The 134902-nt window shown below is 44.3% G+C and overlaps 1 long non-coding RNA gene across 1 annotated transcript; it reads right to left on the bottom strand.

The window, feature by feature from the left end:
• Positions 1–13665: 13665 nt before the first annotated feature.
• LOC142829403 (uncharacterized) lies at positions 13666–69946 on the bottom strand. Its single transcript, XR_012903799.1, has 4 exons — positions 69770–69946; positions 66510–66624; positions 19191–19378; positions 13666–13762 (listed from the first exon to the last, which is right to left on the bottom strand). It is a non-coding gene; the product is annotated as an uncharacterized LOC142829403 (long non-coding RNA).
• Between the last annotated feature and the right edge of the window lie 64956 nt (positions 69947–134902).

Here is a 134902-nt window from a genome sequence, read left to right as displayed (position 1 = left end):
TCTATCGCAGATTCCCTGTGTGACTCTGGGGTGGGAACAGTTCCTTCAGTTGATCTGTGCCTCAGTTCCCTATCTGTAGAGCAGGGATAATAATACAGGTTGTACCTCCCTGGACTGGCATCCTCAGGACCTGACCAGTCCTGAACCAGGGAATCTGCGAGACCAGGTGTCACGTTACTGGTTTTTAAGGGGAGTAGCCAGATCACTGCTGCACCCATGGGGGGGGGGGTATTTGCCCCAAAGTGTATACAAAGGGGTCCATGTGAGGTGTCACATGAAAGCTTGTGTTCTACTGATTCTGTATATGCTATTCATGTACGTGTATGGTATCTGTATGTGGAGGTATAAACATGTACTCTGTAGGGATGCTGGAAAATTCTCTGTGGCTGAGCAATGGACAAGGAATGCTCAGCCAATGGCTATGCTAATTAGCAAGGAGACAATGAAGCTCTAGGTGCCAATACACACCTCAGGAATGTGAGTGATACCTGCAAACCAGCCAGGGCTGAAAGGCTGCCAGCATGGGACAAAGGGATAGGTCGTTGGACCATGTGACCTTCTCTGGCCAGGAAGATGCCAGGGGGGTATATAAGTGCCATGTGGCACCCTCCATCTGGTCTTCAGTTTAGCTCCTGATCCCAGATGCAGCCTTGCAAGAAACCATGAGCCAGAAAGAACTGTGGACCCATCCTGACATTGGATGTACATCAGAGACTTTTAAGATAGCAGTTTATAACATCTCTGCTAAGAGCCTGTATCGAGAACGGGGTGATTCGATGCATGTAATGTATTTTCTTTAACAACCTTACTCTCATGCTTTTCTTTCTTTTAGTAATAAACCTTTAGATTTTAGATTCTAAAGGATTGGCTCAGCGTGATCTTGTGGGAAAGATCCAGAGTGTAAATTGACCTGGGAATGGTGGCTGGTTTCTTGGGACTGGAAGAACCTGTTCAGGGTAGATGAGTTTGGGTTCTATAACCCCTCACCTGTGTGTTAGGCCTGGGGCTGATTGGGACACAGGAAGAGCTGGGGTACCAGAGGGGTTTTGCTCGTGAGGCTTCTGGCTGGCCAGATTGGCAGCTGAAGCGCTCAGTGTGACTGGTTTGTGGCCTCTTTGGAAGGTCTCCAGTCTGGGGCTCTAAGGAGCCCCGAGTCTGAGCAATACACCCTGGGCGGACGCCGTCAGCTGTGCCCAGACCCGGCCCGGTCCATCACAGCAGGGCAGGTCAATGCCAGCTCCTCTGCTGCTGCTCCTGGCTGCAGGGCTCTGCTCTGGTGACAGCAGAGGAGATAGCATTGTCTGAACAGGGACTGAGGCTGCGCTCAGGGAGCTCCACATCCACCTTGCCTCTTCCCCCAAGCTTCTCCTGTTCCCATTCCTCCCTGTCCCTCCTTGAGCTTGAGCACTGCAGATGAACTATTTGCAGTGCTCCAGAAGCTGTGGGAGGGCGGGAGAGGAGTTACTGAGTGCAGAGCCCAGCAGCGTTTCCCCATGAGTATTCCAGCCCAGGAGCACCCACAGGGAAGCCAGACTACAGATGTTGCCAAACTATGGAAGTCCAGACTATAGAGGTCAAACCTGTATTTCCTTTCACCTACTTTTTTCTGTCTTCTCTGTTTAGACCAGGTGGGCAACCTGCAGCCCAAAGACCACGTGGCCCATCAGGGTTCTATGCGTGGCCCACAAGATGTTTTGTTTACCGGTGCCCATGCACAGGGTTGCCAGATTCTGCTGGATTCCATCCACATCATTTTTTTCCTACCAGTATTACTAAAACCAACATGCACGTAAAGCAAGGGCATGTGAAGTGAGGTGCGTGCTGATCGCACACAACAATGATTGTGAGAGCCATGCACTCCCTCTGCATTCAATCAAAGTGCTGCTGTGGTTGAATCGGCACACGCTGCAAATTCCAGGTACGCAAGCACAGTTAGCAAAACTACCCTATCCCGGGAGACTGTCTGACAACAATCTTGCAGCCCACCGAGATGAAGGAGGGCCACTCATGCAGTCTTCTCACTAGCTTAGGTTGCCCATCACTAGTTTAGATTGTATGCTCTCAGGGGAATAAACTACCTCCTCTAGGTTTAGCACAGTGGGGCCTCGAGGTGCACCAAATAAACAATGATAACACCACCAAACGTGACAACTAGACCAGCCTGTCATTTCCCTGATTAATAACAATGTCTTATTTGTGCTGACTCGAGGGCTCAGATGGTATCAGATCTCATAGGGTGAGGCATTATGTAAGCACATAGTAAGAGACTGTCCCTGCTCCAAAGAGCTTACAAGCTAACTAGACAAAACAGATGAAGGGTGAGAGGGGAAATATAGCCATGAGAGATACAGGCTCAGAATTTTTAAAGGAATTTGGTGTTGCTCCATTCAGCATTGCAAAGTCTAAGTGATTTAGGAACCCAAACATTACTTAAAAAAATTATTTAGGCACTGAGGCTTCTTACATACATTAAAAAATGTGGGGCCGAGTGACTTGCCCAGGGTCACATTGCAGGTCATTAGAAGAACCAGGAACAGAACCCCAGGAGGCACAGTTGCATGGCCAGCTGTTGGCTCACAATGCATCTTTCCTCAAAGTAAGGAATTTTTGCTTAATGTAGAGAAAACTGCCTTGTTACCTCTGGATCACAATACAACCAAAAGAAATCCAATATGTTATATGGAGGAAATGCTGAAAAGGACAGCAACATCATTCCACGCACTGGGCATGCTAGGAACCAAAGAATATCATGCTACTATGTGATCCAAAGCACAAAGGAGAGCATGTGCCCTCCCCATAGTAATGTGCTGCACTTTCAATGAGGGCAAAATTTGACCTCATGTTCATATTGCGGATTATTTACACACCTACACAGTCCCCAAGGAAGGGATTATTCATTGATAGAAAAGAGAAACACAGTGTGACATTACATAGCATACGCCATAATAACATTATTTTTCTCTAGGGACTAAAAATTACCCAAGTTTGGAATTGTCAGGAATGTGGCACTGAACGGGTATAAATATTCCAGCTACCGAGCTCAATAGTCTTACAACAGGAAAAACAACACAAAGGGATATCTCTACCCTACCCATGCAATGTGCAACACACATTTGTCATAAAAATAGTGTGCTTCAACAAGGAAATTATGGTATACAATACAGTACCCCATTAGTTCCCAATTGCAATAAGCAGATTGTGGGGGGTTACTGGCTAAAGCAAAAGATTCTCCCTTTCTGTTTTGTGAAGAAAAACACAGCAAGTCACTGTACTTGGTAGCAACACAAAACCTTACACTGTAACAGAAACATTGGATCAATAAGCTAAGCCTACTTTAGGCATCTATGCATATGATAAACTGGCTACATATACCGCAGAGAATAAACTGAATATTTCTACATCCAATACCTCACTCTGTGTGGAGAAACCCTCACTCTGTGTGGAGATTTTACCTTTTCATCAGTTTGTGACAAACTAGTTATCTGAATTAGGCTTCTCCTTGGTGAGCTGCTTCTTTGACTCTGAGGTGTATGTGGACACACAAAGAGCCAGATTTTCATGTGCTTAGTTCTCAACCACAGAACCAGATTTTCAGAAGGGCTCAATGCTTTCAGTGCCCTTCTGAAGAAATGTTTTGGCCTTATCTTGTGCTCAAGCAGATGTGCACTCACTCTGCATTCTCCCCACAAACCAGCCCCCATTAAACAACAAAATGAGCACTATTGTGACAGATGGATCCAAAAAAGGGCTCTGTGTAGAACAAAACAATAAACAAATTAACATGATACCTGAGGGTCAAACTTCCCACACACTAGAAACCAGAAGAAAACAGCAGCACTAATGATTCTTTTCTTTCCAAAGGCTCCAGATTTTTAAGTGCTTGGAGGAGATTTGAAGGCAAGCATTAAATTTTGATTAAAGGAAGGGACACTATCAACTTTTTAGGCTTAGAATTTAGGCCTTCTTAAAAAGCAGGGGTGGATCGATGAGGGGCTAGCGTGTTGGGTGTAAATATTTCTCTGCAGTACACAAATCCAAATATATGATCCTTGTGCTAATGTATGAGAATATCATGCAAAAACAATTAGAAACAGGAAATAACACTGTCGAAGGGGATTCAAAGCACATTTCTATATTATAAAATTCTATCATATGTTATAACAAAGGTGTTATTAGGTGACAAGGATTTTTTTAAAAAAATACATGATTTTTTTTGAACAATGAGCATTGGTGGCATATGAACCCCCCATTCTGGGAGGCTAACCCCAGCTTCCCTTTCCATCCGAGCTCCAGCTCCTATTCTGCCTTCCCCCTTGCCCACTGGAGCCAGAGGAACTCTGAGCCTCAATCACATCCAAGCCATCCTGAGCACTGGCCTGCCCGCCCCAGCTGCCCTGAGTCCCAGGCTTCTAGGTCTGAGCCTCTGCCCTGCCAGCTGCCCATATTCACTGGCCAGCCCAAGTCCGGAGCCCCCGCTGGTTTTGGAGGAGAGGCAGAGCGAGGGTGGGAAAAGGAGCAGCATGGGTGGGACCATGGGGGAAGAGTAAGAAGCATGAACAGGGCTTCAGTGAAGAACGCAGGTAGGGCTACAGCCAAGCTGTTTGGGGAGGCAACTGCCAATGACAATGACCAAAGAGAGCTAAGTCCTGTTTTTAAAAATGACTTAGAAAGTGAGGAACATAAATTCCACTTTCAGTGCAGGTTCCCATAGATATTGGACTTATAAGAGGTCTTTGTGAGATCCACAGGGTGAGAAAGGGACATGGAGGTTTCTGGCTATCCATACGGGACCCATTACTGTAGTTCCTGAGCACCTCACAATACCCCTGTGAGGTCCAGCACATCTATTAACCCAGTTTGTACATGTGGAAATGGGGCATGGAGAGGTTAAGTGCCCCAGGTCACATGGACAATGTATGGAGGAGCAGAAGACAATGTGGATCTCGAGTCCATGTTAGTACCCTAACCATTGAGCCATCCTTCCTTTCTGACCCTTCAGGGGAGACCATTGTGGCCTATCAGATAGCATCCTAGACTAGTACTCAGGAGACCTGAATTCTGTGCTTGGCTTGGCTACCAGCCTGTTGAGTCACCTTGGGCAAATCACTTTACCTCCCTGTGCCTCTGTTTCCCTATCTGTAAAGTGGGGTTGAAGGTACCTATGATCTCCCCCTTCTGACCATCCTTTCCATGTGTTAGAGAGGGGGATCCATGTGTGGATGCTCCCTTTCATGCTCAGATATGGGTGGGAGAAACAACACTACTCTAAATTAGGGGCAGCCAAAATATGGATGGTGAGTCAGATTTGGCCCACCAAACAATCAGATCTGGGCCGCCAATTTTGTGGCCTGCACTGTGCAGGGGGTCAGATTAGATGATCATAATGGTCCCTTCTGACCTTAAAGTCTATGAGTCTATGAGGACCTTCAGGCAGGTTCCCTGCTTGTCATGCTGCTGCTTAAAGCATCTGGCTACTGAGGCCAGTGTATGTGTCTCTGTGTGGGGCATCCCTTCGGGGGTCTCCGTGTGCTTCCCCCCGCCCCTCAGCACAACCCTTGAAGCACCCACTGGCTGATTTCTGGCCAATGGGAGATGCCTGGTCTGTGCTTGTGGGCACATACAGCTTTCAGACACACACCCAAAGGGTGCCCTGCACAGACACACACACACTGGCCCCAGCAGCCAGTGTGGGGACACAACAGGCAGGGAGCTTGCCTGAGGTTCCCACTGGACTGCTGGATGGGAGCTGCCTACTGTAAGTGCCTCCTAGTCAGAGCCAGTACCTGGCACCCCACCTCCTGCTGTACCACAACTCGCTGCCCCAGGTCATAACCCAAAGCCTCTGCACCGCCAGATCACAACTCTCTTTCAGACTCCACTCCCCGTCTTGTACCTCAAACCCCAACCCAGAGAGCCATCCTATATCCAGACCATGCACTCCATTAATATTATAGAAAAGTGCAGCCCTTAACCACTTAAATTCTTGGAATGGCCCCTCATCAAAAAATATAGCCTACTGCTGCATTAGATCCCTGTGATTTCTCAGCCTTTGTTTTATTTGCTGCAAATGCATAGAATTATCAAGTTTTAATACTGCCAAGCTGTCTGCAGTGGCTCAAAAGCAGATTGTTAAAAACCAAAGCACAAACCCCAAATTGGTTATGAGTTCTATACTTGGGCTATGTCTAGACTACATCCCTCTGTCGAAAGAAGGATGTAAATGAGCCTGATCGAAAGTGCAAATGAAGCGCAGTCTGTGCGTGTGGGCACATACAGCATTCAGAGACACACCCAAGGGTGCCCTGCACAGAGACACACACACTCGCATCCGATCGCTGTTTCGAAAAAGGGTATTTTGAAAGTGAAACCACAGTCTAGAAGTAGTTCTTTCAGGAAAAACACCTCTTTTTCGAAAGAACCCATACGCCTGAAAAAATGAGGAGTATGGGTTCTTTTGGAAAAGGGTTTTATTTTTCGAATGAACTGTCGAGACTGAAGTTTTACTTTCGAAATACCTTTTTTTGAAACAGTGATAAGACAAGAATATGCAGATGAAGCGCAAGATATTTAAATTCATGCTTCATTTGCACTTTCAATCGGGCTCATTTACATTCCTCTTTCGACAGAAGGTTTAGATAAGCCCTTTGATTTTATCAACCAATTATCAAATGTAAACTCATCAGGCACTCTACCAATCACACACTGTCCCCTTGGGTAATTCAATCTGCCTTGCCACAAGGGACCATTTACCCCAAAGGTGAGCCAGCCTTATGATAGATGGTCCCTTGCACGGAATCACAGCAATATTCAGGTTATTCCCAGTCATATACCCCACAGTTCTCTTGTAGCCTACCTGCCATCTCCCTTCAGCAATTAAAACCAATCAGGCTATGACATCCTATCACTAGAATGAGAGCACACAATTCATTTACCCTTGTGATGTACACTCTACTTGAACCAAAAACTCCAAAAGTAAAGTCCAGTTTATGGCATCTTCTTGCACATCACTACTTGAAGACACCCTGACACTATGTTATGTTTCACATGCAAAACCTCATTATTAAGGAAAAAGGACAGTCTGTGATTTAAAACCACATCCCTAGCTGGTGTAGAACATCATCTGTTCATTGCTTTTAACTGAGCTATATTGATTTATACCAGCTAAGGATCCTGCCTGACATACAAGAAATATTTGGCCCCAGTCTCGACAGTCCACAGCAAGGATGGTAAAATTCACCTTGGCTACTAATACACAGAATTATGTCTGTTACAAGCATTTCTACACTACCTTTGCAATTTTTATTAATTCAAATACGTCCTTTGTAACCTGGGAGAAATGGCCAAACAAATCAAAGGGAAAAGGAATAGTGCCTAGAGTTGCTCACCTAAATACACACAAAGAATGATGGAATAATCACATAACGAGCCGTTTGGCGTCAGATTCATTTTAAGGGCAATGGAAGTGCCACACCCCAAGGGCCTTGTACAACAGTGTGGGGCGCTTTCCAATGTTATTAAATATACATTATATAACAGGAGAAATGAAATAATCCTGTGTTACTGCCTCTGAGATGATAGAGCTTAAAGGAATGTTGGAACACAAATTGAAAACTACTTGTTAAACAAGGTTAATTTGTTCTTATTCCACAGTATAAAATAGCTTCAAACACTTCTAAACTAGGTCATTTGACTTCTCTGGAAGTACATGGTGCAAGGCAGCTGTCTTTAGCAACAAGTTTATTGGAGAGTTTGATTGCATCCCAAAAGCATGATAGATATTTCTGACCATATCAAAGAAAACTCAACTGTTTCATCAAGGCACACTAATGAGATAGTTTGTTTAATTGAAATGTTTTAAATTACCATGTAGTACAGCATGAAAAAATCATTATTTTCATTAGATGAGCTACCCGTTAGCCAAAAAATCCAAGTTACAAAACATCACTGCATGAGAATAATAAATACAGCGCAAAAAACACTAAAATCAGACTATTAGGAGAATTTTCATTTAAAATATACAGCAATATTAGTTGAGTGTCTTCTCTAATCATATAGATCAGGTTTGAACTGTGCTTAATTTGTGCCAGGGCTGAGCACAAGCACCTCTAGGCTTGGTAGTTCATAGCCTGGGCTTGCCGTGTCAGCTATAAAAGTAAAAAAATTGTTTGAGCCTTGGCACCTAATTGCTCAAGTGCTGACATCTCTTTCATTACAAATCAAGCACTGTGTTTGGGTCTTTGAAAAGGACACTCTGGGTATGTCTTCACTGCAACACTATTTTGAAATAACTAGTGCTATTCCAAAATAACTTAGTCTGCATCTACATAGCAGGCAGTTATTTTGAAATAGTGTCAAAATTCTGTCAAGCTGGAGGACTTCTTACTCTGACTCCTGTAACCTTCATTGTACGAGGAGTAAGGGAAGTCAGAGGAAGAGTGCTCTATTTTGAAATAAATGCTGTGTAAGGCGCTCCTTATTTCGAAATAAGCTACGCAATTGACGTAGCTCAATTTGCGTAGCTTATTTCTAGTTAAGCCCTGCCGTGTAGATGCACCCTTTGACACCCGTGGGCAGAAGCCCTGATTCTGCTGTAACTGAAATCAATTTCAACACTCCTACTGCATTTAGTTAGGGGAGGATTTCTTTGATTGTTGTATGTAATTTTTCTGTAATAACAGTAGTGGTAGAACCAAGTGAACATTAGAAGATTCTAAGAGCTTGTCTACACTATTGCTTCTGTGGGCATAAGTTAGGGTTCTTGAGGGCGTGAGAAAACACCCCTCGGACTAAGCGACATAAATTACACTATGGCAGTATGAGAACTTCTCCTGTCCACTTAGCTACCCCAACTCGCAGAGGTGGTTTTCATGAAAGATCTCTTCTGTCAGCATAGAGAGGCTATATGAGCAATCTTATAAAGCTCACCCGCATTGATACAGCTGTGCCTGGTTACAGCTGTGTCACTGAGAGCTGGCTAGTGTAGACAACAGACAAACCCTAAAATTCAGAGGTGTGTCTGAAGCTCATCTATACTCAGAGGAACTGACAGATTTGCTAGGTCCCTGGGCAAGGAGGTGGGGAGAAAAAGTTCCATGTTGCCAGAAGGGGTAAGGCTTTCGGTACAGGTGGTGGGGCTGGGGACAGCCAGCCCTCAGCACCATCCCTAGGCAGCCTTCAGAGCCATCTGGACTGCATTGCATGGGGCTCTGGCCAGTGCCTTGACAGTGGTGGCTTTGGCTCCCCAAGTTGCCCTCTTTGCCCACTCCTGTCAGTGGCCTGTCTAGACAATTTAAACCTCTTGGCTAAGATTCATTCCTTTGCACCTTGTGTAGTCACTAACACTAGTGCAAAGTGGGTATAAAGTATTCCCAGAACAGAATAGTAACATTTCACAACTCTTGTGCAAGATGCAAATCTCTACACAAGGGTACAAAGCTGTGAAGAATCCAAGGTGCTTTGCTCAGTTTCTAGTTTATGGATAGGAACATAGGAACAGCCTCTCTCAGGGTCTGTTAGCACTTTCTAAACCTGCGTGGAAATGCAGAGGTGAATGGAAATAAAAAATAATTAAGGGGGTAAATATAACCAATCATGCTGTGCCACCAGTTAGATTCTTGCTTGGCTTAGCATGCCTGTGGGAGGGATAGCAAAAATATGGCACACCTACTCCATAATATGGCCCTGGGAGCAAGTTCATCATTAATTCAGCGTTCTACATTAGTGAAGAAATTTTCTCTCCCTTAATTCTAATTTTAATAATAATTCCTCCTCAGCATAGAGCTACATATATTATTTACTTCGCATCTGCACAGGAGAAGGTTGGGATAATCCATTGGATGGTGGATCTTTTAGCTACCTTTACTCATGTTCCTCCATTCTCTCCCTTTGCCTGAATAGTCCAGTAACCCAGAAGAGCATACAGATTGCAGATGGTGGACACTATGGGCCAGAATCAGGCCCTATGCAATATTTATGTGGAAATGAGCATACAGTAGAGGCAGCCAATGGCAGTAAAGTGAATTAATACTCAGACCTGCCCAGGAATGGGCACACTACCCCTTTTGATCCCATTGTTCAGATCACTCCCTCCAGAAACACACATAATTCCAACCAAGGAGGATACACAAAGGATGGAATTCCTGGAAGTAAAAGGCAGGGACTACCCCTTCTTACATTTCCTCTGCAGAGGTCCTGAAGTTTGTGAACTCTAAAGAAACTGGGGTAAAGGGTAAGAAATCTGCACCATACCCAGCTGCCTTTTCATTTCCATTTCTGATGCTGAGCTTTCAAAAGTTGTATTGCTGTGTGTTATCGCCTGCTCTTCTATTTTTATGTGGGTTTTGTTAAACACTTTTAGAATCCCTTTTTTTCCTCCCAAGAGCCAGCAGGAATGTGGCTTGCAGATTAATACTAGTGTTAGCTCTGTTTAATAGGCCTTTTTTATCCCATTTAAGTAGAATAAAGAAGCTTCATTTGTTAGCTTTAAAAAAAAATCAAGACTTTAATTCTTGATTATTGTTCCCCAGAGAACTCAGCTGGAGTTCTCTCATCATCTCTGAGCAACTTTTTGTTGTTTGCTACAAAACCTCAGTTGTTTTCATTGTTTTAGAGGCATTTAGCATTACAGAAACAGAAGCTGGGACTCTAACTATAGGACAGGAAAGTCCCCATAGCAATGGGAAAATGTTACCTAGGATTCAATGACAGCCCTCCTCTCCACAAAGATACACATTTACATAACATTAATACTAATGAGTTGCATATTTTAATGACAGTGGTTATCATTCTGCACAGATCATTCTCTCCATAATTTTAAACATACTATTTCTTCTTCTTTTTTGAGAGCTCTTCAACCAATTTCTTTCATTTCATGATAGAAAAGAGATTTTTATTTGGGATCAATAAAAAAATTCCCTCTGATTCCTTACTATGCTGTTAGTAAACTGCTCTAGATCACCATGTGGTGTACAAGCATGGTTGCACTGAAATCAATGGAACGGAACCTGCTTTTGCTAGGGATCAATTTACCCCATTGCTTTTCCAATTATAATATTTTCTAAGGGGCCAGTAAATTTGCCATGGGGATCAGGATGGATCCCAGGTTTGGAAACCTCTTTGCTAGTTCAGAAACAATTCATTTAGACTTTTTACCTGATTGCTTGTGACTGACATTTCTGGAGCCTGGTGACTAGACACTAGAGTATATTTGTCCTGTGACTACCATCCCTCATTCAGTGGCTGGATGTGCGTTGGGTGCATTCCTGTTAACGTAGCTGAGACTTAAGCTGTGACCATCAACAAGTGTAGGAAGCTGTCATAATAGGGGAACCAAATAAAAACCTCCCCCAAACCAGCACAATTATGTGGTGTGCAAAGTCTTTTTTATCTGCTTGCCACAAATGTTATAAAGTCTCAGAGGGACAGCCCTGTTAGTCTGTAACATTAAAAATAACGAGTAGTCCTGTGGCACCTTAGAGACTAATAAAAATATATATAGGATCATGAGTTTTCGTGGGCAAAACCCACTTCTTCAGATGAGCTGGAAGCTTGAGACTCATCTGAAGAAGTGGGTTTTGCCCACAAAAGCTCATGATACAATTTTATAGTTTAATAGCATGCCGGATCCTTTTATTCTGTTCCACTGGCCTCTGAAGATTTCAGAAGTCTTGGACTAGGACTCTGAGCTCCAGGGTAACGTCTCCATTCACCGTCTGCCATGTTTCACCTTAGATTCCCATGCCTGTAATCTGTGAGGTCTTCTGGTTTTCTGGGCTTCTTATCAAATAGGTGGCTCCATGACTGAATCTTGTGTGACTGAAGAATTTCATTGGCCTGAGCTCATCAGAATGCAGCACAAGGGTATCTTGGAGGGATTTAGACTGAAGAACTAATACAAAATGTGTAACATCCATTCAGATTCTAGCTTCAGCAACAATACCTTACCCTTGTAAGGTTCAGCTAAGCCTCCACACAGAGTGAGACAGGATGCAGAAGGTGCACTGTCCAACTAGCAGTTCCTCCAGACATGATAAGGGAGCATGCTGGGCAGCTGGCCTTTCTACATTCTGTTGGTGAATGGGCAATAGATACATAACACTCCAGGTGCCACTCCTTCTGGGGCTGCTAGCACTGCATGGCACCCTTTCTCATCTGACACTAATTCGCATCTGCCAGGATCTGCAGCTAAACTTTGGTTTTTTTCTTGCTCTGGGTGTACTATGAAAAAAGAGCAGCCTGCACCCTCTGCACTTTTTCTTGTGTTGCAGCAGTCACAATTTGACTCAGTAGCTTTTATCCCAATGCCGTTTGCAAATCATGTACACAGAGAAATCACAAAGACATTCTGGGGCAATGAACAACAATGAGAGAAAACAATTTTTTGGTGAAGGACAAACACTGACTTTTATGAAGTGCCACATTATCTTTAATGTCCATATGAGCAGGGTCTTGTTTAATTCTAAAACAAGGGGTTGGAACTCAACTTTTCTACTTAAGATAGAAGCCTGTGACTGTCAAAATTTAAACCTATCATGTCAGCAAACTCAGGATTTTTTTTATGTGATGCTTTTGCTACTTCCCTGGTTTCCCTACATGTAGAATAGCTTGTATAATCTAAATGAAAAACTAGTTCCCCTCCCCCAAAATTAAACACTAAATGAGTCAGGCAGGAATAATGCACTTTTACCCAGGGAAACCTGTAAAACTCTAGCTGCATCAGTAACAGGATGATTTAGAAACAGCAATAGGCAAATAAGAAACGGGTTAGAAATGTGAGAACCAGTTTGAAAAAAACCTTTCTTGAAAAAAACCTCTCCATCAAAACCTTTGCTCTTCCACTTGAAGTGAATCTTTTTAGAGGATTAAAAAAAATGCCTAATTTTCTTTTAAATTACTGGCATTTCCATATAGCTTTGCAGACATGGCTTCTCTCTAGAAGTGGGAAGTGCTGAAATGTCACCAAAAAAAAAAAGCCCTTGATATTACCAGTATTACCAAAAGCAGGAAGTAGCCATAATAGCACCAGAAAGTCTAGGCTGTTCTTATGTAATTTTCAGTCCATCTTTTCAAGGCCTGAGAGGATTGGGATTAGCATCCATAAAATACCTATTGGGAATTTCTTTAAAACGAACTGCCAAATTCTCCGATCTTTGTGCATAATCATAGTGACACACTTTGGGAATATGCTGCTTCAGCTTGTTTCTCCACAACAAACAGGAAATTATAATGGGCCACTTTCATTTACAGGGTTAAGACATGTGGCTTAGTGATGGGAATCCTTTGTTTTCAATAGGAGTTGCAGGTTCTCAGTGCTTCTGAAAATCAGGTCCCTTTTATTTAAGAAGCCAAAATATGGATGTAGGACCCAATATTTAGACACCCCTGCTTTAAACATTGTGGACTTAATCTTTTGTGGTTTAGTTTTCCACATCTTTTAAATACAGTGTTGATGAGAAGCTTAATTAATTGTTTGTAGAGAATTTAGTAAAACATTGTTTAGAAATAAAAAGTTCTGGTTATTAATTACTATTATCCCCTGCCTTATCTCTGGGCATCATCACAGATTGTTTCTCTCCTCTGCAGTTTTCCTCTCTAACTATTTGTAAATGTTTATTCTTTTGCAAAGTGAAGGTGACAGATTTTATTTATTTATATATTTTGGCTAGAGGAAATTGTTCTCATTGCTGTTTCTTAACAGGTTTTTCTAAGCTTGGCTATTTGATTTATGTTTCATCCACTTGAAATTTAAGTTGATTGGTATAACCTAGAAAGAGAAGACACATTGCTGTGTTATTTTATGTTCCATATGACACTCTCCTAGCACCATCACCTCTCAAAAATATTCTGTACATATCAGGTTTTCAGTTAGTCTTATTTGGAGAATTTTGAAAACTCTGCCTTCCTTTACTTGCACACAGTAGGTGGCCTACATAGATCAACACGGGTACTTTTAAGCTTTAGAAGTAAAAAATATTTTTGATCTGAAAATCTCTGATAATAGCAGTTTGTGATTTGGAGGCAAGGGTAGCAGTTAAACTGTGAGATAGATTAATCTAGAAAATACCAGTTAGAAAATTATTTTTATTATTTTCAGTGAATAAGGGCAACTCAGGTTTTTCCCTGCAGTTGAACTCATCATCAACAGAGGGCAGTGCAGGATGAAAAAGTAATCACAGCCAACCTATTCTGTTTGTTGCTTTAGGTACCTATTTTATCTAACATACTTTGAAAATGACTCTTTCATCTTGAAAACAAGGAATCTGCAATTCTGACCATATGTGTGAGATGCTGCCACCACCCTCTTGTCATCATCTTTCTGCACCAGTCGCAGTCCAACAATTTTCAGTTGTACTCTATGTATGTTTGTGTGCTGACAAAGGAGGAAGGGGGCAAAGGGCTGGAGGAATAAAGGCTTTCCTTTTAGGAGAAAGTTGCTAGTCACATTCATTTCCAAGGAAAGTGTCTTGCCATTATTCCCTGTCTGCAGCCACTCTCAGCAGCAGGTACTGTATATCACTGTTAGTTCTTCTTGGGTGTAGCACCAAATTCTATTAGTGAAAACAAATGCACAGGACTTTCCCAGGTATAAAAATGCACCCACCAGTACAAACCACCCCATGAATGTTCATGTTTATCTTCACTGATACAGCAAGTTCCATCTGTTGTTTATGGGGCAAGAGGCAAAGAGCAAGCATCTGCCTGGGAAGAAGGCTGGGAAAGAATTTGTGGGGCTGGATGACAGGGATAAGGGCTTCTTCACCAGAGCAGCCTGTCTACCCCTCATAGGCTGTGGTTTAACTCCCCTCCCACCCTTTAGTTTTTAATAATCCATCCCTGTTGCTGAAGTCATTCCCAAAATGGCCAGAAGGCTCACTAGAGAGCAACACAAGGCACTACCTTCTCCTCTCTACCCAGCAGCTGAGCTCACCGACTTCATCGTTAACCTGCTATAGCACTTCTGTTTAAAGCTGAAAACATCCCCACCAGTGATGCTGCCAAGTACACTTGGGTTCCAGCTACAAGTATTCCCTCCTGCAGATGTATCAGCACAGCAATTCAGTAGCGCATTCTCCCAGGAGGTGATGAGACTGGTTGGGACAGTAAATAATTAGCTTTTCTGCCTTTGGCTATAGAAATGATTATGAATTTTTAAGCACAGTGAGTGATTGAAGTCATTTCTATTTGCTTTTTTCTAGTCACATTGCAAACGTTAGCTTCGAGAAGGAAAATATCCTTAGAGCAGGTTGATATGCTGGTAGAAAAACATTAAAGTGCAAAGGGAGCTAAGGCAGGTAACAAGTCAATGAGCATTTGGAGTCAGGGAGGAAGTCATGATGAAAGGAGACTTCATAATAAAGGAGAATCTTGTTTGCTCAGGCTTTATTTGATAATGGATGATTCCCCAAGCAGGTTGGTAATACAGGTAGGACCTTCCTGGTCCGGCATCCTCAGGACCTAACCGGTCCCAGATGAGGGATTTTGCGACAGGGGAGGTTATTTCTGGACCCCTGCCACTGGCCCGTTGGCCCAGCCTGTTGACCTTCTGGCCAGCTTCCCACTTCCTGCTGGCCCCACTGTCTTGCTGACACTGCTGGGCAGCCACCGCTGCTGTGTCTCCCAGCCCCGCCGTCAACTCACTGCAGGCAGCCCACTTCCCTGCCGGCCCCTTTCCACTGGCCCTCCACTGGGACTTTCTGGTCCTGCAACATCTGTGCTGGTCTATGGATTTTGCCAGACTAGAGAATCCCCGTTAAAAGAGTTTCAACCTGTATTATCTCCTGGGAAGTTATTTTTGAGGGGGAGGTCAGGTTGTGGCAGAAGTCACTTTATTTAATTAGTTATTTATTTAGTTTTAGTTTTAAAAATGTATATCTTGAATTTTTTTAAATAAAATGCCACTAAAAAGTACTGAATTGACAGCAGTAGAGACTTGAGATCTCTATTTAGACAGAGACCCAAGCAGCACCATCTCCCCCATGTTCCTCTCAGTTCTAATCTGGATTGGCTTTTTCTATGCATAAGGTTTTCAGATCAATTCGACTCTTGGTCTCTTTGCTGAGATTGCCAACAAGGGGGCTAATGCGTAGCCCCGAGCACAGCAGCTGGGATATTACTAACAGCTTTATTACATGGACACCTGTCAACTAAGACCTGAAAAGGGCCCACTAATGTATTTCACATGGACCACCAAGTAGCCTTCGGATGGGAATGACTTTCAATTACTACCAGTCTGGGCCAATTCAAAGCAATGGCTTTTTAACATATTGTGCAGCTGGTAACTTCTCTGTTCTGGTTGTTTACCATCTTCCAGCAATCCATGCCTTCAGCAACTCCTAGACTAGACTTGTGTGTTGCCCTTTATTTGGGGCCACCCTTCAACATTAGGCTACTGTAATTGCAGATTAGAGAAGAATTACCGGTCATTGAGGATTTTCACCTGCAGCCTGCAACCCATAATCTGACTATTCATTATTAGGGGAAGGCCTGATCTGACGGTCTTGAGCCAAAGCCCACTGAAGTCAATTAGAGAATTTCTACTGACATGAATGCATTTTAGATCAGGATCCGAGTATACTTCCTGATCTTACATATACACCTCAGATCTGTTGACTTTTGTCCCATCTTGTCCGTCAAGACAATCATTATTAACTAATTATAAATTAATGAATGCTATATGAAAATGTTCCAAACATTCCGTGTTCATCTACTATATTGTTGACTGTTTACTCTCACAATTTGCTAGGTGTCTTTAAGCAGCTTCTATAATCTGCTGTGCTCCTGATTTTAATTGCACTTCCAGCTTTTCACCTTTACCCATCAATTGGCTGCACCAATGGGAATCTTTCTTACATAAAAATTTATCAGTGAAAACCTCTGTTCATCTTGAAGCCCTAGCAGCTATCATTCTGTAAGCAGAACAGCAAAACAAACCATGACACCAGCTCTGGAAGTGAACTGAAGAGTCTGTTAAATCCACATATAGTTAACTTGAATTTGCAGCATTTTGAAGGTGGCACTCTGGACACAGAACATTTGGTCCAATGCTCTGGCATTATGGTCACCCTATCACATAGCTCATATACTACTTTTGTTTGTTGGAAAGATTGGCTTGACTTGTGATTGCATATTGGGCTTTCTAAAATATCATGACTGTCAGCTGCAGTAATTTCTTCTAAGTCCTGGTAAAGGAAGTCTGAAAAAGATCGCTCCTGTGGGGAGAATTTTCTTGCATCTATCATGCTGAGGAAAGCTAAAAGACTGAACTTTACAAAAAGAAGCAGAAGCTTGTACTAAACAAAGAAACATCATTTCAAACTTACAGTCAAACCAAGTGTGATTCCCAAAATGATTTGTTTAAAGGCAACTCAGTGCAGAAGTGTTCTGCAGAAAAAAGGTTTTTTTCCTTATCATTAAAATGGGACAGTGGTGACCACTAGTGGATGGGTAGGATCCTGATAACTCACTCTTACACCCAAACATTTTCTCTCTCAGAATTTTCTGATTTATAACCATGTGTAAATGACTCACATAATAGCACTTATTATAAGCTGTTTTCCGCAGCAGACAGTCCTAAGCACGCGCTTCAGCCTCATGGTGTCACTTCACTGGCACAGAAAGCCACCCTAATTCTAGTGGAACCAGGCCCCAGACAATCTCCCCTATATAAAGGCAAGGAACTGGAACAGCAGCACAGACAGACTCAGGAACAGGGTTGACAAAGGGCATCTTTCATATCCCTCATACTCAACTTTGCTGGGCACTGCTTGGACACACCTGACAGGCCGTTCCAAACATTGTTTCACCTGCATGAGCCCTTGGCATCAAGAAATCTCTGTTCTCTGCCCTCCAGAATTTTCTGTGGCATATCTGACAGCTTACATTGCAGTCATACTTATTTTAAAAAATGGCAAAGACAAATGGCTTCCCATATTGCTCTTCACTAGCAGTGCTGTCTCCTTCACAAAATGCTTATATACATGTTCCAGTCAGGCATCAAATGTTAAACTTTTCTCACTTCCCTTTATTTCTATAACTATTTATGGCCTGATGCCTGGGCCATTCCTAGGTGGCTGTGGGGCCTTGGGCACCCGCTTCTCCAGTGGTCTGGGCGTGTGGCCCCGGGCAATCATCCAAGCCACTCCCCTTGCCTGAAGCCTCCTTCCTTAAGCGATACAAGCTGGGGAGATTACTGGAGGATCTGGCGGGGGGTGGCAATCTGCCTGGTTAAAGGCTACAACATTAAGCAGAGCCATGCTGTCCATAAGACGGTTCGGGGCAACTACCACAGGCCCCACACTTTGGGGGGCTCCATGACAGCCACTTCAACCTTCCTATGGATGCGGCCAAGGGTGACGCGGGGAATTACTGGGGAGCCTGGGAGAGGGCAGCAGCAGGGGTTGTTCCCTCCACTCCCATGGGAATGGGAGTCGGAGAGACTGAGCAGCTTGCTCTGCCCTTCCCTGCCACCTTTTTCCAGCTCACTGTGCTCCACTTCACCATGGCGGCAGGAAGCAGAGAACCCTGGGGAAAGGGCACTCTGCTTTCTGCTGCCATGGTGAAGGTAACAGTGTTGATGTAATATATTTAGATTTCTGAAAGGCACTTGACTTGGTACCATATGATATTCTGATTAAAAATTAGAATGGTAAATTAACATGACACATATTACACGAATTAAAGCCTGGCTTGCTGATAGGTCTCAAAATGTAACTGTAAATGGGGAACCATCTCTAAGTCTATTTAGCTTAACAAAAAGAAAGTTAAGGGGTGGTGATTATACTCGAGAACTAACTGCATGGGACACAAATATTTACTAACCAGATCTTCAAGTTAGAAGAAATTGGAAGAATCTGGTGGCTAGAAGTTGTAGCTAGACAAATTCAGATGGGAAACAAGGCATAAATATGTAATAGTGGGAGTCGTTTAACCATTCAAACAATTTACCAAGAGTCATGGTGGAGTCTCCATTGCTGACATTTTAAAAATCAAGATTGAATGTTTTTCTAAAAAAATATGTGGTAGAAATTTTTGGAGGGTGGGAGGAAGTCTTATGGCCTGTGTTATATAGGAGGTCACACCATGATCACAGTGGTTCTCTTCTGGCCTTGAAATCTATGAATAAGCTTGTGATTTTTGTTTGTAATGTATTCAGAAAAGCTAGATACAGACTCCAGCGTCCAAAGATTTCCTACCTTTTGGGCAGACTGAGATCCCAGGAGTTGTCCTAGAAAACATGATGAGTGAGTTGGTCAGATTACAGTCTGTTGCCCAGGACCTTCCTTGGCTGCAGTAATTCACTTCAACTTGTTGATCCCAGTGTCTGCAGTCACTTGGGTAAGTCACACCAATGGTATCTTCCACCCGCTGGCTCCCTGGGTTGCTATGGGCACAGGGAGAGAGGAGCGAGTTCCATTTTGTCTGCTGCAGAGTTCCTTTAAATTATTGGGGGGAGGAGGGGAATGGGCCACATTCATCCAGGGGGTAAGATCACTGGCTAGAGTGTGGTGACAACAAGGGTTAATTTTGGCCCAGTGATTTTAGCATGCTTTCTGCTATATGTTTGCATTACTTGAGACTGGATGGGAGAAAAATTACTCACAGTGTCTTTCAAACACCACAATAGAGAGCAGGGCCTGAGAGCTGTAAAGAATGGGTTCTTACACCCACGGAACCAGAGAGAGCAATAACAGAGAGAGAGAGAGAGAGAAATAACAGAGAGAGAGCCTTATACAGAAGGGGGAATGTTAAGTGTAGCTAAACCAAACATTTCTTTCCCTTTCCTTTGGGTTAAGATTCTTTCCCATGGAAACTAAGGTTGTGCCCCTACATGTTCAGCCTGGGGAGAGATGCTTTGATGTGAAAGAGGATCATGGTAAAGTACCGGATGCAGAAGCCAATGTGAAAACAAGAGGAACTTCCAGAAGCAGGAAAGAGCATTGTCCCAGAGCAGGCTTATTTCATTCCCTCTCAGTCGTCATTCAGACTGTCTGGTTAGTTTCCTCCTGCTGGTCACTTTGCTGTGAGCAGAGCCCTATATTAACCATGGGGCAAAAGTTGATACAGTTGATAAGTCTGGCAAAGTGAAAATATCAGATTTCATGGTGTGACCTAGATAAAAACTCTGGATACTAGGAGCCAAATTCTGCTCTCAGACAAGCTACAGAGCAACCAGATCTATTTCAGTGAAGCTATTGTGGCGTAACTGTGAGCACAATTTGGCCTAATATGTTGTATGAAAGATACAAGGAAAAACAGACATATGATACTTGCTGGTACATGAAACCTACAATGTCAAAGTGGCAGTTTGGGGCTCATGGAGACCCTATCCAAAAGGCAGGCTAATTTGTGGAGACTCTTTCTTCAGTTTGCCAATGTCTGTGTCATAGTAGGATCTACTACTGTCTGAGTGCAATGACCACTGACCTAGCCTAGCTTAGTGGTTCTCAACCATTCCAGACTACTGTACGCTTTTCAGGTGTCTGATTTGTCTTGCGTCTCCCTGTGGTGCTCCTCACCTAGAAACTTACTTATTTACTTACACAGACATAAAAATAAAAACAATTACTGAAATATTGCTAACTTTCTCATGTTTATTATATATTTATAAAATAAATTGGTTGAAATATAAACACTGCATTTACACTTCAAGGGATAATATATAGAGCAGTATAAACAAGTCATGGTATGAAATTTTGTATGGACATCACTAGAGCTTTTTATGTAGCCCGTTGTAAAATTGGCAAATATCTAGATGAGTTGAGGTATCCCTGGAAGACCTTTGTGTACCCTGGTTCAGAACCACTAGCCTCACTAACCCTAGTCTTAAGTGAAAAGGAATGTACTCTCTGTGGGCCTGCTCTGGGAATATTCCCAACACTAAGTCGTCTTCTTCTGTCTGATCATCACATGGTAACAAGGTTCTTTCCTCCACACCTTCTTCTTTCTAATCTCAAACAGTCCTTGGCTCAAGGCAGTGCAAGGACTGCAATTCCATGGTGTGCAAGCAGGGTTATCACCTACACACTCACATTCAGGGTGGGCTGAAGCTGTGGAGGAAAGGAGTTGACAGTTCTCCCAGACCAGATGCCGTTTACTGTAATGATGTTTGATATGTTTGGTCTATCCAGTCCAGAGGAGTTGCCAACCTGGAGCAGGCTAGGAGGGAGCATGGGCTGAAGAAGCAGCAGGCCATCTTGCAGCCAGCTGGAAAGAAGTTGCACTTTTAACGCTGTTTCTCTCTAGCCTCCTGCTACCCAGTCAGGCCTTCTGAGAGACAGGACAAAGGACACAGTTGCCCTGGAGCCCGACAATTCTACCGTTACCATGGGAGAGGTTGGAGCCCTGAATTCTTTAAATTGCCACTACTGCACCGTACATTCATTGAGACTCTGGGGCTGCAGGGTAGGGGTGGGGGCGCTCCAGGTGGTGCAGAGGGCTCTGCCTGAGGCCCCACCCCTTTTAGAAGCACAGAACCAGTCCCCCCCACCACCACCACCTTGCCCAGGGGCCCGTGCACGCCATCGGCTCCTCTGTACGTAGCTGCCTCTTGCTCAGTCATCCATCCCACAAGGGTCGCTCACCTCTACATATTGAGCGGGAGCTGGCCCTGCAGGGAAAGGCCTGGGGAATGGCTGGATCAGCACTGAGCTGGAGGCTAGAGCTGGCTGCATAAGGCACCATGACATTTGGGGCAAATTGGTGCCCCACATTTCACAGTACTCTACATGGTCGTGTGTTGTGCCTGTCAGTAGAGATGGACTTGTGGGCAAGAAATGGAAGTTCTCTGAGACCCTCCTCTCTTGGGCCTCCATGCAGATAGATTCTTGTCACAGTAAGTCTCCAAATCAACTCTTCAGTCACAGCGGAGTATCGGCCAAGAATATTTCTTTTCATTTAACTTAACTTGTCTAATTTCTCAAGTTTACTTGTATATGAAAATTTCCCCTTACTAGTTATTCTAAGGAAACTGCTATGCGAGGTCAGATATTGTTTGTTCCAGAATGTCTACACAGCCTGAGTTAGGATTTCAAAGCTGAGCCCACTAGTCATGCAAAAGTACATTATCATTTTCTATACTCACTGAACTGTGGTGACTTGTCAAGGATGTAATAGAAGACCTGTCAGCACTTCCACTACAAAGCTTTATTTGTGGAGGTTTAAAACTTTTATAAGCTGCGTCCCAGAGTGAAATCTGGCAGAAAACTTCGCAGTTGGAACTATTTTTTTAAATTGATCTATTTATTAAGATGTATGAATTAAAGTTATTTCAGCGATAACTGTAGGGGTCTTCCTCTGAACTCTCAAATTAATACCCCATAATACATTTATTACAGGGTTAGCATGAAATACCTTCATGTTGTTATTGTTATTATTACGATACATGCTCACCATTCCCTCACCCTAATATTATAAACCCTACTTCTCTGCCTACTCTTTTCTGCACTTTCTGTGCAAATACCCACACCAGCATTCCATCTGGCTACAGAAATCCACAACTCTGGCTGAAACCACTGGAAATCATGAGTACTTAGCACTTCTTGTGATTAGGTCCTATGTGGCCAACCTTTTCAGAAGTCTCCACTAGTTCTGCTTAACTTCATTTCTGAGGGTCTAGCTGAGACATATGAGGGGTTTCAAAATGAGCATCCAGAGTTTGAGGCTTCCTTTGAAAAGTCATTTGTAAACTCTCTCTGCCTGCGCTTCTCTGTCTGTAAAATGGGGGAAGTAATATCTTTCAACCTCACAAGAGTGCTCCAAAGCTTAATGTTATTAATGAACATTGAGATTCCCATATGGAAGACATTAGAAAAATAAACATATTCGTATAGTGCCAAAGCCTGAGGTCTTACTCAGGTTTTACACAGCCCTTATTCTGGCAAGCTTCCGTTGCCTGAAATAAAAGTCAAGTAAAAACAGTGAAGACCTCAGAATTTTGTCTATATTGATGAGTCAGTATTATGCATATTTTCCACTTTTGGACATAAAAACATACTTTGCCAGTCTAATTGTTAAGGGCTTAATTGTAAGCTGTTTGCTCAAATCACTGAGGAGTTTCTGACAGTAGTTCTATCCAAGTCAAAAAGACTACTCGTGAGTACTTGCTCACTAATCAACATAATCTGTTCCCATTAGTAATAATTTTAAAATAAGATGAGAAAGATGAGGCCAGGAGGTAGATTCAGTTCTTCTTTTACCTGAGCTTTCTGTTCTTTAATCTCTTTATCAAGGAAACTGCATTCTAACATGCCTCAGGGTACAAGAAACAACAGAAGGTGACAAAATGGCTGCTCATTATTGCATGACAGGTGAGCCATCCACTAGCTGTTATCTATGTTATTGGGACATATCATTTGAGGGCTGCATCTGAAAACACCTCAAGCCACAAAATGCACTAATGTAAAAATGTCATGATGTGACATGTTTGTCTCTATTTCTATTTGAGTTTAATACAATTTACAGTTACAAAAATGTAATGAAGAGCATCTGTGCAGCACATCTTAAGTGATACTTGTGCCACATTCTCATTAAGGTTCTGCTAGTATCACTGGACAAGAGTCGGCAACACTTACTCAAACTGCATAGCCATTACTCATAGACTAAAATCAGTTCACTCATTTTAATGCTAATATTGAGCCTTCTCTTAATATCCACGGTTTTGAATTAAATACCATATGTCATATCATTTAAGTGGGATGGAAGCATGCTCTCATTGTCAAGTTAATGGGACACACATGAGGATGTGAGGTGTAGGCTATTCTAGTGAACAAACAGTGTCTTAACCTTTAAAGAGGACCACACAAACATACTCTACCAAATGCCTCATTATCATTTCTTTTCACATAATAGCTAGATCAGATGGGACACTGTTCAGGAACTCAGAAAGAGAGATGCAGTGAGTGGAGAAGAAGGTTCTACTGGTCTCCTGAGGCCCTTACTCAAGCAAAAGCCTCATTGACTTCATCTCCTTAAGAGTCTGAACATTAGCTTTTGCCTGTAGATTTTAATAGCTGCAATAAGGTCATTACTGTGAAATGAAGTCTGATATATTTACTTTTTACATCTTGACTCCATGAAAACACTTCAACACAATGTGTATTTATGGAACCGAGAGAAGCAGTGGCAGTTAAGGCTCAGAAGAATTGATGGTGTTGTAGGTCGCATGCCACCCTCACATCTACTGGGATATTAGTCAGGGGGAAAAGGGTGTCAAAAGCAAGCATTTTAGAGGAAGAAGGGAAGAAAAAGGGGTTTCCTTCTCCTTTCAGGATGAAAACCTGGTACACTTTACAGTAAAGGGCAGCAAACGAAAGAACAAGCATTCTTCCCTCTGATCTCTTAACCAGTCTCTCCTTCTCTCAACCTTTTCCTCTCCAGGTAGCCTTCCACACACAAAGTCACCACCAATTTGCCCACACCCTCATCCACCATTTGATTCCAACTCCATTTTGCACTCAACCTCTCAACCCAAACATTTTCCCCAGATCCCATTTCGTGCCTTCTCAGCTATTCCCAAATTAACTCCCCCCTCACACCTGCCCACACAAACATGTACCTGAGATTTCCCCCCTTTTCCAACTCAGCGTTTTCACAGCTTATAACCATCGCCCCAACTGGGGGACATTTCCCTGCCTGGCAGCCCCAGACTCAGAACACCATGATGACTTCTCTCTCTCTCTCTCTCTCACCCCAGAGGACAGCTCTTCCTCCTCCTAACTGACTCTCATCAATGCTGGGCTTAAAGTCCCCTGCCCTCTTCTCTCTTAAGAAACTCCATGCTCAGTTCAGAATCCACCCTATCACATCTGGTTTAAAGCCTTTCTTCCCTCCAGGCTGTGAGTTCTATGCTGCATTTCTTATAGGTACAGCACAGACTCCTGCTCCTAGTTTTAGCACCAACTAATAGATCAACATTCTTTTCAAGTTTGCGAGACAAATGAAGATATTTAAGAACTAAATACCCTGACCAAAAAGGAGAGGAGACAGGATGTAATAAGCAGAAAGGGACACAGTATATTCTTTCAGCTGTTTATTTATTGGTTACTCTATTTGCAGGGCTGTATTTCCATTTTGGGAGCCAAATTCTGCCTTTGGACACAAGCCCACAACTCCTATTACTTACAACTGTGTATATGAAAACAGATTTTGTCCTATAGGTTTTAAATTAATTACCAGTGGAAATACATGGGCACTTCTCACTTTCCTTTGATTTTAGGGATTTATAATAGTGAGAATAGAAGTCTCTGTGTGATTCAATTAAACTCTTGAGAAAAAAGTCAAACTGAGATCTCCACCCTTGTGCTTTCTATTTACCTCTGTTTACTTTCAGAAGGTGTGTCTGTGAGATCAAAGAGCTAACAGTTATTGTACAGTAGCTCTCCATTTTAAATGCAGAAGCTGCAGGAAATAGAATGGTCTCTTTGTTCATTTGGTTGGATTTTACAGCTGGAATCAATGTGAGTCCTGAAACTACCAAGGCTCATGTTATTTTTATTTTATACAAGCAAAAAACTGTTTTGTGAGGGAGTGGTAAGTTAAGTGTCCTAGAGGAAGAGAGGTTTTCAGTTACACACACACTGCTTTGCGAATGCCCTTCATTAGCTTTCATCTCTGTTACATTCCTGGGTGTGTTAGATTGTGGTCAAGTCAGTCCATCATTCTGGAGAGATCAGAATAATGCCAACATTTTGTGAGAAACATTGACTATAAAAACATTAAGTAGAAAAGACTGCACAGAATTGAACAGGCAATTCAGGCCCTGACACAAAGGGTGGTCATTTGCTTGTTGAATGTAAGGGGCAAATAAATTATTTCTCTCCCCTCTGCCCAGGTTTTCAGAAATTTGATACTTCAAAATCTGCAATCTTTTCAAATTTGACATTTCAAAATTCAAAAGATGTTGACAGCTCAAAAAAGGAGGGAAGGGGGCGGAGAAGAGAAATAGTTTCAAGTATTTTGTCTCAAATTTTCCCATATATTTTTCAAATTTCAAAATATTACTGAAATTTCAAGAATTTAAAAGTTGTGACCAGCTTTTGTGGTAGAGAAGCCTGGGTGAGACATCTGCAGAGTGGAGGAAAAAGGGAGAGAAGGAAGATTATTTAAAACTTTAACTAGAATGAGAATAAATCCCAGTGATCCAGAATAGCAAGACACTAGGCACACTGTGTCTACACTGGCCATTTGAATTTCCGCAAGAACACTGAAGATCTCATGAAAGATCGTCAGTGTTCTTGCGGAAATACTGTGCTGCTCCCATTCGGGCAAAAGCCCTCTTGTGCAAATCATTTGCGCAAGAGGGCCAGTATAAACAGCACAGTACTGTTTTCCGCAAAAAAGCCCCAATCGCGAAAATGGTGATCGGGGCTTTTTTGTGGAAAACTGCATCTAGATTGGCCATGGACGCTTTTCCGCAAGAAGTGCTTTTGCGGAAAAGCATCCTGCCAATCTAGACGCAATTTTTCAGAAAATGCTTTTAACGGAAAACTTTTCCGTTAAAAGCATTTCCGGAAAATCATGCCAGTGTAGACGAAGCCTAGTTGTTTTGTTTCCAAAGCTTATAGTCTGTTTGGGTTGGATCTATTTGAAGACATTAACCCAGAGTAACATAAGTTATTGAAATCTTGCCATATGACACTAATTTTAGACTCTTCCAGTGAGGAAAGTATTCTCCCCCTCTCCCTCTTTTTGGTTGTTATTTTTTAACTCAGTGTGGTAATATCATGCAAAAGAGACTGACAACAACGGGCCAGACCCTCAGCTGATGTAAATCAGGCCAGTTTCATGGAAGTTGATGGAGCTACCAGCGTTTACATCGGAGGAGAATCTGGTGCAAGAGAGGGGCATTAGTGTCTCTTCTGGTGAAGATTTAACATCAAGGCTTAATTGTTCTGTGTTGTCTATGTCACGCAGAGCGCAAAAAGAAAAAAAAAAAAACCCAAACAAACAAAATTGCACTGTGTGTCAAGGAAAAACTGGAACAATCCATGAAAACAGAAGTGATATTATGCTGCCCTTATGTCTCTGCCTTCGTATCAATAAGCATGTTAAGCATGCACATTGCACATATAGGTGGAAAAATGTGAAGGTAGTTAATAAAAATTGTGGTATGACTAAAGGCATAGTGTTTATACCCTATTCTTCACTATGAATGGGGAAAGAGGTACTATGAGACCATACTGTAAAGCAGCTTGGGATGCTGTGTCTAATGCAATTCCATGTGCAGCACGGTGTAGTTGTGACCGACCTCTTAAGATGCTAGTAATAAAATACACTAGATGTCATATTAGAGACTTTAGAACGTGATTTTTGCCACTGAGTTCAATGAGATCAGGATCATGCCCTTACACCTGTGGAACAGCTGCTTAAAGGAACCATATGCATCCATAAGGATCACAGGACTAAAGTTGTGCTCTGTGGCCTGCGTTCCACATGTTTTACTTCAATAGACATATCAGAATGATTAAATGACAATAGGGTTTTATGGACTATAGTTACAAAACAATTGTCTGCTCTCATCTTCTTCTTCCCTGCCCTTTTTTAGCTTCATAGCCCCCATCCAGCTGAATAGCTTTTGCACATGATTTTGTTTCCAGTGCCAATTAGGCAACGGATAGCACATTTCCTTGCTGAGCCAACATGACAAAAATAACTGAAGCTTTAATGTATCTACTGTCTTCCTGCTCTACTCTTCGGGAGTAATGGGTTTGATTCTCCTCTGCCTCACACTGCAGCAAATTGGGAATAACTCAATTGGATTCAGCAGGACTAAACTGATGTAAAATTGGTGTCAATGGGAAGAGAATCACCCAGGATTGCCAACTCCTGAGATTTTAATCACCAGTCTCATGGTGTTTGGTGATTATATGAAAATTTCAGGTTGTATTAAAAAATAACTTTCTAGCCCTCATGATCACACAAAAATGCTTGAAACTGGGACCCTAGAGCACATGGAAGACTCAAGCAACAAGAAAGAACCGAACATTAAATAAAAACTTTTGATTTTTAAGGGGCCTGACTCATGATAGTTGAATGTTTGGAGTTTGCAACACAGATCACCCTCACTGGGCTTAGTTTTTCTGAGATGTTCTAATTTGTACCACAGACACAGGCTCCTCTATGAATCCTACACTAATGGAGGATTGTTGATGCAGAGCTCTGCTGTGTCACCCCTCCCTGCTTTAATACAATACCTCTCCCCATCTTCCTGTCCAGTTTGTTCCATTTTATATTGTTGCACATTGTACTAGCTCATGCCTTTAAAATGTAAACTCTCTTGAGCATGGACACTGATATTTGATCAGTTTAATAATCCTACTCCACGAAGTTATTCACATCTACCCCACTACACAGATTTGTAAAAATAACTATTAAATATGGGCCACAAGCAGAAGTTTCTGTGTGCACATTTGTAACTGACTGAAGTGACTATTGTTTGTATTACAGTAACACCTTGAGGCCCTAACAAAATTGGGGTTCCATTGTTTAGGCATCGTACAGTCATTGAGTAGAAAGCAGTTCAAAAAGACTTTAACTTAGCAGAAGCACACCTATATCTCCTTGAACCCTGCTGATTGACTTCTACTGTCTTCTTACTGCTTCTTCTCACTCTCAGCATGCATAACTGCATTCCTGTTCCTCACTCATCTCTTCTCTTACTAACTGGATGCAGACTCTTGCTGTTACCATCTGCTGACCATCTGATACCAGATCTTTGCACCACACAGATCTCTCACTTGAGCTGCTTGCTGTGGTTATGGACAGTAGTCTGCTAGTTTGTGGATCTTCAGTAGTCAGAAGTAAGGGATGTTTACCCTTCCAAGGATAAATACAGTCTCTTCCTTATATCCTTTCCATCTAACACAAAGAAATTAAACCCACTGATTGCTGATAATACTGAACATTCATGAACATATAATGGCATGTCAAGCTTCAAAATCTGCCCGATAGGGAAGTATTTTTTCACCTTGTGCAACCTTATTCGAAAGGGGACAGTCTGACTCTATACATGAAATGCTGCAAAATAAACGCTCCTTAGCATGAAGTCAATTATTTTGTGTTGGTTTGGTTTTGTGACTTCTTGCCTCAGACAACTTTCTGAGGCAAAAAACTAATAATACAGGATACCATGCCTCAGATTATATATTTTTCTCTGAACATAAGATCCTCCAGGGCAATTTTCTTACTAACTAAATATGCTACACTTCTAAGAGCTTACAAAACAGTGGTAAGAAAATGCAATAGCAGCCAGTTTTCTATGCTCTCTTTCTTCAGATGGAACCAGCTCACTCCCAAGCCTGCTGAGTTAAGCAAGAAATTGGAAAAAATCCCACTATGAACCCAAGCACAACTCCAGCATGTGACTTAGTGGGGAAAACTTATGCACTACAAGGGCTAGGTACTGCATTTTGTATTGTACTGATGCTTTTCTTGCACTGAAGAAGGTTGTTTGCAACAGGAAAAGTTGTGGAACCAGTTCAGACTTTTGCTTAGTAAACATATTTGTAACAAGAATCATAGAAATGTACATAAGAACAGCCATAATGGGTCAGACCAAAGGTCCGTGTAGCCTAGTATTCTGTCTTCTGACAATGGTCAATGCCAGGTGTCCCGTGAGGGAATGACCAGAACAAGTAATCATCAAGTGATCCATCTCCTGCCAGCCATTCCCAACTTCTGACAAACTGAGGCTAAGGCATCCTTGCCCATCCTGGCAAATAGCCATTGATGGACTGATCATCCATGAATTTATTTAGCTCTTTTGTGAACCCCGTTATAGTCTTAGCCTTCGCAATGTCCTCTGGCAAGGAGTTCCACAGGTTGACTGTGTGTTGTGTGAAGAAGTACTTCCTTTTATTTGTTTTAAATCTGCTACCTATTCATTTCATTTGGTGATCCCTAGTTTGTGTGTTCTGGGAAAGAATAAATAACTCTTCTTAATTTGTTTTCTCCACACCAGTCATGATTTTGTAGATCTCTATCAATCCCCCTTTTTCATCTCTTTCCTTTCATCGGGTCCCAAGCCAGGACTTGGTGGTGGGGTTGCCTGCCCCTAGATTGGCAGTACTCCCACCAAAACAGACCAAGCTTTTTTGGTATGGCTACCATTCCCCACAAAGCTCCCCTGGGTCTCTTCCTACCTGACTTTCTGTCTGACTCTAGTTCTGGGTTCTCCGTCTCTCCTCTCTTAGTTGTGTACCAGGCCAGCTAATCTGCCTGCACTGGTCTCTCCCTGGCTGGTGTCAGCATCCTGTTGTGCAGATGGTTCTTCCCCAGGAACTAGCCTGACACTCCTTTCTCCATCTGCAGTCAGGCCTGCAGTTGGAGCATACCCAGCAGAGTTGAGGCGGGTGGGGCTTTCTCAGCCAAGTGAACAGGGTTGACTCTTGCAGTCTCAGTGTAGGATTGGTACACTTTGTCAAAGTGCAATTTATTATTCCTTCCAAAATGTAGTACTTTGTGCTTGTCCTTATTGAATTTTGTACTATTTATTTCAAATCATTTTCCTAGTTTGTCAAGATCATTTTGAATTCTAATTCTGTCATCCATAACGCTGGCAGTCTTTCCCAGCTTGTTATCTGCAAACTATAGAAATGTACTTTCTGTGTCACTCTCAAAATCATGTATAAAGAGACTGAATAGACCTGGATGCAGGACAAGATTCCTGTGGGACCCCATTTGATATGCCCTTCCAGCTCGACTGTGAACCATTGATAACCACTTTCCGAGTACAATTTTCTAACCAGTTGTGCACACACCTAATAAGTGTGTGTAAGTTTGTCTAAATAAGTTTGTCTAAACTATATTTCCTAGAGGCCTTGTACTTCTTGTGCCAGTTAAAAAGAAAGCTGTGCATGTTAATAAGGCTGCTGCTGAGAATTTGATGGGAACAAGACTAACTAATCCACAAAGTAAATGCGCATATTTATATTATGACTGACATTTTCTTCTTAAGGGCTAAATCTTGCCCTCACCAGGGACTTCAATAGAGCCATCCTCCATTCCAGTAATTCTGCTGCTCAGGATAGGCTACCACATGATGGACCTGGGACACATGGTGGCACATACTTTAATACCGCTCTGAAAAGGAACAGGGGTGTCACAGCTGCTGGGAGCTGAGACAAGACTTTGGGGTTGTGACAGCGAGGTTTTCTTCTAGGGATTTCTTCTTCTTTTGTGCAGGATGAATAGATCTTGCTATGTTGTTGCTTTAGATTTTGTGTGAGGAAGAGGCTTCCCCTACCTCCTACTCTCCCCCAATAAACAAGTACAGCACTGGACCTAAATGGCCTATTGTTTAGCATTTTGTTTGGTAGATAATTACATGTTTCCTGTGTGTATGGCAAAAGGAGGTAGCAAGTATTTGCACACGCTGTGCAGGAAAACATGGATTGTGCTCTTGTATCTTGATACTGTAGTAAACTAACAAAAGCTGCTTCAACCAAAAAGCAGGGCAGAGCACAAGACTTCAGCACATAAACGATTAAGCCAATGCATAGGAAACGTGCTCTGAACTCCTACTTTCATCTACTAAGACCACATGCCTCAGATAACTAAGTACAAAAGTTGAGGATGAAGTGCCGGACTTTGCTCCCACAAATGGAGGTGTACAAATGGCACAGTGCTACGGTCTTTTGATCTCAGTCAAAAGATGGGGACAGAGATGGGGGAAGTTATGGGGACAGAGATGGGGGAAGTATTTTAAAGTCTGCAGCTCAAGATGGCAGAGATAATGTGCTACTGGGTTTCCTTTTTTTTTTTTTTTTTTTTACTGTGACCAGGAGAAGCAGCAGTGGCTCATGACCTTTATTCTTGGGCAGTTTACTGAAACACATAATACAGTATTTCAGAAGTGTTGGCAGATGGATAGTCTTCTAGGCTAATCTATGAATTGTTATAGACCAAACTTTCCAAGAGCACTGTGCAGAATTTTTGAATGCGAAACAAACAAAACAGATTTCACTAATTTAATTGTTTCTAATTCTGCAGACCTAACACAAAATTTCCAGTGACATCCAGACCAAGCTCCCATTGATTTAACTGATATTTGTATTGCATCAAATTTTTGCCATTTACTAGATTTACAATGATGCAAATATCATTTGCAAAACCTAATGGGCAAATTGTTCCATAGTGTGACTCCATCAAAGCCAAAGGATTTACGTAAGGGATGAATTTGATGCAACATCTCTTGATGCTACTAGGGGTGGCAGTGAAAGGGGGGTCTATATGACAGTGATGAATTATCGTCAAGTTCTAACAGCAGTGAAGGCAATACTACAGAATGAAAAAGTATCACATAATCACACAAAGAAAGCAAAAAGATATGGGAACAGGAATTAGAAACCACTGGAAAAAATAGCATCTAAACAGCTGCTCAGCTGAAGTAGCTGGAGATGGTGAGCCATGCTGTGCTCAGATGACCTGAGACAAGATAGAATGCCTCCTCCAAACCAGTGATGAGGAGCGCTCCCTTTTATAGGCAGAGCTCTGTGCGGATATAAAATTGGTATCTGCATCTGTATCTACAAAAATGAGCTGCGGATATCCACACTGACATCCACGGATGTGAACACCCACAGATATAAAGCAGATATCTGCACATTTACAGGTTTCTAGATACAAAAATTTGTATCCGCATCCACATCCATATATGAAAATATTAGCTGCGGATACCCATGGATATAAATTGGCTATCTATGGGTTTGCAGAGGGCTGTATCTATAGAGCATGCAGGGGACTCGGTAGATGGTACCACATACAGTCCATCAGTGATGGCAAGATTGTGGCAGCTGGAATAGAAAAGTTGGGGACAATGCAGGAGAGACTGATGAGGCTGGAGACAGAACTGGAGGGACAGAAGTTTGCTGACCTATTCTGAGCATGATGATCTGTGAGAATGTAAAGGATGCTGAGCTAGATGGAGAAATCATCTTGATTCACTCTGTGGAGAGGGAAAAGGCAGGGGTGGTCAAACTGAGGTTATGCTACAACGCCCAGGGCTATAGAGAAGAATAAGTATTATGCAATCTGTTGCCATTTGAAATAATGAAAGGTATTTGCTCTCATGCCACCCAGGGAATAAACCTGTGGGTTCCACTACTAGAACAAAGGTCAAGCACCTGGGCACGCCCACTTCATTATAGGGATATGAGACAGACAGTGCAACCACATGAAGTATCTCTGGGGAAACCTAATGCATCAAGTTTATGAATGATTATATAATCACTGTGGGCCAAGGTGATATGCAAGTTGGGGCGGGCGGGGGTGGAGTGTCACATAGCTCAGGGTCATTGAGGTGAATTGTGTAGGTTATAAATTCCATCAGAGGGATGCCACCCCTTGGGGAGGCTTGTGTGTAATGGTTCAAACTGGGTTCTTCCAGGTACCATAAGGCAAAGAAAGAGCTTTTGATAGAAGAAGGCTGGGTTTAAACTAACTATTCCTCTTGATCGAGTAGGTGGGCAGCACTTTCTGTCAAATGGAGACCGTAAAAGTTGCAGAAGGATTGAAAAGACTTAATCCTACAGGGCCCACAAGATTTGGTTTTGATCAAAAATTTTCCTTTTATTTCAGTAAAAAAATGAAAACATTTTTGAAGGCTTAAATGTTTTTCTAAATACAATTTTTTTGGGAAATATTCCAGGTTTAGGGGGGAAATTACATTTTTTTTCTTTTCTTTTGAAATTATAAACAGAAAATATTTTCTGACCAGGTCTAATAGATAAAGGAGGTGGCTTTGGGGCAGGTGAGGAGGCTTTGCTAGAGACAGAGATACTCTTTTCTAAGAATAAGATTGATTGCTTAATGCATTAGCAATTCCCACGTACTGCTAATGTATAAGCAAATTAAGAACACTAGTACAGGGCCCGAGTGTGGTGACAGCAGGTGTTAAATTTTACATTATGTACTTTCAGACCCCTACTGGCTGTGTATATGTTGTTGTGGAAGATAAGAAGATGTCTTTTCTCTCACACATGCTGTTGAAGGTCCACCTCCACTTGAAAGCAGACTTGCTTGATTTACTGAGCTTTGAAAACCTTTTGGTCACATTTGTCACTTCAGGAGGAAAAAAAAGTCATGTAGCAGCTGTGTAAAGAAAGGCATTTTAGAGAGGAAAAATGGGCCTTCACATACCATGAAACCCTCTGTCAGAGCAAAAGTGCCACAATTTTCTTATTATATATATAAGAAAAATTTCACAGCTCTCCTGCTGATGTTTATAGTAGACTTTTCAGTAAGTGACAAAGTAACTAGACAAAAGATGACTAAAATGGGACTAGACAACAAAGTGTTGTAAAAAGCACAGAATAAACAAACTGGAAAACATTTTCCCTACTAATTTCCTTTAGTTACAATAATTTTAAGTACAACATTGTTGGACATTTTTGATTTTCAAGTAGTCTATGTACCTTTACGGTTCAGTATTCTCATATCTGTGAAATTAAAGAGGAAGTGTATGTACTTCAGATATTCAGCAGAATTAGAAACCATAATATTCTAATAGATATCATCAATATAAAGAGTCTGTCCTTATATGAAGCAGAATTTTAAATTAAAGGTAATGTAAATGTAAATTACAATAATAATTTAAAAATAATTACTACTATAACATGATATATCTGTAATGCATTTTTATGAATGTGTATTTTTTAGGTTTGAGTTACTTTCTTTTTTGATTGCTAGGTAGCATCTAGTTTTGAACTTTTCTTTGTTGGTAATTTCTTAAATTTAATTAGTCAATGGCCTCAAGAACCTGGGTATAAATAATTCTGCGCACGTCTCCAACTTCCAGGAAATACAGAGGTCTGTCTATATATTATATACACACACACACACACACACACACACACACACCTATATACACACACATAATTTCTGTATATTGCCAGCAGAGAGATACTCATGGTGATGCAGTCCTGGAGCCTTATTGTTTCACCTTTTAAGTGAGTGTAGTAGTCTCACGGTAGAATTGAATTGTGTAATAATCACCAAGAAATACACTGGCTGTCAGCTGATGTCTTGGCAAGCAAATGATAGCACTGCCAAATGGAATGCCCAGACTCTCAAGCAAGCAGAGGATTTCGGCTCTCAGGCCCATGTCAGCTAGAAGTGTTTTAGACCAAATGCTCCAAGCATCTTAAAGTAAGAGGATGAAAAGTGGAGGATGTATATAGTTTGCCTCCTTTCTTAGCACCCTTATACACTGGTGTGAGGTCACCTTTGAGGAAGCTGCAAAAGGTAGCAGGGTGAGTGCCATGAATGATGCTCTGAAGGAAGGAAGACATTTGGTGAACAATTAGGTGTCTAGTTGAGTTTGCTGTGCAAATTGATACAGCAGCGGGGCCAGGCAGGAATCAAGTTAATAATGGCATGATGTAGCTTATTCAAGAGCTCTGCGGAAACAACACAATTGTTTTATGATAACCTTCACTTTGGAACAAAATCAAAACTTTTCAAACATTTTTATGAAACAGAATTTAGTCAGAATGGCTGTTTTGAGAATAAAACCTGAGTTTTCAACCTTGTCTCTTTCTTTCTTCAGAAGTGACCAGAGAGAGACTTCGGGTATGTCTACACTACCCTCCTAGTTCGAACTAGGAGGGTAATGTAGGCATACCGCACTTGCAAATGAAGCCCGGGATTTGAATTTCCCGGGCTTCATTTGCGTAAGCGGGGAGCCGCCATTTTTAAAACCCCGCTGGTTCGAACCCCGTGCAGTGCGGCTACACGGGGCTCGAACTAGGTAGTTCGGACTAGGCTTCCTATTCCGAACTACTGGTACACCTCGAGGTGGAACGATGTGGAACGAGGTGTACCGGTAGTTCGGAATAGGAAGCCTAGTTCGAACTACCTAGTTCGAGCCCTGTGTAGCCGCGCTGCACGGGGTTCGAACCAGCGGGGTTTTAAAAATGGCGGCTCCCCGCTTATGCAAATGGAGCCCGGGAAATTCAAATCCCGGGCTTCATTTGCAAATGCGGTATGCCTACATTACCCCGCTAGTTCGAACTAGCGGGGTAGTGTAGACATACCCTTCTAAACTTTAAAAACCTTCCAGACAAAAACTTGAATGAAACAGATATATTTCTGTGAAATGTTTTGTCTTTGATACAACTGTGTATTTTTATGATATTTCATTGATCATAAATTGTCTAACCAGCTCTACTTCTAACTACTAGTTGACTTGGGATGAGTAATGATGGTTGTTCTAACTATGGGTCAATGGTGACCCAAAAGGAAGGTGTAAAGACACTATCTGAATGAACTTGTAGGCCATAGCTATGTTATATAAAGCACATCCCAAATGTGTTTGAAGGAAGTAAGAAAAGAAAAGAAATAAGGGTGTGTCTACACTACAGCACTAATTCAAACTAACTTAATTCGAATTAATTAATTCGAAATAAGATAATTCAAATTAGTGCATCTAGACCTAAAAACTAATTCGAATTAGTGTTTTGCTAATTCGAAATAGAATGTCCACATTGAGTGGACCCTGAACCGAAGTTAAGGCTGGCCGGAACGACTGCCGGCAGGGCATCAGGTTAGGACTTATAGCGTGGAGCTGCTGCTTCAGGCTAGCCAAGGACTGTGCTTAAAGGGACCCGACCCCCACCCTGGACAGACAGTTCTCAGGGTTCCCTGCTTGCTTGTCTAACTCGAGGAGGGACAGCAAAGCAGTCCTGTCTTGGAGTGCCCTGCGTGCCCGCACTCGGGACACCACAGCACTCGGCCCTCAGCCCGGCTGCACTTGCCGCAGGCTGCCATGCGGGGGGGTCAATCGGGGGGCTGTCAGGATCCAGGAGGCCCTGCAGGAGAGCTTCCACCCCATGGAGCCAGCAGAGCCACTCCAGTCTTCCCCATCGGGGGCTCATGCCCCATTCCTCCCTCACCTCCTTCCACTTACCTCTCCCTAGCCCCCCTTCCTGATGTAAAAAATAAAGGACATGTGTGGTCAAAAATAGAAACTCTCTATATTTAAGAAATTGGGGGAGGGGGGAACCTCTGGGGAGACTGGGAAAAGGAGGTGGGAGAGGGGAAGAGAGAGGGTGGGAGAGGGGAAGGGGAAACCTGGGAGGAGGGAGCTGGAAGGGGAAAGCCAGGGGAAGAAGGAGGAGGGGAAGTATAAAACTATGGTACGCCCACATCTTCAGTACTGTGTACAGATGTGGCCTCCTCACCTCAAAAATGATATTTTGGCCTTGGAAAGGGTTCAGAAAATATACTAGAGGTTGGACCTCGCTGATTCAACACCCTCAGGATTGGTCCTGAACAAAGGATTTGGCAGATGAGGGGTGATGCTTACCAATTCCTGTTAACCTGTGGGGGGCTAGAGCCTCTCCCTGCCCACCAAGGGCAGAGGGCTGACCCAGCCCCAGGTGGTCCACCGTGGACAGGGGTGCATTGCAGGCAGGAGCTGCCCAAGCCCTTGCCTGAAGCAGGAGGGATTGCTCCATGTGCTCTGCCTATCCTACTTTCAATCAGTTAACCAGTAAAACATGTTTAACCAGTTAACCAATTAAATGAGATTTTACAACCCTAATGGAATTAGTCCTGTGCAATGCAGAAGATAATCAGAAGAAATATGGTGTGTCAAAATTCATGCTCTAAGAAACACAAACACAAATTCCAAACAAAAAACAGGACTATGTAGCCAGACTAACACAGCTACATTTCTATCAAATTCCAAACTGATTCATGGGAGGTAAGAAGGGGATATTAGAGTTTATAACAGTTGGATATGTCCAACGTGGAGAATATTTTCCATTGACAGATTTGTGTAATATTGGCTTAAAGGAAAAAGAAACTACAGCACATAGCTGACATTAAGTTAAAAATGATATCTCCTAGACAGGAAAACAAATACAGTTATAGAACTATTAGCATTCCTCATATGTATGTTGTATTAACTGGCAATTTGTAATTCTGAGTATTATTTAAATTAGACTGGTTGTAAAAAGGAGAGGAGAATTTCAAATTGATTTTGCAGGTCCATACACAAAATTCCTACTGCAGATCCTCAGCTGGTGTAAATCATCATTGATTCATTAACTGCGGTGGGGATATGACAGTTTATACCAGCTGAGGATTTGTCCTCAGTGTTTTGGGTACTAAAGAGTTCACAATCAGTACTGAATTTGCTGCTAATACTCTAATTTTGCTCTCTCTGGATTTTCTTGTACAGGTGAAGCAAGAGTAGCCCACAGGCAGAGACAGGCAACCCCAGGTGGTGCTGTTCCATGTAGCTCTCTTAGGTCCTATTTCCATTTGACAAGTGCTTCTGGCATTGTGAAAGTAACATAGGAAATCCCTGTACTGAGATAATCTAGGATCAGAGATAAGTGGTTCTGCAAGCACCTGAGGCTGGTAAAGTAAATTTGGATTAGGACTACAACCAAAACATTCTGAAGCCCTACTTCTATACAAATGGAGACATGCATACAGGTACCTCATAATTACTTGTGACATCTGTTGAATAGTTTGGTCTTTATTAATATCTGTAGAATTGTGCACAAAAATTTAATTATAGGGAGCACAGTGATGAAGAAGAGCCTAGCATGTTAAGGTAAATAACCGATAAACTTATCCAAGAACCTAATGAAAGAAAAAAAATGAGAAGAAGCCATTTAATCATCATGTACTAAACATACTCAGATCCTCCTCCAGATTGAGGGAAGGCCCAAAGAAGGCAAAAGTAGCCTTCACAATTGCTGGTCCCCAAAACACTGTCAAAGTCAGACCTGGAGGCAAAGTATTTTCCAGCACACTGACTGTCAGTCAATCAGGAAAGAATTTTAAATGCTCTCTGGTTTGCGGCAGTCAGCCAATGAGTGGGAGAGAGAGGCTCATCCGGATACTTAATCGCTTCTCCATTGACACTTCTGGACCCTTCCCTCATTCCCACACAGATGTATTTAAAAAATCATTGTGGGTGCACAGCCTATGAGAAGCTAACTATCTGCTTTCCCTATCAGTGACCAACAGCTATTGTCATTCATATGATGTGAGTGGTCCTCAGTGAGGAGGCACCAGGGAAGGGAAGTGGGCCACAAGAAAATTAGAGATTTAAAAAAAAAAGCCCCAACCACTTCCAAACCCATCAGAAAAACAGAGGTGTGAATCCTTGAGGCTAAACCTGCTTCCTTACTTGGGGCCAGACCCAATGCCTATTGCAGCCACTGATTTCAATAGTGTTTGGATCAGGTCTTGATGGAAAGCTGAGAGAACCTGACACCCCTCATTTCTCCTAAGAGGAGGGGAGATGTTCCCTGTAGACACTGGAGTCAGACCTGCCATTCTCCCCTGATGATGTAAGATGTGAGGCAAAGGAGACAGCAGGCCACTGCACCTTCCCACAAGAAGATAATTGCAGGGTAGGGAACTTACTTGACAATGAAGACTCATGGTGCTTTCACAGTCATTCAAACTACTGGGAGCTTGTTTGAATCTCAAACCTTCTGAGGCCATGACAAACAGGACAGACATATCAGAAGTAACCTATAACTCAGCTGGGTGCCCAAACACTTCTGGCTGATCTAGAGAGCTGAACTATCCATAGAATATGTCTGGAAATGCTGGCAATTAGGCTTTATCCAGTACAGCTCCTCTTTGGTTTATTTACATTGAGACGTCCTTTAAACATAAACTGTTGAAAGAACCAGCTTATTTAAGGAATTGATTTTCCTTTCATCTAAAAGATACAAAGAAAGTACAATGAACCTTTTGGAAAATAAAACACCTTATGAACGTAGAAACCAATTAATAACAACCCTGATTGGGTGAGAGGTCCTGCTGAAGGGGAGATTTTTGTAGAAATAACTAGCGGCATTTGTTCAAGGCTATAGGCATTCCAGCCCTAAAATTACAAAGAATACAAAAATAAATTGAAACAGCCATCAGAATACAAAATTCCCTTCACCTCACACAGATCTGAACCTCATCAAAACCCACCCTCCACAGCAGCTCACATAAATAGATGCACCTGAAGCCTGCCCCGAAGGCCTACAAATCAGGACTCATTCAGACTGGGGAAATGAGAACTTTCTGCCTCTTTCCCTTTTAATTTCATATTGGTTTCATACATTTACTGGATCAAAAACTGGTTATTTGATAGGCCTCAAAATGTAACTGTAAACAGGAAATTGTCATCAAATGGTTGGGTTTCCAGTGGAAACCTCTTAGGGAATCGGTTCTTGGCCCTTTGCTATTTAACGTTTTCAATTGATGACCTGGACGGAAATACAAAAGTCATCACAGAGAAAATTAGCAGAGGACACAATAATTTTGTGTGGGGGAGTGGTAGATAATGAAGAGGACAGGTCACTAATACAGAGCAATCTGGATCACTTGGTAAACTGGGCACAAGCACATAATATGCTTTTCAGTGTGGTTATATGTAAATGTACGCATCAGAGAACATAGAATGAAGGCCATACTTACAAAATGATTTGGGGGTCAAAGTGCACAATCAGCTGACTCCCTCCCAATGTGATACTGTGGTCCAAAAAGCGAATGTGATCCTGGGATGCATAAACAGGGGAATCTTTAGCGTTTGTAGAACAATTACATTACATCTGTTTTGGCCTTGGTGAGACCACTGCTGGATTTCACTGTACATTTCTGGAACCCACAATTCAAGAGCAGGAGAGGATTCCGAGAACTGCTATGAGAATGATTAAAAGATTACAAAACACACGTTATAGTGAGAGACTCAAAGAGCTTAATCTATTTTGCCTAACAAAGAGAAGTTTAAGGCGTGACTTGAATATAGTCTGTAAGTATTTACACGGGGATCAAATATTTAACAATGGGCTCTTTGGTCTAGCAGAGAAAGGTATAACAGGGTTCAGTGGCTGGAAGCTGAAGCTAACTGAGTTCAAACGGGGGAACAATTTGCCAAGAATCATGGGGGGGGGGGGGTTGCCATCACCAACAATTTTAAAATCAAAATTGGAAGTTTTTTAAAAGACAAGCTCTCGGAATAATTTGGAGGAAGTTCTATGGCCTTTGCTATAGGGATTCAATGTGTAATCAACTACATGATTAACCGATAAATCTTGGCTTATAGATTAATCTTATCAACTACACGCATTCCTCCCGCCCCCCCCCCCTTTGATACAGAGGCAGCAAGAGGGAGATAGTGGGAGCCGGTGCCTGTGAGGAGCTGGCTTTAAGCAGGCTCCCTATGAGCACCAGATCTGCCTAATCCCCTCACCCCCACACTGCTGCCTCTGATAGAGTGGAGGATGAGGAGGGCAGGCTGGAGACAATACACATGGGGAGCCAGCTCTCAAGCAGGCTCCCTGCACTTGCCAGCTCCACAGACCCATTTGCCCCGTCCTTGCTGCCTCCGACAGAGGCAACGGGGGGAAGGAGGGAGGACATGAGCCAGTGCCGTCTTAAAAGCCAGTTCTCCCCAGCACCAGCTCCATGGTGCAGCCTGCCCTCCTTCCCTCCTCCCCCCACACCGCGTTGCTGCTTTTATCAGAGGCAGCAGCGTGGGGGAGAGTACGGGAGGCTGCCATGAATCTCCCTTCCCTCTCTAGGAGCTTCTGTCTGCGGCCTCTGTCTGCAGGGAGTTCGGACCCACTGCAGACAGAGGCTGCTCTGTGGAAGGTGGACCAGCCTCTGTCCACCGGGAGCTCGGACCCCCGCACACAGGGGCTGCTGCCATCCTGCGCTTCTGCTTCTATATCAGAAGCAGCAGCATGGTATGGCAGGTGGGAGCTGGTCAGCGACGGGAGCCAGTTTAGAAACCAGCTGCCCGCATAGACCAGCTACCTGCCACCCACACTGCTACAGAGGCAGCAGTGCAGGGTGGCTCCCCAGGAGTGGGGTCAGAACACACTGGCTGCCAGCCCTGCCCCTGGGGCAAAGGTGGGCAATATTTTTGATGGAGGACCACTCCAAGAATTTGGAAAGTGTTTGAGGGCCACACTCTTCCATGGTATTAATGGAGGAGGTAAGGGGTAAGGGAGGGAGTTTGGGTGAAGGAGATGGTTGTGACCTGAGGCACTGGACTCGGTGCAGGGTTTGGATTGTGACCTACGGCAGAGAATTGGGACACATGAGAGGGTGCAGGGGATTGGATTGTGAGGTAGGACAGGAGGCGACTGTCATTTGGGGCAGGGAATTGGGGTGCCAGATTTGGGAGGGGGTTTAGGTGCAGAAGTGGGGCAGAGGATTTGGGTATGTGGAGTAGGGGGGCAGAGGGTTGGGGAAAGAAGGGCTGGGGTGTCAGAGGTAGCCTCTGACCAGGAGACTTACCAGCCAGAATGTTCCTGAATCATTCTCCCTGCCTGCCCCACTCCTGCACAGGCTGTAGCCATGTGTTCTGTGAATAGGTACAAGCTCCTTGTGCTTCGTGGCTGCCTGTTATTGAAACAGGCAGCTCCTATTGTCCAGTTTCTGGCCAGAAGCCGACCAATGGGATTGTGGTGGGGGCGGGAACAGCTCCTAATGCTTCCCCCCTCCTCTCTGGGCTCTGTGTTTAAAGTGAAACCGCCCTGGAGCCACGTTTCTGAGCAGCGTGTAGATGGGGCGAGGCAAGCGGGAAGCCTACCTGGGACTCCTGCAGTGTCCACGGGCTGGATCTAGTGGCGTGGTGGGTTAGATTCAATCCACAGGCCATATTTTCCTCAGGCCTTCCCTGGAGACTACTGAGTAATTGTATAACTCTAAGATTTCATGTGGTTACACAACTATTCAATTACACTGTAACTAACATCCCTACTTTTCTGTATAGGTTAGTCTAGAGGATCACAATGGCCTCTTGTGGTCTTGGAATCTATACACTTGTACTCTTTAATGAAATATTTCTCTCTCAAAGCAAGCTCTCCAAATCAATAGCTCCCAGCACTGAAATGCCACCATCAGTGTGCCAAAGAGGTGACAATACATGATCCACCACATTCAAAAAGATCTTATCTGTGGATACTGTACAATCCTCCCAATTGGGCCATGGGATTGATGACATTTTGTAGGTTAGGGAATTCTTTTGTTTTTGGCATTGTCTAAAACCAGATGGATGTGAGAGGGAGTTTCACAATGAGCCTGATTTACTCACAATGCTTTTATATGCAAGCTGGAATACCTTGTTGAATCAGAGTCTATATCAGTATGCCTTGTTCAGATTTAATCCAGTTTTGGTTATTCCAATGGTCAAACAGCTATGATCTTCTAACAGCTGTTTTGCAGACTAGGGGAAATGAACTCAGGGGTTCTTTCCAGTTTCCAGTAGACAGATGTCCACATGACATTGCATCTGGCACAAACAGGTACCCTTGTTGACAGTTCAATTGAATAGGTCAAGAACTGAAAGTACCATGAAGAGCAACACTCCTTCCACTAGGTTAAGGTTAAGGCACATTTATGGGATACTGTGGGGAAATTTTCATCAATACTGCTCATGTTCTGTGACTAAACAGAGAACTTCCCTTTCCAGTGCTATCAACTCAACTGAAGATTAACATTCACTGTACATTAAAAAAAAAAAAAGAATTTTGCGTAGATGTTTTGTTCTTCAGGACATGTGTGGTAGCAAAATAGCAATGCTATCTATGTGACTTCTTAAGAGAGTTTTCTTTTATGAAGAATCATTTTATGAGGGCCTCAGAGTTTATTTAACCCAAGATATAGCTATTAACCAAATTAACCCTTGAATTGCTGACTGACATGATCCATTGATATGTTCCCATTGAAAGAAAACTTTGAAATTCAGTACACTCAATTATATGGCTACAGATGCAAAGGAAAGGCCGTTCCTATCACTACATGTTAAAAGGCCCCTAATCAAATACTTACATCAGGGATGAGGAACATTTTTTGGGTCAAGGGCCACTGACCCACAGAAAAATCAGTCGGGGGTCGCACACAAGTGAGAAGTAAAATTAGAAGCTCCTGACTGAGAAGGAGAAAGACACTCCCCACATTCCCCTCACACACCAGAGCCATGGGGGGGGCCCAAGCTAGTGGTATTTGTATGCTCCATCCCCGCAGGTGAGGGGTAGGGGAGCAGGAGCGCCAACATGGTCTCCCCAATGCTGAGCCTCGGAGGCTGGATCCAGGCAATTCGGGGGCTGGATCCAGGTTCCCTATGACTTATATGATTCCCAGAGACTATTATATTTGAGTGCTACTGGGGAGACAGCCTCCCCACTCCACCCCCAAAAATCTCATATTAATTTTTAACCTCAAATAGACATACAGGCCCCAATCCCCAGCATTTGTGGTCCCTTAAGTCTTAGCCTGCTCCATGGGAGGTCAGTCCTCCCGCACAGCTCAGAGCAGTCAGTAGGTGTGATGTTAAGCAGCTGCACTGCACCCTGACCCATTATCTTCCCAGAATTTCAGCTCCCCTGGTGGTTCTAGAATACATGCCAGCTGTTCCTTCAAGAATCCCACCTACTCCAGTGGATATCAGGCAAGTTAAAGAAGTGTTCCTACCTTATCCCCTACCACTGGCCGGCACCGCCTGTGCAAGATGTGACTTTGCAATAACACGTTATATTGCACCTTCCATCAAAGCATCTCAAAGGACTCTGCAGAGGTTATTTAAGGTTCACAACATCTTTAGGAAGTAGGGAAGTATCACCGCACCCATTGTTCAAATAGCTAAATGCAAGTACAGGGAAGTTAAGTGACTTGCCCCAGGTCACACAAATTGGAGCTGGTGGCAGAATAGCATCCGCTTATCATAAAGTCTAGTCACCCTGCTCTAATCACTTGACAGCACTCCCTCATCGATTAAAGATTATATACAGGAACGGAAAGTGTCATTGTGTTTACGCCAAATACTAACCAATTTTTAAAAGGTCTTGTTTTGCTGTAGCCTGAATTTAGAATTACTGTATTAGCATCTACCACTAGATGGTGCTGAATAATTAGAGAGCCCTAATGTATCTAGTAAGCAGATGGTGAGGCAGCAGCAATAAGAATAATACCTATTTCCCTCCTTCTCTTTCTTCCCCCCCCACCCCACCCCATTCTCCCAGTTTGGCTGATGTTCTAAAAGTGTTTCTTTTGGAGTGTCTAATGATAGCAGAATCCCTTTCATATTTAAGACTAAGGTGGATAAACATCATTAGTGGACTCCCTTTCATCTGATACTAAGAAAGGAACAGCTTCATAGCATGAACTATAAGCTGGTGAGCTTTTTGCCCATCCTCTCAGTAACAAAGCCGTTTTTGAAACACATGGATTATGTGGTTTTTTAAAAATTAAAACAGACCTCAGATTTGCCTTTAACAACACAATGGACAGCTTACGATCACCAGCGCCCATAAAGTCAGTGCTAGGCATGTACTAGCCTGAATATTTACAAATGCAAAAAAGGATGTCAATGTAAGGCTGAGAAATCACACATACACACAAACAGTCCCTAGTAAAAATAAATAAAATAATAAAGACCACATCAAGATACAAAATCATGTTTCCTTTTCAATTATGTTCAGTTTTGTCAGAGTCCTCTTGGCAGCATGATATGCATCCTGTTTAAACAGGAGCTTGCATTCAATCACACTTTAAAACAAATAATCTGTCCCGTCATTTCTGTCCTAAGCAAAACAATAAATAAAAATTAAAAAATAGAGACATCAGAACGAAAGTCATGTTTGTTTCAATCTTTCCTGCCCATTAGCACGAGGGCAGGGAAGGGTACGGTGGGTGGGAAACCCCATGAATACACAATCCTAACATGCTCAAAGGAGAAAATCTGGGATGATCCACATTTTATAAATGCTAGTTATTGAGGTGATATACAATTGCTGAAATAACTATGTTCAGAAGAAAATCTCTTGTGTTCTCTTAAAAATATATTATTACAGGTTGGACCTCCCTAGTCTGACATGCTTGGGACCTATCCAAGGAGGATTTGTCTGGCTCCCCACTTCCCGCCATGCCGTCCATCTCCCCCAGCCCAAGATTGGGATCCCAGCCCTGTCACCAGTCCCCCCCCTACCACGCGCCTGCCCCACTGAGACATTCCTGTTCCTGGGCTCTGTGGTCCAGGAACATCCGTGGTCCTTGCCAGACCAGGGATGTTGCTGGACTGGAGAGTCCCAGTTAAGGGAAGTACAACCTGTACTACAGGTTGAACCTCTCTAGTCCGTCACTCTCTGGTCCTGTAACATCTGTGGTCCGGCCTGAGTTTAGTTAGTTAGCTGGATGTCCACTTATTGTGGGTAGGCCAAGTTTCCCATGGTCCCATAAAGAATGTCTACAGCCACCAGTCTAGGCTCTGTGTTCTCTGCTGTTATTTAGCTCTACTTTACCCCTAAATGTTTTCTAAGAGCCAAGTAAACAGTGGAAGTGTTAGTAATGCTGCTAGAATTACTAACATTAACCTCCCCTGATCCAGCACCAATCAAGTCCTGAAGACAGCAGACCTGAGAGGTTCAACCTGTATTTTGCCAACCAGTAGTTCAAGTGACATTTCTTGACTCTCCAGCCATGTCTTCACTAAACAGAAGATTGACACTACAGTGATAGATCTTCTGAAGCTCGATTTAGCGAATTTAGTTAAGATTTGCTAAATTGAACTCAGAGGGTGCCCTTCTCAGTGGCTGGTACTCCTGATTCTGCAAGGAGTAAGGGAAGCTGATGGGAGGTTTGCTGTGGAGACAGCCGGGGAACTTGAAACAAGGTATGTCAACTCCAGCTACATAATTAACATAGCTGGAATTGCATATCTTGATTTGACCTTCCCTTTTAGTGTAGACCTGGCCTGAGCTCAAGCCTTTTGGAAGACTGCGGCCATGTATGAATGAAAGGGAAGTCAGAATTAAAGTCCTCTTACATCTTCACACAAGAAGAAATTAACTAGGTATTGAGTGGATCAGAAAATGGGATATGTGGGAGGAAGACTCTGTGGGGTGATTGTGAAAGAGAAGGGGAATGTGTATGTATGAGAGAGAGAGAGAGAGAGAGAGAGAGAGAGAGAGAGAGAGAGATGACTATAGAGTGGATGTATGTAGTAGACAAGAAATGGAGTGAGAGTGAGGTATGGTACATATAAAACAAGGGGGGGGGGGTTAATACCTGTGAGGGGGAAGGAGTGTGTGTATGCAGGCTCATACACAGGAATTTCTGGGGTGATGATGCTTTTTTTTGTAAATGTGGACTTCAAGGGTGTGAATGCACCCCTCACAGTCTCCCAAGTAAGCAGGAAAATCAGCCCCAGCCTTCCCCCAGCCAGCCAGAGCCATGGGGGAGGGAGGCTCAGGCAGCATGCCGCTCCTACCTTCCCCTGGCCAGCTGGAGAATGCTTACTTGCGGAGGCATGGGGGTGCTTTTGCACCCTTCGCACATACACTCCTGTGTACAGGCCTGGTATGTACTGTTTATAAGAGGCGGGATGAGTGTGAGACCTGTGTGAAAGGGAAGGAGTGCGAGATGCCTGTGTGCATACTGGAAATGTCATCCAAAATGCCTCATTGTTGAGACTGTTAAGAAATAAAACAAATTTTTATTGTACTTAATGATTTTTAAAACGATCACCAGAAGCAAGAAGGGGGGAAAAGACAGTTCTCAGGGGAGCTGGTAATGAACAACAAAACTGCTCTAGTGCCTTGTCCAGAATGGCACACTGTATTATCACACAGAAAGGCCTTAATGTGATAGTCCATTGTGGTGTTTCCTCTGTGAGAGGACACTGTAAGACCCATAACTGACCGCAGTGATTAGCCCAGCACAAAGTCTGCTGGCCAATCTGAGTGCAGAGGGAACGGTCGTGCCTGGTACGGTTTACCACTCCAGTAACCACAACAAACCTTGTAAGAAAGAGTGGCTCAGGACTGTTACATATTGCTTAAAGCTATTAGAGTTGGTTCACTTGGGCAATTTGTATCACAGCTGTCTTACGCAGGGTGCTTCTCTGAAAAAATGTGTAGCAGTGTATCAAGTCAAGCAAATACAACTGTGCAAGAGAACTAAACCCTGGGGAGCAGAGGAAGGCAGAGAAAGAAGCTGGAGGATAAAGAAGAAATATAAAGAGGAAAGGCATAAAGTCCCAGAGCCAAATTCATCCCTGTTGTAACTTCAGCGTCGGACACTGGATTTGGATTTGGATTTGGATTTGGATTTGGATTCGGATTCAAGAGACCTGAATTCTTTTCTCTCTCACAGGGAGTCTGACCACAGGCAAGTCACTTAATCTATCATAAGCGGCGAGGAGTCCGGTGGCACCTTGTAGACTAACTGAAGTTTAGGAGCATAAGCTTTCGTGGGCAAAGACCCACTTCGTCAGATGCATGTGGGTCTTTGCCCACGAAAGCTTATGCTCCTACACTTCAGTTAGTCTATAAGGTGCCACAGGACTCCTCGCCGCTTTTGCAGATTCAGACTAACACGGCTACCCCTCTGATACTTAATCTATCATGTGCTTCAGGTTCCTTTCTGTAAAATGGATGCTAATGCTTTCCTGCTTCACAAAGGTGTTGTGAGGATAAAATCCATTAATTGCAAGGATACCACACAGTGCGGACAGACAGCATTTTTAATACATTTATCACGGTACTGCCTAGCTGCTCAGCTCCTATAACCACCGAAGAGTTACATCACAGTTTGGCAGATCCGTATTGTTCATAATTAGTAGCTGTATGGAGTAGGAGAGAAAAAGAAACCACATGGGAGCTTTCCGCACCTCAGATGAAGCACCTTTGCAACAATGAAGCATTATTCTAAATTGTGCCCCCCAGACAATACTTAACCTCTACACTCACCCTGACAGCTTAAGAACTGCAAACATATGAGAGTTACCACTCATATCACGGCTGTACATGGAAACTTTGTGGACACCACAATGCCGGGCACTGTTGCTTGCCAGAAAGGAAGTTACAACTAGTAAAGGCCCCCTCAGGGCTGCATCCATCCCAGCACATTTCATGATGCCAAGTGGTAAAGACCCTACTTAAGCAGCTGACCTAGATGCATCCTTGTCAGCACAGATCATGTGGCTTAATATCTGTGGCACATACTCCCCGTGCATCTCTTGTAGACTGCTATCCATGTCCAAAGGATACTGACAGCAAACTCCAAGGAGATACTTCATGTACAGTGTGAGGAGTGAGAAAAGTAAGAAAGGTTAGATTCAGACTCCTACTAGATTATTAAGTAATGATGAACATGCCCTTGGGGAAATAATTTCCCCAGATCTGACCTGTGACCTTGATATGGGATAGAGTATCCATGTTTTCTAAACGTAGGTTGCTATTTTCTCTCATCCCTGTGTACTACTCCCTTCCCCTTTCACCTGCTATTTAGTGTGTTTATCTGACTGCTTCCTCTCCCATCTTACTCTGTATTGCTTTTCCCAGCTATTGCTTTCTTTCCACCTGCCAACACCAGGTCAGTTTTTACTTGTTGTTCCATTCCTTCCATCTGTGACGTTTGTCACCATCCTGCTGTTCCTGGTTTTTTGTTTCCTCTTTTTCCATCTCTTCTCTCCTTATTATATCTTTTGGGTTAATGCCCCATCCTGTTGTGTGGTCCTCAAGACTCTACCTACTATTCTTTCACGTCTCCCATTCCCTTCTCTAACCCAATTCCTCCCCAGTATAGGTGCTGGAAGTACAGGTGGGCATGGGAGGGTTGGGTGTCCACTGCTGTGGTGTCCATTATACACAGATTGGTTCAATGGCTCAGCACCCTTACTATAAAAATTGTTCCAGTGCCCCAGTTCCCAGCAATTCTCTCATACTTCCCTTCCTGTTTTTCTTCCCCCACCCCACCTCTATGCTGGCCACAGGCCTAAAGACATCCTTCCTGCTGAGCTGAGAATGCACTGCTGCTTCAGCTTTCCTCTTTGTACCTCCCTGCTGTTGCCAAGAGTGGAGGTGTCTTTCGTCCCCTTCCCAATCAGCTGAGAAGCAGATGGTGCATGAGGAAATCAGTGACGCTTCATGAAACACACACTGCAGCACTACTAGAAAAGACCAGTACACCAAAAAAGTCCCTTCAAATCAGGACAGTACCAGTATATTCCAATGTCTGTTCATGCCTTGATGTCTCAGAAAATGGCTACTCTTAATATATCCTACCACTAGTAGGGATGTAAGTCACAAAGTTCAAGAAGGTTTTCCATTTCCATCCTGACTGGAGAGAAAGTATATATTCTAAGTCTGTGAAGAAACAGTCAAATGATCTGTCAGGCTACTTCCCACAATACGGGTGTTCAAGTCCTTGAAAATTCCCATACAGGATCTCCCAGGCTTGCCTCCAAGGGTAAGAAAGTTTCTTAAAGAGATACCAGCTTCTTACAGTTGCAAACATATGCTGAATGTAGTTAAGCACATGGCATTAATTTTATAAATAAACATCTCAGTCAATGATGATTCTGAATAATCCAAAACATAAAGAGACAAAACACTAATGTTTCAACCAATGAAAACAGACTCCTTACAGAGTCATTTACAAAAAAGAAAATCAGCCTATGTGAAGAAATGCTGTATTATCACGTGGCTTAGCTTAAAATTAAGTGCAGCTGCATTGGACATAATTGAAGTTTGCTAATAAAGATATTGTCCCCTTTTTTCTGTGTGCCTCAATATTAAAAAAAGGAAACAATATTGCATTGCAATGCCAGCAAGTACTTGTGAAGAAAATATTTTCCAGTACCCATTGATACATATTTATTATTCTTTTTGATTTTTTGAGTGCTTGAGATTATGTCAGGAAAAGAAGCATATATGATGCCCTCAAAACCAAAACAAATGGTCAGCAGTCTCTGTACAAAAAGGCAATAAATAGTTCATCCCAGTAGTCCACTGCTGCTGTGACTCTCAGCATTGCTTACCTCTCACAGAGGTTCCCAGTATAAACTGCTTCAAACAAACCATAGGCAGACTCAAAACTAAATCCATCCAACAGATGGATTGACAAATATTGACTGCTTTGGAGGGACGTAGCAGTAAACTATTGCCTTTGGGTTAAAACAGTTTGTTTGGGCATTGCTGTCCAAAGCCTTCAAACAATAGTTCTGATTCAGTCTCTGCTGAATCCTCAAGCACTATATTACTGGTTTGTCCATCATCTCACAGCTGACTCTATTTTCTAAGTTAGAACCTGTAACAATGAACACTTTCCTTTCTGATATTTCTTTACCTGAGGAACCTTGATGCCTCATCTTCACCTAAGCAGGACCTGATTTGTAACACTTAAAGGGTCCGATTCTGCCCTCAGCTACCCACAGAGAACTCCCATTGCCCACAACTAAAGTTGTCTGTCAGTTGCCATGCATGGAATTTGGCTTAAGAGATTTAGAAACCATTTCCTCTGAATTATTAAACATATATTGTGGGCTCAGTACTGCCTTCAGCTACATGCATGCACATCCCGTTGAATTCAATGACACTGAATTCACTGGGAACTGCCCTTTGTACTGAGGGCTCTAAATCTGGCTCTGATCGCCAGATTTTCTAAAGATATCTGTTCTTGCACAAACCCTCCAAAACAAGTGACTGAGCTTACACAAAAAGTTGGTCTACAGCAGGGATACTCAACTTTGGAAACCCCGGGGACCACAATACTCACAGCACAAGCCGAGGGACGCAACTCAAGTGTGGCTGCATATATATGCACATATATGCAAATAGCTTCTTTCACACTGACAGGCATGAATACAAAGATTAAGCCTTAAGCCACAGTGCCAGGCCCAAACGTGGCCAGTGAGAGCCAGTCAGAACCACTCAGGTTCTACCCACAAGGCTAAGCAGCCAGCACTTCCCACAATGCCCTGGAGCTCCCGGCACCTCCTCCCCGGGGGGCAAGAAATGCTGACACCCTGTACCTGTCTATTCCAGCCAACCTATCCCCTTGCATCTTTCAATGCTCACCCCACCTGAGAGATGCCTCACCATTGTGGAACATGTTCCCAGTGGAGGCCATGTTCAAAGGATCTCACCCGCAGGCCACATGTTGAGCCCCATGTAAATCAAATCTGCACCACGGGCCACAAACAAATGGGCCGCTGGCAGCCCTTGGGCCGCATGTTGAGTAGCCCTGGTCTACAGCATTGAGTACTGAGAATTTGAAAAGCCTGACTCACATGTGTGTATTCCACAAGATACAAAGAGTGAGAAGGCTTTTTAATCTTATAGGATGCTATGTGTATAAAACAGGTCAGCATGCAAACACAATATGTTGTTACACAAGTTCAGTATTTTTATTCTCAGGCGAGGGAAAAGATCGTTATTTTGATCAAAAATGGAAATAAAGGGATTAAACAAATCAGACGAGTGATTTGTAATTGGTCTCCAGACTGCTCTTCTTCCGTCAGTGAAGTGCATGCTAGCGAATAAAACTGCATGGGCAGATGTTATTAACTGCAGCTTTTCTTTCCAACCCTGGGATTAGTGGACTACTTTAACCTTGACACATTCATTTTATACTCATAAAGCTCCACTTTTAACAGTCCCTTCTCTTTTCCTTTTCATACTTGTCTGATTCTGGCAAATTAAAAAAGGATAGTGCTGTGTCTCTTTTTTAAAAAACAACAACAAAGATTTTTCTCACTTATCTTTGTTACCAAGAGCATCTGGGAATTCAAGACGATTTATCATCCCATCACCACATATTCTGGAAGGCTATTGCAGGTGGCAAAAATATGGCTTATATAAACAGGGCTCTCACCAAAGAATAAATGAATTAGGTAGTTATTTAAATATATTCAAGCAAAAGTAAAAGTGCATGTTTTATTCACTCCATTCTGACGTAAAGCAAAGAATACAAATATATGCTCTTTATATATCTGAGAGAAATGGTGCCTCTTTGAAGGTCCACATATACTACAGCCATTGTTCTTGCACTTTTTGATAGTGCCCACTTTTTGCATCTGTAGTAGTTTATGCGCCCCACCATACAAGTACATATACTGATAAAAAAATCAAATTGCAACTCTTACTGAATGTTAAAAACAATAAGGCATTGATCTAGTGGTCCATTGTAACAAAAGCAAAAGCAAAACTGCAATTGTGGTCAATACTTACAATTAACTATGCAGACTGCATTGTACCAAACTGATTAAATGTACAGAAGGAAACGGCTTTATGCAATGTTAAGCAAACTTTATAGAAATCTGATAAATCTACAGCACCATCTGAGGAGCTGATATGTGTGGAGGAATCAGCTTTCCTAGTTATTCATTGTGCACAATGTGCGTCTCCCCTCCCAGAGCTTCTCATGTCTCCCCAGAATACATTCCATATCCTCCGGAGGGGCTTGACCCTCCAGTTTGAGAACCTCTATACTAGAGAAATCTGGGGTGAGATTTCCCACAAGCACTTAGCACTGGTCTAATTCTGTTCCCATTACAGTCAAGAGTAAAAATTGCCAATGGTGAGAACTTGTGTGTGAAAACCTAGGTGTGATAACCTCTACCGTGGCACCTCTACCATTCTTAACAACAGCTGGATGAAACTTCTGGGGACACCATTTCCGGGGTGAGCAGAAAATGCAATTTTTATTCAACCAAAACAATTGATGAGTTTGGGTCAGTTATGGAAAATTGTTTCAGCCAGAAAAAAGATAAAATGAACAAAATTCAGAAATGCTGAGCCAAGTCAGTTTGATATTTCATTTTGGAAAGAGACTTTGCTTCAGAATTTCCCTCCATTTTATTTAAAGAATACATTTAAAAAACCCGCAAAATCAAAACAAAATATTTACTTTCAAGGTCAGCCAAACTGTTTTCACTGACCCAAGAAGTAAACTCTTTTCAACATTTCAGTCTGCCAAAGACTTGGAACCATTTCAGTTTTAGGCTGATCCAAAACTTTTTACTTTTATTTCAGACCTTCACTTAAATCAAATACAGGAAGGCCGCAGACTCATGACACAACTGATACCTGAAAACTGAGTCATAAATTAAAACATCCTAACTTGGAATCACGATCTGCTCCATTGTGAGACTGAGCATCATAAAGTTAAAACCAATGTAACTTGAATCAGGATGTTAATTTAGAAACATCATAAGTGTCATTTGTCATAAGTCAAACATTGAAAAATTGAAGACTTCCTGTATCCAGTTATTCACATAGCCTTACTCCCCACTCAGCACACACACACACACACACAAAACTAGAGTCTGTCACAGTGATGGTGTGGGGTATGAGAGAGAAGCAGTGAATGTGGTGTGTGGGGGGCAGTTGAGTGAAACACTTAAAAGTTAATTGCAGAATGAAAGAAGATCCCTTAAAGGTACACATTTCCCCAATCCATTGATTTATTATAATTACAGAGTTTACCTTTACCTTTTTTCTTTATCCAGCCACATATTTGAGTTGCTTTAGATTAAAAGTATTAGTCTTGTTAATTATGGCATTTAGTTCTGAAATTGTAATTGGTGTCTGGTGCTCCTAAGCTTCTATAACTCTTCTTGTCATTGTTTCAAGGGGGCCTACTTAAATTGCCTGGGGTAAACTAAAATGGAAAGTACCTTCTTACTTAAGTAATTTGAGTTATTTCTTGTGGTTTTAGTGATTTAATGTTGTACTGAAATGGGAGAGGTGGAAGGTTCACTAAGGGCAGTGCTATCTGCCACGATTTAATCAAGAATTGTGCTCAGCACCAATAATAATTGTAAAGGATTTTATTACACTCTCTGGAAAGATGGAAGTAAGACAGTTTTAAACACACAAACAGTACTAGTACGCAAACTGAATAAATCCATTAAAACAAACTGGTGAAGACTTCCATGCAAAAGTCATTTTTTTAAAAATACCTTGTACGCCTGTGTACGGAAAAGACTGCTAACTAATTAAATTGCAATCGCCTCCCATCACTAGGGAAACATGCGATTCCACCCTCTGCCCGCCCCCCTTCCCAATCCCAAAACCAATCCCTTCCCTTCTGTCATCTGCTTTACAGTTCTTCATTCATACACTATGAAATTGGAGGCTGTCCAAAAGCAAGGGACCAAAACTTCCACTGCAACTTTGTGGATATTTGGGACTGGCCCACCCTCTGCCTGTCAGATGCCCAACAGTGCTTGCTTTCACGTCATAGCGTAACAAATCCCCTCACCACAATAATATTGAAAACTGATGCAGGTAAGTTTTCCTAAACCTTTTTTGGGGAACTTAATTTTTGTTCATGGCTACTGTACTTTTAGGACTCAGTATTCAAAGCAGGAGCCTAAACTTAGGCTCCTAAATCCATATTTGGGCACTAGTCTCATTGTCAAAGTGCTGACTATGGAAAAATTCCATGCACTGTAAAATAATTTTTTTCTTACCAATAAATTGGATGATGCCAACACTCCAATAAATTAAAAAAAGTTAGCTCATCATCTCCCATTAAGATGGACTAATATCTCTAGCCAAATAAAGTGTCTGATCAGCTTCTCCTCCCACACTCATTTCTCATCCATTCAGGTATCAATACAACGGCTCAAAGCAAGACTCTGTCAAAAATCCTGCACAGCCTGTCAGCCTTGCACACCATATACATTTTCACAGTAGCTAGTGGTTCTGTTCTACAAGTCCCTGGTGTTTGGACATGTCTAGGTATGTCATTATCTGCTCACTGAGCAGTCGCTCTGGGCTCGGCTGGGAACAGACTCTCTGCTTGTCACCTACACATGGTGTGAGAGAGCCTTTTGTTCCATCAGTGCTATGCTTGTGAAAGGCAGTGACAGATGCTGGAGAGGAAAAGTCTCTTTCATTTATTCATGGGACAGGTGAAGCCTGGGTGGATGCCCGGCTGTCCCATTTCCACCCACTCGGAAGCAGAGGGGTAATACCATTTTCCCCAGTCTTTGGCACTTCTTTGCAAAAGCCATCAGCTGTGCCAAATTAACTACAGCTACTTCTTGCCGGAAAGAATTTTTAACCCTAGATTCTTTCAAATCAAAAGAGCTGGGCATTCACCAATCTGTGATAAAGACATGAGTTTCATTTCCATGTAAGTGGCATTTCCATGTAGCCATCAGGTAAAAGTGTACATTTTCCACTGGCTAAGGCTGACTCTGGAAGCTGTTTTTGCCTGGCTTCAATGGGGCTATGACACACGTGACAGCCAAGTGGGATCTGGTCTGTGAGACTCCAGCCCGAGGAGAAACAGTAGAAGCCCCATGCTAGAGTCATTTAAAACCGAAATGGACAAGATGCTACAGGCTCGATTGTGTCATGTAGGTAAGGCCCATGTTGAGAGCAACGTAGAGCACCCCTCACACTGAGACATTTTCCTTTCCAGAACCCCTCAGTACACAGGGAGAGCGTGTACCCTGCTAAACCTCTCTAAATGTAGCAGCATGCCCCCTCCATGAAGATGGCCAGCATGCCTGCAAAGGGCAAAGCTATGGCTCTGCCTACTGCTTGTGCCTTCCTACCCTCTTTGGGATGCTGTTCTTTTTTCAGGGAGCAGTCCCTGTGCTTCCCTGAACATAAGCAGCAATTCTTCCCAGCCCTTCTGCAGCCCTAGCAAGGGGGAAGTTCCTTCCCCTTTTCCACACCCTTCACCATGTACTTGTGTGTGGATGAAGCAGAACCTAGCCCTATAATAATATACTGGCATGGGGGATGGATTAGAGCAGGCATGTCCAAAGTCCGGACCGCGGGCCAATTGCGGCCCGTGTTCTGGTTTAATACGGCCCCACAGGTAATTTGGCAATATCTATCTTTTATGGCCCCCAACGAATCCATATGTATTGAGATGAACACATTGTAAAATCTCAGTTAATGTCAGTTGGTCTAAATCAGTTACAAATATATTTGGACACAACATATATACTTGGTGTTATGTTCCTGTTCATATTTTTTTAACTTAAAAGTTGACAGACAACCTTTATTACCAATAATATGTAATGTACTTTACAATGTTCCTGACATATATTTCAGCTTCCTGGATTTTTTTTTCATCTGGCCTTCAGATATGAAAGGCAGAGTGATTTAACACCTGTTTAGATTTGTCATCCATGTGACGAAATGAAAAGTATGCCGTTTGCAATAAACTTTGCATAAAATAGTTAATTTGCATTTAATTTTAATGGTTCAAAGAATGTCAGGCAAAATGGTCGGCCCTCACGCATGTTCACTTCATCAAATCTGGCCCTCTTTGAAAAAAGTTTGGACACCCCTGGATTAGAGTGACTGCCCCATACAGTAAGTCACTCTCACCAATCACTTCTGTAGCATCTGCTACTTTGAGCTATTAGCATTTATGACTGCATGGTTTTCTTTCTTTCCTTTTACTAGCTTTTTTTTTTAACCTTAAATACACCTTATAATTCAATATATTTATTTTACTTCCACATATGCCAGGTTCTGTTTAAATGCATCCTGCATTTTTCAGTACAAACTATCCAAAATGTACACTGTTTTCTTCCAGTTCAATCAGGATAACCATAGATTTTCTTTTTCAAATGGATAATTACCATTGGCACTAAATTCTTGAAAGGTGAACACTGCTGCTGACATAATTTCCACACATGTACCCAGAATCACATGTAGAAGAATACATAACACTTGACTAAACATTTATGCAAAAACTTTCCTTGCGGTTATGTTTTTCTGCTACTACAGGCAGTCCCCGGGTTATGTACAAGATAGGGACTGTAGGTTTGTTCTTAAGTTGAATCTGTATGTGGGGGTATGTCTACACTACCCCGCTAGTTCGAACTAGCGGGGTAATGTATGCATACCGCACTTGCTAATGAAGCCCGGGATTTGAATTTCCCGGGCTTCATTAGCATAAGCGGGGAGCCGCCATTTTTAAATCCCCGCTGCTTCGAACCCCGTGTAGCGCGGCTACACGGGGCTCGAACTAGGTAGTTCGGACTAGGGTCCTATTCCGAACTACCGGTACTCCTCGTGAAACGAGGTGTACCGGTAGTTCGGAATAGGCACCCTAGTCCGAACTACCTAGTTCGAGCCCCGTGTAGCCGCGCTACACGGGGTTCGAAGCAGCGGGGATTTAAAAATGGCGGCTCCCCGCTTATGCTAATGAAGCCCGGGAAATTCAAATCCCGGGCTTCATTAGCAAGTGCGGTATGCATACATTACCCTCCTAGTTCGAACTAGGAGGGTAGTGTAGACATACCCTGAGTTGGAACTGGCGTCCAGATTCAGCCGCTGCTGAAACTGATCAGCGGCTGATTCCAGGAAGCCCGGGGCAGAGGCTTCCTGTAGTCAGCCACTGGTCAGTTTCAGTAGCGGCTGACTTGGGGACGCCTGGGGCAGAGCAGCTGAGGTGCTGCTGGGTTGGTCAAGTAGCGCCGCCGCTCCTCGGCGCTACTGGACCAACACAGCAGCACCCAAGCTGCTCTGCCCCAGGCGTCCTGATTCAGCCGCTGCTGAAACTGACCAGCAGTGGCTGAATCAGGACGCCTGGGGCAGAGCAGCTGGGGTGCTGCCCGGTTGGTCCAGTAGCGCCCAGAGCGGCGCTACGGGACCAACTGGCAGCGCCCCAGCTGCTGTACCACAGGTGTCCGGAGCAAAGCCGCGGAGCACGGGGGCAGCGGGACAGCCTAGACGCGCCGTGGCTGTCCTGCTGCCCTCGGGCTCCGTGGCTTTGCTCTGCTTTGCTCCCCGTCCCCCTGGTCTGCAGACCAGGGGGACGGGGAGCAAAGCGGCGGAACACGCGGGCAGCAGACAGCCCAGACGCATCTGGGCTGTCCGCTGCCCGCGTGCTCCGCGGCTTGGCTCTGCTTTGCCCCCCCCCCCCCGTCCCCCTGGTCTGCAGACCAGGGGGACGGGGGGGGGGGCAAAGCAGAGCCAAGCCGCGGAGCAGCGGCCAGCTGACCGCGCGCTCCGCGGCTTGGCTCTGCTTTGCTCTGCTTTGTCGTCCCCCCCCCCCCGTCCCCTTGGTCTGCAGACCAGGGGGACGGGGGGGGGGCAAAGCAGAGCAAAGCAGAGCCAAGCCGCGGAGCACGTGGGCAGCAGACAGCCCTGTCCGCTGCCCGCGAGTTCCGCCGCTTTGCTTCCTCTCCCTGGTCTGCTGGAGACCAGGGAGAGGAAGGATCCCGTTCGTAACTGCGGATCCGACATAAGTTGGATCCGCGTAACTCGGGGACTGCCTGTATTTCAAAAAATGAGTAAAAAAAAAATGGATGCACCATTAATCTTCAGTATGGATTTTACACTACTCAGAATTTTGTAGAGTTGTGGTTACAGCAAAGGGTTAAAAATCTCAGATTAAAAAAATCTAACTGAAAGGCCAACTCACTGTGGCTGAATTAGTCACATAAACTATGTCTGTTTTAGTCATCCCTGCCTGGATAACTGATCCTCACTGAAAATCAAATATTTTAGGGAAAACAAAATACAAACAAGAAAAATAGACAATCTTTTCATTGTGACTAATTTCAGCATCGGGTAATATTTTCAGATGTGCCTATGTGACTAAGAAGATTAAGTTCCATTTTCAGAAGTGAGGTATGCATTTAGGAACTGTTAAAAATATAACTTAGGAACGTCTAAAACTTTTAGCCTTCTCTCCAGAATTACTTACTCTTAATTTCAAAAAATCATGAGTCATGCCCCCATCCCTGTGGCAGGAAATTAGTTTAAAGACATGAAATGTTTAAAATGGGTTCTTCTTTTTTGCCTTTTGTTTATTGAGCCTTTAAGTTGCGACTCTTTCAAAAAGGAAAGCTGTGATTCTCACATAATTTCTTGCCTCCCTAAGCTAGGACTTTAAGTTCATCATCACCTATTGTGAGACTTGCAATAAAGCTACTTCTAGACAGCCTTTGTGAGCTATTTTGCATATTTAAAATGTACCCAATATTTTGAAATATATTTTGAAATAATGGGTTCACTATTCCAGCATCCTTGTGTAAACAGCACCAAATTTCAAAATAAGCAATTTCAATATTACCTTGAAATAAGCTACGCGATTTGAGTAGTGCAAAACTACTAGTAAAGCCTTTAGCTATCATTTTTGAAAAATCATGGAAGACAGGAGAGATTCCAGAAGACTGGAAAGGGGCAAATATAGTGCCCATTTATAAAAAGGTAAATAAGAACAACTCAGGAAACTACAGACCAGTCAGTTTAACTTCTGTGCCAGGAAAGATAATGGAGCAAGTTATTAAGGAATTCATCTGCAAACATCTGGAAGATAATAAGGTGATAGGAACAGCCAGCATGGCTTTGTAAAGAATAAATCATATCAAACCAATCTGATATCCTTCTTTGATAGGATAACGAGTCTTGTGGATAAGGGAGAAGCGGTGAACGTGGTATACCTACACTTTAGTAAGACATTTGATACGGTCTCGCATGATCTTCTTATCAATAAACTAGGCAAATACAACTAAAAGCATGCTACTATAAGGTGGGTGCTTAACTGGTTGGATAACCGTTCTGAGAGAGTGGTTATTAGTAGTTCACAATCCTCCTGGAAAGGCATACCAAGAGGGGTTCCACAGGGTCTGTTTTGGGACCAGTTCTGTTTAACATCTTCATCAATTATTTAGATATTGGCATAGGGAGTACGCTTATTAAGTTTGCAGATGTTACCAAGCTGGGAGGGTTTTCAACTGCTTTGGAGAATAGGGTCATAATTCAGAATGATCTGGACAAACTAAAGAAATGGTCTGAGGTAAATAGGATGAAGTTTAATAAGGACAAATGCAAAGTACTTCACTTAGGAAGGAACAATCAGTTTCACACATTGTTAGTCTTTAAAGTGCTGCATAGTCCTGTTTTTTGTTTCAGAATGGGAAGTGACTGTTTAGGAAGGAGTACTGCAGAAAGGGATCTAGGGGTCATAGTAGATCACAAGTTAAATAGGAGTCAATATTGTGATGCTGTTGCAAAAAAAGCAGATATGATTCTGGGATGCATTGACAAGAGTGTTGTGAGCAAGACATGAGAAGTAATTCTTCCGCACTATTCTGCGCTGCTTAGGCCTCAACTGGAATATTGTGTCCAGTTCTGGGCACCACATTTCAAGAAAGATGTGGAGAAATTGGAGAAGAGAAGAGCAACAAAAATGATTAAAGGCCTCAAAAATATAACCTATGAAGGAAGACTAAATGAATTGGGCTTGTTTAATTGGGAAAGGAGAAGGCTGAGAGGGGACATGAGAGCGGTTTTCAGGCACCTAAAAGGGTGTCACAAGGAGGAGAGAAAAATTGTTCTCGTTGGCCTCTGAGGATAGGACAAGAAGCAATGAGCTTAAACTGCAGCAAGGGAGGTTTAGGTTGGACATTAGGAACCACCTTCCTATCTATCAGGGTGGTTAAACACTGGAATAAGTTGCCTAGAGAGGTTGTGGAATCTCCATCACTCGGGATATTTAGAGCAGGTTAGACAGACGTCTATCAGGGATGGTCTAGACCAGTGGTCCCCAACCTTTTTAGGTTGTCGGGCGCCAGGGGGCGTGGCCGTTTGCCTGCCGGGCGCCAGGGGGCGGGGACTGGGGGCGCCCCCCCCCATCCATGCGCCCGGGGGCGGGGCCCCACCTAGCCGCGCACCCGGGGGCGGGGCCCCCCATAGCTGCGCGCCCGGGGGCAGGGCCCCCTCCAAGGGCAGCGCGCCCAGGGCCGGCGCTCCCCGCCCCCCCCCTCCCTCCCTCCCTCCCGCCGAGTGCCGAGCGCCCGGAGCCGGCGCTCCCCCCCCCCTCCCGCCGAGTGCTGCGCGCCCGGAGCCGGCGCTCCCCCCCCCCTCCAGCCGAGTGCCGCGCGCCCGGAGCCAGCGCTCCCCCCCTCCAGCCGAGTGCTGCGCGCCTGGAGCCGGCGCTCCCCCCCCCCGCCGAGTGCCGCGCGCCCGGAGCCGGCGCTCTCCCCCCCCCCCGCCGAGTGCCGCGCGCCCGGAGCCGGCGCTCCTCCCCCTCCCGCCGAGTGCCGAGCGCCCGGCGCTCTCCCCGCCAAGCGCGCTCCCCCCGCAAGCGCCCGTGCGCCATGTGCCCGGGGCCAGGCCAGCCCCAAGCACCTGGCGGGCGCATTGAAATGCCCGCGGGCACCGTGTTGGGGACCACGGGTCTAGACTGTGCTTGGTCTTGCTGTTAGGGCAGGGGACTGGACTCGATGACCTCTTGGGGTCCCTTCCAGTTCTAGTGTTCCATGATTCTAAGGTAAAGGTGCAATGTAAAAGTTCTATCCCAGGTTTAGAATCATTTAAAAGAAAAAAAATACTGCTTTGAAATGGACATTGGTGAGTTGTGTTTTTACATTGTTGTCTGTTACAATGCAAGCTATTGAGCACAGAGTCTGGGTCTTGCTTTCTAGGCACCAAGCACACCAAGAGCACCCAGTAAATAATGTAACAGCAAATAATAATTGGGGCCTTAAATAAACATTCCCAAACATCTCTCAAAGTGGGATTTTGCCCATGAAAGCTTATGCCCAAATAAATGTTAGTCTTTAAGGTGTCACAGGACTCCTCATTTTTGCAGATACGGACTAACACAGCTACTCCTCAGCTACTTAACCCCAGTAACTGATCTGCTTATTCCCTTAGGCCGCTTTTCCGGAAAAAATTGCCAGCTGTCTACACTGGCCGCTTGAATTTCTGCAAAAGCAGTGACTTCCTACTGTAAAAAATCAGTGCTTTTTGCGGAAATACTATTCTGCTCCCATTCGGGCAAAAGTCCCTTTTGCGCAAAGCTTTTGTGCAAAAGGGCCAGTGTAGACAGCTCAGATTTGTTTTCCGCAAAAAAGCCCCGATCGCGGAAAAGCGCGTCTAGATTGGCACGGACCCTTTTCTGAATAAAGTGCTTTTGCGGAAAAGCGTCTGTGCCCATCTAGATGCTCTGTTCCAAAAATGCTTTTAACGGAAAACTTTTCCATTAAAAGCATTTCCAAAAAATCATGCCAATCTAGACACAGCCTTAGGGTACGTCTACACAGCAAAGTTATTTTGGAATAACATTATTCCGAAATAACATAGTGCATGTCTACACAACTGTCCTTTATTTTGAAATAATGTCAAGCTGGAGAACTCTTTATTCCAACTCCTGTAACCCTCATTTCAGGAGGAGTAAGGGAAGTCAAAGGAAGAACATTCTTCCTTCGACTTCCTGCTGTGTAGACAGCGCCAAAAGATGGATTAAGCTATTTCGACTTCAGCTACGCAGTTGATGTTGCTCAAATTGTGTAGCTTAATTCACCTTTAACTCTGCCATGTAAATGTACCCTTATTGATTGTGCACTGAAAGACCTTTTGTATGTATGTGAAGGATTGCCATGGGAGTTTTTATTCTGAATGTCCTGACTTTTCTAACTTAAGGTTTATGATACATATATCTGGAGAAAGGTTTCTCTGCAGAAAGTTTTAATACAGGAATAGTTTCTGTGATGAACTTTTTGTGCTCTGAGGTAGATAATGCTTTTGATACAGAAAGGCAGTTCAAAGTGTCTCCAACCTCTGATGATGTAGTCAGAGGTTTCATTCCTGCAATGAGCACCATGTGGGATCATCCTTCTGTCTGAGAAGGCTTATTGCAGGAGCAGGGCCAGAGTGTGTAAGCTCCACAATATCACTTACTCTTTAAACTCCGCAAGTCCAGTCACTACAGACACAGGATGTACAAAACATGCAAGCACAATAGGTTTAGATCAGGGGTGGGCAATAATTCTTTCCTAGGAGCCACTTCAAAAATTTCTGAAGTGGCCCTGGGCCACACCGGAAGGGGCGGAGCCTTGAACAGACGGGGCGGGGAGGATACTTCCGGGTTCCCCACCTCCAGACCATGATTAGTTTGGGGGCAGGGGAGCGCCTTTGCACCCCTGGCTCGGAGGAGACTTCCCATGCTCCCCCGCCCCCAAACCAATCAGAACCTGCAGGCGGGGAGCATGCAAAGCCTCCTGCCACCCTGCCAGGAGCACGTGGGGTTTTTAAGCACCGCGCGCTGCTCACAAGGAGGGGATAGAATGGAGGAAACTTCGCACGCTCCGCCCAGCCCCAGACCCTGATTGGCCTGGGGGTAGGAGAGCATGTGAAGCCTCCTCCTGCCATGCCAGGAGCGCCTGGCACTTCCAAGCGCTGCGTGCTCCTGGCAGGGCAGAAGAAATTTCACGTGCTCTCTCCGCCTCCAGGCCCTAACTGGCCTGGGGGCGGGGAAGCGTCAGGGCCTCCATGGACTGGATCTACCCACTTGGCGGACTGGATCCGGCCCGTGGAGGCCCTTTTGCCCACACCTGGTTTAGATTGTTTCTTTTGTTAAGAAAGGTGAGGGAAATGAAAAACATGAAATGCTGTTACTGTAGTATATGGTTAAGCTTACGGTTTTAAACCAATATTGAGAAAACTATAAACAGCTAGAATCATGGACACATAGAGCTGGAAAAGACCTTGAGAGGTCATCCAGTCTACTTCACCTGTGCTGTATATGTAGATCATCCCAGACAGGTATTTGTCTAATGTGTTCTTAAAAGCCTCCAATGATGGGAATTCCACAGCCTCTCTAGGTAACCTGTTCCAGAGCTTTAAACATGTTTAATTCCCACTTAAGTCAAAGGGACAGAAGCATTTACGGAAAATTAATCAAGTGCTTAATCTGAAGGGGTGAAATTCACCCTTGTGCAGAGTCAATCCATGGACTATGGACTATTTTAATTCTTCCAGAACTTTGTTTTGAGGGCTAAAGTGGGAGTCAAATGATTCATAGTCCTTATACTAACCTTCAGTTCGCGGGTGAATTTATCCATGGTGCACAACAAAGATAGGTTAAAAACAGAATCTGAGAGGCATGTATAATCTAAACCTTTCAAGGCAGAGCATATGTCTCCCTATTTGTTTGCACAGCACTAGCACAATGATCTCTGTTTATGACTGGGGGGGGGGGTCTTTTGGTGTTACAGTAATAGAAATACGGAATTATAATAATACACAAAAACCTCCACCCAGGAAGCAATAAGTATGGAATTTTTACTCAGAGGGAGGCAATAAAATTATTATATTATAATTGTCCCAAATTCCAACTCCTAAAAATCCCTTTTATATTTAATACAAGATAATTTCCTTATTATGTATCATGATATTTAGGTAACCTGAGAAAGCTAGAAAGGGATTCCTGCTGTTTTCTCTCCTTCAGGCTACTCATAAAGAGAATGATGTATAACATGACAAAAAACCCAACCTTTCTTTTAGAATCACTGCAGAATTTCATTTTACAAAGTTAAGAATAAGTCTGGGGAAATTTCTTGCTCAAAATTTAGAATCCCTCTTTTTGGCAGCTTTTCCTGTAGCTGTTCTCTCCCTAACCTCAACTCCATAAACACAAATATGCATCAGTAACCGAAGTCCTCTTCTCCATGTCCCTTTCTCAGTAGGTTGACACCAATAAGCCACCAACCAAGCCTTTGCCAACACAACTTCTGAAATGGTAGGTAAGGATATCCAATGAGACATACCAGGGACACATTTTCAAAGGTAGGCACACTGCACGTACTTGTAGAAAAATCAGTGCAACCATATAACACTTCATTGGTGCCTGAACTTTGGGTAGCTTTGCACACAAATGTGTGGTTAGGCATGTAATTTCAAGGATCTGCACATGCAAAAAGAAAGCATTTTTTCAGGCACACCAACTGACCCGCATAGTGGGAAATTTAACCCAAAGAATCAAATAATGAGGAAGATTTAAAAAGCAACACTTAAAAAAGCCTTACTATTTACACCATCTGAAAAAAGAGGGTTGAACAAAATAACATGTTCATGGTTTAAGTAGGTAACCGAGGAATCTGCTCCACGATTTTTGATTGTATGCACATTCTGCCAATGCATAATGTTATCATTCATCAGAGGTAATACATGGCTACCTACTCTGCGGTGATGGAGACCATCTATAGAGAGTGAGAGGACAGTGCAATCTCTAGGACCAATCCTCAGCCTCTCTAAGACTGCCACCAAGGAGGTAGACCAGTGCCATTTGTGAAGTAGCCCCCTGGCTTTGGGAATTAGGAATTGGAACAAGTCCAAGAGACTTATTTCACATGGACTACTAAAAAGCCAAGAGAAGCAATGGCTTTTAGTCACTAATGACTAGAGCTGAATTCAAAGCAGTAATCTAAAAATGAAAGATTCCTCCCCCTCTTCTCAATCTCCTGAGCCATACAGCTGCCCTGTCACAGGACAGTAACCAGTGTGATTCTCCTCTCATACCAGAGATACTCAGAACAAGCTCCACAGGACTTACCCCAATATAAAACCTAAGTGAGAGAAGAACTAGGCCTTTCATGTTTTAAACAGCATACGTGACAGGAACATTTTTCACCCTTTCTTTCCCCTGCAGCCTTACCAAAGTAGCCCTGTCTTATGACAAGGAACAGAGTCAAAAGCAGATATGTCCAAAGCCAGAACATTTCTGTTTAAACATTATGATTTCCTTACACTTCTATAAATCATAAAAAATTACAAGTAAAAATAAACATGGCCCTGGATTGTCTCCAGAGGCCTATGGGACCACTACAGGCAAAGAATAATATAAGTAAATATGGGCAGCCCGCTGAGTACTCTCACCCTTATCTTTGAACTGGTGAAAGCTGAAGAAGTTTGTCCTGTTGCAAATATTTACTTCACAGTCAGACCGCTAAATTTAGCATAGCATGGCTTCTGCAGGCATTAGCAATGGCTTACCGCACTCAGTACGAACAATACAGGTATTTCAACTTGGTGGGCAGAAATTCCCTCCCAGATCCATACTCCAGTCTTCTGTGCAGAGAAGGCATTCAGGTCTGCAGGGATGCACATGCTGGAACGAGCAAGGGAACAGAGTCAAAATAGTTCCTTCTGTGGCAAACAGAAGAAAGAATATATCAAATGCACTTATGTTCCTTACCAAAAGAGGGCTGGGAGGAATGACACTGAGTATACTGGAGTTTGCCCTGTCTGAGACTGCTAAATCACCTGTACTAGAGAAGAGTTACAGGTAGCATGACCACTCATTCCTAATTGGTGTGTGGCACAGTCTTGAAATGGAGATACCAAATCCCAGTCTGACTGGTTGTGCCCTGTAGTGTGCCATCCAAGGCGGGTGGAGGTCCAGGGCTCCCCACAGTGGCCCAGGCTCCCTGGGCAGCTCTCTTACCACTTCCTGCCTCTGGCCTAATCAGTAGGGTTGCCAGATATTTTCACAAAAAATACTGAACATAGCAGGAAAAATTGGTTGAGCAAAAAAAAAGGGGGGGGGGGACCAAAGTTGTTGAGCAAAAAAGTCACTGTGTCTTTAAATCCCCACACTCCCCACTCCCCATGTCCCCACCAGAGACCGCAAATACCGAAAGTTTTTGAAAAGTGGTCACCTTAATTCAAAGGGATCTTAAAAATACTACTGGAGCACAACTAGGTGCCTTTATATAGGTCAGAGTGGACCAACGATCGGGTAATTTCAAACCTTTTTCCTAGAAGAAAATTCCTCCAAGCATCTCCTGAAGTCTTTGCCCTTCTGACTTACACACAAGTGCAGCACTGTGTTCTATTATGCACACACATGTACACACACACACACACACAGACACAGACACACACACACACACACACACAATTACTGAAGGGCAAAGTAGAAATATTTCTAGTAAAGTTTATTTCTTGTGTGCTGCTTTGTGTCTCTCTTCAGTTATAGTTCTGAGACAGCAGCTTTGTTGAAATAGGAAAACCAATGAATGCATTGCCCAGGCCCACTCTACGCTGGGAACACATCTGGCCAGGAGGTATAGCCCAGACAAAGGAGGAATATTTGTGTGGAAGCCCCTTGTTAAAATATTGTAGCACCTCACTGCTGCAGTACTACTACAAAGCTCTGTTTTCCCCCATTTAGTGCCGCAGGGACTGATTGAGTACATGTATAAGCATATTGTTCAGATGCCGCTGCAAAATATGGAGCAGAATTGAGAAAAACATCAAGGCCATTTGTTAGCCCAATAAGCCAGGAAAAGCTGCTTCGCTCTTTTGGAAAAAGAGGACCACTGTGCCTGCCTTAAAAGACCCCTAAAGATGTAGGTTTGGAAGAAGAGCTCTGTGTTGCTTGAAAGCTTGTCACTCAAGAATAGAAGTTGGTCCAATAAAAGATAATGCTTTATCCACCTGGTCTCACTAATTCAGAAAAGAGGCCAAAGCCCCCAACATATGCCATTTTGACTGGGGATTGCAGGACAATATGCTTGTCACAGAACAATATGCAGTTTCATGTATGCACATTGGTCCTTTATTTTTTGCACACTGGGATGTTCCAAGCCTGTGTGAACACTGTGTTTCATCATGAGACTAATTAAGCAATTCACTTGCGAGAGGACATACCCCACAACCCATTGTTTATGAGAACATCCTACCCAAGATCTACATCTGAGCTGGGTGTAGCATACGGCAGCAAGTTCTCATAGAAAACTTGTCCTTGGCAATGTTGCCTACAACACATCTTCGCAATGGCTTTTCAAATATGCTCAAAGCTAGTTCTTTTGCCAGTATTACTCAGGCAGTTCCTCCTTTGGTTTGCATTTGTACATTAAAAAAAAGATACCATGAATAGATAAATATCAGCACCTGGTTTAATCCTGACTCATCCCCTTTGACTTCCCACGTGACTCATTTGGGTGGAGGGTGGCAAATAAACTGGCAATATGATTTGTGGCGCTAGATCAGAGGTCTAATAGCAGCCTTTCTATTTTATGGATCATAAGAGAGTCATATACAGGTTTGACCTTTGCAAATCTGCAACAGGCAAAGAGCTGATTTTGTTTATTTTACATGTCACAGAAAAGCAGCTCTTCAAATCCCCTAACTGACGGTAGGGCCTGACACCATCACATTAAGAGGGACCTTGGGGAAAGCAGTTTAATCTCAATCTGCCTTGGTTTACCTATCTGCACACAAAACAATTTCCATTCTCATGGGGGCTGTGAGAAGGCTTGTGGCAGTGAAATCAGGCTTAAGCAGTCTGATAAGGTAGGTGCAAGAGGCCAGGGGAAGTTAAGCCTCCCCAAAGAGCCAGCCCGCTGCCTTTGGCATGAACCACCACTGAAATTTCAGGTGGATAACCCAGCTGCAGCCCTGCCTGTACTCCACCCCAAGGCCCCACTTCCACTTATCCTCTTCCTCCCTTCCCATCCCAGCTCTGCCCACATGGGAGCTTCTTGGTAGAGGGTAAAGAAGCACGCACAAGCAATGAGTGGCCAGTCAGCAGTAAGGCCAAGGAAGGGGGCTAAGAAGTGAGAACAGCAGGCAAGGGAGACTCAGGGAAGGAGCCAAGTAGACAGGGGTGGAACAAGGATCAGGTTTGGGGGGAAGAGGCTGAGCAGGGGAAGGCCTCGATGCAAGATTATGATCTGGGTGCACACATATCCTCCCCCACTGCAGGAGTCATGTGCTGCCCATGTGATAAGGGCAATAAAAGTGTCAGTCCAATTTTCTGTAGTGGTTTCACAGGACTTAGCCCTTGTTCCTTTCTCTTCTCCCGCCGACATTTATGTCTGGGTAATCTCATTCACAGATGGAAACAACTACCATCTCCATGAGGCTGATTACAGATCTGCCTCTACACTTCAAACCTGTCTTCTTCTGTCCCAGCTAAAATCTCAGCTTGTTTCTCTGATATCTCCTTGGGGACAAACTGCTGTCAGCTCAAACTCAACATACCTAAAACAGAGCTACTAATATCTCCCCCACCTCATGCCCTGCTCTCTCAGTGCAATGGGAAACATCCACATGCTGCAGTTGCTCATGCCCATAACCAGGACATCATCTTCGACTTTGACCTCCTTCCAAGGTCCTCACATCTGGGCTTTGTCTAAGATTTGCATATTCTTTCTGCATAACATCTCTAAAATATGCCCTCTCTTACCAGGCACAATGCTAAAACTCTCAACCCCTTATTTGATTACTACAGCAACCTTCTCTCTGACCTTCCTTAGTACATGCTGTCCTTTATCCAGGATAAGTCTCTTGTCTTCATTTCCAAAGCCTTTTGTGGCCCTTCCACCTTATCTATCAGCTTTCATTCACGGTAGAAATGTCACATTCCTGCCTCTGAAAACTCAAATAACTCAACAACATTTAGGCTGCTGATGTGCTTAGCCCAGTGTTTCCCAATCAGGGTTCCGCAGAACCCTGGGGTTCCATAGACCATTGTCAGGGGTTCCGTGAGAAATTGTGGAATAAATAAATAATTTTTTTCTTACAATGTAAGCTGACATTTATATATATATATATATATATATATATATATATATATATATATAAAAAACAGCTCTTTACAAATAAATTTTCTTGACAATAATTTAGCAGTCATTGAATTGCACTCCCCGTTGTCAACTTTTTCTGGCCAAGCAAATGTTTTCATAGGTAGGGGTTCTTCGGGATATGAAAAATTATATTAGGGGTTCCTCCATGGGAAAAAGGTTGGGAATCATTGGCTTAGCCCATCGCCTAAATGTTCTGACCAATGTGATCTCTTTGTTTCCTTTTACTCACCAGTCTGTCTGTCTGTATCCATCTGGTCTTATACTTAGATTGTTAGCTTTTTAGGGCAGAGACTACATTTTTGTCCTGTGTTTAACCCACACCCCTAATGTGGGTCACTGTCACATATAGTGGCACTTAGACTACTTACAGCAAGATATAAGAACAAGGAAACTCTACAGTCTAAGCTGAGACCCAGCTGGCTTTATATCTCAAGCTGTAGAGGCTCCTACACTAAGCTCCATAGATCCCAGCTTCAAATCCACCCAGTGGCAGTTATATTTATACAACATCTAATGCAATAAGGTCTTTGTCCATAACTAAGGCCATGGCAATACATAGCTAGCCTCTGCCACTCACCTCAGCAGGTTCTAGTGTGAGAGGCATGCTGGGGGCAAAGTTAACACACTGCTTCACTACAGCTATCCCTGGCTGTTAAAATAACTTCAGTGGGACTGATATAAATAAGCTACATCTACACTGCAGGCTTTTTCTGCAAGAAGAGCTGTTCTTGCACAAAAACTTGCCAGGTGTCTAGACTGCACGCGTGTTCTTGCGCAAGTAAATTTACAGTACAGCGTTGTAAAACAGGGCTTCTTCCGGAAGAGTTATTCCTCTCCCTACAAGGAATAAGCCCTCTTGTGCAAGAGCTCTTCCACAAGAAGGCAGTGTAGACAGGCAACATGATTTTTTTGTGCAAGAAACCCCTATGGCTAAAATGGCCATCAGAGCTTTCTTGTGCAAGAGAGCATCCACACTGCCATGGATGCTCATGTGCAAAAGCACATCTCTTGCGCAAGAGGACATGGCAGTGTGGACACGCTTTTGTGGAAGACCTTTTGCACAAGAACTCTTGCACAAAAGAGTTCTTGCGCAACAAGCCTGCAGTATAGACATAGCCATACTGTTGTTAGAAAAGCCACTACCCAGCTACAAGACCAGAAAGGGGAGAAATAAAGGTGGCATACAGCCAATGCCCTGCATTACTCTTCCCCCCCCCCCCCCCCCGACACACAGTCAAGTCCTGGCCAGTGCAGTTCAGCTAACCCTAGAATTGATCCTTGTTAAGTGTTTATTCCTCTATACTTGGAGTAGAAACTAAACGCAGCAATTCAGATACCTTTAGAGGCTAACATCTGGTGAATGTTTATTTCTAAATGGTCGCCCCTTTACATGAGGGCATCTGAACAAACAGGCATACGAAGGTGAAGAAAACCCCCCTGGTATTTTCAGTACTGGTGTGAACTGTTTTTCTTGTCAACTCAAACAAGTACAACTCTTTGGAAAAATCAGACAATGTGCCCATTCAGCCATAACCCAGGAAACTAAACAACCATTATAATTAATGTCTTGACAAAACGATGTACGGCTCTGGCTCTCCCTCCCCCCAGTTTAAATTCATCATTCAACAGTTACGTTGTGGTAGCACCTATAGGTCTCAGCCAGGGAAAGGTCCCAGTATGGTAGGTGCTGTGCAAACACAATGATAGGCTGTGTCTCCAAACGTTCTACAGTCTACAGCACAAAACAACCAGAAAGGGAAAAGCAGGCTGGAAGGATGGGGAGGGAGAATGGGCTAATACCATAATGGACATTCCAGGACAGACACTGTGTGCTCAGCTCAAATGTCAAGAGTGAGCTTCTCAAGCTGAGCTTGAGGACTAACCAACCTGTGCTCCAGGCTGCTTAATGAGCTCAGCTGGATTACAGTTGGACTGCCTGATTGGCTGAAGGAAGCCAGCTGACCTGCTTTTAGCTCAGCAGCAGGTTACTAGCTGCTCAGTGCTTATGGTTGCAGCTGCGATTGTTCCTGTGTCCCCCTTTATTTTTGTCCAGCTCTGCTTGCTCCTGACCTTCCCTTTCTAACCATCAGCTCTTGCCTCCTGACTCCTGCTCCAGGCACATGCCCTGCCTGTGACATGTAGATGTAATACACCCATCAGTAACAGCAATCATAGTTCACTACCTATCTATTCATTATCAGACCACAATCTCATTTCCTCTTCCAATCACGCTCTAATATTTCATTATTGATTCATTTTAGAGCTTCATTAGAAAGTGGGTCTCCTGGCCAGTTGACTAGGAAGATGAAGTTTGCTCTGTATCCACATACTGATATTGTGGTTGTTAAATGAGGGAAAAGAAAACAAAGCATGAAGGCAAACTTTTGAGTCATCCTGCTTCATGTTTGCACCAGATGTTGTAGAATTAAAGAACAGGCACTGACATGCACTCATGAGAGAATAGGCTGTTGCTTTAGATTTAGCCTCTCCCAGAAAGTACTGCTGCAGGGCAGTGAGACTGAAGGGAGTTGAAGAAATGGAATAACTGGGAAAAGATGGGGAGGGGAAGAAACTTCTCAGTGTATAAATCGCAAAGTGTCAAAGGCTTTATATCTTTTGGCACCTAATTCTCACATGCCTACTTTAATGAGTACTGAGCAGGTAACTAGCAAGTCTTCAGGATTAATTCTCTTTGTGTACTTCTCCTTCTTGATGTTTTACCTTTACAAACCTTATTCCATAAGCATTTGCTCAGTGCTTCTCAAAGGGCTCAGCAGGAGATTATGGGAAGATTTTGTTGAGATAAATGGGCTAGACAGGAATGAGAGCTGGTGCTTTCAGAGCTGAAGTGTGCAAACTTCCGTAATGAAATCCAGGTCACAGAGAACCTCACACTAGTGTCAATTGCACAAAATGTTTGCCAAAATTTGCAAACTTAGGGTAAAATTGGTAAAAGTGAATCTGAGCCCAATTGTGTTAGATTGGCTTAAGGGTAATGTAGTCAATTTTTGCCACAATCCAAATTTCTCAGTCAAGGTGCAGTCAAAACCCAGGCTCCAAAGAAACATTTTTCACACCACAAGAACAATAATGATGACAAGAAGTAAACAAAAAATGTTGGGGTCCACTCAAAAGCATCTGCATGTGAAAACTAGTTAGCAGATTTTACAAGGATCCAGCAGCCTGCTAAGGATGCACCATAGCTATGCAGTGTGTGTGAAGTAGTCTCCTTCCAAAGGCTTCCGTCGCCAAATAGATGTAATAAGTAGTAGATGACATGTGTAAAGCGACACAGAGATAAGTTCACCGTGCTTGAACTGAGGCTGGATTAACCTGGAGCCTTGGTTTAGCAGCTCACTGCCCTTCTCCGTCCCTTCTAACCTCTACCAACCTAGCCAATCTATAAGCTTTTTAGGGGCACAGAGCTTCTTTCTAGTCTGCATCTGTACAATGCCCAGTGCAGAGGTATCCTGATCTCTGACTAGGGTTCCTGAATGCTATCACACTATAAATCAATAATAAAATACAATAATAATAATAAAACCAGTCTCTGATGTGTTGCCTGCTTTCTTGTCTTCTCAAGCATCTAAATTATTCATCTCCTATTGCTGCTAGTAGCTCTGGTGAAAAATTTTCCAACTATAACAAAAAGACAAATTTACACACAACCCAACAGCCAAACAAAAATTACTATTTTCCCACCAATTCTAGTTGGTGGCTCTCAAGGGAAGAGACTGGGAACCCAATCAAAGACCTCAGTGTGGCTATCTACTCAACTCTACTTAAAGAATCCACAACACTGACTAGCCTGCATCTGGAAGGAAGTGGTAAGGTGAGGCAGAGACCATGGCTAGTTGGGGAATGGTATGCGCCTCATTAGCCTTCTGGATGAATCAAGCCCTGGCTTGATTTCACAGGTTTGGTGCATCTTAAATATGACAAATTAAGTTTCCCTCCAGTGAAGTCACACTAATAGTAGGATCAAATTCAGGCCTGATTAACACCAAATCTAGAATTGCAGATTGAGACCCATAAGGCCAGGTTTAGTACTAATTTAAACCCATGCTGTCCCATTAATTTCAAAGCTCCAAATTTGTCCTGGGTGTAAATTCACAAATATTAAAAGAGTTATACTAATGAGTTTAGCAGGATATCAATCAGTGGTGAATTTGGACCAGTCTGATTTACATTTTTTTAGCCGTGTAGAATCTCAGAAAGGAACAGAATTTTCAGGAGCTTTTTTGCATATAGTCAATAAGAATGTAACCATCTAGGCTGGGTTTTTGTTGCTGTTGTTTTTAAACAACCTAAGGGCATGAGGGGTCCAAATCAATTGAAAAATCTCAACCTTCAAATTTTATATTTTAAAATTCCAGGGCCAAAAAATTTATCCACCCTGAACCCAAGTGCTTCTAGGAGGGCTAGTGAGGACCAGCAGCAAACTGCTTCGGTGGCTTTCTAATTTATTACTTTATAACATTTTCCTTCTGTCTCCTCAAGCCAAACTGCAAAGAGGTAAAAAAGTGTACGGGAAAATGAAAGAAAGTTTTTGTTTCTTAGACATCTGTAGTTCATTAGGCAGATGCTCAGAACAGATGACAGTTTGACTCGGCAACTTCAGGCTTCCTTCGGTATAGATCTGAAAAATGGTACTAGCGGTTGATGGAACATCAGTAATCACCGACTGCCTGGCAGAAGCTTCACCAGTGTGAAGTGCACTCATAGGTGAAGGCACCCCTGGAGGACTGAGAAACTACCTAAGAAGCCACAATCTCTTCAAATGACTTTGGCATGTCAGAACCCACAGAAAAATGTTCCTTCTATGTATTATTTATTGCTTTCCTGTATTTATATAATATCTAGCTTCCTGAAAGTAATTTGTTTTGGATCGTGTAACACTGGGCAGGACATCAAAGGTATGTTAATCAGTGGTAATAAAACACTAAAGTTTATGGTCACTGAGGTATTAAATATTGCTAATAAATTACAGGGTTAGCATTTTAAATGAGCGATAGTTTGGAGAAGAGCAGTAGCACCATGTCTAAAAGCATTAATTGCCATTGCCTGACTCAGTAATTATCAAGAGATTCAGATTTTTTTTTTAAACCAACATATCACAGTATGATACGCATGCAATGAGAAACAGCTGCATTTGAAGAGCTTCAGTAATGCTTAGCACTTAACCCCTTCAAAGCACTCTACAAATGTTAAACCACAACGCCCCTGGTAGGTAGTCAATTATCATCATCCTCATTTTGCACATATGGAAAGTGAAGCACAGAGAGATTAACCCATTACAGACACTAGGGTGGAGGGGCCTAGGCCTGCCCAGAATGAAAGGGCCTTCTCCCTCACTTGAGGGGAGGAACCATGAGCCTAAATCACAGAGATGTTGACTGCCTGTTCTAAAACCACACATTTAGACTCAGGAACTCCAAGTTTGCCTTCCTGTGCTCTAAGAAGTAGACCTCTTCTCTTCTGAGGGGTGGCCTAGTGGTCCTGTGGTGGAGAGCTAAGATCAGATACTATTCCTATTTTTGTTTTTTCTCCGCCTGGGCTGCCTTGAATTAGGTGCATCAAAAGGAAGCACTTCTTTCATGGAGAAACCCAGTAGAGGGGTAGCACTCCATGTGACTATGTGCGTTTTCAGAGCCAACTATATCTTAATAGAGAGATTTTTTTATGAATCACCTCCCCATCCATACACCTTTGTGCAGACCACCACCCCTCCCATTCACTGTCATACAGATCTTTGCATCATTCACCAGGGCATGCTTTTGTAACTGCCATAAAAGCAACTATTAACATATAAAAGTAATGATAGGACAGTATTCAATTACTGTCAGCTGCTCTATCATGGAATACTTTTGACAATATTAATCACACTGTTTCTTTTTGCCCTTCATTTCACCTCATCCCATCTGTACGTTTCTCCCCCTGCTTCACTGCTACTTAGACCTCTATCCTTCCTCACCTACCCTGCCTCTTGGTTCACTATTTGCTTGAATGTGCTGCCTTGCTATCTGTACCTCTTCCCCTGCCACTCCCCATACTATCTCCTCTTCTCCCTAGGATACTCCCCACACTGGGAGCTGGTCTCTCCTGCCACCTTTCTTCCTGCTCTGCTTATGAAGTAGTGGCCCTCAGTAAAAACAACTACGCTGAGATCTCTTTGGGTATGGCTACACTACAGAGTTTTGTTGGCAAAACTGTTGTTTTTCCGACAAATCTGAGTAACCTCCACACTGCAATTGCATTCTTCCAAAAGTAAATCGAAAGAACAGAGGGAGTTTTTCCGGCGTTAGTAATGCTCTTTCTTCAAGGAAGCAGCCTTTTCGCAAAAGAGCTCTTTTGGAAAAAGGCATGTGTGGATGGGGAAGAGGAAGTTTTTTCGAAAGAAGAGGGAAGAGGAAAAAACACAGGTGCCCTGGTGGCCACTCCGTCCATAGTAATCACAGCTTAAATGTGAGATAGCGTCCACACTGAATGAACACTATCTTTCAAAAAAGCAGATCGCTTTTTTAATGCGCTTTTGTGTGTGGATGTACTCTTTTGGAAGAAGTTGAAGTTTTTTCAGAAGATCTCTTCCGAAAAAAGGTTCTTCCGAAAGAGGCCTGCAGTCTAGACATAGCCTGTGTTCCCAGCTACTTTTACAGGTTGTATGCTCTTTCCCCTATAACTTGCTACCTCAGTCCAGAAACGGAGATGGTGTAAACTGATGTAATACCACTGAAGTCAATGCCAATATATATTGGCTGACAACCTGACCTTTCAACTTTACGTATCTAGAGCACTTTTCATCCAAGGAGCTCACAGCACTTCACAAACATATGTTACTTTTCACAGCACACGTGATTGGTATGTAATTTTATAGAAGCCAATAGAGTTGAACAGGGTGAAAACTGGCCCAGTTTCTCTCTTAGATATACTGTAGAGTGCAACAGGGAAACCCAACATCTGCCAGTTAATTTCCCCACCCTCCTTGTCTGTTTAGAAAATCTGCCTAATAATTTTCTAAGTATTTCCCTCTCAGGATAGACACTGTTTCCTAGTTCTTCTTTAAAAGAAGTTTCAGCGGTAACAACTAAATATGTATATGAATAGGGATCTTCTTAAATTGCAATGCAATCACATTTTTTGTGGATTGGTCATAACACATCACATTTTGTGGATGTCACATATCTGCAACATTTGATACTTATGCTGCTGTCAACCAATGTGATGTCTCTGCAGCATAGCTAAAATGGGGGGGCCCAATTCAAAAGGCTTAATGTGGGTGTGAGGGGGGAGGCTGTCATGGGATTACCACACTTACTTCTGTGCAGCTGCTGGCAGTGGAGTTGCTTGAAGCTGGATGGTGGAAGATTGAGAGGTCCAGGTCCCTTTAAATTGCCACCAGAGCACTGCACCAAATGCTCTGTGTGGCTCTGAGGGCTGAGGAGAGTCCAGCACCATGGTCCAGGTAGCTCTGAGGGCTGCCCACCTCAGCCCCGCCCTTTCTGGGGGCACGGAGTTTCCCCCCCCACACACACACACCCCTTGCCTGAGGACCCATGGAAGCTCTTAGGGTATGTCTACACTAGCCCCCTAGTTCAAACCCCTAGTTCCACGAGAAGTAACAGTAGTTCAAATTAGAGATCCTAATTCGAACTACCTACTCCGTGCCGCATGTAGCCGCGGGCACGGAGTTTGGACTAAGGGACATTTAAAAATGGTAGCGCCCAGGAAGATGCAAATGAAGCCCGGGATATTTAAATCCCGGGCTTCATTTGCAACTTTGAATGCCTACATTAGCCTCCCTAGTTTGAACTAGGGGGCTAGTATAGACATACCCTTAGTGTGCTAGAAATAGAATGTAGGCAAGCAGGTAGGGGCTAGCTCACTGGGAGCCAGGTGAGCATGTCTCCTGGAGCTGGAAATCACACCCCAGCTCCAAATGTTCTCAACCTCAGCAAAGCTGCTACAGATACAGAAGTTGGATGGGATCAAATGCACAGGCGTAAACAACAGCACAGGCTGCAAGGTTCACTGCATCTGCCTCTTGTAAGCCCGGTAATCAATAAGGTATCAGGCAGACAGACCGCATCCCATGAATCACTTGCCCTTTGCCCTTTGAGTCACAAGCCCTTATCTTGCACAGGTGCTGCTGGTAGAAAATAAAGAGCCAGACACAAGCACATTCTCTGGTGAGATTGTATCAACACAAAGACAGATGGCTCCCATGGCTGAAGAAAAACCTGCAACAGAACAAGGAGCCTGAACTCACCGTGAGTCACACTGACAGGTATGATTCAGGTGGTCTGGAACGTGACTTACAAAGTGGTCAGAAGACATTATCCATAAACAAAGAATAATGCTCCAATAGCAGGATAGCACTAAATTACTTTGAGAGCTAACTTGGTGCTAGGCTATGCCTAACGCACAGCAAGAGAGTGCAGAAATACCCAGCCACATTGGGAGCTTTGAGTGACATTGGCCATGATTTTGGTTTCCTTTATACTGCAGTATGTTCATTCAGAGAATGAAAGGAGAATGAGGCCCCTTGTGCCGAAAGCAAGCATAGTATCTCTAGGGGCATGAGAAAACCATGGATCAAAGCAACCTCTACCATAGCCTTTAAAAGACTGCAGCTTTTTCTCCTGACCTGTGCAGAACCAGCACTTCTGCCCATTGTGGAACAGGGGGCTACCAGTGCTTTCAGAACTAGCCTGGAGCAGTCCTTGTCCTGCCTGAGACCAAGGATCAGAAGTGCAAGTGAGGTGGGAAGGCTCCTTGACACATTCCTTCCCCTCTACTCTGCAGATCCACACCTTCTGCTCTGGCAAAATAGCCACCTCTCTGGCAAGGCAGAGACTCATTTCTCCTACTCCATTTGAACACCTCACAGTGACTGCATCTAGAGTGCATGCCTTTTTCGACAGAGGCTTTGTCGACAGTATCTGTCGACAAAGCCTCTGTCGAAAAAGAGCATCTAAATTACATTATGCCGATCGAAAAATTGATCTGCTCTTTCAAAAAAGAACGCCCACACTGCTAGACGCTCTGTCGAAAAAAAAAAAGGCACCTGGAAGTGCTTCTGGCAGGATACGGGGGCAGTCTTTCTTTCCAACTGCTGCTGCATGTCCTTTGCAGAGACCTGTGCTTAAGGGGATCCCCCTAGACAGCTGTTGCTCTGCTGCTGCTTCTGGCTTGCCTACCTCCTAGAGGGAAAGCAAAGCTGCTGCAGTTCTTGCTCTGGTTGCCCTGCTTCTTCGGACACCACAGCAATTTATTTGCAGGGTTTTTTCTCCTTTTCACCTTTTATGCCATGGAGCTTGAGCTGCCCCTGGGCAGGCGATGGCCCCACACTGCAATACTGCAGCTTCTGCTGCATCTGCATGACTCTGTCATGAATCTCCTGCCCCATATGGACCCGGACCACAACAAGGAGACCCTCCTCCGGGATGTAGGAGCACTGCCTTTGCCCCCAAACTCTTTTGGGGACAGGCGGATTTGGAGGCACAAGATGAGTTCGGACTGGTGGGAGTGGCTCGTCATGCAGCTCTGGGATGACGACCACTGGCTCCGCAACTTTCTGGAGCTGTGTGCCTGGCTCGGCCCTGCTCTGGAACACCAGGACACCCATCTGCGGCCTGCCATCCCCCTGCAGAAGCGGGTCGCAATCGCCACCCCCGACAGCTACCGCTCTGGGGGACACCAGTTTGGCATGAGGAGGTCTATTGTCGGGGCCGTCTTGATGGAGGTAAGTCACTGTCGGGGGACAGGCCCTGCTGAGTGGGGGGGTTGAGAAAGGGGGACTGCCAGGAAAAGGAAGAGGGCCGCTTTTACTGGGCGGCCTCTTCTTCCGCTGAGTGCAGGCCCCCCCACCCCTGTGTGCTCCCTCTGGCCGACCAACCCCCCTCCTGTGCACCTCCCCTGCAACTTCCCCTCCCCCACCCAGCCACCCCTCTCCCCCGGTCTGTGTTCGCTCCCCTGCCTGTGAACCCCCCTTTGCCTGGCGGCTCCCCCCGCCTGTGTGCCCCTGCCCACTGTCCCGCAACACCTCCCCCCTCGCTTCCTTCCCACTCTCTTCTCCTCCCCCAGCTTGGCCTCTGCCCAGCAACACCGCACCTCACCTCCTGGCCCACTGCAACCCTGCTGGGACCCCGTCTCCTCTTCTTCCCCGCACCCGCCTCCCTCCCGCCTACCTGGATTCCCATCTACTGTCTGGCTCTCTAAACAATCCCCCCTTCCCCTACTCTCAGGGTCCTGAACCCTCCCCCTTCCCCACACACCTGCCCAGGAACCCAGCCCCCTTTTTCTGTGTCCTGACAACCTCACCCCTGCCAGGTGATTCTCCCTCCCCCTTTGTCTGAGGAAGGGGAACTCTGGTGTTCCCAGTGCCCTATTATGGGCATCATCAAAAATGATACAAACCTGCCACTCTTGTGCGGAGCTGCTGAAGAGGCTCATCCGTCTCGGGGACCTGGACAACATCCTTGCCGGGTTTGCCGCCCTTGGCTTCCCAAACCGCAGAGGAGCCCTCAATGGGACAGACATCGCAATCTGCGCACCACCCCATAGAGCAGCCCAGTTTATAAACAGGAAGTGCTACTATTCCATGGTGCTGCAGGCCCTGGTTGACCGCCTGGGATGCTTTATGGACATTTGTGTCAGGTGGGCACATGATGCCCGCATATTCAGGAATCCCTACCTGTACGGCAGGTTGCAGGCAGGAACATCTTTCCCCCAGAGGCACCTCGTGCTCAGGGACATGCATATGCCAGTGTGCATAGTGGCCAACGCAGCCTACCCCCTGATGCCTTCATGTATCTCATGAAGCTCTACACTGGCCACCTGGATGCGAGCAAGGAGCTTTTCAACACGCATCTTAGTCAGGCTCGCATCCAGGTGGAATACGCCTTTGGCCGGCTGAAAGGGCGGTTCCATTGCTTCCTCACACATCCCGGAGATGGTGTCCGCATGTTGCACCCTCCATAACCTGGTGGAGAGGAAAAGGAAAGCCTTCCTGCCGGGGTGGGGGACAGGTCCTGATGGTGAGGAGAGGCAATTTCAGCAGCCCCGGATGGCTGCCATCTACCAGCCTCATCAGCAGTGTTTTCCCCAGGAATTGAAATTAGAGGGGTTGTTCGAATTTACAGGGTGGGTATCAGGGCCGATGAGTGATAAGACCGTAAGGGTGAAGGTGGGCTGTATGGCACCATAGTAAAAACTGAAGAATGTTTTATGACCATTTTATTAGATTTAACTCATGTTTTAAAATCACACAAATTAAAGTTGGCTACTCAAGCCTTCTATGAAGCACTACGTCTACATCCTTCTTGGTTTCTTGTTATACTTTTGCACAACTCTGTTAATGAACTTCTCAAATGCAATGCATTTACTCCATCGCTCTGTTTCCAATGGCCCTGCGCTGTCACCTTCTGCTGCCACCTGCCACTGTGACCTCTGCGAGTTGGTCTCTTGAGGTTCCACCCAGCTCTCAGTGATTTCAGCTAAGCTCTCAGTGGGAGAACTTCACTGCTAGTGCAGTCTGGGCTGTCTCTTACACAAAAACACTGTCCCCACTTAGACCTAATTATCAATGATTTCAGCTGGAGTGGTCACTTAACAAAACTAAAGACTATATATGGAGCCTATTCAGTTTTGTCTTTAAATAGTGGAAAGGGGCAGGTCAAACAGTACTTGTGACTCAGACTGACCATCAAGCAAAACACCTGTCCCCAACCTCTCTCTTGATGCCCTCAACCAGTACAGGTTAAGTACAATTTGACTGCCCTTTACTCATACAATAAGAACAACAACATTTCATTCACCCCCCCCCCCACACACACACACACATTCAAGTGATTTGTAACCCAACTTCAGCCAAAATTTATCACTTGAGCAACACAGCTCTGTTTGCTGGATACCTAGGTAGATTAGGTGTGAATGTAAATACAATCTGGTCCTGAAACCTTTCCCCCCAGCCCCTAGCTCATCACTAGCTGTTAGGGAGAGCTCAATTTGACTTTGCTTACAAATCATAATTTGAAATTATTAGGTTGGCCAACATGGCCAAACTGAATGCACCGACATTGTCATAAGAAAAAACAGTTGTATAAGGAAGCTAGTCTATGTTCATACTTTTCAAATCTATTATACATTTTCAGATACACATATCTTGTCATATACTGTACAGCTTCCCTGATCGCAGGGTCCTGCCACCTTCCTGCATCCTAGCATCACTACAGCCTTGGAATAGGGTGGAGCAAGAGCCAGTCCTGGCCTGGGCAGTAAGGGCGGGGGGGGGCAGCTCTTGGGCCTGTGAGGGCTCGGGAGCAAGGGGGGCTAGGGCAGAAGAGGACACTGGAGGAGCAGGAGCCTGGTGTGCTGGAGGAGCGGTGCCTGTGACAGGGGCAGGCAAGGCGAAGACCTCCCGCATTGTGACACACATGGCAGTGCGCTGCTGGACCAGCTCATCCAGCAGCCTGGTGCACCACTCGGTCTCTGCCTCCCTCCTCTGCTGGAGGGTCCTGTTCAGGTCCTCCAGACCCATTACGTGCTCCCTCAGCAGGTCCATGTAGACCCGCCAGTGCTTGCAGGTGCCACGGGTCAGGGATGGTGGTGGGGCGGGTGTGGTGCTCCCCTATTGGGGAGAGGATCTGGCTGTGGAGTAAAAGAAGAGGAGACAATCACTGTCTGTGTGCACCCCTGCTGTCGGGCATGCCATGGCTGTCAGGGGCTCTCCTTTGGCCAGGAGACTCAGGGGTGTTACATGTGACATCACGTGTGAGTTGGGCAGCGGCCTGAAAGCCTCACAGGAGCCCCACAGTGGCAATGGGACTAGATGGCCCCCCACACTGCCAAACCGCCCATGTGTGGTGACCCCTCAAAGCACTCACCCGATGTTCCCTCCCCACTGTCCATGGATGCCTGGGAGGCCTCTGGGGTCTGGGTCCCTGCTGCCTCCTCTTCCTCCTCCTCCTTCTGGTGCAGCTTTCCTGCCCGGTCTTCCTCCCTCAGGAGGGGTCGTTCCACGATGTGGTGGGGTAATCCAGACTCCACCACATGCAGTGGAGTTTGGGCTTCCCCACCGCCCAGGATCTGCTCCAACTCCTGGTAGTAAGGGCAGGTCTCGGAGGCTTCCCCGGAGTGGGATCTCTGGTCCCGGGCCCTCGCATATCCCTGCAGCTGCTCCTTTACTTTGGCCCTGACTTGTGCTATGGTGCGGGGGTGATGCCCTTTGGTGGCCAGTCCCTGGGCCAGGCACTCATAAATGTCTGCATTCCTGCGGCGTGTCTTCAAGGCCTGCAGGGCTTCTTCCTGGGACCAGAGCTCCAGGAGGTTTTGGATTTCTGGCCCTGACTAGGCTGGTACCCGCCTTTTGGTGCCCCTGGCTGGGTCCTCATCTCTGTCCCGAGAAGGGCCAGGGGGGGCCTTGAGGCTGGGACATGGCTGTCATGGGTGCTCCGGCTAGCTGCCGGACAGCAAGGCTTGTCTGAATGCCTGTGCCTTTAAGAGGCTGTGGCCAGGAACCTCAGAGGTGCTGTACATGTAAAGGCTAGACTGTCCACCAGGGCTTCTTCCTGGAGGCCTTTTCTGTCGACAGAACTGGCTCCCTGCATACACACACAGCTTTTGTTGACAGATTCTTCCTCATAAAACAAGGTTTACCGCTGTCAACAAAACTGCAGCATTCTTTCGACTTACTGTTGACAGAACGAGGCAGTAGTGTAGATGCAGGTACAGTTTTGTCAACAAAAGGCCACTTGTCTACAAAACCCTGTAGTCTAGACACACCCAGTAAGAGGAACCTACTATAGCTGTGGATGGAAAGGAAGACAGAAAGGAAATCCTGAAGGCCAAACTACATTCTGACATTTCATGGTCAGAGGAAACATGGGGCTAAAGACTGCTCACAGATTTCACAGGCATCGACAATCATGTGTCCGGAACTCAAAGCAGGCATGACATGAAACATCACAGACAAGAGAATGACATTTATAAAATGAGAAGAGAATTCATGTCCACGTCTCTGCAAGAAAAGTTCTCCACTCTGCAGGGAAAAAAAAATCAACATTAAGTATCACGGTGGGCAGAACAGTGGGCTCCTAAACTGCTGTATTCTCCCTTTTCATGTTAATTAAGAATATTGAACCAGTCATTTTTCTTGCTCTGTAGATAGACATTTGTCATAAAAAAGACAAGTAATACCCCAGTGCATCTAGGAATCTATTGGCACTACACAAGTGAGAAACAAGAAGGTCTGTTGAAAACCACTGATCACAGCTTCTGTTTTGCAGCTGGCATTTGGTTCTTTTTTTAAACCAGTTTAAAAGCTCTAAACCGGCATTTCCCAAACTATGGGCCAGGGCATGATACCGGGCCGCAGGAAAAAATACCGGGCTTCAGCATAGTTGCCAAGAGGGGAGCGGGGCTGGGTGGACTGGGAGGAAGTGTGTGTGGGGGGGGGGGGGGGGGAACTGGCCGCCAGGAAGCAGGATTGGTGGCAGCGGGGCTATCCGGCAGAGATCGGGGGCAGCCAGCCAGCCAGCTGGCGGAAACAGGGTTGGGGGCAGCGGGGCTGTCTGGTGGAGATTGGGATGGCGGGCAGCCGGCGGAAGCAGGGTTGGGGGCAGTGGGCTGTCCGGCGGAGATCAGGGCAGGCGGACGGCTGGAGAAGGCTAGACGGGGGGGGGAGGGGGGGAGGGCGGTGGGGCTGGCCAGGGGAGATTGGGAGGAGGAGGACTGGAGAACCAGCCTCTGGAAGCAGGGCTGGATGGGGGCAGCGGGCTGGCCAGAGGATGGGGCAGGGGGAATATCGTGAGGAGGAGGACGGGAGAACCAGCCGCCCAAAGCAGGGCTGGTCAGGGGAGATTGGGAGGAGAAGCTGGGAGAGGAGCAAATTGGCCAGCGGAAAACAGGACTGACCCAGGCACATGCAGACCAGGGCACACGAGTGAGTCCGGCCCCATGTATTCCATTTTGCCTCCCCCCCATACCTTCCCTCGACACCTACCAGCCAGGCAGTTCACAGCTACGGACTGATACACCTAATAATAATAATAAAACTTATCTAATTAGAAAATATGTCCGGTATTTTCTCAATTTGTTTCCTGGACAGAACCCTCAAATACCAGATTGTATGGTACAAAACTGGACACCTGGAAACCCTCCCTATCCTTGCACCCGCCCTCCTAGCCAGATACCCTGTCCCAATCTGCTCCTGCTCCCGCCTTCTGGAGTGCCCATGTGGTGCTGGGTCCCCCAAGCTCTGGCCCAGGCTGGGCGGAGGATGCAGCCAGGTGAAAACTGAAAATTTATTCATTTTTAATTATTTTTTTATATGTGTTTATATTTTTGGGCTGCAAAAAACAGTACTGAAAAAAAAAACAGGTTCCAACTAAAGTAAAAAGTTTGGGAAACCCTGGTCTAACCAGCTTTCTATCCATCTTACAGTCCATTTATCCAATCCATATTCCTTAACTTGCTAGCAAGAATATTGTGGTTGACCATATCAAAAGCTTTGCTAAAGCTGGCACTGGGGGCTTTGGGAGGACCAGAAATAACTCATTTGAATAATCATCATTTGTTTAATGAATATGCAAATATGCAAATGAATGTTACTGGTCCTCTATAAGCTCGTGAATGGATTTACTGGTCCCCGTGTCAAAATGTTTGGGAACCCCTGCTCTAAGCTATCTGTAAACCCCTACCTGGCTTTTTTTTCTCTCGGTTGAAGCCATTAGCACATTCTGGAGGTGTACATGGGAGCCACTGATGTACACTTAGTGCCAGGTCCTACTTGTGTTTCTGACTCTGAAATCAGTGGAAATACTTAATGAAGATGGCAAGCAGGATCTGACCTGTTCGAACCACTGTGCTCTAACTTGGGTGACTGCTACAGCGGTGTTTGAATATTTTTCCATAATGACTTGACTGCAACCGTACTATCCAACCAAACATAGATGTAGCCAAAAATGACTGGCTCGAACTGGCGATTAAGCGAGGTTTTGACACTTGATCGTCATGCTGGTGTGTACAGACCCTGATACAATCTTAGTATAGGTCCCTGCAGTTGGCAGATTCCCTTTTGCGCTCTTGGGGCTTGATCATTGATGTCAGTGAGGGTGCTGCTAGAGGTTTAATGAAGGCAAAATCAGGAAATTGGTACAGTAGGCACCTGGGGTTTAAAAACATTTTGGTTGGAGTCTCATCTGCTACAATGTGAGGGCAAGCCTACATTTGCTTAAAGAGTCTGGTTGCAGGTATTTCTTTCCTGGAACATTAAACTCTGAAGGTATTTTTCCCTGTAGACCAACCCCAAACATTTTTTGAAGCTGATTTTGGAAACCACAAAAGATGACAGCCTTGCTGCAGCTCGCAACCACTTCCACATCAAAGCCATCTTCTTCTTTTGCCAGATTTATCAACTTTTGATTCTTATCCCTCCTGACAATCTAAAATACCACAGGTATTTCTGGTTGTGTCCAACATATACCTCCTTTCCTGCTTGAGCACTGCATGCAACAACACTTCAGTTGTGAGGCAAATACGCTTTTCTTTCCACCACCCCCTTCCTCCCTGCTCCTTATGGACGTTAGCATCCCTAGCCAGTCCACGTGGCAGCAGGGATCATGACATTCTTCTCTCTTTCAGTCTGATCCCATTTCTCCTTGTGTGGAGTGGCAGGTGTTTCAGGGGCACCTGGAGCCACAAACCTGAATTAGTTTATTGGTGTGGTTCTTAAATTCTAGGTCATGCAAACTCTTAGAGGGCATCGGGATGAGGGGGTAGATGTCATAAACAGTTATAATTATTCTGTTTAATTAACCTGCTTTTCAGCTCCTTTTAACCCTTTACCAATATACGCAGCAATAGGCTTTAGGAGCCTAATCTAACATCACTAAATCATAGAATACTAGGACTGGAAGGGACTTTGAGAGATCATCAAGTCCAGTCCTCTGCCCCATGGCAGGACCAAGCACCCTCAGATCATCCCTGATAGATGTCTATCCAACTTGCTCTTAAATATCTCCAGTGATGGAGATTCCACAACCTCCCGAGGCAATTTATCCCATTGTTTAACCACCCTGACAGTTAGGAAAGTTTTCCTAATGTCCAACCTAAACCAAGTGTTAGCTATTAAAGATGTAATTGGTCACATACCACCTGGGGGCATGTTGTGCATAGGCTAAGAAGATGATTTTAATGAGGGATTCCACATCTGGGTTACTTTACTTGTCACAGTTCTAAAAAAACTAAGACAAAAAGGATGTCATGAGAAAGAGAAGAAAGTTCTGGAAGCTTTCACATGGTTATGGTTGCTAGGAAACCATCTCCTTGGTATCCACATGTTCAGCATCTCTGTCCCATTTTATCCCTGATTCTCAGACAATGCTTCATGGATTTTGACCCAAAGAAAAAAGTACCAAAATACTACTTTAAATCACACAAGTAAACTCCTTAACAAAAGTATTTCAAGGGGGGCTATTTTAGATTAATTTTGAGCTAATTTTCACCTTAAAGATGTACAAATGGTATAAGGAAAGAGAAAAAAAAACGCTTTGCTTTTTCTATCTGAGGTCCTTATATGGCTCCCACAACTGTAGAGCTTCAAAATCTATGGTGCATTTATCTTCACAACCCTTCCCTCCCATGAGGTTGGACAATGTTATTTCCTCCATTACAAATGAAAAATGAGACAGAGGAGACTCCGTGGTCAAGGTTTTCAAAGACATATCAGTGTGTGGCCGGGTCCCTGGTGGCTAAGTAAGCTAGTGTCTAGGTCACTGCCCCCTGTCCCTTGTGCTCCTGGCCCAGGAACACCAAACCACTCCCTGTTCAAGTCCTTAAATTTGAGGTGTGGCCCCTAAGAGTCCAGATTCCCTTTAGTTGAGACTTCTCAATAGGTTCTCCCCTTTTCCCAGAGAGGTGAGATTGGGGACTTATTTGCTCCCATGGCTGCTGAGCGGACAGGTTCTGGTTTGTGTCCTTAGACTGCTGAATGGGGTTCCTGCCTCCTTGCTAATCAACTCCTAACTGAGCCAGGCACCTTCCTTTTCTATTCTCTCCACGCATGGCATTGGTGGTAGCTAAGTGGGGTGGGGTTAGTTGGGCCCAGAGGCTTTCTTTAACCCCTGGAATGCTGGACTTGTCTTTCTCCACTCCCTCAGGTGCTGTTTAGCTCCTAATGAAATTAAGTAACTTCTTCAAGGTCACACTGGAAGTCTGTAGTTGAGCTGAGTCTCTAAAGCCCCAAGTTAGTCTCTAAAGCCCCTGAGTCTCTAAAGCCCTAACCATTGAACCACCACTCACCCTAATTTATAAAATTCTGAAGAATATTCTATTTGCTGTGCAATCCACAGACCAGCTGAGCGTGAGCCAAATGTTAGAGCAGTTGTCCAGGCGACCAAATTGATTGGGCTTAATCCAAGGTCTGTTCCTGATTTGCTGGCTGACTTTAGGCACATCACTTCCCTCTCTCCATGCCTCAGTTTTGCCATCCTATACAATCAGGCTAATACCCACTTTCCAAGGTGTTTGTAAGGCCCTTTTGCATGGAGCTAGTAAATATGATCCACATCAATATCTCCGGGAGGTAGTTGTGCTGGGGAGGACAGATTTAGCTCGTTTTATTTTCATATCATTTGATCTAAGCAAATTCTGCTCTGGTCTTGGTTTATTGCTGCATATTCTCCTTCCCCATTACTGGAAGCTTTCACATAAACTTCAGGGGGAAAACAGTCACCTATTTGTCAATGGATCAAACCCCTTCAGATGTTGTATACAAGTTTCAATGCTATTTTCTCATTCACTTCCTTTCTTGCTTCCATGCAAATAACCCTCTGGTGCTAGTGAATCAATCTGGACAGCAGACATACAATCCACATTTGGGAGACTTTTACTATGGCTATGTTCATGACCATGACACTGAAAATATATCAGCACTACACAATATGCCAATGCAGTTTCTGTGTTCCAGTCTACAGGATCTGTTTTTGGATGTGTGTTATACATCTATGGCAGTGGTTCTCAAAGTGTGGGTCAGGTAGTTTTCAAAGTGTGGGTTATGGGCTCAGCCTCCACTCCCCCACACAGTGGGGAGCCTGTGCTAGCACTCCACCCCCACTCCCCTGTGGGATGGAGTGCCAATGCCAGCTCCTCCCTGTGAGGGGGTGAGCCTCGCAGTCTGGATCCAGCTTCTGGGGGAAGGTAGTTGCTCTGCCTGGAGACTTTCCCCCATCGCTCCCCTTGGCCAAAATCAGGGCCTAGGGAAGCAGCAGAGGGAAGTACCTGGGAGCAGCACCCCCCTCCCTATCCTCCTCACACACACCCCTTTCCTGCCTAGACCATGCACTCCCACCTGGCTCCTGCACCCAATATTCCACACAGACCCCCGCCACCCCCACCCTCAGCCTGCTCCTGCACCCTACCTCCTGGCCAGATCCCACATCCCACCCCTTCCAGAACTCATTTTGTCATCATGGGTGGTTGGCTGGTGGTCTTTTGAAAGGTCTGCATTGAGCAGAGTAGGCCGCAGGCCAAAAAGTTTGCGAATCACTGAACAATGGAACAGCAATGCTGAGGACTGGTTTGTAATTCTGTGTTTACAGCCAGCCCGCATGGCCTCTTTTTGCAGCACTTTAATTTCAGATTTGTCATCCTGCTTGGCAGACCTGAGGGAATGGGAAGCAATGTGTTGTGCTTTGGGGGTAGCCTTCCTTGGCACACTCTCAGAGCAGCCATTACAGATTGGTGCTGGACAGATTCTGCAGGAAGCCCTAAGCCAGCCCGCCTGGCTGGAGGAAGTATTGGCACAGAGACTCTGCAGGGAGGAAGGAGGGAACAAACAAAAAATAAACCAAGTGAGGGATGTCTTCAGGGTCCTTATCTCAGCTGAGAAGACAGTGAAAGCTCATCAGGGATGGGAGGAGGAAATCACATGTGTGCTGGTAGCAATGTCACTTCTTCAGTGATCTGCATGTGACAGATTTTTAAGCCCTCCCAAACATAAAGCAGAGATTGAAACAGATTCTCTCCCCAAAAGAGTTCACTAAGGTCTGAGTAGCTATAATGCAGATAACAGACAAGAGACCCAACCCTGCAATCCGTACGCCAGCAGTATCCCCTGTGAGAACAGGACTGCACAATCAAACCCAAGGAATGCCAGACATAACTCCTCTTTGGAAGGTGACTAGAAGATGGAGAAGAGAAATATATTCCTGGCCCAAAGCTTTGAGTTTAGGTTTTAGATTTTCTAAGCTCTCACAACTGCTTCCAGAGTCTCCAGATGTTGGGTTTTTCTGCAGCAGTGAGCATAGCAGTTACTGCTGCAAAAGGAATCATAATAATGAAAGTTACGGTGCAGAAATGGCTCCTGTCCCGGTAGCACAAACGAGGCAGCTTTAGAACCTTCCCTTGGTCTAGATTCACAAAGGTGGGGATATTTAATCTTTCTTTACAAACCAGTTCTCAAATTCTCCTGTTTTAAAAGATTTGACCTGGTTGGTTGTTAGAATTTCCCCGACACTGGGGCTACGTCTACACTATGGGTTTTGCCAGAAGAAGCAATGCAAATGAAGCACTGATTAGCATTTTGTTGCACTTCATTTGAATAATTTATTCCGATCAGTTTTTGCGCAAGAGGTTTTTGTGCAGAAACATGCAGTGTGGACATTTCCTTTTTGCGCAAAAACCCCTTTGCACAAAAACTCTTATCCTGGAGAGACATAAGGATCTAGCACAAAAAGGGGGTTTTGCACAAAAAGGAAATGTCCACACTGCATGTTTTTGTGCAAAAACCTCTTGTGCAAAAATGGATCGGAATAAATTATGCAAATGAAGCATGACAAAATGCTAATCAGCACTTCATTTGCATTGCTTCTTCTGGCAAAACACATAGTGTAGACGTAGCCTGGGTTTGCAGCCTACCAGTCAGTGCTACAGCTGTGGAAGTAGCTGAATTATTTGGCTCGGGTACAGGTCCAATAGTATGGGGGGAGAGAGGTGTCACAGAAATTACCTTGGGTCAACCAGCAAATATTGCAAAATTTTCAGCATGCTAGAATGTCAAAAAAAGTTTCATTTTGATTGAGGTGTTTGATTTATTAAGATGTTTTAAAATATATTTTTAATTAGAAAACTGATGGAAAGTCTCAAAAGCATTTTTTTTTAAACCAAAAGGTTTCATTCTGGAAGCAGTAAAGCCAGTTGTTTCAAAATAAATTCCTTCCCCCACCCATCACCAAAATAATTTGTCTCCCTAGAACTAAGTTTTTGAATTTTTTTAGGCAACTCTCATTTGCCTTTGACGAAAAAGGCGTTTAGTCTTGACCTAGGCAAGAGGACCATTGAAGTACCTCTCCCTTGCGTCCATGGGGAGAGGAGTACAGCCGGTCCCCGAGTTACGAACAGTCGATTTACGACCATTCACATTTACGACCAAACCTCCCATTAAGCAGTCGTAAAGGCGGTCCCCGAGCTATGAACACGACCTGCGCTTACGGACAGCGCAGTCACAATGTAAGTCAATGGGGTCCGACTTACGAACATTTCAAGTTACGGCCAAGTGTTTGGTCCATAACCCGTTCGTAACTTGGGGACCGGCTGTATATACTGCTCCTATCTCAGAATCCACCGTACAGTCCTCTGGCTGTGCTATGCAGGATCTGCACCCCATTTTGAGGGTGAGTTCAGAGACCAAACAAACAGTTAACATATGCTTCTTCAGCACACAAAAAGCAAAGCCTCATCTTTCAGGAAGCGAAGTGAAGCGAAAAGAAAAAGAGGGAAAGTAGGACTCCTTCACCTTTCTGAGAAGACATGGTCAACCAAGGCTCTCAAGCCATTTTACCACTCAGCAACCTTTGTGTTGCAGTCCTCCTCCAGAGTCCCATCTTTCACTGACCAGTAAGCCTCCCTTTTAAGGAAAAAGCCCATCTCCAGGCTTGACTAACTTCACAGGTGCATGGGGTTTGGGCTGATTGGGCTTTAACCCTTTCCTGACAGATGAGGATCTTCCCCCACTCGCCCCAGCCTTCTTTTCTTTCTTTATGGCTAAATGGATAGGGGAACCAAAACTTTATTTTGTTTTAACACAAGATCACACTCTGACAAGCTGAGAACCACTTCCCCATAATTACAGTGGTAAGTACCACTGAAACCAGTAAGATGTTTCAAAATGAAAGAAAACTGCATTTCAAGAGAATTCAGAAAGATTTAATCAAATTTAGAGAAGAGTCACATTTTTCATCATCAGCTTCTTCCACCCCTTCTAAAATTCCAAAATTTCACAGGTTACAAGTTCTGAAAGATTTTCAAGTCTCCATTTTTCCAGATTCTAACATGGTCTTTAATCAAGAAACTTGTCAGAACTTTGGATTTCTTCAGATTATTCCACAATCTTTGCACATCAATATTATTTTCTACCTGTTCAGTTTTTGCGTCATTAGTAACAAGACATGGACTTGGTAGAAGAAGAGTAAACTTTCCAAGTTCACTGTTGCATCAAAAATACTATTCGGCACAATCTAATTTAATTAGTTATGACCAGCTTTGAATATAGACTGTGTTGCCTGGAGCTATCCTAAACTGCACATCAATACATTTTCTCTACAAAGACAACACCTATGGATAAGAATTTCTCCCTTCGGTTCCTGTTCCTTACTGATCTGGGCAGGGGTAGGTCAACAACTAATGATTTCTCCAATATACCTGTCTCCTACTGGCTTCAGGGTGAAGCTTATAAGCCATCCTGTGACTTTCCATGGGAAATAGAACTTGCTGAATGTTGCTGAGCCAATATTCAAAACTCCCAAGCTAATTCCAAAAGCATATAAACTCCACATGATCTCAATTGAGGCCAAAGTGGTATTATCAACCAGACTTAAAATCAAGCCTCACAAATTAGATCGTGTGCAGCTGATCTTAACTCAATAATCAGCAGAACTCTGATCATTCCCAAACTCTGTAAGGCAGCAAAGTTCATAGAATGGCAATTTCAACAGCTCAAAACCAAGCTTTTCTCAATGCCAAACACGAACAGAAATGGCTCACTGTGTAAAAATTAATGTCAACAATATAACCTCACAGCCAGCAAAGAGAGTTGAAGAGATCCCAACAGCTCCCTCCATACGCTAACCATAATGAGAGCTTCCACATCTGGTTCTCTCTGGGACATCTCCTGGCAAAAAGCTCCACAAATTGACCATGAAAAAATAATTTATTTTGTTTGTTTTTAAAACTGCTGCTGATAAATTTAATTTGGTCAGCTTCTTGTGTGATGTTAGTAAAAGAATAAATAACATGTCCTTATTCTTTCCACACCATTCATGATTTTCTACACCTCTAACATATCTCCCCCACCCTTTAGTCACTTCTTTTCCAAGCTGAAAAGTCCCAGTCTTGTTAATCTCTCCTCATATAGAAGCTATTTCTTACCCCCTAATCATTTCTGTTGCCCTTCCTGTACTTTTTTCAAATGTAATGTATCTTTTTTTAGATGGGGTGACCAGAGCCGCATACAACATTCAAGATGTGGGCATACAGTGACTTTATATAGAGGCAGTATGGTATTTTGCCTTATTAGCTATTCCTCTCCAAACAATTCCAAATATTCTGTTAGCTTTTTAGTTTTTAGACTGCCACTGCAAATTGAGCAGATGTTTTCAGGGAACTATCCACAAGGATTCCAGGATCTCTTTCTTGAGGGATAACAGCTATTTTAGACCCCATCATTTTTGTATCTAAAGTTAGGATTATATTTTCCCATGCACTTACCAACAGTGAATTTAATCTGCCCTTGTGTTGCTCAATCACCAGTTTGGTGAGATCTCTTTCTAACTCTTTGCAGTCAGCGCGGATTAGTCATTGTTTACTCCTTTTTCAAGAATATTTATAAGTTTAACAGCAGTGGTCCAAAAGCAAATCCTAGCAGCACAACACTCATTCCTACTCCTTTTTTACCCCTATCTTTTAAGTGGAGTACCTAGCAATGTTCTCATGATGCTCTAATGATGCTTCAATTACTTGAATGCCCAGTCTTTTGTTATTCTTAATCACCCTGCCTCCCTCTTTTTTATAACAAACTCCCTGCCCCAAAGACAAAGCTGCAAGTGGCTCAAACTTTGTTGCATTTAAGACCTGCCTCTGGAGCAGGGCTGGGCAAAATACAGCCAAGAGGCTGGATCCAGCCTGCCAACCCACCGGATCCGGCCCGTGGACCATCATGCCGGGACCCTCAGACACACTCAGCTGCCCTGATTTAAAACACAGTCCCTGTGTCTCTCTCCTCTATAGGGAGGGGGCGGCTTCATGAGATCTCCCCGACCCCAGCTCAACCCTCAGGTCCTATTGGCCAGAAACAACAGGCCAATAAGAACTGACCTCAGCCAATCGCTCAGCTCCAATTGGCTGGAAACAGCCAGCCAATCGGAGCTGAGAGATTGGCCTGAGAGACTGGGGCAGTGCAAGCCTTTTCCACCACCCGGAGTGGAGAGCCACATGGAGGGAGCAGCCTGTATTTTCAAGAGGCTAGGGTTGCAAAAGGCAGGGAGCCCAGCCTACCTTGGGGGTGCTGCAGCCAGCTGGCCAGGAGACACTTAGGTAGTAAACTCCTCCCAGCCAAAGCCTGCCTCTGGCACCCCAACCCCTCCTTTGCCCCAACTCCCTTTTCCAGATCACCATCTAAACCCTCTGCACCCCCTGCTCCACATGACAACTCCCTCCCAGACTCTGTGCCCCCTCCTACATCCCTCTCCCAGGCCAGACTCCTCTCCTGCACCCATACACTCTCCCTGACCTTACACTCCAATCCCGTGACCCAGGTCACAACCCCCTCCTCCACCCAAACACCCTCTCAGATCCCACGTCTCCTGCACCCCAGTCCCTTACCCCGTGCGCCCTTCTGCACCCAACCTCCAATTAGACCTTGCACCTCCTCCACAGAAAAGTGCGGCCCTTAACCACATAGCAAAATCTTGGAGTGGCCCCTCACCAAAAATTATTGCCCACCCCTGCTCTGGAGACTGGTCAAGGGCTTTAAGCAGACCTCAAGTATCCAGGAGTTCAAACTTTGGGGGGAGTATAGCCCACCTAGCTCCCCATAAATGGTGCCCTTGATAAGAAGTCCAAAATTACGTGGAAATGACCATAATTCACTATCTATTTGAGAGAGTGTGTGTATCTGTCTTATTTGTTCAAGAACACCTCCTAAATCAGTGGTTCCCAAACTTTTCGGCATCACGGCCCCTTTTTGATTTTTGAAAAACTCTCTCCTCCCCCGCCTTCCCTCCAAAATAGCAGGAAAACTTGTTGAGCAAAAAAAAAAAAAAAAAGGAACCGGGGGGGGGGGGGGGGGAGAAGGGGGTAAGGGGCCACCCCTGGAATTTCTTCATGCCCCCCTAAGGGCATGTTTGGGAACCCATGTCCTAAATGGTAAGAACTAGGACCATCAAATTTGGTATGCAGTTTCCTCTCACCATAACTTAAAGCAGGGTCACAATTTAGTTGTGCCAGGAAAATGGGATCTGCCTGGAATTTAATTTCTCATAAAACAGAAAGGGAGAGGTCGGCTAGCGGGGACAGTTATACTGTATAGTGATCACAGGGGGGCAGCAAGGGGCCAGAGATGAGGGCCGGGCCAGCTATAACTCCATTGAGCCAGCAGGAGGCAGAAGTGGAGAAAGGGACAGCTATCCACTATATAGAGAGAGAGTTTGTCTCTTTGGGTGCCTGTCTGTTGTTTCCCAGACAGGAGACATGCACTCCTCCCTGGCTGTGCCGGGTGCAGTGGCCATGAAGAGTGCTTCTTACCTGGCCCCAAGCTGCTGTGATGAGAGAGGGCTGGGTCGTCCTCTCTCCATGGGGCAGCCTGCATATTGAATCTCTCATCCCTAGCCCACACCAGAACAACGATTTAAATGAAGACAAACAAAAATAATTTCAGTTAAGGACCTGAGCAACACCGTGCCAAATCTCTAGTAATTAATAAAGCAACATTTTTTTGAATTTCAGAAAAGGTTTAGATTTGGTTCAGATTTTGGACAAATTAGTGCCTCAGCTTTGAATTCAGCAAATAGGACTGCTGGTTTATATACAAATTCAGGAAAGACTTCACAGCTGCGTATGCTGCTATGAACCTGGTGTATTTTGTGCTTCACATAGTGCACCTTTAGGCATTCTTTAAGTATACCGAATTCTGCTGCCATTTTGTTCTTGGAGTTCCCTACAGCCTGAATGTGAAGAGACATGCACTATGCTTTCTCCTGGAAACTTTTGTTTTTTCTTGTCCTATTCTCTTAATCATTCTGATTGAGAGTATCTGATTATTCACTGTGTACGGGAAAAAATGTTTTCCTAGATCAATTTCTTTTCCCTTGCAAATGCTATAATGCTGTAGTTCCCTCAGAAAACCTATATTCCCTAAAAGATGCTATGAAACTAGTTCTGCATGTGATATGAAACCCTGTATTATGGAGTATGACAATCTTGGCAAATTAAATAAGGTCTTTAGAAAGGTGACTGTAAGCTGGGAGATATTAGGCTTTGCTATAATCAGTTAATGCATAGCAGGAGCACCTATAAGAAATGAAACTGTTGTGCCTGCCACCACAATGGCAGATGGAAAATAAGTTGTATCATCTGAAACAAATGAAAAGTAAATGTAAATTTGCCAATTTTAACTGGGCTCTTGATGGATTTAACCTCGCTGTATTCGATCCCATCAGTCTGGGTCTCCAAGCTTTACATCAATAGCAGTGAACAACATTTTGTGTTTACACATCAGCTGGGGCTTTGTTCTACAATAACAAAACCAAGGTCAGTTTGGGATTTTGTCTAATTTTACTTCAACTGCCCCCCAATATTGGTGGGCAGGAAATTGAACAAACAGTTCATGACTTAGTCTCTTCTGTAGACTCTTGTTCGGTTGTTCAAATTATTGTTTTCTATGTGGTCATCTTAATTATCATGTTAAGATGCAAAAACACTGGCTACTGCATTATTTAATGAACAATTCAAGTCTAGTCACATTTTATCTTCTAAAGCAGGGGCAAGGAACCTTTTTTGGGTCAGGGGCTGATGACCGACAGAAAAATCAATTGAGCCCAGGCTAGTAGATTTTGTGCCCTCCAGCCCTACAGGGGAAACAGTGAGGGGCAGGGGAGGACCAGCGCGGGCTCCCCAGTGCTGAAGGGGAGCCCTGAGCCTCAGGGGCTGGATCCATGCAAGTCTTAGGTTCCCCACCCCTGTTCTAGAGTATACTCCCTGTTTTCTTGTCATGGGCACTGCCATGTATTTTTCTCTCTATAGTTGGGTTTTGTACTAACGCCTACTACAAGGTCATCTGGTTGCTTCCCACTTGAATTAGACTGGCGAGACAATGCTCCCAGTGGATTTATGGTGTCTTTTGCTCTTCTCTGGTCCCGGTTTACAGTATTCTTCTTAGGGTAGGATTTGTGAGTATTAGTGTCTTCTTTTTATTTTTTTTAAGGGCAAATGTTGACTTTTGTTTCAGAATTTCTTGATATTTAAAAATAACAGATAGAAATAGCAATTCAATAGTTAACATCTGTCTGGCTCCTTCAGAAATCATCCTTCACTAGTTACATAAGTACACTCACCAATGTTGATAAAGTCCACTTTTTAAAATGTATGCCCAGACTGGTAAGCAGAACATTTAATCAACATATTTGTAGAGCACAAAGAGGGCACATCTACACAGCAGGGCAAATGTTGAATTAAAATACGGAACTTCAGCTACAGCCATTGTGTAGCTGAAGTCAAAAAAGCTTAATTCGGCTTTTGATGCTATCTATACAGCAGGAAGTCAAAGCAAGAACACTTTTCCGGTGACTTCCCTTACTCCTCCTGAAATGAGGGTTACAGGAATCAGAGTAAGAAGTCCTCCACCTCAGAATTATTTTGAAATAATGGCTTGCTGTGTAGACGTGCACTTTGTTATTTTAAATAATGTCAGTTATTCCAAAATAATGCTGCTGTGTAGATGTACCCAAAGATTATTTATTACAATAGCAGTTTGACCATGTTACAGGAGGATTTAGAGCCATAGTGGAGTATAGCCCACTACTAAAAGTGGTTTACTAGTGCACACATGGGTGACCAAACAGTTACTAACTCACATTCTAGGAAGTGTGATTTGTCTGTCCTGACAGCAAAATCATGCTTGTCAACTACGGAGGAAGGAACTCACAGAGACATTGTTGATGCCTGTTGTTCATAAGGGCCAACTATTATTTGCTTTATAGTAGGTACTGCTCAAACATATAGGAAGAGCTCTTAATGTAATTAAAAAACAAACAGGAGAAGGAGAAGAATAAAATATTCCAAGTGTAGTAAAAATTCTCATTTTATAAGGAGCAAAGGTAATTTTGAAAGAAGGGTTTTCTTTCGAAATAACCACATCTAGACAGCATTTCTTTTTTCAAAATAGAGTGTCTAGACGTGGTTATTTTGAAAGAAAACCTTTCTTTCAAAATTACCCTTAAACCTCATTTTATAAGGAGTAAGGGTAGTTTCGAAAGAAGGGTTTTCTTTCGAAATAACCGCATCTAGACGGCGTTTCTTTTTTCGAAATAGGGTATTTTGAAATAGCGCCTGGATGCGATTATTCAAATGAAGTGCGGCAAATTCAAATCCACGCTTCATTTGCAGTTTCGCTCAGCTGCATTTGCATTCCTCTCTCGAAAGAAGAATGCAGCATAGACATACCTTCAGACGTACTCAACACTAAAACTCTACTCAACATAATTTAATCTTTCTTTGATTCAGAAGGCTTTTCAGAGTGTTGCAGTGCATCAGGACCAGCATTGTAGATGAAGAAGGTGGAGGCGATTGGGCTGAATCTGTAACAACACTGACACAACCCGGAAGTTGCTTTTTGAATAAATCTCTGATTTCAGCTTCCTTCCTCATCTTCTGCCTCTTTTGCATAAAAGTAGAGGGTAGAATGTGCAATTGCATAACCTCCTGGGCAGTACACTAGAGTAGGCCCAGTGATTAGACTGAAGATATGTATTGGGAGAGATCAGAAATACTGGTTAATTGAGCTTTTTAGTGAATTAAGTGCCGGATAACAGCACTTTTTAACATGTTTGTTTTAAACTGGAATCAACTTTTCTAAACTGGCCCTCTACTAGGTGTTACCTTTAGATTTCATGGTAGAAATAGGTCTCAGAGAGGGATTTGGGGAAGGACAGAGTAGTGGATTTACAGACTAACTCAGGGAGGATGTTCTTTGGTGAGAGGGAGGGTACAGAAGCAAGCACCCAGATGGGCTAAACAGATAAATAGGATCAAAACTATTATTGTAGGAAGTGGATGGTGGAGGTGAACCAAGACTGGGGGGGCAGGGTTATGACAGGATGGATTGACTAAAGAACCAACTATGAAGGAAAGAGCGAAGTGGAGAGAATCAATAAATGGGTCTCTTGAGGTATCCGAGGCAGAGTACAGAAAGAGGTGGATAAGTTAAACACTAATGGACTGGAAGCCTTAAAAGGGCAAGGTGGTGAGTCAGTCAGAGGGTAAGTGTGCTTTGTTGAAGCGTATAAAGTACTAGCATGAGAGAGAGCGGGAATTTGATGCAGGAATGAGCAGAACAGGAGCAGTGTTTCAGAAAGACAGGTGTGAAGGGCCATTTTGGTGAGTGAGATTCTTGATCCAGGGCTGAAGGTCAAAGGTGGAGGTGAGAGAGCAGAGACAAGAGGCTAAAGGGTTGGGCAAGATATCAATGTAGAAGAAGTCGTCATCAAACTCACCCTGGATAAGGGTGTGATGAAAAGAAGAGGCCCACTCCCATATTGTGGAGCAGGCCGAAACCTAAGCCAAGGGCAGAGACATGGCAAACAAGGATGCATTGCTGGGACATGATTATGAGTGAAACTGGTGAGATGTACAGTATATAAATAGACTGTTGGGCTTTTTAAAGTCTAGCAGGTTCCCTCTGATGCCAGCCCCAACCCACCCACACCCCTTTGAGATGAATGGATCCATTCATTCCAACTCAACGTTTTTAGGCATTAATTTCAGATGCTCTTGTAAAACAAAAAATTCATTTGAGGCCCCTACCCCTTGACTCATCCGTTTCCTGAGAGCTGCCTTGAGATCAGACGATTCTTGGTATATGCCCTCCGGAAGGGGGAGAGCCCCACTCACAATTCTGGGGAGGCACAAAAAAGGCATTAATCAGTAAACTAGCCCTTGACCACACAGGCAAATATCTCACAGAGTTCTCTTGTTTGCATTTGTCAGCACAGCCTACATACAAGAGCTCACTTACTCTTTTCTACAGGCTAAGCATTTGGCATTAGGTTTACTTTACAGGGAACATTGGGATTGTGCATAATTTTAGGTTTGAGCAATCAAGTTTAAAATTCTGAAAGACAATTGCAGTAATTATTTTGTAGCATGGGGGGGGCAGGGATTTGGGGAATTCTTTAAATTATGCAGGTTACTGATTGCAGACATTTTTGAAAGAAGTTGCTACATTAACCATGAAATCCAATGAGACTAGGATGGCATAGTGCTAACCAGCAGTCAGGGATGGTTAAACAGCTGCTGTGCTGAGACTGCTGCTTATCATGCTGACCCGCATAGTCTCACTGTTTTCTTGCGTCCCTCCCTTTTCTGTATCCAGCGGTTGTTTCTTGTCTTATATCTAGACTGTATGCTCTTTGGGAGCAGGGACCATCTGTTTGTTCTGCATTTGTATGGTGCTAAGCACAATGACAACCTGGTCTTAGGGCTACTAAGCACTACCACGAAAGAAAAATCATTCAAATAATAATGGTTCTGGTGAGGTACTAAATGCTATATAAAGCTATCCTACAGGCAAAAATATACATAATAAAATGTATTTTACATTTAATGTAGAGTTCTTAACATAGGCTTTGTCTTCACTGCCTATGTTTTTTTCGGCAGAAAATATGCTAATGAAGGACTCGTTAGCATAAGATGTGACTTCATTAGCATAGTATCTGCCATTTCTTTTTGCGTGAGGGGTTTTTGTGCAGAAAGAAGCAATGTGGACTTTTCCATTTTGCGCAAAAGTGCCTTTTTGCCTAAGATACTTAGGCCTCTCTGGGACAGGCATAAGGTTCTTGCATAAAACAAGGTTTTTGTGCAAAAAGGAAACATCCATACTGCTTCTTTTTGCGCAAAAACCCGTTGCGTAAAAAGAAACAAAAAGAAAGTATGCAAATGATGTCACAACTTATGCTAATGAGCCCCTCATTAGCATATTTTCTGCCAAAAAACTTGTAGTGTAGACGTAGCCATACAGTGGCACAGATACATAAAATGGAGTCTTTAAACACATAGTTGGTAAAAAAAAAAAGGCTTATGGGGGATTAAATAACCTTTAGGGATGAGTAATAAGATAAAGATCCTTTTATCTCTTACATACTGGTTAAGATCTGGGCTGGGAATGAGTGCTTGCTACTGACAGCTTCTCTGTAGTCCGTGGGAAGTGAATTTGGTGGTTTCCATCACTACCCAATGATAAGGTGCACCCATCAACACAGTTACTATCACAGTTCAGTGGAGAGGCAGGTTTGGCTGTATTAACATAATCTATTTGGTAAAGAGGCAACATAAATAGGACAGGAGCTTTCTTGCGAGTCAATCACCAAGGTAGCAAACCTGATCAGTCTGCAGCCTGCAACCAAGCCATTTTTATGTAGCCAAGGGACAAGGATGTCTCTTAAAACCCTCCCCTCTTCTTCTGCTCCTGTTTTAGCTGAGCAGCAAGAGTGGGACTCCAAATGGAAGTTCATTGCTGTTCCTGCACCAAGCTAAAAACAATACCGTCTTCTTTCAGACATAGGTACAGGTTGAACCTCTCTAGTCCAGAACTCATCTGTCATCCAGAATGATTTTAGTTAGCCGGATGTCCACTTTTCATGGGTGTGGCCAAATTTCCCGTGGTCCCATAAGGTTTGTTGACAGTCACCAGTCCTGGCTCTCAGTGTTCTGTGCTGTTATTTAGCTCTATTTTACCCTTAAATGTCATCTAAGAGCCCAGTAAGCAGTGGTAGTGTTGGTAATGCTACTAGACCAGCTGTGGACAACCCAAGGCTCATGAGCCACATGTGGCTCTTCCCTCCCTCCACCCCTGGATGTGGCTCGTGAAGTCCCCCCATGGCTCGAAAGCTGCCTCCGTGCCCCCCAAAAACAGCTTTCTCCTTTCGGCTTCCTGTGCTGACCTGGGCAGGGGAGCCGTCCAGCACGGCCATGAAAGCTGCAGAAATAAAGATGCTCTTTGCGCTGAATCCACTGCTATCTTGGCTCTTTGCCGAGAATGGGTTGACCACCAATGTGCTAGACAATACTGATCTCCCTGGGTCCAGAAAGTTCTCTGGTTCAGAACTGGTCAAGTCCCAAGGGTGCCGTATTAGAAAGATTCAATCTGTACTAACACTCAGGTGAAGCAGATCAATATGTACGCTCTCTGAAAAGTCCTTACTTCATCTGCAATGTAGATGTTTAGTTATCAATGGAACACCACTCCTTGAGCCCAGAAAGGGAGACGGGGATGGGAAGCCAAGAGCAGGGAATTGAACTTGGGTCTCCTAAGTCCCACACTAGCATCCTGTCCACTGGGACCTCAGTGATTTCTTCCTCATATCTCCGCTTGTAATTGTGAGTCAGACTGCAAGTTTGCATTAAAATCAAATGGGTTTCACCTAATTTTGAGCCTTATTGCAAACATTATGCACATATCTTGTTCAAATTCACCTGTAAGTAATTTTTCTAAAACTGACAAGGCTTTGAAACCAGCTCAGCCACATTATATTCTGAGCTTATTAAGCTATACCATTGATCTTCATGCAAGTAGAAGTTTGAAACCTAAAGGCCTTCAAGTTGATTGTTGTTTTGACTGCCGGAAGCAGATTGAGATAATAGCCCCAAACACTATTAGGCAATGCATGAGTGCCATAAGCTATCTTGTTATTCAAGGCCTTTAAAAATGTCTTGGTCCATTGAGACTGAAGTATGTTGAGGGTAGCACTTGTAAACAAAAAGTGAAACTTAAGACAGAGAGCCTGGAAACTTTCCAGTCATCCCTCCCCAGAACCGGCTTTTGCTATTTACCTTTGATTAAAGGAGCTAATTTTAAAGAGAAAGGATGGCTAAAAAAATGTGTAGAAGATCCTGCCAAGACTCAGTTGGGTTGTACACTTCATCCCTCATTCTCATTGGCCATCTATGAGATGATACATATGAAGCTCTACACTAAGGGCATGTCTACACTACAGAGTTTTGTTGAAAAACGACCATTTTTCTGATAAAACTTGAGGAACGTCCACACTGCACTTGCGTTCTTCCACAAGAAAATTGAAAGAACAGAGAGTTTTTTTCTGGCATTGATAATCCTCATTCTACAAGGAAGAAGCCTTTTTGCAAAAGAGCTCTTTCACAAAAAAGGGGTGTGTGGACGGGGAAGAGGAAGTTCTTTTGCAAGAAGAGGAAAGAGGAAAAAGCACAGGTGCGCTGGTGGCCATTCCGTTCGTAGCAATCACAGCGTACATGCGAGAAAGCGTCCATTCAGTCTGGGCACTCTTTCGAAAAAGCAGACTGCTTTTTGATTCACTTTTGCAGTGTGGATGCTCTCTTTTGGAAGAAGTTTTTCTGGAAGATCTCTTCCGAAAAAAGCTTCTTCTAAAAGAAGAAGTAGATTGATGTAGCCTAACAGCAAAGTGGCTTCACCCCCTCCTTTAATCTGTACTGACCAATGGGATAACAACACTTGCTGCCCAACTGTCTGCTTCCCAAGCGCGAGGCTTCTTCTGCAACAGTAGCAATTTGTTTTAAAGAAACAAACAAGACTAGGTGACATTTTATACAATGTAAATGTATCAAAACAGGTGTCCGTGGTTTAAACACAAAGAAGCACTGCCCCTGGGAAATAATTTGAAACAACGCACCAACTCATTTCTAGGATGGAACAAACTGTTACCTTTTTTTTTTAATAACCACTGGAGATAACATATTTGAAACTATAAAATAATTTCTGGTGTTCAATCATCCAAATTGACAACTGCCTCTTTGAGGCCCTCTCCTTAGTGCATATGGAACGAGGACACAGATTTCTAGCTCAGCAGAGGCAAGAAGCTTGGCATTGCCCTTTACTTGGATGCAGACATTTTACTTTCACAGTGAAGCAGATTAACTCCGTAAGTTCTACTTTAGAGTGCACTCTCTGGGTATGTCTACACTACCCCCCTAGTTCGAACTAGGGGGTAATGTAGTCATTCGGAGTTGCAAATGAAGCCCGGGATTTGAATTTCCCGGGCTTCATTTGCATGATGCCGGCCGGCGCCATTTTTAAATGCCGGCTAGTTCAGACCCCGTGCCACGCAGCTACACGCGGCATGGACTAGCTAGTTCGGATTAGGCTTCCTATTCCGAACTAGCTGTACGCCTTTCCCAGCTAGCCCTTCCCAGCTTGCCCTGATGGCCACTCTGGGCACCACCAGGCAAACTCGTCTGCTCCTCTCCCAGCCCTGGAGCCCTTAAAGGGACACGGTCTGGCTACAGTGCCCGTGCCAGGTGCAAGCCTGCCAGCACCCAGCCAGCAGACCCTGCACCTGGCACAGCACGAACCATCCACCCACTGCCACCCAGCCCTCTGCCTCTTCCCGGGACCAGGCTGGCGGTTCCCGGGAGCCTGCCCAGCTCCGCAAAAGGCAGGCACCCACCTGGTCTAGTGCGGAGATCATGGACCTCATCCACGACCTCCGCACTAGGCACAGGAAAGTGGCCGTCTAGGGCAGAATAGCTGCCAGCCTGGCCACCCAGGAGCAGGTTTGCATGAAAATCAGGGTGGTCCAGTGAGACCCCCGACCCTCAGCTCTGAGCTTAGAATGGCCGTACTGGGTCAGACCAAAGGTCCATCTAGCCCAGTAGCCTGTCTGCCGACAGCGGCCAACACTAGGGACCCTGAAGGGGTTGGACCGAAGACAATGACCAAGCCATTTGTCTCGTGCCATCCATCTCCAGCCTTCCACAAACAGAGGCCAGGGATACCATTTCTATCCCCTGGCTAATACCACTCCATGGACCCAGCCTCCATGACTTTATCTAACTTCTCTTTAAACTCTGTTCTAGTTCTAGCCTTCACAGCCTCCTGCAGCAAGGAGTTCCACAGGTTTACTATTTGCTTTCTGAAGAAGAACTTTCTGTTATTAGTTTGAAGCCTGCTACCCATTCATTTCATTTGGTGTCCTCTAGTCCTTCTATTATGGGAACTAATGAAGAACTTTTCTTTATGCACCCTCTCCACGCCACTCGTGCTTTTATAGACCTCTATCATATCCCCACTCAGTCTCCTCTTTTCTAAGCTGAAAAGTCCCAGTCTCTTTAGCCTCTCTTCATATGGGACCTGTTCCAAACCTCCGATCATTTTAGGTGCCCTCCCCTCTCCCACCCTCTCTCTTCCCCTCTCCCACCTCCTTTTCCCAGTCTCACCGAGTTTTGTTCAATAAAGAGAGTTTCTATTTTTGAACACATGTGTCCTTTCTTTATGTACATCAGGAAGGAGGGCTAGGGAGGGGTAAGTGGAAGGAAGTGAGGGAGGAATGGGGTACGAGCCCCTGATGGGGAGGACTGGGGGGGCTCTGCAGGGTTCTTGGGGTGGAAGCTCTCCTGCAGTCCCCCGATTGACCCCCTCCCTGGATGGCAGCCTGCGGCAAGTGCAGCCGGGCTGATGGCCGAGTACTGTGATGTGCCGAGTGTGGGCATTCAGGGCACTCCAAGCCAGGACTGCTTTGCTGTCCCTCATCGAGTTAGACAAGCTAGCAGGGAACCCCTGAGAACTGTCTGTCCAGGGTGGGGGTCGGGTCCCTTTAACCACAGCCCTCGGCTAGCCTGAGACAGCAGCTCCGCGTTCTAAGTCCTAATCTGATGCCCTGCCAGCATCCTTAACCTCGGTTCAGGGTCCACTCAATATGGACATGCTAGTTAGAATTAGCAAAACGCTAATTCGAACTAGTTTTTAGGTCTAGATGCACTAGTTCGAATTAGCTTAGTTCGAATTAACTAATTTGAATTAAGTTAGTTCGAATTAGTGCTGTAGTGTAGACATACCCTGAAAGACTTGCTAGAATTCCCTAAGCTTTTGAAGTACATAAAGGTCAATGTATGCTTTCAGAAAAACCAACATTTTTATAGGAAGTCACTCTGAGTTTTTGGGTGGATTTAGCAACCCCAGACAAACTGAAACCAAATATGAGATTAGGGCAAGTCCCTGCCCATTCAAAATATAGATTTTTCTCACATAAATGCCACCTACGAAACAACACAGTCTACATTAGAGAAATCTACTGTATTAATCAGAGCTGGGGCAAAAATTGACACTTTGTATCATACCTCTTCACATTTCAGCGGGTGCATGCAATCAGAGTGTACTCTAATGAAATACAGATATGCCCTTGCAAATATCCCAGTTTAAAATATGCACCTGTTTTTTACCAATTCTAGTTGACCAACTAGGTTGTGGAACAGAGCAGTGGATCTATTGAACTACTGGTTATTGTGCCACCAAACAAAATCAACAGCAACCAGTAGAAACCAACAAGTTTAAAAAGTCTACTAGAATTTTAACTAAGGACTGAATCATGGTTCTAAGTCTGCTCCAAAACCATGACTGTGCTTATTTTCTGTCTTGGCTATGGATGACCTCTGGTTATTTTGCCATGCTTACAAGATTTCTGTTCCAGATAGCAGAACACTCTTATGAACAGCTAATCTCAGGATATTTTCATCGTCTCAAAACAAAGAAGCCTTCCATGATCTCCCAAGAAAGGTGGTCCTAAATGATGGACATCTCCTAAGATCAATGTGACAGATACGGCAATTTCCTGCAATAGCTTGAGGAGATCTTGCTTTATGAAGTTTATGTATCATCATCGGCCAGGGATTTTATGTAATTCCATGGATGAAGATGACAACAGCTCCATCAGGAACTAGAAAACAAAGGAGGATAGTTAGGCAAATTCAATCAGTTCACCACCTGGAAGGGATCCCATACATATGTTCAAACTAGAGTCTTCAGAGTCCAAGAAAGGACTTTGGGATAAATAGCCTGAGTTTAAACTGACTCATGGCCAAAGGGGGCTCCAGTCTGAAGGATTTTGGCCTGCAGAGGCCCTGTAAGACCAATGGGTGAGTTTAGTAAGTTTGTATTGTTTTATAGCTGTTTTCTGTATAATACTTGCACCTTCAGAATAAATGTAAAGAGTTGTGTGGTAACTCATAACTGCTGACCATGTCATTGTTATCTAAACTTCAAAGAGAAAGTAAAGTTCAGAGTCTGGCTTATTCAGGCAAGCTGTCTTGCTGGTGATATCCGAGCAATTGAGAAAACCCTGGTCAGAAGGAAAAGAGAGACATGGGTCTCTGCCCAAGAAAGATGACAACTGAGGAGCTGCAAGCTTAGAGTGGGTGTCCTCAGAGGTCTCTGGAAGGGGAATACAGATGCAGTAGCTCTGAACTGTGACTGTTAGCTCACAAGGTACCATCTCCACTAAACCTCCATCCAAGTCAGGGCTGGGCAAAATAAGGCCCAAGGGCCAGATCTGGCCCACCAAGCCACAGGATCTGACCCATGGACCACCCTGCTGGAACGCTCAGGCACATGCAACCATCACGTTTAACATTGTCCCTGCGTTTCTCTGCTCTGCAGGGAGGGGGAGACTTTATGCCATCTCCCTGCCACCCAACCCAATCCTCAGCTCCTATTGACCAGAAACAACCGGCCAATAAGAATTGACCCCCATTAATCTCTCAGCTCCTATTGGCTGGAAATAGCCAGCCAATCAGAGCTGAGAGATTGGCCTGAGAGACTGGGGCAGCCGGACTTGAAAACCATGTGGAGGGAGCAGCCTGTATTTTCAAGCAGGCTGGGGCTGCTGGCCAGAAGACACTGAAGTAAACTCCTCCCAGCCAAAGCCTGTCTCTGGTACCCCAACCCCTCCTGCAACCCAACTCCCTTCCCCAGATCACCATCCAAACCCTCTGCACCCCCTGCCCCAGGTGACAACTCCCTCCCAGACCCTGTACCCCCTCTTACATCCCTCTCCCCCAGGCCAGACTCCTCTCCTGCACCCACACCCCCTCCCAGACCCTACACCTCAATCCCTTGACCCAGGTCACAATCCCCTCCTCCACCCAAACACCCTCTGAGACCTCACACCATCTCCTGCACCCCAGTCCTTTACCCCATGCACCCTTTTGCACCCAACCTCCACCCTAGACCCTCCACCCCCCCTCCACAGAAAAGTGGGGCCCTTGACCGCTTACCAAAATCTTGGAGTGGCCTCACCACCAAAAATTATTGCCTATCCCTGACCTATATTCTGATTTGGCCATGAATGTTATCCCATCCAGATGTGCATCCCAACTTCAGCACTGGCTCTTTGGCCTGTCTTTAGAAATAATCTCTTCTTTAAAAACAATGGAGAAATCAGTCGGTTATATTTTGATAATTTAGAAATTGAATGTGAAGGGATCCCTTGTGGCTTTAAGGAATCACAACCTGCACATTCCTAGCCAATCAGAAGCCAGCACTGTATGGAGCTTTTTCAGGTTTTTCTATATTATATGATAACGCCCAAACTTTTTATCCCATTATAACACGTCAGTAAATGTGACTCAGTCAGTACACATTACATGCACCAAATAAAGATACCAAGATAAGACTGCAATCAATACAGGATTCTCTTTTACATATCCCAACAGTCTCATTAACTTCAAAGTAGCTGATGTGAATGTAATTAAAGAGCAGAACAAACAAGGGGAAAAGTGAGGGGGGGGGGAACAATCCATAAAACCCTGTTTAAGATTCTTTCTAAAATGACACAATATTGGGGCTGTACAGTAGGCCACACTGTACTTTGTGGCAAACCTAGCATAACTTTTTAAACAAATAATACTAGGTGACATTGTACACAATGTAAATGTATCAATAGAGGTGTCAGTAGTTTAAACACAAATAAGCACTGCCACCAGGGAAGAATTTTAAACAATAATAAAAAAAAGTTATTGGGACTTATATACGCTAAACTCAAATATTGCAGTTGACTACTAGAACTAAACCTGCATGCTGCTCGCACAAGATAATCCTGTAAAAAGAAGAGCTATGTGCACCATGACTGAACTGAATACTAAAGCTTGACTGGAGCAAATCTGCAAGTCTTCGTTGAATGGCAACAAGCAGAAAACACACCACCGGGCAGCATTTTAATGTACACAGTTGCTGATTATTAACCACTTAGGAAGTCGCCGCTTTTCCAGCCAAATCTGGACAAAATTATCAGACAAAAGAAGTATGATGACCTCACTCCAGTTTATAGTGGACAGGCATCCACCACCCCCAAGCCAGCAGAGTAATGGTACATAATTGGTACTGGCAGAAAAGAGGTCTCAGAGACAGCGATAGCTGGTCCCTCTGAAACAAGGTTGAAAAACCACATAGGTGGGGAAGAGTGGAGAAACTTGCATTGCTGCTAACCTTATTATCCTGTCCTGAACATAAAATAGGAGACTTCAGTTTTGAACCATGTCAGTTGTCAGAGACACCATGGTAAGGAACAGGGTATAAATAATGAGGTAGGTGCAATATGGATAGAAAAAACAAACAAACCCTGGGCATCTTTTGTGAGTTATTTACCTAAATTCTCCTCCCTCCTCAATACAAATAAATTGGAGAGAGCAGTGGATCAATAGAATAATAGCACAGAATGCCTTTAAAGGAACATCATGGCCCCCTTTACATATAGATTAGTTGAATGCTCCTACCAAGTGCTAAATTAACATTTACAGTAGTGCTAATTGAAGTTGCATTTCTGTGTGTGCTGCTTGCTGTTAGGCAGGATGAGATTTCTTTTTTTGGTGATTAAACGTCAGTAATATCTTCTTTGTGCTTCATACCAGTTTAATGCCAGAGCAAAACATAATTATAGTATGCCGTCAATGGATTAGATGGTCGGTGTTGCTGTCTAGCTGTGTTCCAGGTTTTCCTCCACTGGCTTTGTGCTCTCTGTTGTCATTTTCTAATTATCTGTTCTCTTTTCAGTTGGCAGCTTTAATATTTGGGAGTATTATACAAATCCAAGTAAATGTATATTTTTCCAGTAATTGCTTAAAGAGTGGGTTTTTTGGTAAAAATGTTAACATCAAAATGTTATCAGATGCAACAGTTTGGAGGTTTCTTTGTTTATTTTTTTACCCAGATGACTTTCACCAACAAATAATAGTATGTTGATAAGTAATAAAAATGGTTAGTATTGCAAAATAAAACAAAAACGTTTTCATGTATTTTGCAGTTGACTTAACATTAGTTTTCTTGTGGTCTGATGGTAGCAGCCATAACCTGCAACAGATCTTCCTGATGGTAGATAAGAAGGCAACTTCACTAGCAAAGATTTAGCTTAAACATCCAAATCCTTATTGATGCATACACTCTTTATAGTTATGACACCATAGTTCAAAGTCCACCAAGAACATAAGGGGAGAAACCTGGCACTGAAATCTGAGGGTTTTCATTCCCGCAGTCAATAAATAAAAACAACCATTGTTTATCATTGTAGAGCACCCTCCCATCCTTGTCTGCCAGGGCTGAACATGTCCATCTCCTATTCAAGACAGCACCTTGCAGGCCCCAAAATCTTTGGAGCATAAAATACTGTTCACCCACCAGGATTCTGCTAATCTTTACAGTTTGTGGTTGTCAGACCACAGAACTGTACTGTAGAAAAGAATTACTCATGAACATGCTTTTCAAGTATCTATAGGGGAAAGTCTATGCATGTACTCCCTACCAGATACTAGGGGAAAGTGAATGAATTCCTAAATCAAATTTTTTGAATGTAACCAACTTTCAGCATTTTATGTGTATGCAATGAATCAGGCCACATTAAAGACTGTCTTTGCAACATGTCAGTGTAATGTTTTAAAAGCTTTCGCAAATCTCTTGCATTATCTCTTGTAAACCACAGGAATTAAAAAAAGACAAAGGCAAAAGAAATGCAAAAAGTGTTAATTTGAAACTAATCAACACCCTCCCCTCCCCATTTTCTTCCACGGCTTCAGAAATCTCTTTTATTTTAATGATGAATTCATTTTCAAAGACGTGCCGATCCTTTTGAGGGGAATTCCACATATCACAGCTGCACAATCTGCCCTGCAGTGTAGGTCTCCCTCACCCACCTGCTGTCTGCAAACCACCAGGCACTTTCCAGAGCTGAGGATGTGCCAGTTTAACTATCCTGAGCAGTAATCTCCTCATCATTTGTAAAGTCAATATCCAATCTATCATCTTCTAAAATAAAAAGTAACAAGGTTTAAAACTGGTTAATGAACTAACTAGCAGAATTATTGTTACATTGCAGAGCACTTTACTGTAGTATGGATAGATGTCAGTTGACAATCCATGGTTTCCTACAGCAGTTAAAAACAGTTTCATTTTATGAAAAATGTGTTAAGAATGTAGCTCCTGACAAAGAGCTATATCATTGTTCCATATTCTCAGAATAATGCACATGCTGAGAATAAAGGCTCAGTTGTATTTTAAACACATATTACAATTCATGCTTTGAAACATCATGAACTCTATCCTCAAGTACTTCCCATTTGATAGTTAATTTATTTTTGCCTGCTTTTGTTTCCTCCTTCATTCATGCAGATTCAATGGTATATATTAAAATGTTAATTTCACTGCGTGCTGTGTGGCCAGGTGCTAACAATGAGCTGGATTTGATCAATTATAAAACTCATTTAGTGTCCCTAAATTATATGTCCCTTTGTTCCTATAGGAGCCCAAGTAGCTCTTATTATTGTGGAAGATTAAAAGGGCTGACCCTTGACAGTGAGACATACAGTGGTAACTTCTAAGCAGAGACTCAAATGCTCTATAGAGCCATGTTTCTTGATACCTTGCAGAGCACTATAATATATACACTGTATTTGCCAGCAGTGTTTATTTTACCTTTCATCTTATGCTAGCATTAGCTACTGAATTGGCTATACACTAAAGGAGAACAGTGAATCAAGTCTGGACTTGGTGAATCGTATCTGACAGCTAAATACATCAATAGGAAAAAATACACAATAATTGTAAGAAAAATGTAAAAGAAAAAAAAATCACACCCACTACTTGCTGTGGTGGTTTCCTCTACTCTCTCATACAATTAGGGCATAACCAATCCCCTGTAGTACAAATATTCACATGGGAACACAATACACTCAATAGCACATTGTAGTGGAGCAAAATTCTACCCCGTACAGATCCTATGACTCTCAAGCAAAGACAATAGATAGCAAAAGGAACATATGTGGATTCTGCCCCAACATGGGTAAAAGATATCACCAGTGTTATAAAAAGTACAGTTCTTTCTGGAACCCACTCGCCACAGAAGCAGCTACTGTGATAAGAGCTTATTATGCTGCCAACTCTCACGATTTTATTATGGGTCTCGTGATATTTGGAGCTTTTCTTAATGCTTTAGTTCCTGAAGTCATGTGATTCTGTGGGAATCGTTTCAATAAAAAATTCCTAGCCCCTCATTATTGTGGAATAAAACTTGAAAAAACTAGAAGGCAAATGGAAAGATCTCCAGTTGTATTACTTTTTAAAAATCAAATGATTTTAATCCACTCTTTGAAAGGTTGGTTTTGGCAGACCTGTAATTGCCACCTGTCATAAACTACTCAAGGCAAGGGCAGCAAAACAGGGTCCCACACAGAAGATGTTGTGTACTGTCCAATCCTGTGCCTTTTACAATACTGGAACACAGTCTTCTGGGGTGAATGGAAACTGAATGCAGCCTGTTAGCAGAGGCAATGTACTATTAAGCAAATAAAGTTGCCAACTGCACCTGTAGGGGCCTCCAGTACTTAAAAATATTAACTTATTATTTGTTGCTAGTTGACAGTATCTAGGCAATAGAATAAAGACTGACACTCTCAGAATATATCACACTTTCCAGTTTCAGACCACTCCGAGCACATGCTGGTATTAGAAAATCAACTACATACAAGATCACTGGCCTCTTTTTATTCAGTGGATTTGTTCTCCATGCACATGGAGTGACCCCTCATTACTAGTGGGAGAGCAAAAAAACCACCACATTTGTGCTCCTTCCTACTCCATTTCACACACTGTGACTAAATAGCGATGGGAGAATGAGCAGGCTGCATTTCTGCTCAGAGTTGTGAACTAAATTTCAGATGCAAACCCTTTGTGACATTCAGAATGTAGGCGCAATTTGTAAGGATAGTGTTTCGTAAAAAAATATCTTTTTATTTGTAAATGGTGAACATTTAATAGAGTCGCTAAAATGCAAAAACTTAGTACATGGATCTTCACAATGTTGGCTGTTACTTTTCAAAGCATTTTTACAGTCACTTACAATACAAAGTGCAATATCTATTTATACCAGAAGAGCATACTATGTAGTCTCCAGTACAGATGCAGCTAACATGCTTCCAATCCATTAACCAGCTGCCATCACTTAACTAGGTAGTGGTGTCCTTACACAGGCAGAATTTTTTTTTCCATTGATATAGACTAATTTTCTCATCCATTTTCTCTGGTGTATTATTTTCTTACCAGTCAGCATCGTATTTACTTTTCTTTGGGTGGTTTAAATTACATCTTTCCTCACCAATAATGCAGACAAGAACTTCCAATAGTATCAGTATAAAAAAGTGTCTAGAAATGTGTCTACATTGAAATAGATTAAATAAAGCTACAGAAAATAATAAAGCTTTCATGCAGGAAGAAATAGCACTCACACTTGATGGAACTGAGTGCTTTGCTGTTATATAGATGCATCTGACGCAGTTAAACAAATTTTACAGGAGAATTGTAGCCACATCACCTGTCTGCAAAATACAGCATGTTACTACTATCATTTCTTTACTCTGTTGCACTAGAACTGAGCAGAGTTGTTAGATGATAGCACTACCGCTTGTATCCAGGGCCAGCCCACAACATTTTGGCACCTGAGGTGGGGAGCTCAAATGACGCCCCCATGCCACCTTTTCTCCTGCCTTCCTGTTAGGTCTCTTGTGCCCTCCTTCCTCCAGCACAGCACTCCACCATCTCTGTGCATCTAGAGCAGAGAGAATACATATGCACCAGCAGCAGACACAATTTTCTACACTCTGGGTCCTAGTGGCACCCCACCCCACCCCACAGTGTGGCACCTGAGGCGGCCACCTCAGTTCGCCTCATGGTAAGGCCAGCCCTGTTTGTACCTCAAATGAGGTGATCTAGGGAAAACCAGATAGGAATATATGATACATTAGATTAAGAAAAGCTCTGACTGGAATGAAAAGGAAACGTTCATAACACCAGAGTTTAAATAGCTGAGAATCATACTATCCAGAAAAGGCATTAAATTATAGAGATGTTTATGAATACTTATGATATTTTTCAAAGTTTTGTCACAATTGCTAAGGGTTTGGTACCCAGGCTGCTTAAGGAGATACAGCAAAAGGACTTCAGGCTTGATTCAGCCTGTGGTCACACCAGCTTCTATTCTGTAACCTACATACAAATTCCACTTAGAGGGGGACATGCACAACTTTGCTCCCCTGGAGGTCCAACAGCCAGCCAAAAATAGGTAGCACTGGCCAAGAAGGCAGCATGAACAGGACACCTCGGCAACCTCTAATGTTATGGTACCATAACTGAAATATGCGTTTGCTGGATGAAAGTCATGAATCTCCACTGACAAGGATATGAGCCAACTAAATAGCTACTGATAGCAAAATCCATTAAAACAGCTGAAAAGCCAAAGTACCTGATAAGAAACATTCTATTCTAGGATTTTTTTTTATTCCAAACAAAACACTTAAAATCAACTGTCAGCACCCTTCCAAAGTGGGATTGGTTCTGTTACAAAGTGAGCCCACAAATTGATTTGGCTTCCAAAGGAATGACTCCAATTTAAAAAACAGGCAAAGTCAATGAAAGCTCTATCAATGCGGCACTTTCCTGGAGGGATCTACTGAGACATATCACAATAAAACAAGCTTCCCTTCAACTCCTTTCATTTGCAACACTCAAGACTGTTAACAGAATCACTTCTCCATAGAGATTCCATACTGGTCAGCTACTCCAATGCTGCATGCTAGATGCAGATTTTCCAGTAGGCAGCTCCAAAGCAGTACTGCCCAGTCCGAAGAGCACCTTCAAAAATGCATTTAAGTAGTGAATATGTAATTATAATGCCTCACTTAAAATTCTGATTTATAGACTCCATTGAGCTAAAAAGAGAGACAATGTCCATAACATTTAGGTGTGAAACATTTCACCAGCATGTTCCTGGGATTCCTGGGAAACAACTTGGGACAGAAACTGACCATCACCTGGAAAAACTTAAACAACTAATAGTCTAGCAGCACCTTAAAGACTAACAAAACATGTAGATGGTATCATGAGCTTTCATGGCACAACCCATTTCTTCTGATGAATGGCGATATTAAAGGTCCAGTTTCTCTCCTCCTGAGGCTGTGGGGACCATACTCAGAGAAATACCTTCTTGCTGGCCAGATCCACCATTTGCCACAGCAGCTGGACCAACTCCAGGTACATGTTTTGTTAGTTCCTAACATGCTGCAAGACTATTCATTGTTTAAGTTTTTCCAGTTATAGACTAACTCAGCTACCCCTCTGAAAGTTTTGACCATAACCTATTAGACATCACTCTTAAATAACATTTGACTAGGATAGTACCTCCAAAAATACAAAAAACACTGCTGATATGAAGACAGCAGCTCAGTTTAAGCTGTATGCCAGAAAACCGGGAGCATCACGAAACACAAAACAGAAACACAAGAACACATTGCACTTACTGAAAATCTACAGTTCGACCCCATTCATGATATTAATAAAAGAAACTTGCGAGGCCGCGAGACTGCAAATGCTCCAAAGGTCTGAGGTTCCAGTGAAGTTGTATTTCCATTTTTCAATTCAATTTACATAGCAATTTCACACACACACACACACACACACACACACACACACACACACACACACACACACACACACACACACACACACACACACCCCTAATCAGCTAGATCTTTAAACCTAGTGGCTTCAATCAAAGAGCAGGGCCCAAGGATTTGGGATGCATGTGCACATATATGAAAAAGATAGACAACACAAACTCTTTAGCACAGACTAACACAAGAAACAACAGGCTGATGTAATACATAGAGTAATCCTTTAATGACTGCATGCCATGAAGGGAGTGGTCTGGGCTGATGACTCAAAAACTAGGGTGTTTAGGACTGTGGATGAGATTTTCAGCCCTGGAGCTGAAAGTTGAGCTCTTAAATCCTTATGGAAATGCCTAAATAACCAGCTCTCACAAAATAACTTCTCTCTTAGGAATAGTCCACAATTTGAAAGAGATTGAGAGCCACTGCATTACTACATTGATTCTCAGCTTTCAGGCTTCAGCACTACCTAAGACCTGCATCTTTATTTCCTGGGAGAAGGCTCTTGCTCCTAGGAATGTATTGTGGCACAAACACCAAGCATGTACTCTCCACAACTTGTTACCTCAAAAGGAGCAGCATTCCTACAAACTGTTCAACTGCTGAAAAAGCTAAAAGTGTTGCAACCCCAACTAAAGAGGTTTTTCACTTTAAGGTTAAATCAGCAACCCCATTCAATTGACATAGTCCCAGATGAACATTTTTCAGCAGTCTCAGAGGGGTAGCTGGGTGAGCCTGTATCCACAAATACAAAAAGGAATCCTGTGACAACTTAAAGATTTCTTTGAGCATAAGTTTTAATGAGCAAAAACCAAGAGGTTTATTGCTCATTAAAACGTATGTCCAAATAAATCTGTTAGTCATGAAAGTGCCACAGGATTCCTTGTTATTTCTCAACAGTTTGGCTTTCCATAAGAGTCTGTGAACATTGGGGAAAGAGAAACTATTCCCTGCAAAGGATTTGTCTCTGCATTAGGAGGGCAACCTCTGAGTACAGTAATGTAAAAAGACCCCCCCAACAACCACTACCAATATTTGCAAGGAGGACAAAGGGACTGAATTAGGCAGGACTGGGTCTAGACCAGGGGTGTCCAAACTTTTTTCAAAGAGGGCCAGATTTGATGAAGTGAACATGCGTGAGGGCCGACCATTTTGCCTGACATTCTTTGAACCATTAAAATTAAATGCAAATTAACTATTTTATGCAAAGTTTATTGCAAACAGCATACTTTTCATTTCGTCACATGGATGACAAATCTAAACAGGTGTTAAATCACTCTGCCTTTCATATCTGAAGGCCAGATGAAAAAAAAATCCAGGAAGCTGAAATATATGTCAGGAACATTGTAAAGTACATTACATATTATTGGTAATAAAGGTTGTCTGTCAACTTTTAAGTTCAAAAAATATGAACAGGAACATAACACCAAGTATACATGTTGTGTCCAAATATATTTATAACTGATTTAAACCAACTGACATTAACTGAGATTTTACAATGTGTTCATCTCAATACATATGGATTCGTTGGGGGCCATAAAAGATAGATATTGCCAAATTACCTGGGGGGGCCGTATTAAACCGGAACATGGGCCGCAATTGGCCCGCGGGCCGGACTTTGGACATGTCTGGTCTAGACTATGAGTGCATGTGTAGGATGTCGGTGAAGTGGGCACAAGGAATAAGCCATAGTCAGTCACAGTCTCCATGCTGTCATGAACATAAGGACTTCACTTTCCTGACACACCTTAGGTAACAGCTCAGGGGCTGGGGAGACATGGTATCATCCCTCCCTATGTATTGACCACTGGAGCTGATTAGCTACAGATATGGACACATGCTGAACCATCTTATGGGGCTGTGCAGAGAGCGTGCTTTCCCTGAGCACCTGCAAGACCATCGCTTGAGAGTAACTGTGCCTCCTAGAACTCACCATGCGGCTTTCTAATACCATAGACACAGGCAGAATCCATCCCTTAGTCCTGATCTCCTGAGCTCCCAGGTATATTTTGCCAGCTGGGTTTTGCTTCGACCCTTTGGGAAGTGAATGACCAGCTCCTCAGCAGATACCTAACGTGTTTCTTCACTAATAAACAACAGTATATAAGATTTCCTGTATTATTGCAAAGAATGGGCTACGATTCTCACAACCCCCCCTGTGATAGTTAAAGAAAAGCCTGTTTTGCAAAGGCATAAATAAAGACATAGCTCAAGTTACTTGCCCAAGAGGCAATAATTAACTTCCTGTCATTTCCAGTAGCATCAATATCACATGTTGTTATTTATTAGTCACAGTTCCCCCTAAGTCTGTATGGGACTTTTCAAAATGTAGCAACAGCTAAATCGCTGACTCCAGGATCTTGCCGGTGTATTGGCATTCTAGGAATGGATTGCCGTGGAAAAGCATAGGGGGCTGCATGAAAAAATGCACAAAAAATCAGGGAAGGAAGATACAGGAAGTTCAGTCTTGCAAGGCACTAATCTCTCAACTCATTAAAATTAGTGGGAGCTGAAGCCACTCCCTGTAATGTAGTTATTGATTATACCTGTGTAGTTAAAGGATCATGTCACTGAAGTGTTTGAATGCCTCACACTTACTAAGGAAAGTCCCTCTGAGGTAGTGAAGTGTTATGACCCCCATGTTACAGAGGAGGGACGGAGGCATCATCAGATTATCTCGGGAAGTCTATAGCAGACCCAGGACTGGGACCTCTTCAGTCCCAGTCTAGTGCCTTAAGCACAAGACCACCCTCTCTCCTGAGTGAGTGGGACATATCAGGTTGCAATCCAGACTACCGAGGGCCTGTCTCACCCTTATCCTGAAACCTGCAAGTCACTCCCAGATTGGTTTGTGTAACTGCAGCCTGCCAGTCACACCTTGGCTCTCACCAGCCTGGGATATACTGCAGGGTGACCTCAACACACACCCAGTCCCAGATTTTCCCTCAGGAGTGTATGTCTTGACCCCCTCAGTCCTCTGCTGGACAGTGCAAATATGTTAAATTCCTTATTCCTTTAAGTTGGGGATGGGCTACAATTTTCAATGGGGGGAGGGGAACTCCAAGAATTTGAAAAGTGATCACGGGCAGCACTTTTCTACAAAATGAATGGAGGGAGTTCAGGATCTGGGAGGGAGACCCTAGACTTATTTGGAAAACACACTCCAGTCACGGTTTCAACTTATATTCATACCTTTACATATAATGTTGCTACATGCATTTAACTATGATAATCCTGATCAGCAAGGTATGTGTTTTCAAATGATATCTCACAAGGCATAGCTTGTACAAAGACTATTACAATTATAGGGTATGTCTACACTACAAAGTTAGTTCGAACTAACAGACGTTAGTTCGAACTAACTTTCATAGGCACTACACTAGCGCTCCGTTAGTTCGAATTTAATTCGAACTAACGGAGCGCTTAGTTCAAACTAGGTAATCCTCATTCCATGAGGATTAAGCCTAGTTCGAATTTACTAGTTCGAATTAAGGGCTGTGTAGACCCTTAATTCGAACTAGTGGGAGGCTAGCCCTCCTCAGGTTTCCCTGGTGGCCACTCTGGCCAACACCAGGGAAACTCGTCTGCCCCCCTCCTGGCCCTGGACCCCTTAAAGGGGCACGGGCTGGCTACGGTGCCCGTGCCAGGTGCAAGCCTGCCAGCACCCAGCCAGCAGACCCTGCACCTGGCACGGATCGAGCCACCCACCCGATGCCCCCCAGCCCTCCCCCTCTTCCCGGGACCAGGCTGGCGGCTCCCGGGAGCTTGCCCGGGACCGCAAGAGGCGGGCACCTTCCTGGGCTAGTGCGGACATTGTGGACCTCGTCCACGATCTCCGCACTAGGCACAGGAAAGTGGCCGGCTAGGGCAGGAGAGCTGCCAGCCTGGCCACCCAGGAGCAGGTGTGCATGAAAATCAAGGGGGTCCACTGAGACCCCCGACCCTAAGCCCTGAGCTTACAATGGCCGTCCTGGGTCAGACCAAAGGTCCATCTAGCCCACTAGCCTGTCTGCCGACAGCGGCCAACCCTAGGGACCCTGGAGGGGATGGACCGAAGACAGTGACCAAGCCATTTGTCTCATGCCATCCCTCTCCAGCCTTCCACAAACCTTGGGCAGGGACACCACTCCTACCCTCTGGCTAATACCACTCCATGGACCCAACCTCCATGACTTGATCTCACTTCCCTTTAAACTCTGTTCTAGTTCTAGCCTTCACAGCCTCCTGCAGCAAGGAGTTCCACCCCTGAGAACTGTCTGTCCGGGGTGGGGGTCGGGACCCTTTAAGCTCAGCCCTCGGCTAGCCTGAGACAGCATCTCCACGCTCTAAGTCCTCCTCTGATGCCCTGCTGGCACTGCTTCCGGCCATCCTTAGCCTCGGTTCAGGGTCCACTTAATGTGGACATGCTAGTTCGAACTAGTTTTTTAGTCTAGATCCGTTAGTTCGAATTAGCTTAGTTCGAATTAACTAATTCGAACTAAGTTAGTTCGAATTAACGTTGTAGTGTAGACGTACCCATAGATGGGGGGTGAATACAGGGGTGCCTTCCATGACAGCGGATGAGAGCAGAAGGAAGATATGAAAGAATATGTGGCAAGAGAGGGTATATGATACTATAAAAGCAAAAATGTAGGCAAGAGCTAATTTGTGACCATGTTCAAAATTTAATCCCAATATCCAAGCACTGTTTAATTGCAAATCCATTTAGGTGCCCTAGCAGGGGTCAGCTCCCCTGATTGTTCTACCCCCCGCCCCTCCACCTCCATTTATCCAAATACTTAGGATGCCTCGAAACCCCTTTGTATAAGACGGTGGAGTGGGTGCGGGGCTTTGGGAGAAGAGGTGGAGCCACAAGGGTGGGGCTAAAGGAAGAGGAGGATTTCGGTTAGAGGGGAAATCACCTAAACATTGATCACCATAACTTTTCTACAGGTCTGTGCTGCTCTCTCTCCACATTCCGTTAGTCACCTGGAAGGTTATGAATAGAGCTGAAGAGGAGAGACACCTCCTGGCTCTGAGACAAGGCCCTGCCCTTTCGTAGTTCTCTAACTGGCCAACAACTCTTTCCCTCTTCATCTTCTACTGAGTTTTCCTTCCAGAAAGGGACTTCTCTGACCATGAATGAGCTGCCAGCCAATTTGAGGTAGGTTACTTACCCAGAGGGAAAATCTGGGAAGTTCTATCATGTTGTTGTTGGGCATCTGAATTACATTTCCTTGTGACTAAAAAAATGGAGTACTCTTAAAACAAAACGAGTGCCTGCAGCAGAGTGAATCAGTGCCCCGAAGACAGGAATTGATGGGAACACTCCCAAGGTTATATAAAAGGCTTCCTGAAGCAGGAGAATTAGTTGGTCCCCATTGGTACAGTGTGTCTTGATCTCTTGTTGCTGAGTAGGGTGCACATATGTCAAAAGGCAGTTGTGTGAATTATTTGGGGTTTAAATAAATCTTTTTATGTATTTAAAAAGGCCAGTTTTAACAGACAGAATTGGGGTCCTGACAAACTTGAGTATTTAACAGCTGTTGTCGTAGGGCCATTGAGAGTGAAACACACACTCTTGCTAAGTAAACGTCAGGTGTGGAGCAGCTCTCTGCAGCTGATACTTTAGAGTCAGAGTGTCGTTGGCCCCTATGCCATTTGATTAAGAGATTTTGGTCACTCCACCTGCATAACTGGCCAATGGGTCATATCCTACTCCCCACAGAAAAACCCTTTAAACACTTTCTGCTGTATTGCTGCTGGTGCAAAGTCCAGTTCCCAAACCAGCAACATCCATTCACTTGCCTGCACTGAAAATAGCTGCTCTTCTTCCACCGGAGGGAACTGACTAAGCCTTCTGTAGCTCCTACAGTCTTGTACAATTGAGCAATTTCACTCTAAGTCCCTGGCTACATATGGAAAACCAAGGAAAAAATTCCCACTAATCCTATCACCAGTTTATCTGGACCGGAGTTAGCAACTTTGGATCACCCAGGCCATGTCTACACTAGGAGATTAGTCCGAATTTACTAAGTTCAACCTCTGGGCACCCAATTTTACAAATTCAACATTCCGTGTCCCCACTATGGGGTAGAACTGAATGTAGTCCGTTGCAGGGCTCTCTTAAGGTGGATGCGTTATCTCAGACTCAGAGTCCCAGGTAACACTCTGGGGAGCTGCAGGAGGTCTGGCAGAGGCCTGTAAATTTGAATTAGCAGCACCAGAACATCCACACTAACATTATTTCGGACTTACAAGTTCAGGGACAGCATTATTCCTCATGAAAAGCAGGACTACAGAGTTTGAATTCTGAGGCCCTTTATTCTGGAATAATAGGCTTGGTAGTGTGGCCACATTGCTTGCAAATTCAATCTTGGGGGAATAACTTCAGACTAAGGCCCTGTGTAGACAAGGCCCCAGAGAAGGACTTGAGCCCAGGTATCCCAAGTCTGGGGCTAAAGCCCTCGCCACTCTGGATGAAAAATTCATAGCACACTGGCATATCAAGTCTTTTCTAGAGGAAAGTGTAGTCACAATGCATAGGAATATTGAGAGGTGACTCGGGGATCCAAACAGTTCATAGATTTACAGCACATTAACTATGTTCATGGGAAAACAATGTTTTTTTCTGCCATGAAAAGTGGACTGTATAATATGTAAATGCCACAGGCATAAGTACAAGAACTTACTTTTCCAGCATGTGAAAGTATGTTGTATCAATTCTGAGAAAATTCATCAGCAGCCTAGCCTTATGACAGACCCAGAGGCAACCGCACAACTCTCAGCACAACTGCCCGTGAGAAATGAGCCAGGCCAACTGATAAATTAGAGCAAAACATGGTCAAGAACAGTCCATTCACAGTGAGTACGTTTACAGCACTATGCAAATTTGAACCAACTCTAAATGGAAAAGTCCCTCTCCTCTGTGACATGCTGTTTCACAGCCATTCCTCTACAGACCAATCCTAAAAAATTTAATTGGGAAAAAACCAATTACATTCTCCAGAAATGTCTCTGATCACTTATAAAATAAAATAATCTTCCTTTAAAAAAAACAGACTACAGAGATTTATAGAATGAATCTCATTTGCTCATACATTCTTAAGAACAGTTAAAGTCCTCTACAGAGATTAACATTTTATATTGAATAATATAGGGCTTTTCCACAAAGAGAGTAGTTTGTTTCAAGTTGTGACATAGGCAACATCACAAATCGGGAGGAAAATAGAAGATACACAAAAGTGTGTTTAAATATGCGTACAGTACTTTAACACAGTATTTGCTAGGGATTCTGAAGACCTTTTGGATTTAGCTGTGATGGACAAGCCCATAAATGGTTGATACAAGATGGTAAGAGAAGAATTGTCCCTCTTAACCTCTGAGTCTGGGACAAGAAGCAATGGGCTTAAATTGCAGCAAGGAAGGTTGGACATTAGGAAAAACTTCCTAACTGCCAGGGTGATTATGCACTGGTATAAATTGCCTACAGAGGTTGTGGAATCTCCATCACTGGAGATTTTTAAGAACAGGTTAGACAAATACCTTACAGGAATGGTTTAGATAATACTTAGTCCTGCTATACGTGCAGGGGACTGGACTAGATAATCTCTTGAGGTCCCTTCCAATCTTAGGATTCTGATTCTATGACAGTGTGCAATGTGAATTTTGCCTACTGAGCAACGTGAGCTACACATTTTTATTAAATGTTTTATTACAGTTGTCTGATGTCATAATATACCTAAGGTCTCTGATCTAAAGAATATTTCCGCTGTAGCCTTTGTTCAATTAGCTGTTATTATAATTCCTGGGAACTCAGCCAGGAGGAACTATGTAATAAATAAACCAATCAAGGCCTTTCTGAAAAATATTTGAGACCTGCTGTGTCTTTTGTTTTACACAACAATATGAAGAAATGACAGGGAACAGCGGGTTCTAAAAGAACCATGTTTACTAACGAAGCAGAAGCATGCCATACTTAGTGCTGCCCTGGCTGATTTCTGGCAGCATCTAAATCATGGAACAGACAGAATGCCACCGATGGGCTTGCAAACTACTTAGAGATTATCATAACACCAAAGATAATCTACTACAGGTTGTACCTCCACAAGCTGACATTCTCTGGTCTGGCAACTTCCCTGGTCCAGCAACATCCCTGGATGCTCCTAGACCAGACAGCCCGGGGAGCCTAAGGGCAGAAGGGCCAGCCGGGCTGGGCACTGGGGTCAGCACCCCAGGTGGGGATGGCATGGGACCTGGGCTGGAGCCCCACAGCAGCCCCCAGGAGTGTGGGGCTGAAGCCGGAGCCCTGTGGCAGTGTGGGGTCAGAGTCCCCGCAGCAACCCCCAGGAGCGCAGAGCCAGGACTGGAGCCCCGCAACTTCCCACAGCTTCCCCTGGCTGTGCGGGGCCAGGCTGGGAGCTGCGCAGGGCGGGGGTTGGAGCTCTAGGACTTCCCCTGGCTGTGAGGTGCTGGGGTTCAGCAGGGCCAGGGTCAGAGCTCTAGCCCCATGGCTATCCCCAGCTGCGCAGGACTATAGCACCATGGCAGGATCCAGAGCCTGTGCCACCCAGGCAGCCAGCAGTAGCTGGGATAGCAGCCCAGTCAGGTTGGGAGGGAGAGCGAGGCAAGGTTGGCTGCTGGGGCAGCCTGCCCGCAGGGAGTGATGGATTTGGGGGCCAGTGGCAGGAGACCTCCCCTGGTCTGTCCAATTCTCTTCTTTGGGACCAGTCAGGTTCCAACAATGCCGGACCCAGGAGGTCCTAAATGGTAGGAGCTAAGGCCACCAAATTTGGCCCTAGCTCCTACCGTAAAGGAAGGTCAGGGTGTGTCTGGAATTCGATTGTTTCTCATCAAATGGAAAGGGAGGGATCTGGTAGGAGGGACAGCTGTACTATAGAATGACCACAGGGGTGTGTGGCAGAAGGGGACCAGAGATAGGGACTGGAGCACCACAACCCTATTGGGCCAGCAGGGAGCAGGGGTGAAGAAAGGGACAGCTATCTACTATATATTTCAGAGAGTTTGTTTGTGTGTCTGTTTGTCAGTCCTCCAGCGGCAGGAAATGCACACTTCCCCTGGCTGTGCCCACTGCAGTGGCCGTGAATAGGCACATCTCACCAAGCTGCTGCAGTGAGAGAGGGCTGGGGTAGTCCTCTCCACCCGGGGCAGCCTGCATACTGAACCCCTCATCTCCAGCCCCACCCCAGAACAATGATTTAAATGATGCAAAACCAAACTTTTTGGGGTTAAGGACCTGGGGAATGACGGGTAAATCTCCTCTTTAAGAATACTGAAAAGTGGGTCTTTAAAGAAAAAAGGTCCAATTGTCAGAGGTGCTAAATCCCTACAGCTCCCATTGATTTCCATTAGTGCCATAGGCAGCACCTCTGAAAACCAGGCCCATTATTACCTACTAGCTGGGTATACTTAGGAGACGAGAAAAGAAAGGAGGAATTAGTTGAACAGGTATTAAGAATAGAAAGTCTACTCATCTGCACATCATATCTCCCAAGGGAGAGTTCCAGTCTAAAATGTGTTACGGAAAGACACAGCCCCTTATAGAATTTGGCCCAATACAATTTGCCTTAACCTATCCGCCCCCCCCCCCTCCCCACCGTCTCTAATAAATGCTTCTGGAGCATCTAAAAATGGACTTTAAAGACCTACGGATCTACAGAAAAGAGAGAGCAGTGCAACAGGGCCATTCAGACCAGGAGAGAGAATTGCAAGCTTAGATCATGTACTTTATTACTGTAAAACAAACAAAAAATAAACATAAAGGAGATCCTGTGCCTTTAAGGCAAGGGAGGGGAACCTCAGGCCCAGGGGCCAGATGCGGCCCTTGGCTTGGTTGGATCCAGCCCACGAGGCTCAGAGCTCACTCCACCAACATTGGGGAGTCTGCGCCTACTGGAGCACACAAAGTCTATTAGTTTGGGTCCTATCAGGCTCTGGTGTGCAAGGGGAACATGGGGAGTATCTTTCTCCTTCTCAGTCAGGGACCACATCAGGGACCACACTTGTGGGTGGCCCCCAACTGATTTTTCTGTGGGTCAGCGGCCCCTGACCCAAAAAAAGGTGCCTCATCCCTGCCTGAAGGGCAAAACTGACAGAGAGCAGAACTTCTGCAAGCTAATACCCTCTGGGATCTCCTGGATCAAAAACATAATTCCAAAATACCACAACATGAACCCTGGACTTGGCTGCTCTTTACCTCAGCCTACGCCTTCCTCCACAGGAGTCTATCCCCAGGGAGCTTATTGCAGGATTGGAGTCTGGGCATCCAGAGGGAAAAGTGAAACTAACTCTATGCAAAGGTATGTCAAAATTACAAAGTGAGGGCTTGTCTACATTTACAGTGCTGCACACTGGTACAGCTGTGCTGCTCTAGTGCTTTCTGGAGTCATTCCCTACGCCGGTGGAAGAGGTTCTCCTGTCCCTGAAGGTGTTCCGGCTCCCCGAGAGGTGGTAGCTATATTAATAGGAGAAGCTCCCCTAGTGACATAGCGCTGTCAATACTGGAAGTTAGATTGATGTCAGTCAGGGATATGGATTTTCCACACCAGGCCCAGCCAAAGAGTTTGTGGGGTCCAAGGCAGCATGGCTGAGCCGCATGGCTGCGCGGTCAGGGCAGCGAGTGAGCAGCCGGGTGGGCAGGGCCAGGAGCTGGACAGCACGGGGTCCTGAGCCACACGGCCACGTGGTCAGGGCAGCGAGTGAGCAGCCGGGTGGGCAGGGCCAGGAGCTGGACAGCATGGGGTCCTGAGCCACACGGCCACGTGGTCAGGGCAGCGAGTGAGCAGCCGGGTGGGCAGGGCCAGGAGCTGGACAGCATGGGGTCCTGAGCCACACGGCCACGTGGTCAGGGCAGCGAGTGAGCAGCCGGGTGGGCAGGGCCAGGAGCTGGACAGCATGGGGTCCTGAGCCACACGGCCACGTGGTCAGGGCAGCGAGTGAGCAGCCGGGTGGGCAGGGCCAGGAGCTGGACAGCATGGGGTCCTGAGCCACACGGCCACGTGGTCAGGGCAGCGAGTGAGCAGCCGGGTGGGCAGGGCCAGGAGCTGGACAGCATGGGGACCTGAGCCACACGGCCACGTGATCAGGGCAGCGAGTGAGCAGCCGGGTGGGCAGGGCCAGGAGCTGGACAGCATGGGGTCCTGAGCCACACGGCCACGTGGTCAGGGCAGCGAGTGAGCAGCCGGGTGGGCAGGGCCAGGAGCTGGACAGCATGGGGTCCTGAGCCACACGGCCACGTGGTCAGGGCAGCGAGTGAGCAGCCGGGTGGGCAGGGCCAGGAGCTGGACAGCATGGGGACCTGAGCCACACGGCCACGTGGTCAGGACAGTGAGTGAGCGTCCGGGTGGGCAAAGCTGGGATCTGGGCAGCATGGGGACCTGACTGCGCGGGGCCCAAGGCAACCGCCTCACTCACCTGGCCCAAAGCCTGGGCCTGTTCCACATCGCTTAGTGACTAAATTATATTGGCACAAATCTGTAGCGTAGACCAGAATTAAACAAACTTGGAAAAAATTTGAACCATCCTTTCTTACTACAAATTGAACCTCTCTAGTCCAGCACCCTCAGGACCTGACTGGTGCTGAACTAGAGAATTTGCCAAGCCACAGGAGGTCTATGTTGTCTAGCAGCATTATCAACACATCCACTGTTTATTGGGCTCTTAGAAGACATTTAGGGGTAAATTAGAGCTAAATAACAGCACAGAACACTGGTGACTGTAAACAAACTTTATAGGACCACGGGAAATTTGGCCACAACCATGATAAGTGGACATCCGGCTAACTAAAAGCATGCTAGACCACAGATGTTGCTGGATCAGAGAGTGTTGAATGAGAGAGGTTAGCCCTTTAACACTTTACAGATATAGCAATTGTTTAGGTGTTAATTGTTCTAATACTAGGCACACACAAGTTAAAACATCACACATTTCTCTGAATTGCCATTATCCCTTTAACATCTTTCTTAATCTTGTGAGTACTTCTCAAGGTACAGCCACAATTTTAAATAGAAAGTATTAGGTTGAGTTTGCTTACAAATTTAGGCTTTATTTAAAAATAAATAATAATTTTGATGAAATCTTAAGATCAATATTTCTATTATGTTTTAACCCAAATTGAAACTGTTTCTGTTTTAAAAAACAACCAAACAAGCATTCTTTGCTACTGTTTGCAGCCCAAACATCATAATATTGTGAAGTTTCAGGGGGTAGCCGAGTTAGTCTGTACAGGTAAACTGAAAAAAAACAAGAAATGGTCTGGTAGCACTTTATAAACTAACAAAACATGTACATGGTATCATGAGCTTTCGTGGGCACAGCCCACTTCTTCAGATGACCAGTGTTGGATGTCTAGGACCAATCAAGAGTGTTTCCTGACTCTTTGTTTTTTGCTAATTAATGGTTCTTATCTTCCCACTTTGATTATCTTTAGGTCAGTGGTCCCCAATCTTTCCAGGCTGCCAGGCATCCAGGGGCGGAGCCGTACGCACGCTGGGTGTCCGGGGCGGAGTCGCCTGTGTGCCAGGTGACCGGGTGCGGGGCGACCAGGGCTGGCACTGCTCATGTGCCACCCGCACACCCGGGGCCAGCGCCCCGCATGTACCACGTGCTGGGGGGGAAGGCCCAGATGATTCAGTGGGCTCACATAAATGCCCCTGCAGGCACCATGGCACCCGCGGGCACCGTGTTGGGGACCACTGCTGTAGGTGCTTGTAGACTCAGCTTTCCCTTGATATATTTTTTACCCACTGCCTTTTCTTGTTCCCCTCCTTCCATCTCCTCTATTAATTTTGGTCCTAGACATCCAATACTCCGGTCATCTGAAGAAGTGGGCTGTGCCCACGAAAGCTCATGATACCATCTACATGTTTTGTTAGTCTATAAAATGCTACCAGACTATTTGCTGGTTTTTCATCATAATATTGTGCTACTGCAGGAAAACCTGTAATTGACTGAAAAACAATAAGCAAATGGGAAATGGACTAGATTATTTTCACCTCCCAAACTTAGTTAAATGTAGATAATAAACGAAGAGTCATTTATCCTTTTAAACTTCTGTTTTCATTCAATATGTGTGGTGCTCAGAACATGAATTTAAAAAAAATCTGATCCACTGTAAACATATAATTTCTAATTTGATAGAAGCCCTCCTTCAAAGCCCATCCCTTGGTGGGGGAAGGGAAACATACGTTTCACCCAAGCTCAACATTGTGTGGGGAGAGACACTTAGGGTGAGATTTTCAAAGCAGGCCAGTTTTCATTAATATTATTGTGTGTGGCTAAATCCCTTGGACTGCTTTCAAACACTTCCCCTACTTCCCCCAGCCCACCCGCTGCGTTAGCTCCCGGAGGGCATAGCTAGTCTGATTATATTTGGTTTGTCTGAATGCCTGGCAAACAGGGATGCATTTCTTTTGGGTGAAGAGTGGAACAGGAACCACACCACTTGCTGGAACATATCATCGCTCTTGTGACTCTATCCCCAAGGCAGTTCACTGAAGGCCTGGGAATGAATGGGAAAAGGGCTGGATGTAGGCCTGTCTCTCCTTTGAAATCTCCAGGAACAGGGCTGCTGCTGTGGAAGGAAAGCATTTCTGGGGTAGCAAACAAAGGCAGCCAACTTTCCAAGATTTTTTACGTAATCTCCTGGCCTGCCAAGTGGCCCAGCACATGGTGTATGCCAATGCAGTAGGAGACAGACCACTTCCATTCCATAAATTCCTTTGATACGCTTCCACTGTGAATGACAACAACATTTCCCACTTGTATCAATGGCAACAAATTCTGGTTTCATCATGGATAGCCAAGCTAATTACCCATTGTAATTTTAGCTACTGCAAGCTTTTCCTAGTGCCTGCTCAATCTCTCTCTCTCTCTCTTTTTTTTTTAATGAAAATTTTGCTTTCTGACATTTGATTTCTCAGCAGGACTGCTATGTGCACCAGTTGCTAAGGGAGGCCAGCTGGTCAGGGAGAGCAAAAGCCAGGGTCTTAAAGAACATAAGCAGATTTTCTCATGTGGACCTCTATTGTCAACAGTTTTGCTATGCAATGAGCATCAAACTCATGCCAGAAGTTGGGAGCAAATTCTCCGGAATGTAGAGTTTATAGTAACAGACAAATAAACCCAGAGAGCAAAGCTTTGAAATACTTGCACAGTTAATGCAAATGACATGTCTGTTTTGTGCAGAGGAGCATTTGTGATTCTGAGAACTCTCCTTTGAGGGAATGTGTTCTCTTGCTGCGGTAGATAAAATGATTTTCAGAGCGATGAGGCCCACAGGTGGGGGAAATGCAGGTGCCAAAGTCTGTTGCTACAGCTGGCATATTTATTTTGTAATAAAGAAAGACACTGGGGCAAATTAAGCCCAGGAGCAAGTGGGTGCAACTGGCAACAGGGCTCCATTCTCTTCTTGCTTATTTTGGTGTAAATCAGGCATAATTTCACTGATGTCAGTGGAGATATACTGGTGTGAGACAAGAATCTGGACTCTGGCTTCAGTGCCAGATGTGGACTTGACTTCAGTGGTAGTTGCCCTTACTCTGGAGCTGAATTTGGCTCAGTGTGAGGACATTTTTTTAAAAATCTACTGCTCGCATTCACTGGTTCAGCTGTCTGGGTATTGGCTTCCTATAGCATATGTTCAACAGCTAATTTCTGAGCCTGTGGCTTGCGGAGGAGTCAATGGCTGTTTTGAAGGCAACAACAAGAAGGCATGAAGCAGCTCACCTAGCTCATTAGCTAAAACTGCCTTCTACGAGAGGTGAATGAATCAGTCCCAGTATTGATCCACAGCTTTGGTTCTAACTTGTACGAACCTCTTTCACCATTGCCCAAATCCTTGGCAGATGCCTAAGTTCTTCTTCTTATTTATCTATTTACGGAAAGGAAAGGAAAGGAAAGGAAAGGAAAGGAAAGGAAAGGAAAGGAAAGGAAAGGAAAGGAAAGTCATTGGCTTTATAGGGAAAAGGTGCTGGGAATCTTATTTTTAAGTAGCATCCAAATAACTGAACTGAAGATGAACATTTTGTTAAGCTCTCGTCTCTTTCACTGGGGTAGCCGATATGTTTCCAACTGCCTGCTGACTTCAGTGATGACAGCTGCATGAAATGGACTCATGTATCACAAGCACTGTGCAATAGGAGATAACTGAGGGGTTTAGGACTTCAAAGATATTGGTTGTAACCATTCCCAAGGCGTAGGGCTGCTGTTGCTGACAGTTGGTAGCTCCAACCTCAAGTGTGTGGACACAAGCTCCCAAGGAGCTGGAAGTTTGCCATGTTTTGGAGATGAAGTATATTAATCCTGAGGGCAGGGGAGTTAGAACATGGAGGTTAAAAAGGAGCCAACCCCTGGATACATCTATTGGCTTGGTTTGTTCATCCTTGGCTTGGTATTAGTATGAAACCAAGGAAAGGGTTGGAACCAGAGAGGGAAAGAAGACCTGCTGGCACAAACTAGAACAGCATTCCGGAGTCTGTGACTTGAACTATGTCTCTGGCCCCAAGAGGACATTCTCACAAGGGCAGGGGCGGATATAGGGCAGGGCGAACGGGGTGGCCGCCCCGGGCCCCGCGCTTCAGAAAGCCCCGCGCATGCGCCGTGGCGCCGCTGCGCATGCGCATGGCGTCACTGCGCATGCGCTATGGCAAAGGGGGGGGCCCATGGAATTATACTGCCCGGGGCCCTGCAAAACGGTCATCTGCCCCTGCACAAGGGGAATAGCTGGAATACCAAGGGAAAGCTATCCTTTGTCAGGGCCAGGAGGGGGGGTAGGTGTGGACACGAGGGGGTAGAACTGATATTTGAGCTCTGTGCCACCCAGGGACTCTCTAGTGGTTCATGGGGCTTGTGGTCCCTTTGTGCTGAGGCAGTTGTGGGACAAAGAAAGAATCGACACCACAAATCCATTTTAATTGCAAATCCACGTAAAGAGTGGCTGTTGGAAGGGGGCTTGCCTAGTTGTGGAGATTTCTAATGGAAGACCTTTGTCTCAGTTTATTCTGTGACATATCTACTGGTAGGGTAGGTAAGTGTTGGTGTCAGCGCTTCATGACTCACGTGCAGCTACCAGGCAACTTTTCTATTGTTCAGTAAAAGGTTATGTGTGTGTTATATAAGCCACAAACCATAAAGCTAATCCCACTGACATGACAGCCCTGCTATGCAGCTGTAGTATAGAAGTGAGGATACCGCAGCCATTAAAGAATAACAACACAGAGCCTGGAGGAGATCCCCTTCATTATTTCCATATCCACTTTCTCCCAACACCGTACTAATGACTTTATACCATTCTGTCTAGAACTCTTTTTAATAGGTAATACTTCCTGTGTTTCCCTCAGAGACACGGTTCAACGCCTGAGGGGCAGAGTGCAGTCCCAAAGCACATCACTTCTCAGGACAGCAGGCACCTTGCCTCAGTTTCTCCTTACCTGTGATGAGTCTCTCCATCTTTCTCACAGTACAGTTGCTGAGGTGACTTGGACCGCCAGTCAAGGCACAAAAGTCCACCCCTTCTAGTTCCAAAGTCCAAACAAGCACAAAATCAGCTCTTCTCCTGGAGCCTCTCTAGGCACTGTCCTTCCTTCCTGAGGATCCGCCTTTTTGTCTACACTTCTTCCAACCCTGCCCTTCCTTGGGCTTTGCTCTTGTGCCTCTGAGCTCTGTTCAGTTTTCCATCCTCCTGTTCACAGGATTCACTGTATCACTTCAAGAGGGGGCAGGAGAGGGGAAACCCCCACACACATAACCCTACTATGGGCTCCACGTTGTGGGAACTCTAAACTGGGCCCTGAAACTCAAACCCTGAGTCACTCTCTTTCCTTCCCAACCCTTCTGACTCTGTACTGGCTTTTCAGGAGAAGTCTATTTAGCGCCAACTTTGCCTTCAATCTTCTCCCCTCCAAAGGAGAATGGTCACTGCAGCCACCCTCCCGCAAGAGGCTGTGCTTCATTTCTAGCAGGCTTCCTCAGCTCTCCATGCTTCCATTCGACTCCAGGGACAATTCTCTCTGAAAGTGTCTCATTGCCTCTCCCCCTAAACCACAAGGCTTTAATCATGCTCCAAAAATAAAGCTCTCACTGGCCCCAAAGGCACCATTTTCAGTTTGAGCTACTAATTCTTCCTGAGCACCTGTTCTGAAAGGGGCCATGCCTTGGTATCAAGTTGGCCAAATCAGATGCCCGTTGTCCTTGAAGAGGACAGATCGCCCTGTTACAAACTATCTCCCACTGAACCTGAAGGTTCTGTCAGTCCAAGTGGAAGTAGTTTGTTTGCAAGGCTTTTAGTACACAGAGTAATGGCCATATTGAAAAGCAACATTCAAATGGGCCATAAGAATTCTCTCTTCCAGAAATATCAGCACTTTACACTATGTGGGTGTTTTGTTTCTGTTTCTAGGATATGAGTTTTAAAAAAAATCAGATGAATCTCTGTAGACATTTTCTGTAGTAAACTCTGAAAAAACTGTCTAGAGAAGGTGAATTGCTCTTGGGTAAACTTTTAGAGGAGGATTTTTGAAAGCACTCAGCTCAGTGTTGAGCTCTGCTACAATTACTTGCTGGCTCCCCTGAAAAAAAGACCAGTTCCAGCAGCTAGAAACGTGAAGTTCAAATGACAATATACACTCTTTGAAACGAATGTGTAAAATACTATGAAAAACTATATAACTCAAAAGCTCCAGACTCAAACCTAGGAATAAAACAACCAATGAAACCCTTTGCCTCAATAACTGTGCTTCATCTACATAATACATCTACTCAAATCAATAAATACCCAAGATGTACAAATGTAGACACCGGTACGAGGTGTAACGAGGTGTACCAGTAGTTCGGAATAGGAAGCCTAGTCTGAACTACCTAGTTCGAGCCCCGTGTAGCCGCGCTGCACGGGGTTCGAACCAGCGGGGTTTTAAAAATGGCGGCTCCCTGCTTATGCAAATGAAGCCCAGGAAATTCAAATCCCGGGCTTCATTTGCAAGTGCGGTATGCCTACATTACCCTCCTAGTTCGAACTAGGAGGGTAGTGTAGACATACCCTTACTTAGAAAGGGAGCAATAGGCTGCCAGTGTTTCTATGGGCATGTCTGTTCTAGACTGGAAGCTGTAATCCACAGCTCAGGCAGACATACCCTGCTAGCTCCAACAGCTATATTCCTAAGTCTAGTGTGCTGGCTCACAGCGAGTGGGGATATGTTGCCATGAGCTAGAATTTAGCCCTTCCTGGTCTAGTGCAGATATACCCACGGAAACCCTGGCAGGCTATTTCCCGCTGTCCAAGCCCAACTGGTGGCGCATTGCATTTGTGAACTGCTTGAGCCTGTGGATTTTGGTTTTTGTTTTGTTCTGTAACATACATTAATCAATGGATTTGAAGGAATATTTGACTGGAGTACAGAAGATTGAGAGTGAGCAGTCATAAGGCTACTTAGTGACTGAGCAAAGGCCTTTGCTTCTGTAGTTTATATGGATTATGGACTTTGAAGTACTTGAGTTACTGGGCTACAGAACTCTTTCTGCCCATACGGACTACTAGTTAGTTCTGTAGGCAGCTCTGCCATGTTAGCAATCACCAGAACCAATAAAGGTGCACCAGCTTTCAGATAACACATTCTGTACAGCCACACAATAAGCCAGGCACCACAAAAGAGAGGCAGCCACTTACAAGCAACTTTGGCTCAACCAGCGACACTTTGTGTGCATCTGTAATGGTCCAGGTCAGTGGAAGGCCACGCTGACTCGCTACAATGCCCAGCTAAATAGTGATTTTACTGTCCCAGCCCTAGC

This window comes from Pelodiscus sinensis, chromosome 5 (genome assembly GCF_049634645.1).
Source record: "Pelodiscus sinensis isolate JC-2024 chromosome 5, ASM4963464v1, whole genome shotgun sequence".
Taxonomy (NCBI): Eukaryota; Metazoa; Chordata; order Testudines; family Trionychidae; genus Pelodiscus; species Pelodiscus sinensis.
Note: the sequence above shows the minus strand (reverse complement) of the source record. Positions and strands in the feature narration are given on the sequence as shown.